Below are 144,179 nucleotides of genomic sequence, written 5' to 3'. Positions count from 1 at the left end.
CCCGATAAGCGGCGGTTCCACAAAGTACGGGCCGGTCGAGCGGAGCTCCCCTCACTAGCGGCCGTCCATGCGCGCGCCGGAACCGGAAGTCAAAATTGCATGTTTTGTCAAATGTTTGCACAATTTTCAGCCACTCCTCCTTGTTGGGTTTGGACATCACAACAGCATGAAGGACATCCCATATGGCACAGCATGTTTCCTGGATGATGTTGCTTGCTGTTGATTTCCCAATCATGAAGGCATAGTGCAGACTGACCAATGACTGTCCAGTTGCTAAATACCTAAGATATGGAAAAGGAATGAACAATTACATTAGTTGATAATTATATTTCTTTTCAACAGTCAATATCCTCAAATGTAAGTGGAGGAGCCTCAAGGATGCCTTCATGCGCCACCGACGCAAGGAGCGTGAATACAGGAGCAGCTGCAAGTGCCTCATCCAGCTATGTTCATGCAGAACAATTGGCATTCCTAATTCCCTGCACAGAAATGCGTAGGTTAGTCACGTCAATACTAATGTTTGTGAGGGTCATGTGTAACATTACATTCATATATTGCACATACTTATGTATACTTTCCTGTTAACAGCACCGACAGTAGCTGGGAGGCTACTCAGAGGCAGGAGGAGGAAGAGCAGGAGGCCACACGGGAAAGTGATGCCTGCGGCTCTACTGGGCCCCCAAGTCCACCCCCACCAAATCCCACCCCACCATCAGCAACCCCCACACCTACTGCCCCACCTTGCCCTGGAACCTGTCCGTAGTAGGACAATTAATCATCCCAGAAGAAAGAGGCCTGAACGCGCGTATCAAATACGCTCAAGTGTGAACCTAGCGTAAGGGAATCTTGCTCTAGCTCAGCCATACGATTGGGAAAAAAAACCTGTCTTTTTTTAGTGTATACCTTCATCTTGTTTGGAAGTGTTCTGCAACTTGCTGCCAAGTAAAGAAAACTATGAGTTACTTGTTTGACTTCATCTAAGTCTCCTGCCTATCAATTCTAATAGCACCTCACCTTCCACCAGCCAGGAGACTCTACACGAGGTGTGCCACAGGGTGACAACTACTTTCATAATCCACAGTGCAAATCATTTGTCACTGAGTTCTAGGAGTGAGGGAAGTTTGGTGGAGAGAAGCCTAGCCACAGTGACTACCACTTACATTCTGTTCACTACTACTCATATCCTCTCCACAGTCCCCCTGGGTTGGTGTACATGTAGAAAGGCATTTTAGACATAAATATATATGAAAGGATTCTTTACAGTTAGAGTAGTACAACTATGAAGCGCCAACCCCAAGAGGTACAGTACTACCCAACAGGCTAAATGCTTACATAACAACAAATGGCATTAAGGGTTATAATTTTTGTGCCCATCAGCTTTTCTGTCTTTCGCATATATTGAAAAAGCTTACTTCATATACAGACGTATAATTGTACTATATCTCATGCCTTGTAAATTAAGCTACTTACCAAAGTTTGAGATCTTTAGTCAGTTTTGTCTGTCTTTTGCTGATACCTACCATTGGGGAAAGGGCAGAAAGCCCCATGCAAATATGCCCATTGGTCCGCTCCATCAGTATCAGTTGGACCAACCAGCTTTTCTCAATTCTGTATTCAGGAAGGATTCTGTCCTGTTTGCTGAAGGAATATCACCAATCTTTCCGATCACTATTACCTATACAACTGTGATTGGTGCAAATTGGAGGAATTTGGTGTGTCCCGTTTTAAAGGAATCCTTTGCGTTAGCTAGTCAAGGGGGCATGGCTATAGTACATGACAATCACCTTTCTAACAAAGCTAGAACCAGCCCTGTACCTCACATGGGTCCAGAGATCTCACAATTCATTGCTCAAATTACTCCAAATGTTCTTTAAGTTAGTAGATTAGGGACTGTCTTGGGGGTTGTTCCCTTTCTCCTGCAGATCTCCCCTGCAACTGTCACAGGTTATAACAAAAGATCTGGCTAGTGGCAGCTAAAAGATGGAACTGAACATGTGTGACCTGCTTATTCAGTATTCAGCTCAGCTACAGGGCATATACATTACTATAAAACTGAACACCAGGGGCACCATTATATTAAAGAAAACATCCCAGAAATGGAGCATTTACGTAAAGAAAGTAAACTGCAAAAGTTGTTCATGCTCAATTATATCAAAATAGCATTTAAAGGGTTCTGTCCCCTGAAAAATGAGTATTAAGCTGACTGACATTAGCAATGTGCTAATGTCAGCTGAACATAGATATATTAGTGCCATCTCACTGACTGCCGCCGTTATTGAGAAAAATGAACTTTTATAATATGCTAATTCGCCTCTAGGAGCAGGGAGGGCGTTGTTCCTGCTCCTAGAGGCTCCGTTCTCCCACCTCTGGCCACGCCCTGCTACACTAGATTGACAGGGGCAGGCATCGTTGGTCTCCTACCTCCGACCGTGTCTGCAGTGTAAATCTCGTGTCGTTCTGTATTCGGCGCAGGTGCAGTGAGTAAAGGGCACTCGCCGGCTGCCAGCTTCCTCACTGCGCCTGCGCCGAATACTGACGCAGGCAGTGAGATGGCACTAATACAGTTATGTTCAGCTGACATTAGCACATCGCTAATGTCAGCCAGCTTAATACCCATTTTTGAGGTGACAGAAACCCTTTAATGTTGGGGCAGTCCTTAATTATAAGTTCCCACTGCAAACCATGTATTTGTATTCTGCCATGGGACAGTGTTTTGTTGATAAGAGCAAGACTTCAGGCTTCAATATTCTTTGAACTGAAACTACAGCTACACTTCAAAGAAAGGTTTATAACTTTATAATAAATAATATATACATATAGAGTGTCACGAGAGGCAGGCGGCGGGTTTCTGTCCCCCTGCGCTCTCAATGCTCCCCGATCTTCTTGCAGCCCGGACGCTCACGGCGTCCGGCTGCGCCTCCTGGCTCCCGGCCCCTCTGTTGCCATGGTGACGCGGTACGTCTGGCCGCACTCCTCCTGCAGGAGCGGTTGGCGTCCCTCATCGCCATGAAAACCGTGAGGGGCTGAGCGCCGAGCTGGGCACTCGGCTATAGTCAAGGAGGATGGATCATGTGACGCTGGCCACGTCACATGATCCCTCTCCTCCATTATTTAAACAGGCAACCTGCTGGCCACAGGCTGCCTGTGATTTTGTCTCTAGGGCTGTATGTACAATTATTATTGCATCCTACTTGACTTCTGGTATTGACCTTGTTCATTTCCTGACCTCGCTTTGCCCGCTCCCTTGGTACTTACGCTATCTCTCGGATTTGACCTTGGCTCGTTCTCGGATTTTGTCTCCTGCCTCATCCCTTGTATTGACGTGACCTCCCGGACCGACCTCGGCTAGTTGAGCTGCCATTGCCTTTCCCATCACTGGGTACTGTTGTCTTATCTACCTCCCTGTCTATCCGTTTGCCTAAGTTTCATGTACCGCCTTCTGCTTTGGCTGTCTGTTCCTCTCTGTCTCTGTTCATTCTGCTCTACACTTACGTAGGTCAGGGACCGTCGCCCAGTTGCGCCCCGTCACCTAGGGCGGGTGGTGCAAGTAGGCAGGGACAGGGTTGAGGGTGGCAGTTAAGGGGGTGCACTTCCTCTCTATCTTCATTATCCGTGACATAAAGATAACATGTCCTTCTTTTGCACTTATCTATATACAAAGGATAAAGAACATAATACACAATTACATCTTCAGCTGGAGTCCTGACTTCCTCCAGAATGAAGGTACTTACATTACTGATTGAGTAAACATAATCTGACAGCAACACATCAGCTGGGAAGTCCTTTCAGCAAAAGGAGTCAGTCTTGATCGAGAAAACACCGATGCCATATGTCCCCCGTAGGATGAGCTTCTCACTTTTCCCCAGAAGGGTTACAGCTTTTATATAGAATTAATAAAGAACTTCACTCCCTAGTGGAGTAAAGCCAACACATGTGCAGTACAAGGGTCGCCGTATATATCCTGTTCATCCATTATTATTCCGGATCCTGCAATGGCCAATTTATAGATCCGGAATAAATCAAAATTCTCAAAACAACTCAGAGCAGATTAATTATAACTCTGGATTCTCAAAACAACCTGGAGCTTCTTAAAGAAACAAAATGGAATCCAAATGATCAGAAACTACATCTTCAAACTTTAGACAGCCAGTGTCATTACAAGTATCAAACCTTCTTTGCAAGACATACCATACTCTGTTTGGAGGAGCTGGACCATGTGATAGTTGGCAGTGCTAAAATCATGTGTGGCCCTAGCCAAAGGGCAACCAAATGGCAGCAAAAAAAGACAAGTTTCACTTACAACAGAAGCTTCATATTCAAAAGCTGGACATCCAGTCTAAGAAGAACTAACTCACGTGTAGATATCTTTACTTAGTGTACTATTTTTATTTTTTACTAAGTACTGTATTTAAAAAAATCTAATAACTCCTTAGGATATTCACCCTGTATTTAAGACAACGAGCAGTGTAAATACTAGTAGTACTTCTGACCCGAATTAGGTATTAACAAAAAAATGGATTATATTTTTTAAATATAGGATCACCTCTTCCTCAGGACTTTCACTCAGATTTGATGGCCTCTAGACTTTGACACCATTTGTCGTGGACCAGAGTGAAGTACAGAATAGGTGACTACCTGTAAAAGTCATAAATTATTTTTGTTATACAAGTTAGGGCACCAACTGAAGATGTAAGCAGCATAGCCAAAGGCATAGGGTAGTCAAGACAGGACTTGCTTTGAAGCTAGAAAAGGCTAGGAGTGTTTTTCCACCTTTCAACTGTGCATTATGTATGTACTGCTTTACATGTGGTCTTTGGGGGACATTTATGAAGACTGGCGATTTAGATGACGTCTTCATCCCTCCTGTGCTGGCAGTTCATCAACCTAAGTTATGTAGAGGCGCCGGCCTCTACATAACTTAGGCGGACTTTACACTTCTCCAAATCTATGTCCTTTGTGCTGCAATCTGCGACCTTTTCCCCATTCATGCCAGGTCTAAAAAAAGTGGGCATGGTGCGGGCGAGGAAGGGGACGGGCCGGCAGGCCAGTCTCATTTACCATTTTCTAAGCCTGTTTTGTGCTACGTCCTTATGGAACACATATTGGGCAGCACGATGGTTTAGTGGTTAGCACTGGTGCCTTACAGCGCTGGGGTCCTAGGTTTGAATCCGACCAAGGACAACATCTGCATGGAGTTTGTGTTTTTGTGGGTTTTCTTCCGGGTACTCCGGTTTCCTCCCACACTCTAGAGACATACTGACAGGGAACTTAGATTGTCAGCCCAATTCTGGACAGTGAGCAATGATAATGTCTATAAGGCGCTGTGGAATATGGCAGCTCTATATACTCTAAGTGTGTAAAATAAATAAATACTACTGCAGCGATGGACAGAAATGAGATTTGGGGATTCTGGTTTTGTAGACTGTTTGAACTTACGAGAACCCTAGACAACCCCTTTATTGGAATGCAGTTCTTCCTTAGTAAGACTTCTGGAATACACAGCATTCCTGACATTCACAGTCCGTGTGTCTTCGGCATTCTGGTGCAGGGTTTCCCTCTCCATCAGCGCTGTTGCTATATATATGTATTCTTTTTGGGTCAGTCTATTTAGGATGTCAAGAATTCAGGTTAAGAATTTTCTTGATAATATATGTGTAAGGCGGATCACCACTGATACTACTGGAAACAGGTGCTCTTACCCGGGTTGACTCATCCTTGTCAATTTAATTTTGTATATAGTAGTAGTAATGGGCAGGCACTCTACAGGGAGTGCAGAATTATTAGGCAAGTTGTATTTTTGAGGATTAATTTTATTATTGAACAACAACCATGTTCTCAATGAACCCAAAAAAACTCATTAATATCAAAGCTGAATATTTTTGGAAGTAGTTTTTAGTTTGTTTTTAGTTTTAGCTATTTTAGGGGGATATCTGTGTGTGCAGGTGACTATTACTGTGCATAATTATTAGGCAACTTAACAAAAAAACTAATATATACCCATTTCAATTATTTATTTTTACCAGTGAAACCAATATAACATCTCAACATTCAAAAATATACATTTCTGACATTCAAAAACAAAACAAAAACAAATCAGTGACCAATATAGCCACCTTTCTTTGCAAGGACACTCAAAAGCCTGCCATCCATGGATTCTGTCAGTGTTTTGATCTGTTCACCATCAACATTGCGTGCAGCAGCAACCACAGCCTCCCAGACACTGTTCAGAGAGGTGTACTGTTTTCCCTCCTTGTAAATCTCACATTTGATGATGGACCACAGGTTCTCAATGGGGTTCAGATCAGGTGAACAAGGAGGCCATGTCATTAGATTTTCTTCTTTTATACCCTTTCTTGCCAGCCACGCTGTGGAGTACTTGGACGCGTGTGATGGAGCATTGTCCTGCATGAAAATCATGTTTTTCTTGAAGGATGCAGACTTCTTCCTGTACCACTGCTTGAAGAAGGTGTCTTCCAGAAACTGGCAGTAGGACTGGGAGTTGAGCTTGACTCCATCATCAACCCGAAAAGGCCCCACAAGCTCATCTTTGATGATACCAGCCCAAACCAGTACTCCACTGGAGCTCTCTGCCCTTTACCAATCCAGCCACGGGCCCATCCATCTGGCCCATCAAGACTCACTCTCATTTCATCAGTCCATAAAACCTTAGAAAAATCAGTCTTGAGATATTTCTTGGCCCAGTCTTGACGTTTCAGCTTGTGTGTCTTGTTCAGTGGTGGTCGTCTTTCAGCCTTTCTTACCTTGGCCATGTCTCTGAGTATTGCACACCTTGTGCTTTTGGGCACTCCAGTGATGTTGCAGCTCTGAAATATGGCCAAACTGGTGGCAAGTGGCATCTTGGCAGCTGCACGCTTGACTTTTCTCAGTTCATGGGCAGTTATTTTGCGCCTTGGTTTTTCCACACGCTTCTTGCGATCCTGTTGACTATTTTGAAGGAAACGCTTGATTGTTCGATGATCACGCTTCAGAAGCTTTGCAATTTTAAGAGTGCTACATCCCTCTGCAAGATATCTCACTATTTTTGACTTTTCTGAGCCTGTCAAGTCCTTCTTTTGACCCATTTTGCCAAAGGAAAGGAAGTTGCCTAATAATTATGCACACCTGATATAGGGTGTTAATGCCATTAGACCACACCCCTTCTCATTACAGAGATGCACATCACCTAATATGCTTAATTGGTAGTAGGCTTTCAAGCCTATACAGCTTGGAGTAAGACAACATGCATAAAGAGGATGATGTGGTCAAAATACTCATTTGCCTAATAATTCTGCACTCCCTGTATTTATGGGGTCATAGAAAAACCATTTGATAAGGATATGTTTCTTAAAAACACATTTATTCAATCAAACCAATAAAAATAACATAAGCTTCGATATATGTGGTGCGGTTTTCTAGCGGTACGGTAATCTAGCAATGTCTTTGCATTCCAGTATTCTAGCAATGTCTTAACAGCAAGAGTATATGGGCAAAGATAGCAGCATTAAAATGACGGTATAATAATAGCAGCGTCTATGCCAATAGCAGCAATATTCCAGCCGTACTGTCTGGAAAGAAATGGCAACAATATTTTGGCAATGTCGGCAACAGTAATGATAAGGTGCAACAGTATTGATAAGATTTAAGTGCCAACATTACTGGCCATAAGGGGGCAATGGTGGGACATTACTGGCCATAAGGGGGGCACTAAGGGGACATTACTAGCCATAAGTGGGGCACTGAGGGGACATTACTGGCCATAAGTGGGGCACTGAGGGGACATTACTGGCCGTAAGAAGAGCACTGGGGGACATAACTTGCCGAAAGGCGGGCACTGGGAGACATTTCTAGCCATAAGGGGGGCACTAGAGGACAGTATTGGGGGAAATTACTACTGTGGAGCATATTTATACTGTGGGGGCAGTGAGGAGTAATTACTATGTGTGGGGAAATTACTATATAGGGGCAGTGTGGGAGAAAATTACTACGTGAGGGCAGTGAGGGGAAAGTTACTACTGTGCGGGCAGTGTGGGGGTAATTTAATGTGTGGACAGTGTGTGTGTGGGGAAAATTACTATGTGAGGGCAGTGGGGGATTAATCTAAGGTATTATTATTATTATTACTGGGGCCACTCTAGGTGGCATTTATAATTGCTGTAGACACTATAGGGACATTATTTCTATAGTACCGTACCTTGGGCATTGGGGAGCACCATTGGCACAGTATTGGGAATGGCAGCAGGATGACATTGTAGGGACACCAGGATGGGAGGGTTGATGGAAAAATCTAACGTGTCTGTAACAAACTCTATAGAGACGAGATGCGGCTGAAAGACTTTGTCATGGAAGTCTGGGTCAAATGGAGGAGAAGAGGAAAGAGAAGGACTACTTGACAGGAGATGTCACTAAATGTAAGAGGTATGTGGTGCTGTATTCTCATATATGTAGTGCTGGCTCATTACTGTGACCCGCGTCTCATCTTCTCCAAGTTTTTTTTTTTTTTTCATTATAATTATATATATTTCCATTTTATCGACAATGGCTCCTGTTTATTTTTTTTAGTCTGGAGCACTGTATGGAGGGCACAGGTTTTGGACAGCTTTATATGTATTAGTAGTTTAAACTGGGGAGCCAGAGAAGAGACTAGCCGAAAGGAGTGGCAGAGGAGTAACTGGGTAAAAGGTGGATTAGTAGGGCAGCAGAATTGAGGATAGTTTGGAGGAGTGCGAGAGTGCTAGATGGAAAGCCACAGAGGAGGATGTTATAGTAGTCAGACGGAAGAGGATGAGGACATGTAAAAGCAGGTGGAAAGGGTGGTTTAAAGGGAGTCTGTCACCAACCCGACCGGTTTTAAACCGATCACATACAGTCAGATCCATAAATATTGGGACATCGACTTCTAACATTTTTGTCTCTATACACCACCACAATGGATTTCAAATTAAATGAATAAGTCGTGCTTTAACTGCAGACTGTCAGCTTTAATTTGAGGTTATGTACATACAAATCAGGTGAACGGTGTAGGAATTACAACAGTTTGCATATATGCCTCCCACTTGTTAGGGGGCCAAAAGTAATGGGACAATTGTCTTCTCAGCTGTTCCATGGCCAGGTGTGCGTTACTCCCTCATTATACCAATTACAATGAGCAGATAAAAGGTCCAGAGTTCATTTCAAGTGTGCTATTTGCATTTAGAATCTATTGCTGTCAGCTCTCAAGATGAGATCCAAAGAGCTGTCACTATCAGTGAAGCAAGCCATCATTAGGCTAAAAAAACTAACCCATCAGAGAGATAGCAAAAACATTAGGCGTGGCCAAAACAACTGTTTGGAACATTCTTAAAAAGAAGGAACGCACCGGTGAGCTCAGCAACACCAAAAGACCTGGAAGACTACGGAAAACAACTGTGGTGGATGACCAAAGAATTCTTTCCCTGGTGAAGAAAACATCCTTCACAACAGTTGGCCAGATCAGGAACACTTTCAAGGAGGTAGGTGTATGTGTGTCAAAGTCAACAATCAAGAGAAGACTTCACCAGAGTGAATACACAGGGTTCACCACAAGTTGTAAACCATTGGTGAGCCTCAAAAACAGGAAGGAAAGATTAGAGTTTGCCAAACGACATCTAAAAAAGCCTTCACAGTTCTGGAACAAGATCCTATGGGCAGATGAGACCAAGATCAACTTGTACCAGAGTGATGGTAGGAGAAATGTATGGAGAAGGAAAAGAACTGCTCATGATCCTAAGCATACCACCTCATCAGTGAAGCATGGTGGTGGTAGTGTCATGGCGTGGGCATGTATGGCTGCCAATGGAACAGGTTCTCTTGTATTTATTGATAATGTGACTGCTGACAAAAGCAGCAGGATGAATTCTGAAGTGTTTCGGGCAATATTATCTGCTCATATTCAGCCAAATGCTTCAGAACTAATTGGATGGCGCTTCACAGTGCAGATGGACAATGACCCAAAGCATACTGCAAAAGCAACCAAAGAGTTTTTTAAGGGAAAGATGCGGAATGTTATGCAATGGCCAAGTCAATCACCTGACCTGAATCCGATTGAGCATGCATTTCACTTGCTGAAGACAAAACTGAAGGGAGAATGCCCCAAGAACAAGCAGGAACTGAAGACAGTTGCAGTAGAGGCCTGGCAGAGCATCCTCAGGGATGAAACCCAGCATCTGGTGATGTCTATGCATTTTAATTGACTGCAAAGGATTTGCAACCAAGTATAAAAAAGTGAAAGTTTGATTTATGATTATTATTTTGTCCCATTACTTTTGGTTCCTTAACAAGTGGGAGGCACATATTTGAATGTCTCAACAGAAATCGAGACTCATCAGACCAGGCAACATTTTTCCAGTCTTCAACAGTCCAATTTTAGTGAGCTCGTGCAAATTGTAGCCTCTTTTTCCTATTAGTAGTGGAGATGAGTGGTACCCGGTGGGGTCTTCTGCTGTTGTAGCCCACCTTTCTTTTGCATTCTAACATTCAGTTTGGAGTTCAGGAGATTGTATTGACCAGGACCACAACCCTACATGCATTGAAGCAACTGCCATGTGATTGGTTGACTAGATAATCACATTAATGAGAAATAGAACAGGTGTTCCTAATAATTCTTTAGGTGAGTGTATATAGTAGACATTTAATGGGTGAAGTCATAGATGGGAAGTATGAATCACTGAGGCTGCTACTCTCAGTGATATAAGTCCCAGAGGTAGGTTATGAGCAGTGATGTTAGATCACTAAGTTTGTGGTAGCTCGAGTTTGGGTCCGGGATTTAGGAGTGACTGAAGAGTTGGGTGGGAAGGTCACTCCCATACTCCATCCCGGGTGTTCCTACCTCAAGCAGGTGGAAAAGAAACTAATTAAAAGACACGCTGCCAGAGAGCAGTTGGTGTGTGTTGGTCTGAGAGAAAGACCCCTGGACAAGACCACTTTGCAGAGTGAAATCTCTAGCTGAAAACCTACAAGCTGGTGAGAAGTCTGTATCACAGTTTCTTTATTATTTCCATAAACTGTTATTTTAATTACGGAAGCAAGCCTGTACCGTTTTGCTGTGTGTGTCCCAATAAACCCTGGGAAAAGAGACTGTCTGAATGGCCCCGTTTTCACATATGGTAGAGGATTCGCGCATTTTTGGTTGCTAGGAGCAACTGCCTGAATACCTGTTAATGGTGAATGTCCTGGTTAAAGCAGACGCAGAATTGCAACAAGAGTCTGTTGTAATGGAGGAGCTCATTAAAGAGATGGTGCAGAGCAATCTGTAGCAGCGACAGGCTTTGGAGCAGCAGCAAAGAGCTCATGCAGAGGCTTTACAGGCTCAACAGCAGGCTAATGCGCAGCAACAAGAGACTAACGGCCTACTGACAGAACAAACAAGTGGTGCATGTGGCTAGGCAAGGTTCTGGTGCTAGTGTGCGGAAAACTGTGCAGACTGCTTTACAAAGAATGACAACTGAGGATGATGTGGAGGCTTATTTAACTGTCTTTGAGCGTATTACGGACAGAGAAAAGCTGCTGTAGATCAGTGGGCTGAGGTGCCGGCTCCATATTTGACAGGAGAGTCACAGTAGGCTTACCTTGCAGGATTCCAGGGACTACCGCAAACTAAAAGCAGAAATACTTGCTCGCCTTGGGGTCAGTCCTGCACTCCAGGCCCAGTGGCTACAACAATGGACTTTTTGCAAGGACAAGCTGCCAAGGTCACAGATGTTTGACCTATTCCATTTGGTACGGAAATGGTTGCAACCAGAGTCGTCTTCCCCAGAGCAGATGGTGGAAAAAGGGGTGATGGATCAATATCTTCACTCTCTTTCGGTGCCAGTACAGTGCTGGGTCGCCAAATAAGATACCCAGAATGCGGACCAGAAAGCTGGTAAACCTTATGGAGAGGTATACCACAGTAAAGGCGGCGCCCTGTAACCACAGGGTCTATGCGGAACCCAGTAAAGGGTGGTTTAAACCTGGGGGAGAGTGGAGGCAAGAAAAGAGAACCACTTATAACTGGTTCTAGAGCCCAAACCCGCCAGCTAATTTGTTGGAGGTGCCAGAACCCGATGCACATTGCCGCGCACTGTCCCGCGACGACTGACCCTATGGAATGTAATATGGCACAACGGTGCTCCTTGTTTGCACATCTTGCCTGCAGTGACATACCCTACCACACAACAGGGCCTCAGATGTGCAAGGTGACTGTCAATGGTAGACCCCTGATTGCACTACTAGACTCTGGAAGCCTGGCAACGCTTCTTAGATAGAATCTTTCCCTTGTGTTGCTGACCCCTTGACAGGTCATGGGGGTGATGTGTGTACATGGGGATGTGAAAGACTATCCCGTTGCTCAAGTCACCATAACCACGGAATGTGGGACAGTGTCACATAAGGTTGACGTGGTGAAAGACTTAGTGCATGCAATGATAATAGGGCACGATCTACCATTGTTTTGGGAACTGTGGGGTAAAGTGTCACTTAAGCAGGGAAATGCTACAGCTGCTTATGATGTGTCTCCTGTTGATGCAGCCAGAAACCAGGGTATGTCCACAGAGGTAGTTGGGCAGTTTCCGCTATCTGTTTTGGTAGGAGATGAGTGCGAGACAGGAGACCATACCTGTTCTGGATATCCTGCAAGGCAATTTTGGGACTGCCCAGTTGCAGGACCCCACTCTAAAAGGTGCTCTGGCAAATGTAACTGTTCTAAATGGTGTTCCCCAAGAGCCGGGTGCTGATAACAGGTATCCGCATTTTGAAGCGCACAACAATCTCCTCCGCTAAGTCTATTGCTCGGGTGTTTCATATATGCACTTGAGTGGGACTCCCCAAAGAAATCTTGACTGACCAGGGGGCCCTATTTTTTTTGTCCAGGGTTATGAACGAGCTGTGTAAAATACTGAAGATTAAACAGTTAAAAACTTCAGTATATTATCCACAAACCGATGGCCTTGTAGAAAGGTTTAATAAAAACCTGAAAGCAATGCTGAAAAAGGCCATTGAAAAAGATGGTAAGGATTGGGATTGTTTGTTGCCATATTTGTTGTTCTCAGTCCGGGAAGTTTCTCAAGCTTCTACAGGGTTCTCACCTTTTGAGTTGCTCTATGGTAGACACCCCCGGGGGATGCTTGATATAGCTAAGGAAACATGGCAGACTGTAGCTACTCTGTTCAGAAATGCAATTGATCATGTGGTACAAATGCAGGAGAGAATTGCTAAGGTGATGCCCATAGTCAAGTAGCATCTCCAGAGGGCCCAAGAAGCTAAGAAGTGTTTACAACTGATCTGCCCGAATTAGAGAGTTCAAGCCAAGGGATCAGGTATTAATTTTGGTACCTATGGTGAAGAGCAAGTTCTTGGATAAGTGGCAAAGACCTTTTGAGGTTATGGAAAAGGTTGGGGAGGTAAATTACAGAGTACATCAGCCAGGTAAAAGGAAACCAGTGCAGATATATAATGTAAACCTGATGAAGCCTTGGAAAGAACAGGAGTTGTTATCGGTTACGGTCGTCTCTCCCACTGTTTCTAATCCTGAGGTTGAGAAAGTGACAATTGCTAATTCCTTATCTTGTTCCCATAAACAGGAAACAAAAAAGAGTTGTTACAACGTAACAAGGATATATTCTCCAGATCACCAGGTTGCATTAATGTTGTGGAAAATGATTACTGAGCATTACTGAGCCCCAAGTAAGGGTTAAAGTAAAACCATACCGCATCCCAGAAGCCCGTAGACAGGTGGTCTCAGAGGAGGTTCAGAGGATGTTAACATTGGGAGTAATTCAAAGGTCCTAAAGTGAGTGGTCCAGCCCAATTGTATTGGTTCCAACACCAAATGGAAGTTGGCGCTTCTGCAATGATTTTTGGAAACTTAATGAGGTTTCCAAGATGGACGCCTACCCTTTGCCCAGGGTGGATGAACTGGTTGAAAGGTTGGGTCCAGCCAGGTACATAACCACATCAAACCTCACAAAAGGGTATTGGCAAATACCGTTGTCAAAAGAGGCCCAAGAGAAAACAACATTTTCTACTTCAGAAGGATGTTTTCAATATGTTAGAATGCCATTTGGCTGGAAAGGAGCCCCTGCTACATTTCAAAGGGCAATGGATGACATTTTGGTTCCCCATAGAGAATATGCAGCCGCCTACTTAGACAACATTGTCATCTATAGCCTGGATTGGGCAAGCCATCTAAGTAAAGTCTAGGTTGTCCTAGACTCCCTGAGAAAAGCAGGGTTTAAAGCCAACCCGGAGAAGTGTGCCATAGGTTTGGAGCAGGCTAAATACTTGGGCTACACTGTGGGATAAATCGGAAAGGGGTAATCCTAAAATATAACGTTTAATAATATTGCAGATAAAAAACACAGAGAGAGTCCTAAATATAGTGTGCAAAGACAAACCTTGGGATAGAGGGTGATGAGCCCCCACTTTACACAAAGATAATTATCCCAAATGAAAAAACATAAACATATTGAAAATATAGTGCACGGCGGCACTAGTAACCAGTAGGTCCTACCGGTACCATGGGAAGGAAACCAGATCGTTCACCACCAGCTGTATTCCTACGATACTTCTCCACGGAAAATGTACAATGAACAAGTAATTTCTGGCAGTGATACACCGTGGTGCAGGGTCCCTGTACAGGCCTATGGCTGGCTAACGGAAAAGCTCTAATACTAGATATGGGTAGCAGCCTCACCACAGGGCACTCATCCTAACAAGGACGACCCCGTCCGGAACCTGTCCCTGAAAATCTAAGATACTATATGTCCCTAAAAATCTACGAAACACTCCCTACACACATGATAGGACAATAAAGCAGTTCATCAGGGGAGATGGGAAGTAAGTACTGGGGATCAATGTCTCAAATAAATTATTGATCCCCAGACACCAGCTGGACGTGATAGGTCAGCCTGTAAGAGAGGTATACCAGGATGGTGAAACCCTCTAAAGGGCAGTCTCTAGATAGAGAGATAGTGTATCATGCAGATTACAGATAAGTCAGTCTGCACATGGGACGCCCATTGTGGGATGATTAAACCCCAAGCCAATAAAGGTAGATGCCAGAGTTGGCCACGACCTCTTACAGAAAGGCAAGTGAGGGCTTTCTTAGGTATAGTGGGGTATTACCGGCGATTTGTGCCCAACTTTGCCAGTATTGCAGCCCCTTTGACTGACTTCACAAAAGGGAAAAAGTCTGTTATGGTTCGTGGTCCCCTAAGGCAGAAAAGGCATTTGTGGAATTGAAATCAGTGACAATCTGGTGCTGATAGCGCCAGATTGTTCTAAAGAATTTGTAGTGCAGACAGATGCATCCGAGGTGGGACTAGGGGCTGTTCTGTCCCAGGAAGTTAATAGAGAGGAGCATCCTGTCATGTGCTTAAGTAAAAAAACTGAACTCCTGTTTGAGAAATTACTCACTTGTGGAATGAGCGTGTCTGGCAATAAAATGGGCTCTAGAGTCCCTAAGGTAATACCTGCTGGGCAGAAAGTTCAGACTGGTCTCAGACCATGCCCCATTGAAGTGGTTGAGTCAAAACAAGGGAAATAATGCTAGGGTAACAAGGTGGTTCCTGGCATTACAGGATTTTGACTACATGGTAGAACACAGGCCAGGTAAATTGCATATCAATGCAGATGCCCTTTCAAGAGTCCACTGTCTTGTTGCAGAAGGTGCCAAGCCCCTCTGCTTTTGGCAGGAGGGGGTGTATGTAGACATTCAATGGGTGAAGTCATAGATGGCAGGTATGTATTACTGAGGCTGCTGCTCTCAGTGATATAAATCCTGGAGGTAATTTTTGACCAGTGATGTTAGATCACTGAGTTTGTGGTAGCTGGAGTTTGGCGCCGGGATTTAGGAGTGACTGAAGGGTTTGGGTGGGAAGGTCACTCCCATACTCCATCCCGGGTGTTCCTACCTCAAGCAGATGGAAAAGAAACTAATTAAGAGACACGCTGCCAGAGAGCAGGTGGTGTGTGTTGGTCTTAGAGAATGACCCCTGGACAAGACCACTTTGCAGCGTGGAATCTCTAGCTTGAAAGTCTGTATCACCGCTTCTTTATTATTTCCATGAACTGTTATTTTGATTACAGAAGCAAGCCTGTACCGTTTTGCTGTGTGTCCCAATAAACCCTGGGAAAAGAGACTGTCTAAATGGTCCCGTTTTCACAATAAATATATACAGGTCCTTCTAAAAAAATTTGCATATTGTGATAAAGTTCATTATTTTCTGTAATGTACTGATAAACATTAGACTTTCATATATTTTAGATTCATTACACACCAACTGAAGTAGTTCAAGCCTTTTATTGTTTTAATATTGATGATTTTGGCATACAGCTCATGAAAACCCAAAATTCCTATCTCAAAAAATTAGCATATCATGAAAAGGTTCTCTAAACGAGCTATTAACCTAATCATCTGAATCAACTAATTACCTCTAAACACCTGCAAAAGATTCCTGATGCTTTTAAAAACTCCCAGCCTGGTTCATTACTCAAAACCGCAATCATGGGTAAGACTGCCGACCTGACTGCTGTCCAGAAGGCCATCATTGACCCCCTCAAGCAAGAGGGTAAGACACAGAAAGAAATTTCTGAAGGAATAGGCTGTTCCCAGAGTGCTGTATCATGGCACCTCAGTGGGAAGTCTGTGGGAAGGAAAAAGTGTGGCAGAAAACGCTGCACAACGAGAAGAGGTGACTGGACCCTGAGGAAGATTGTGGAGAAGGACCGATTCCCGACCTTGGGGGACCTGCGGAAGCAGTGGACTGAGTCTGGAGTAGAAACATCCAGAGCCACCGTGTACAGGCGTGTGCAGGAAATGGGCTACAGGTGCCGCATTCCCCAGGTCAAGCCACTTTTGAACCAGAAACAGCGGCAGAAGCACCTGACCTGGGCTACAGAGAAGCAGCACTGGACTGTTGCATGTCATTCGGAAATCAAGGTGCCAGAATCTGGAGGAAGACTGGGGAGAGGGAAATGCCAAAATGCCTTAAGTCCAGTATCAAGTACCCACAGTCAGTGATGGTCTGGGGTGCCATGTCAGCTGCTGGTGTTGGTCCACTGTGTTTTATCAAGGGCAGGGTCAATGCAGCTAGCTATCAGGAGATTTTGGAGCACTTCATGCTTCCATCTGCTGAAAAGCTTTATGGAGATGAAGATTTCATTTTTCAGCACGACCTGGCACCTGCTCACAGTGCCAAAACCACTGGTAAATGGTTTACTGAACATGGTATTACTGAGCTCAATTGGCCTGCCAACTCTCCTGACCTGAACCCCATAGAGAATCTGTGGGATATTGGGAAAAGAAAGTTGAGAGACGCAAGACCCAACACTCTGGATGAACTTAAGGCCGCTATCGAAGCATCCTGGGCCTCCATAACACCTCAGCAGTGCCACAGGCTGATTGCCTCCATGCCATGCCGCATTGAAGCAGTGATTTCTGCAAAAGGATTCCCGACCAAGTATTGAGTGCATAACGGAACATAATTATTTGAAGGTTGACTTTTTTTGTATTAAAAACACTTTTCTTTTATTGGTCGGATGAAATATGCTAATTTTTTTAGATAGGAAATTTGGGTTTTCATGAGCTGTATGCCAAAATCATCAATATTAAAACAATAAAAAGCTTGAACTACTTCAGTTGGTGTGTAATGAATCTAAAATATATGAAAGTCTAATGTTTATCAGTACATTACAGAAAATAATGAACTTTATCACAATATGCTAATTTTTTGAGAAGGACCTGTATATATTTTGAACTAATGGTGGTCTGTGGATGACACTGTTATGGGGGGGGGGGGGATCTGTGGAAGACGCACTGTTATGGGGGGGGGGGATCTGTGGAAGACGCACTGTTATGGGAGGATCTGTGGAGGACACACTGTTATGGGCTATCTGTAGATGATACACAGTTATAGGGAGATCTCTGGAGGACACTGTTATGGGGGATCTGTGGATGACACACTGTTATGGGGAATGTGTGGATGATACACTGCTATGGGGGATGTCTGGATGATACACTGCTATGGGGGATGTGTGGATGACACACATATAGCATCTTATCTAATGGGGGGTCACTATTCACACAGGGACAATATACTGTGACACATATGATACTGATGATCTTATGCTGGTTACAGTATCATATGTGTCACTCTATATTGTCCCTGTGTGAATAGTGACCCCCATTACAGCCCCCTCTTCCCAGCACCTCCTCCCTCCCAGCTGATACATCGCAGGCCGCGCTGTGCAGCATAGCGACCGGCGATATACCAGTGTCAGACATTAAAAAAACGCACCATTCGCTTTATAAGACGCACTGCCTTTTCCCCCAGGCGTAGTACAGAGGCAAACAAAATACAAGTTCATAATTCAAACGTCAGTGTTTATTCACACATGATGCCACAAACAATACGTCAATTTTGCAGTGTTGGTTTTACTTCACACCCAATGGCAAGTTAATATAACAAAAGTCGCCTTGGAGGCAGTTCTGCCTCAGAAAGTTCAAATACAGGCTTTAGACGGCCTGTTCCCCTGACACACTGGTCTCCGCTCTGCAGCCCAGCACAGGCCTCAGATCCCAGCACACAGACCTCCTGAGCTCCACTGTCAGACGGAGGTAATCTTCTCCACCTCGCAGTGCTGGCTGGTTTTTATGCCTGGCAAAAACCGGCCTGGAACGTGGGGAGTAGTCACCCACCCAGCACTTTGACTACTCCCAGTAAGAGCCATCCCGGATCAGCTATTACAGCCATGCTAAGTACCAAGGTGTCAAACAGCAACTGCTGCTGACACATAAAAGCCGGCTCTTACTCCACCGAGGCCAGGAAGGAACCTCGGTGACACATACCTATCATCCACGATGATTCCTTGTACCTTCTTACTATATATAACAGGTTTTTTATTTACTTATTACAAAATTTTTATCTTAATTTTTTTTTCTTCCTGATAAAATTTATTACAGCCCCTTTACTTGTTGAAGCACTACATACATACCCCAGTGAAAAAATGTAATTAGTACACACTTTACACATGTTGAATCACACACACCTCTATAAAAAAAAAAAAAAAAAAAAAAAAAAAAGGTCCCATTCATCCCAAAGATTGCATTCAGCTGAAGAGGTATATGCCATCACTGCCACTGATATAGCCAGCAAGGGAAAAGAGGATGCCACATTCCCTTTTGTTGTCTTACTCCTCGTGATCATCAATTGATGAGGGACCCTCAAAAAGACGCTCCAGAATGCAGGATGACACTTCAGGTTTCACAGAAATAGTTTTTTTTCCCCAATCTTTTTCTCTAAGGATCTTGAAAATGTAATGGTGGCCCAAACTTATTTATATGTCCAGCAATTTATTGCACAACATCATCATTTGCTCGACCACTGATGTGGACCCCAGTAGATGCAGCAAAGTTGACGACATTTTGGGGGTTTGTGCTTCATATGGGCCTTGTAAAAAGCAAGATATCAGATATTATTGTAGTACAGATGTTTTGAACCAGACTCCAAATTTACTCCATGACCCAGAACCGATTTGAAGCAATTAGAAAAAAAATATTTGACCATCTTTTTCATCTATAAAATTTGTCCAGTCCTTGACCACTTTAGCATCAAGTTTTCTGAGTTGTGCACCCCCAAAAAACATCTGCATAGACAAGTCCCTTATACATTTTATAGGGAGGGTAAAATTTCGCAACATATGGCATTAAAACATATTAGCTGTGCAAGAGTACCTCTTGGTACACCCACAGGTTCCCGGTTTACGAAAGGAAGGACAACCAGATTGAACCCCATAAATGCCCCCCCCCCCCAATCCTAGGAGTTAAGAGGGAAAATAGCACCTCTATGTGGATAGCTATTATATGAGTATTTTTTAAGTCTCTTAGTTGCAGAGGTATTGTAGCTTGTGCACAGTACACAAAAATAATAGAGGACTCCCTTGGTCCCTTCTCAGGCAACCACTCAGAAAGAGCAACAGTAGGGCTCTCTGCAATGAGAAAATCTTGGCAGTTAAGAGGGGTGTCCTTATACTAACCACAGTTCATGGTAACAGCAGCTCGCCTACTCCTGTATGAGGTACCAGAACCCCTAAGCCAGACTGCATCCTGGACTACAATAGGCACATGGGAGGGGTTGATCTTTCAAATCAAGTTCTGAAGCCTTACAGTGCTATGTGGAAAACAAAGGTGTGGTACACTGTATAACGCGTATGTGTTATTTCGATGTGCAGGTCAAATGGGAACATTCCTTCAGTTTCAAAAGGTGGTGATGAAGGCCCTAATGTTTCAAAACCAGGAAGGGGAGGACCCAGTACTTCTGGAAGTGATGGTGCTTGTATTGTACTGGAGCAACATTTCCTTGGCGAAGTCCCTCAAACAGCAAGAAATGAAAGGACCCAAATAAGCAACATGTGTTCCAAAAGGGTGAAAAGAAAAGACACTTTATCACTGAGAATCCTGCCCTAAACAAAAGGAAGCGTAGCACACATCTATGGAGTCTTAATTCTATCCTCTATGCACCCTGTAATTTTACCATCTTATTACACTCTGATATATTCCACAAAGCTCACATCCACTTTTCACCATCATTTCTGGAGAACACCTGTGGGGTCAAAATGCTCACTACACCTCTTGAAAAATTCCTTTAGGCGTGTAGTTTCTAAAATAGGGTCACTTTTTGGGGGGCTCTTTATTTCACATAAGAGCTTCTGCAGTTGTTAGCCAATACTGTGTATTAGACCTCAAATGTGCATGGTGGACTTTCAATTTGCACCTCTGTTATGTATCCAGCAGTTTAGGGACACATGTAGGATGTTTCTACAATTAGGAAGCACAGTATAATAATTAGAGAGCCAACTTTGTACAGTGGCATAAATTTGGCACAACATATTGGGAAAAATTGCAATTTTCATTTTTTAACATCTACTACACATACATTTTGGCAAAACACCTGTGGGGTCAAAATGCATACTGCACCCCTTGCAAAATTCCTTGAGGTGTAAAGTTTATACAATTGGGTCATTCCTTGGAGGGTTTTCACTGTAGGGGTACCTCAGGGTCAGGGTCTTTTCAAATGCAACATGGCGCCTAAAAAAAACTCCAGCGAAATATGCCCTCTAAAAGCCATACGGTGCTCCTTTCCTTATTAGCTCTGTGGTGTTCCCATACTGCAGTATACAAGCACATATGGGTGTTGTATTAAAGAAAAAATGGTTAACACATTGTGGGGTGCTATTTCTCCTGTTACTCCTTATGAAAAAAAAAAATTGAGGCTGAAGCAACATTTTATTGTAAAAAATTTAACTTTTCACTTTTACACCCAAGTGCCTCTAAATTCGATGAAATGCCTGTGTTCACCACACCTTTCGAAAATGTGCTCACTACACCCTTCAAAAAATTTCTGGAGGGATGTAGAAAAATAGGGTCATCTATGGGTGGTTTCTATTATGTAACAGAGAATCACTGAAAATGGTGCACTACAAAGGTAAATGCAATTGACAATGCATGGCTAAACCATTACGCTGATATTAAAATGAGGTATTCTTATATCAAGAACATACCGGAGCCCACGCACCCAGTCAAGGTCTCTCAATGTGGCACAGGACCTAACGCTAACCTACCTATGCCGTATGGGCAGTTTATGATAGGTGCAAGTCAGACACACAGCCAGCAGCTCCCAGTTACCTCCAGTGTGAAATCACACATACAATGGGAGGAGGCTGTGAGTAACACCTATAACTGGCTTATGTGATGCAGGCCACACAGGTGCACCTGAATGTTACCCATAGATCAAAATTAAGGCACATTCAAACCTGAGGTTGCCCCACCTCCAGGCATACATACATATACAGACAAAAATCATAGAATAAAGTGGTCTAAATGGCAAAAGATGCTCAAGACCCCAAATGCTGTTGCGCATTTCTACCCGGGGGAGCAAATCCTGACCATATGATCCATTGCCAACAGCAATCCCCAGCAGAAAAAAATGCATACAATGGAGGATGCTGGCAGCAGACTACATGTAAGACAAATGTGCGGGTGGGGCTATAAAAAACAGAAACACTGAAAAAATGGTGCACTACAATGGTAAATGCAATTTTGACAATATAAGGCTAAACCCTCACGCTGATAATAAAATGAGACGTTCGCAACCTCAGGTTTGAATTATTTTGTAAGGTATCACCATCTCTTAAAAGCAGAGAAATTCAAATTTGGAAAACTAGTTTTCAAAATTTTACATAAACTTTGATTTTTAAAATAAATAAAAGGTAAAACAAATTGACCCATATTTCCCACTCACATGAAGTATGGTGTGTCATAAAAAAAAACCCCCACAAATCTCAGAATCGCTTGGATACGTTAAAGCATTCCAAAGTTATTACCAATTAAGTTGACTTGTCAGATTTGCAAAAATAGGCTTAGTCAGGAAGGAGAAAACTGGTTGTGTCTGGATGGGGTTAAAGTGAAAATCATGGCGACGTTTACAAAAATCACGGCAATTTCCATGCCAAAACAAAAATGACTAATGAAAATACACAAATAGAAGTCCAAACTAGTGCAGACAAGCTTCTCTTCAGGTGGCCATAAACAAAAGATCAATGTTGACCAAACACACTAATTTTGACAAGGCTGGCTGACCACCTAATGTATACAGTAGGGAAAATAAGTATTTGATATACTGTCGATTTTGCAAGTTTTCCCACCTACAAAGAATGGAGAGGTCTGTAATTTTTTTTATCATAGGTACACTTCAACTGTGAGACAGAATCTTAAAAAAAAAAAAAAAAGAAAGAAAGATCTGAAAATCACACTGTATGATTTTTAAATAATTAATTAGCATTTTATTGCATGAAGTATTTGATCACCTACCAACCAGCAAGAATTCTGTCTCTCACAGAACATGTTAGTTTTTCTTTAAGAAGCCTTCCTACGCCGCACTCATTATCTGCATTAATTGCACCTGTTTGAACTTGCTACCTGTATAAAAGACACCTGTCCACACAGTCAGTCAGTCACACTCCAACCTCTCCACCATGGCCAAGACCAAAAAGCTGTCTTAGGGCTCTTTCACACTTGCGTTATTGTCTTCCGGCATAGAGTTCCGTCTTCGGGGCTCTATGCCGGAAGAATCCTGATCAGGATTATCCCCATGCATTCTGAATGGAGTGAAATCCGTTCAGGATGCATCAGGATGTCTTCAGTTCCGGAACGGAACGTTTTTTGGCCGGAGAAAATACCGCAGCATGCTGCGCTTTTTGCTCCGGCCAAAAATCCTGAACACTTGCCGCAAGGCCGGATCCGGAATAAATGCCCATTGAAAGGCATTGATCCGGATCCGGCCTTAAGCTAAACGTCGTTTCGGCGCATTGCCGGATACGACATTTAGCTTTTTCTCAATGGTTACCATGGCTGCCGGGACGCTAAAGTCCTGGCAGCCATGGTAAAGTGTAGTGGGGAGCAGCATACTTACTGTCCGTGCGGCTCCCGGGGCGCTCCAGAGTGACGTCAGGGAGTCCCAGGCGCATGGATGACGTGATCGCATGGCACGTCATCCATGCGTATGGGGCGCTCCGACGTCATTCTGGAGCGCCCCGGGAGCCGTGCGGACTGTAAGTATACCGCTTCCCCGCTCCCACTATAGCAACCAGGACTTTAATAGCGTCCTGGCTGCCATAATACCACTGAAAGCATTTTGAAGGCGGATCCGTTATCAAATGCTTTCAGTACACTCGCGTTTTTCTGGATACGGCGTGTACCTCCGGCAAGTGGAGTACACGCCGGATCCGGACAACGCAAGTGTGAAAGAGGCCTTAGGACACCAGGGACAAAATTGTAGACCTGCACAAGGCTGGGATGGGCTACAGAACAATAGGCAACGAGCTTGGTGAGAAGGCAACAATTGTTGGTGCAATTATTAGAAAATGAAACAGAAGAGGACTGTCAATCTTCCTCAGTCTAGAGCTCCATGCAAGATCTTGCTCGTGGGTTCAGAATGATTCTGCGAAAGGTCAGGAGGACATATCCAGGCCCTTTGAAGTTCGCCAATGACCCACCTACTGGTCAGGATTTGAGAATATCCCACAGAATGAATACCTGTGGTAAGTCTTGATGTATGGACACTAATTATATCGCCTGCTCAATAATAAGGAAATCCTGAAAATATGACTGGTAGGTGGGTCCCAAGGACCGAAGTTGAGAAACCCTGATCTAGATGATCCAGAGGAGGCATGGGAGAAAGTAATATGGTTAGATGAGACCAAAATATAACTTTTTGGTATCAACTCGCCGTGTTTGGAGGAAGAAAAAGGATGAGTACAACCCCAAGAACCGCGTCACAACAATGAAGCATGGGGGTGGAAACATCATACTTTGGGGGTGCTTTTCTGCAAAGGAGACAGGATGACTGCACCGTATTGAAGGAAGGATGGATGGGGCCATGTATTGTGAGATTTTGGCCAACAATCTCCTTCCCTCAGTAAGAGCATTGAAGATGGGTCGTGGCTGGGTCTTCCAGCATGACAATAAAACCTAAAAGATCTGGAGAAGATCTGTGTGGAGGAGTGGGCCACAATCCCTGCTGCAGTGTGTGCAAACTACAGGAAACATCTGATCTCTGTAATTGCAAACAAAGGTTTCTGTACCAAATATTAAGTTCTGTTTTTCTATTGTATCAAATACTTATTTCATGCAATTGAATTATTTAAAAAATCATACTTTTCTTTCCATTGAGAACATGTGCATAATCAACCAAGGCAGGTATGGATGTATATATGTGTGGGGGGTGTTGGGAGTTATAGCTGCAGGCCAATAGCTACCTAAGGTGTATGGCCAGATTTACTTAGTTGCTCTTGATGCAGCAGTTTTAGGCTGCTTTCACACTAGCGTTCGGGTGTCCGCTCGTGAGCTCCGTTTGAAGGGGCTCACGAGCGGACCCGAACGCAGCCATCCAGCCCTGATGCAGTCTGAATGGAGCGGATCCGCTCAGACTGCATCAGTCTGGCGGCGTTCAGCCTCCGCTCCGCTCGCCTCCGCACGGACAGGCGGACAGCTGAACGCTGCTTGCAGCGTTCAGGTGTCCGCCTGGCCGTGCGGAGGCGTGCGGATCCGTCCAGACTTACAATGTAAGTCAATGGGGACGGATCCGTTTGAAGATGCCACAATGTGGCTCAATCTTCAAGCGGATCCGTCCCCCATTGACTTTACATTGAAAGTCTGGACGGATCCGTCCCAGGCTATTTTCACACTTAGCTTTTTTTGCTAATATAATGCAGACGGATCCGTTCTGAACGGAGCCTCCGTCTGCGTTATTATGAGCGGATCCGTTCAGAACGGATCCGCCCGAACGCTAGTGTGAAAGTAGCCTTATAATTCCAGCCCGCTATCAGGATACGCCATTATGTAAGTGAGCACAACCATCTTTAAACATTGGGATAAACTTCTCCTTGAACACAGAGACAATAAAATCTTTTGAGGGCCCATAGAAATTAATGGATCTGCAGACCTTCCGCAAAATTGCGGAACGGGTGCGGATCCATTCATACGGCCGTGTGAATGAGCCCTAACTCTGACAACCCATTTAAACCTTGTAATTTTTTTCTTTATTCACTTGCTTGTTGCTGTCCTCTTCCCCTATAACATGCTATTTTTCTGTGTTGTGATGACAACAGGTCCAGCCTGTACATTACTTACTATTGCATCTGCTTGTCTTTTGGGAGTCTATTGAGCTATTAGGCAGCTTACATTTAATACCTGCTAGAGATCCCTCATGTGAATACCACTATCTGTACCTCAGAGACTATACACTCACAAAACCTACAAAAAGCTGAAAATACGCCTGTAAAGCTTTGCAATAACACTTTGTGGAAGATGAAACCTGAAAGACTTAGAAAGAACCTGGCGCTGTGATGGAATATGCAGCCTTAGGAGATATAGCAATTTTTTTCATTTTACCTTACTAATTTTTATGGCATCTGTTGGGGTTAAATAGAACTTACATATCAATTATAAAAATAATTTTTGGTGGAATCCTAAATAAAATGAAATTTTGCCTTTGATACATTACATTTCTGCAGAAGGCAGCAGAGAACAGGAAACAATATTTTTTTTTTTTAATACAGTATATGCGTTGGCACTACTGGCAGCACTATATTACAGGGGGGAGCATTATATATACACAGTATTTCACAAGTGTGAGTACACCCCTCACATTATTATAAATATTTTATTCTATCTTTTCATAGGACAACACTGAAGATATGACACTTTGATACAATGTAAAGTAGTCAGTGTGCAGCTTGTACAACAGTATAAATTTGGTGTGCCCTCAAAGTAACTCAACACACAGCCATTAAAGAGGACCTTTCATGGTTTTTATTTATTCTAGATAAATACCTTTACTTGTGAAGTACCCCCCGCTGATACTGCCGCCCTGATATCCTCATGTCCGGACTAATAAGAAGAATCCTAAGCTGGCCTTATTAAACCTCACTGAGGCTCTATTTGTCCAAAAAACAGGTTTTTATAACCTGCCAATCACTTACTTAAGGTGCCCAAGGGGAGGTCCGTTAATACAGAGTGCCCGTCCGCACCCCTCGCCGTCCGGTGCCCAGCACCACCTTCCCTGTCTTCAGCGCCGCCTTCTACAGCTCAGCACCGCCTCCGCAATCCTCCCCGTCCCTCTGCCAGATCCCGCGCCTGCACACTAAGCTCAGCCAATCTGCAGGTCATATTAGGGTTGAGTGAAGTGCGCATCACGCCGGCGCATGCGCACTTCGCTCAATGAAGCCGCTGCCAGGAGTCCGCACGGGCGCATCAGGCCGAGCCTAGTGCGCAGGCGCGGGATCTGGCAAAGGGACGGGAGGATTGCAGAGGCGGTGCTGAGCTGTAGAAGGCGGCGATGAAGCCGGAAGGCGGCGCTGGGCACCGGACGGCGAGGGGTGCGGACGGGCACCCGGTATTAACGGACCTTCCCTTGGGCACCTTAAGTAAGTGATTGGCAGGTTATAAAAACCAGTTTTTTGGACAAATAGAGCCTCAGTGAGGTATAATAAGGCCAGCTTAGGATTCTTCTTATTAGTCCGGACATGAGGATATCTTTAGGTTATAGGGATAAAATCTGATGACAGAATCCCTTTAAGGCCGAATGCCCACGGCCGTGAGCGGTCCGTGGATCCGCGGCCTGGATTCCTGCTGAGAGTGAATTACTGTACTGTGGCGGCAGCAGGGAGCGCACGGCGTCATAGCAACCAATGACGCCGTGTGCTCCTGCTCTCAGCAGGAATCCAGGCCGCGGTTCCATGGACCGCTCACGGCCGCGAAAAACGACCGTGGGCATTCGGCCTAATACTGAGCATCGGTACAGTAAGGAGGAGACTCCAGGGTTTCTCAAGGGGCGTCTCCTACTCCCTGGCTGTGCCGCGCACCAATCACTGCGCAGAGCATCACAGCCAGGGAGAAGGTGGGGTTTTCCTCTCTCCCTGGCTGTGACGCTCTGCACAGTGATTGGTTTGCGGCATCAGCAAGGGGTACCCCGCAAGTAAAGGTATTTATCTACAATAAATAAAAGCCATGAAAGGTCCTCTTTAATGTTTAAACGGCTGGCAATAAAAGTGAGTACACCCCTAATTGAAAATGGCCAAATTCTGCCTAAAGTGTCAATATTTTGTGTGGCCACCACTATTTTCCAGCACTTCCTTAACTCTCTTGGGCATGGAGCTCACTAGAGGTTCACAGGTTGCCACTGGAATCCTCTTCCACTCCTCAATGATGACATCACGGAGCCGATGGATGTTAGAGACCTTGCGCTCCTCCACTTTCCGTTTGAGGATGCACCACAGATGCTTAATAAGGTTTAGGTCTGGAGACATGCCTGGCCAGTCTAGCACATTTACCCTGCGGCCCAGTTTCGAAAGGGAGGGGAACATGCTCTGCTTTAGTATGTCACAGTACATGCTGGCATTCACGGTTCCCTCAATGAACTGTGGCTCCCCACAGGCGGCAGCCATCATGCAGCCCCAAACCATGACACTACCATCACCATGTGTCACGGTAGGTAAGATTAGGGAAGAAAACAGAACACAACAAGGCAAACAAAACAACTGACTAGGCCCCAAATGCTAGGGAACAAAGGGGTCACCTCCTAGCAATCCCTAAAACACTTTGCCTAAGCTGCTATGCCCATGTGCATATCTCGATGGTAGATATGCACATGCCCACGTACCTAAGACTGTAACACACTGAACCAAACCCTCAGCTGTAGGGAAGAGGGAAAAAGACACCCATAACAACCAAAGGAGCTAGCGTCACCCCAGAGGCCTAGTAAAAACAGACACAGAAGGAAAAAGGACTTATCTAGAGATGTGTTGGAGAATACGATCCACCAAACTTCCAGAGCTCACACAAGGCAGAACTATAGCAAAGGCTATAGGGAGGAATAAATACCAATTACCTAAAGAACACCTTGGAGGAGGTGGGATTCAGTTCAAACCCATAACAAAACAAACTGTCAGATCGAGTCACATGCAGCAACTCTGACAGATCTCCTCAAAACACCCACAGGGCGTGGCGTGACACCATGCTTCACTGTCTTTGTACTCCTCACCTGGTTGCCGCCACACACGCTTGACACCATATGAACCAAATAAGTTTATCTTGGTCTCATAAGACCACAGGACATGGTTCTAATAATCCATGTCCTTAGTCTTAAGCAAACTCTGGGCTTTCTTGTGAATCATCTTTAGAAGAGGCTTCCTTCTGGGACGACAACCATGCAGACCAATTTGATACAGTGTGCAGCGTATGGTCTGAGCACTGACCGGCTGACCCCCACCCCTTTATCCTCTGGAGTAATGCTGGCAGGACTCATATGTCTATTTTGAAAAGACAACCTCTGGATATGAGCACGTGCACTCAGCCTCTTTGGTCGACCATTACGAAGGCTGTTCTGAGTGGAACCTGTCTTGTTAAACCACAGTATGGTCTTGGCCACTGTGCAGCAGCTCAGTTTCAGGGTGTCAGCAATCTTCTCATAGCCAAGGCCATCTTTACATAGGGCAGCAATTCTTTTTTTCCAGATCAGAGAGTTCTTTGCCATGAGGTCCATGTTGAACTTCCAGTGACCAGTATGAGAGTTTGAGAGCAATAACATCAAATGTAACGCACCTGAGACCTTGTAACACTAACGAGTCACATGACACTAGGGAGGGAAAATGGCAAATCGAGCAATTTGGCTTTTTTTTTATACTTAGGGGTGTACTCAATGGCTGTGTGTTGAGTTATTTTGAACACCTAAAGGGTTAACAAAGTTTGTAAAATCTGTTTTGAATACCTTGAGGGGTGTATTTTGAAAAATGGGGTCACTTTTTGGGAGTTTCTACTCTAGGGGTGCATCTAGGAGGTCTTCAAAATGTGACATGGCAAATTAAAATTATCTCAGTGAAATCTGCTTTCCAAAAACCGTATGGCATTCCTTTCCTTCTGCGCCCTGCCAGTGTGCCCGTACAGCGGTTTACGACCACATATGGGGTGTTTCTGTAAACTACAGAATCAGGGCCATAAATATTCAATTTTGTTTGGCTGTTAACCCTCGATGTGTTAAGAGTTAAAGAAAAAAAAAATGGATTAAAATTGAAAATCTGCCCAAAAAAGTGAAATTCTGAAATTTCATCTACATTTTCCTTTAATTCTTGTGGAACACCTAAAGGGTTAGCAAAGTTTGTAAAATCAGTTTTGTCTACCTTGAGGGGTATAGTTTCCAAAATGGGGCCATTTTTGGGTGGTTTCTATTATGTAAGGCCTCACAAAGTGACTTCAGACCTGAACTGGTCCTAAAAAAGTGGGTTTTGGAAAATTTTTGAACATTTTCAAGATTTGCTTCTAAACTTCTAAGCCTTCAACGTCGGCAAAAAATAAAATGGCAGTTCTCAAAATGATACAAACACAAAGTAGACATATGGGAAATGTAAAGTAATAACTATGTTAGGAGGTATCACTATCTGTTTCAAAAGCGGAGAAATTGAAATGTTAAAAATTGCAAGTTTTTCTACATTTTTAGTAAAAAATAAAATAAAATTATAAATAAAAAGGAAATATTTTGACTCAAATTTATGACCGTCATGAAGTACAATATGTGACGAGAAAACAATCTCAGAATGGCCTGGATAAGTAAAAACGGTTTAAAGTTATCACCACATAAAGTGACACTGGTCAGATTTGCAAAAAAAAAATATGGCAGGGTCCTTGAGGGGTTAATGTGGGCCTGCTATACAAACTAGCACAGGCACAACAGCCGTCCATAACAACCAATCAGAACACTGCTTCTATTTCCAAAGCAAAGGAAGAATAAAACAGAGCTGGAACCTGATTGGTGTTGCTACGGGCAACCGCTCCACTCTCTGCGCGCGCTAGCTTTTCACATGATGGACCAGGAATCTGTATGGAGGAAATATAAAACCCCGTATGAGCATCAATCACAAGACGTCTGTCTACTATAACCCCTATCCTCTACCCATCAGCCCGGGGCAGCCTGTGACACCCGAGAGCCAGGAATCTATGTAGAAAAACGTAGGAGCGCGAGGTGAAGCTACGACATGCCCGCACACTGCTGTGACACCTTACCCTATCCGTCACCCCGGCTCCTCCCGGCCCAGCCGCCACCGCCGCCTCCCCTGTCAGGGAGAGCCGCCGTGATGCATGCTGGGCCGGGACATCCCCCTTCCCGCGCCGCCGTGTGAGCCGCAGAGTCTGCGCTGCCGCCGCCATGTTGCCAGCAGCCGCCACCGTCAGGCTCTAGCTTCGGTCCTCCTTCCCCCCTCCCTTCGCCTCTCCCTCCCTGAAGGAAAAAAAAACCCAAACAAAAAAAACTCCGGAGCCATTGGGAGGAGGAGGAGGCCGCCGCGGAGTGACCACAGCAGGGAGAGGCCCCGCCGCCTGAACCATGTCCACCAAGGACGGTAAACACTCCACCACCGAGCGGGCGGTTAAATGTGAGTCTCGTTTGTGTCGGTGTGACCCCCTCCCCCCGTTATGTCCGCTTCTCCCTCCCCGTCTGTTCCCGTCCGAGTGACAGGTCTCCCCCTCCTCAGCTGTAATAAAGATGGCGGCCCCGCATCTGACAGAGCTGGAACCGAACTGGGGGGAATCCCCCCCTCAGGTGACCGTGCGTTAGTCAGGACTGTCACACGGTGGTGTGCATGGGGGCAGAGGATGCAGCATGTGATCCCCGTGCAGGAGGGATTCCTCTCTGTTATCCTCGGATCTGGACGGATGGCGGGGAGTACGGCTACATCATGGCATTGATTTAGGAGCTGTCAGTGTGTGGGGGCTGGTCCTGGAGGAATCCCTGCTCGTGCAGGTTGTGTCTGGGCTTCTGAGGCTGTGTTCACACCTGCTTGGAAGGATCTGTAGAGGTATGGCACTGTGTACAGGTAGAGAGGACTACGGCTCCCATCGTATGACTGAAGAATGTGTATATTGTGCGTTATACTTTTTATTTTTTTTACTGTTTCCGTCTGCTTCGGCAAGCCGTAGAATACACTTTCCTATACAGTGGGGAAAAAGGATGTATACAAGCCCAGCGTATGCCGAAAGGACTCGTCTGAGGTACACGTCTGGGAATCCTCCCAGGTGTATGCCTCCAACGTGAACAGAGTTTACCTTGTATTTATTTAAAGGGGCTGTCCAGTCTTAGGCCCCTTGCAGACGAGCATTCCTCCCATAGCAAGTCCGCATCGCGGCGCCCGGCCTGACCACCCAGGCATCGCGGCGCCCGGCCTGACCTCCCAGGCATCGCGGCGCCCGGCCTGACCTCCCAGGCATCGCGGCGCCCGGCCTGACCTCCCAGGCATCGCGGCGCCCGGCCTGACCTCCCAGGCATCGCGGCGCCCGGCCTGACCTCCCAGGCATCGCGGCGCCCGGCCTGACCTCCCAGGCATCGCGGCGCCCGGCCTGACCTCCCAGGCATCGCGGCGCCCGGCCTGACCTCCCAGGCATCGCGGCGCCCGGCCTGACCTCCCAGGCATCGCGGCGCCCGGCCTGACCTCCCAGGCATCGCGGCGCCCGGCCTGACCTCCCAGGCATCGCGGCGCCCGGCCTGACCTCCCAGGCATCGCGGCGCCCGGCCTGACCTCCCAGGCATCGCGGCGCCCGGCCTGACCGCCCAGCGCTGACGGAGTCGCATAGCATTATATTGGTTTATGATGCTATGTAACCCTTACAGTTCTGGAATGTATGCATTCTGCCAGTGTTATCCAATACATTCCAGAACTGTAAGGGTTACATAGCATTATAAATCAATATAATGCTATGTGAATCCCTCACTGCGTGACCAACGCTCGTCTGCGAGGGCCCTTAGGGCTCATGCACACGGCCGTTCCGTGCATTGGGGACGGCAATTTGCGTTCCCCCAATGCACGGGCAACATCCGTGCGGATCCTTACTAGAGAGCTGAGTGCAGAATATCAAGGTCACCACATAGCAGAGCTGAGTACTGGATATTGGGGTCACCACATAGTAGAGCTGTGTGCGCGATATTGGGGTCACCACATAAGCTGTGTCCCCCAATATCCCACACTCAGTTCTACTATATGGTGACCTCGATATTCTGCACTCAGCTCTGCGGTAAGGATGAACTTCTCCTGATGATTTGTGCGCACTCAGGGGTAGGGAGATCTGATGGAACATTTTGCACTGGAAAATCTACCTACCCCTAAGTTCGCACGCGCGGTGTACGGTTTCGCACATGCGCATGAAGTCCTTCTCCCGCAATGATTTTTTGCTAATCCACTGGATGTGCGCTTGCGCAGAGCCGCACACACTCTCCTCCAGCTGATTCCTGTGCAGCTGCGTCACTTCCGGTATAGCGTTCTGGCAAGGTATAGGAATCTGGCAGAACACTGGAGGTTAGCCATCACAGGGCTAGACACCCTCTGTAAAAGGGTCGGTGATCTGCTCCTCTTGTGTCATTTTTGCAGGTCTGACCAGGACAGGAGGTTGCCAGCCCCTTTGAGGGAAAATTCCCATTTGGTTTGTTTCATGGGGAAGTAATGTTTTTTTTCGTTGGCACACCTTTTGCCTGCTGTGTTCTGAGCACCGGCATGGTGCCAGGGTGTCCCCACTCATGCCTCCTACCTTGTACCAATAATTGTTCGGCTCAGTCTTGTGCACACAAGTGGTTAGCATTATAAGCCTGATGGGCGTGCAGGAGGTTTCCCGCTTGGGTGTAGAATACGTGGAATTGCTGAGTCCCGTGGGTACATGTTGTACGCCCGCTCACTCGGGGAGACAAAGGTTTTAGTGGGGTCATCCATTTTTAGATCCAGAGAACCCCGCTGGGTAACATGTCCTCCTTTTTTATAACCTGACAGGAAAACCTCTTCATTAGTCAGGGAATACTCCTTACGTTAAAGGCTGTCCCAGAACATTCAAAACACTCCCTGAAAATGGATCCACGCGCTTTCTGCATCTGAACATGTCCTATACTTGGCCGCAAAATGCGATCCACGCACCCATTGGAGTCAATGGGTCTGCAAAAAGAAATTGCTTTCCACATAGACATCACACAGGGCAGTGTACAGTCCAGACTTCATCCGTATTTTGCAGATCCACGTTTTCCGGACCGATGAATACATCCCGTCTTGTGCATGAGGCCTTACTACTGATATCAGGGGTACATTGGAGTACAGTACTGACTGCAGTGTCAACATCTGGAGGACCATTAGCTACAGGAATGTGCCTTAGTCCTTGTTCAGACTGGTGTATCAAAAATAGTCTGTGCTGTGGCTCAACACACACCCTAGGGCACGGACCTGGTGACCACTGGAAAGATTTGTCTGCAGGTCCGTGTCTCACAAATTAGCTCATGTCTTGAGTTACTTCGCACGAACCAAGGATTACTTTTATAGGTCAATGTACAGTCTGTTGTGCACACAGATGAGTGAGGCCTCGTGTACACGACCGTTGTGTGTTTTGCGGTCTGCAAATTGCGGATCCGCAAAACACGGATGGCGTCCGTGTGCGTTCCGCAGTTTGTAGAACGGTACGGACAGCCATTTATATAACTGCCTATTCTTGTCCGCAAAACGGACAAGAATAGGACAGGTTATATATTTGTTTTGCGGACCACGCAACGGATGTGGACTGCACACAGAGCGCTGTCCGCATCTTTTGCAGCCCCATTGAAGTGAATGGGTCCGCATCCAAGCCACAAAAACTGCGGCTCGGATGTGGACCAAAACAACGGCCTTAGGCCTTCGGTCATACTGGTAGCGCGGGGGACATTGCATGATGCAGTTATCTTTGAACCTGTCGTTAAATGATGCCATTCATTTTACTAGGTCGATGAAGGTAATAGACGGCACACCCCAAGCTCCAGTTGCCGGGCTGTACAGCGGGCGCTCTGTGCTTTTAAGGTTTGCTGCAGCCTCATGTCTGTTTGGTGGAGGATCCCAGGAATGGGGCTACCTAGTCTCCTATTGGTGGAGATTTGGCCACGTGTGCAGCATCCGTTTCCATTGCAGTTATTCCCATGTTATCGTATCGCCAGGAAATCCACTCAAAATGATTGGTGAGGTCCAACTTCTGGGACCACCACAGATGCTAACAGCGAAGGACTGCTGCCTCCCCTCTGCTGTTTTTCATTTTAGGCTACTTTCACACTGGCGTTTTGGCTTTCCGTTTGTGAGATCCGTTTCAGGGCTCTAACAAGCGGTCCAAAACGGATCAGTTTTACCCTAATGCATTCTGAATAATGAAGGATCAGAATGCATCAGTTTGTCTCCGTTCCGTCTCCATTCCGCTTTGGTGTCCATCTGACGAAACGGAGCCAAACGGATCCATCCTAGCTCACAATGTAAGTCAATGGGGACAAATCCATTTTCTCTGGCACAATAGAAAACTGATCTGTCCCCCATTAACTTTCAATGGTGTTCCAGATCCATCTTGGTTATAGAAGACATAATACAACTGGATCCGTTCATGACGGATGCATGCGGTTGTATTATTGTAACAGAAGCATTTTTGCTGATCCATTATGGATCCGCAAAAAAAGGCTAGTGTGAAAGTAGCCTTACAATGGTGCTCCTAGCACTTGCTGTACTGTACCATTGTGCCACTAAAACTTAGGCCAGGTGTGAATCAGCCCCATGTGTCAGACGCATCTCTCGGCCCAACCACGGTTCCCCTGACCTGAACTGACTGCATTATAATGACTTATGATTAGGGCTGAAACGATTACTCAATTGAATCGAGTAATTCGACACAAAAAAATCCTCAATGCAAATTTTTTGCATCGAGGATTAATTTGTGTCATGTGACCACGGAGCTGGAGTGAAGCGCTTGCTATTACTCACTGTTCTGTGGTCACCCGCCAGCCCGCAATGCGCTGTACTGAATCCTGACACATCGTCAGGTCATAGTGTGCGGTTACGTGCACCATGACCCAACGCAGTGTGCAGAGCAGCTGGCAGCGGAGGAGGCAGGGCGCGAGTGGCAGTACAGATCAGAGCTGCTGGGTATTGGCGAGAGGCTGGTAAGTGGCTGCATGTGTGGAGGGGAACTGGGTGATTAGTGCTCGCCATGTGTGTCCCGGCACGGAGAAACCCCTATGATAACACGTTTACCGCCCAGTGGTGGAGCATTGACTTCTGTGCCGGTATGGCCAAAGGATGATGGGGGTAGTCGTGCTCACTGGCCTTGTTCAGAGAGGCTGATGACTGACAGCATAGGGTGTTAGAGCGCCCACTGTTATTGGTGGCTGGTTCAGGGCGGTTTGGGTTTTGTTTCCTTTTAGTCATTATAACTAGGGATCGACCGATTATCGGAGTTATCGATATTATCGGCCGATATTCATGATTTTTTAAATTATCGGCATCTAACCTTGCCGATAGTGCGTCCAGCGCTTTCACAGAACATGAGAGCGCTGCTGTCGGCGCGCTCATGTTCCCTCAGCAGCACAGGGGAGAATGAGTCACTCTCTCCCTCCCCCCGTGCTGCGCTGCCAATGAGGAGAGACGGGAGGAGGAGGGCGCACTGCTCCACCAATGATAATTAACGTCTAATACAAATACAGGAGGCGGTGCCCAGCCTGTATGACAGAAAGCTGCGAGCAGCGGCAGTTAACCCCTCAGGTGCTGCACCTAAGGGTTTAACTGCTGCCACTGATCGCAGCTCCCTGTCAGAAGCAGGGTGCCGGCTATTTGATATTTTTTTTTTTTCACCAACACACCCGCCTCCTGTATTGTTAATTATCATTGGTAACGCAGTGCACCCTCCCCAATATTAAAAACATTAGAGCTCTATTAGGGTGAATAGGACAAGGGATGAAAAGATCCCAGGTTCTAGCCCCTAAGGGGGGAAATAGTTATTAAAGAAAAAAAAAAACACCAAAATATTAAGTATAAATCGCCCCCTTTCCCATTTTTACATATAAAATATATAAACAATGAATAAATATATCACATATTGCCACGTCCGAAAAGTCCAAACTATTAAAATATATAAAAAAAAAAAAAAATCCCATATGTGGTGAACGCCGTAACAGAAAAAAACTTTTTTTTTCTTTCAAAAATGAAAATGCATAGCATATCAGTATAAGTTATCAGCTATCGGCCTGAAAGTTCACAGGTTATCAGTATCGGCTCTAAAAAAAAATCAATATCGGTCGATCCCTACTTATAAGGCTGAATGCACACGGCCGTGTTCCGTGGCCGAGAGCGGTCCGTGGTATGCCGGGCTGGATTCCTGTTCAGAGCAGGAGCGCACGGCGTCAATGGTTGCTATGACGCCGTGCGCTTCATGCCGCTGCTGCTGTACAATAATACACTTGAGGCATGAAGTAATACAGAAGTGGTGGCATGAAGCGCACGGCATCATAGCAACCAATGACGCCGTGCGCTCCTGCTCTGAACAGGAATCCAGCCCGGCATACCACGGACCGCTCTCTGCCGCGGAACACGGCCGTGTGCATTCGTACTAAAAAGCCTCATGCACACGACCGTATCTTGTTTCCGTGTCCGATCCGTGTTTTTTTTTTTTTTCCGGATAGGATGCGCACCCATTCATTTCAATGGGTCCGCAAAAAACGTGTCCGCATCAGTATGTCCGTTCCGTTGCTCCGCAAAAAAATAGGACATGTCCTATTTTTTTTTCTTTCTAGTTTGCGGACAAAGATAGGTATTATTACAATGGATCCGACAAAAAAAAACTGATGCCATTCGGAACGTCATCCGTTTTTTTTTTTTTTTACGGACCGCAAAACACATACGGTCGTGTGCATGTAGCCTAAGGCCTCATGCACACGGACGTTTTTATTGTGGTCCGTTTTTTCTTCCGAGGGTCTTGATTTTTGGAGGATCCACGGACATGAAAAAAAAAAAGTCAAGTTTGCCTTTGAAATAATAGGAAAAAACGGACGCGGATGACAATCTTGTGTGCATCCGTGATTTTTCACAGACCCATTGACTTGAATGGGTCCGTGATCCGTTGTCCGTGAAAAAAATAGGACAGGTCATATTTTTTTTCACGGACTGGAAACACGGATCACGGACGCCGGTGCCAAACGGTGCATTTTCAGATTTTTTCACAGACCCATTGACAGTCAGTGGGTCAGCGGAAAAAAACTGAACAACGGCCGCGGATGCACACAACGGTCATGTGCATGAGGCCTAACTGTTATATTTTTCTCTGCTTGTTTCCCTCATGGGTCTCCTCTGCTGCCTGTTGCTGCTGTCTCAGGTTTCTGGTGACCTTACATGTTAACCTACTGAAGCCTGTGGGGGAAGGGAAGTGTCAACAGTCCTGAACCCATCTCTGATGCGGGTATATCCCTGCACCCTGACATCACACCGTGCACTGTGACGTCACCGTGCACACTATCCCTGCACTGTGACGTCACCGTGCACACTATCCCTGCACTGTGACGTCACCGTGCACACTATCCCTGCACTGTGACGTCACCGTGCACACTATCCCTGCACTGTGACGTCACCGTGCACACTATCCCTGCACTGTGACGTCACCGTGCACACTATCCCTGCACTGTGACGTCACCGTGCACACTATCCCTGCACTGTGACGTCACCGTGCACACTATCCCTGCACTGTGACGTCACCGTGCACACTATCCCTGCACTGTGACGTCACCGTGCACACTATCCCTGCACTGTGACGTCACCGTGCACACTATCCCTGCACTGTGACGTCACCGTGCACACTATCCCTGCACTGTGACGTCACCGTGCACACTATCCCTGCACTGTGACGTCACCGTGCACATTATCCCTGCTGAGCTGATGGCACTGGGGGGAACGAAGGGTGTTGGGGACTGATGGCAGGGGGTCTGAGTTTTTATACAGGAAAACTGTCTATTAATTCATTTTTACTCGATTAATCAATACAATACTCGATTTCTAAAATATTTGTTTACTGTAGCCCTACTTATGATACAGGCAGTTTCTGATTGTCTGTTGTACATGATGTGAGTACAGTACAATAAACCCGCGATCAGATAGGAGCTGACTGCATCACCTATATGATTGCGGGTCCATTGTACATGATGTGAGCAGAGTACAGTAGACCCGCTGTCACATAGGAACTGCCTGTGTAGTCAATCACTATGAGGCAGTCAGTTTGGGTCAGGGGAGCCGTGTTTCCCGAACCGAGCACCCTCATGTGAATCAGTCCTTACAGTGGGCCTTCACATTCGAAACCAGAAGGTTGATGGTTGAACAACCATAGAATGAGCGATTGTCTTTTGAATCCGTGACACCAAACACATTTTAGTCCATATTGACCTTTATAGTCTTACATAGTCCGTCAGCAACTAGTGACGATCTAGTGAAATTTTAAAACGGAGGTTCACATCTGAAGAACAGCCATAGACCACCAAGAGTCTGTCCTTCAGAGGTTTTGTCACACTCAGCTGCCCTTCATTGTGAGGATTGGTTGGGGTCCCCCCCTGATCATGTGGTGGCATATAGCTTTATAGAGGACTTCAGTGGAGAATGAATGTTAAAGTGGAACTCTTGTCTGGATCTGGCTCTGCAGTCCAGTGAAAGCCAGAATGCTCTTGAAATTTTCGTAGAAATAAAATGTAGGTTTTTAATTCAACTATTTAGTCTTTGGCATTTTATGAAAAGTTACTCTCCAACTAAAAGGTAAAGCTGGACAAACCCCAAGAACCAGGAGTTAGCCAATGGGCCTCGAAATCTACTACTCATATTTTAGAATTTTTTGTTTGGCCACAAAAAAAAAAAAAGTTATTGACTTCTGAAGTCTGCCATGATTTGTCCTCTCCTGAACTTTAAATAGGTTTCTTTCTGTCCTTATGGGAGGTTATCGATATCAAATTATTGAGCGTCTGACCCCTGTCCCCCTCCATCGATCAGATGAAAGAACGAGGCATGGCATACCAGAACCAGCACAGCTGCGTACAGCGTGTAATGACCAGGGCCAGCTGACCGGTGGGGGCGCCTAGAGTCCGCCCCCCCACTGATGAGACATTGATGGTCTGTCCTAAGTATAGGTCCTCAAGGGGAAGGTGGCAGAGGCCACCCTACACATTGGCATTTGACTCTGCAGCCGTAGCTTAATTTGAGCATCAGACCCTTTTTTTGGCTTTCTTTTAAGTAGCCTTCTAAACTGGGACTTCTCAAATTATAATGCTATTTATACTGGGTGGCTACTTAAAATAGCAGTTTTCTCTGGCAAATGCAAACAGCTGTGGCTTATTGGTACATATGGGGGTGAACATTGAACTCTGCAGCTTCTTCACAGTGCGGGGTACTTATGTGGAAGTGAGGTGTAGTTTCTAACTATTTCTGTACTTGGATGTTGGGGGAGAATCAGATGTATCAAAACTATTGCCAGGAAAAACTGGATTTATAGCAACCAATCAGATTCCACTTTACATTTTTCAGAGCTTCTTTTGGGACATGAGAGATGGAATCTGATTGGTTGTTGTGGGATACTAAGCCAGTTTTCTCTTGCAGCAGTTTTGATAAATCTCCCCCTGTGTACTTAGATCTGTAGGAGTGGTTAACCCTCACCGTTGCATCTCCCATTTATTTTTTCTGCTGGCCAGCGGAATAAGAAATTTGCTTGTGTTCTTTTGGCTTGTCTTACCCATTTATAAGCCAAACTGGAATTTCAACAATTATTGCGAAACGACATAACAAAACTACGTTTTCCAGGAGTTTAATATTTATGGCCTATACTAAAAACAAGCTGATCAGCGGGGACGCCAGGAGTGAGACCCCTGCCCATCAGATCTTGATGACTTTTCCTGAAGATAGGCCATTTCAATGTCTCAGAAAACCCCTTTAAAAGTTCAACAGTAGCAGATCCCCGTTATATAATAAATGGAGCAGAGCTGCAATACCAGATGTGTGCCATGGACGAGAATGGTAATATGACTGCAGGGGAAAAAAAGTTCCCTTTTTTTTTCTTTCTCTAACCACCACCCTTCATTAATCACCATGTCTGGATGTGATCATTGACAAGTGGTTTCACCAGCTGGATGTAGTGTGGATGGTAGATTACATTACAGCACACAATGTCAATCGGTTGCTTCTAAGGCCACCAGGATATTGTCATAACAAGGCATGGACTCGCAGGGTAGGGATGTAATACTACCACTTTACAAAGCGCTGGTGCGGCCTCATCTGGAATACGCAGTCCAGTTCTGGGCATCAGTACATAGAAAGATGCACTGCAGCTGGAAAAAGTACAGAGGAGAGCGACTAAAATGATAAGGGGCATGGAGGGTCTTCGTTATGAAGAAAGATTAAAAGAATTTAATTTATTTAGTCTTGAGAAGAGACATCTAAGGGGGGACATAATTAACCTATACAAGTATATAAATGGGCCATACAAAAAATACGGCGAAAAGCTGTTTCATGTAAAATGTGCTCAAAAGACAAGGGGGCACTGCCTCTGACTGAAGAAGAAAAAGTTCAGTCTCCAGAAGCGTCAAAGCTTTTTTTACTGTGAGAACTGTGAATCCGTGGAATAGACTTCCTGTGGTTACAGCAGGAACTGTGGACAGTTTCAAAAAGGGTTTAGACAAATTCTTAAAAGTAATAAACATAAATGCTTATGAAAACGTATAGAAATCTGAGTCTTACTTCCTTCTGGGAATCATGTCCCCACCTATCACTTGGTTTAACTTGATGGACGTTTGTTTTTCTTCAACCGTATTAACTATGTAACTATGTATTTGGGTCATTGCTTAGCAAAAAAAAAAGGCAGTTTAAGATTTCAGGTTAATTCCAGTGCATTGACTTCACTTCCTGAGGATAGGCCATCGATATCAGATCAGCTGTTTGAAGAGAAAGCAGTGCTCATACAAACGCTGTCTTCTCTTCTCCGTTTACCTGCTCACCGTAGTAATTGCAGTGCTGAGCAGTGTAATTACAAGTACAGTGTCCCCCTTCACTTCTATGGGATGGCTCTTTTGTAGTCACTTGAACAGACAGAGCCATCCAATAGAAGTGAATGGGGCCACTGTACTTGTAATTACACTGCTCACCACTGAGGCGAACAGGTAAACTGAGAAGAGAAGGCAGCGCTCGTACAGTTGATGGGCGGGGGTGTTAGGTGTCGAACCACTGCCGATCTAATATTGATGACCTTTCTTCAGGATAGGTCATCAATACTAAAAAGCGGACAATCCCTTTAAGGCCTCATTCACACATCTGTGATGACCTCATTGACGAGATGAAAGTCAGTGGTTCGTCCGTGTTTCACTGACTGCTCAACTGAAAATTATTTTTAATAGCATCTCCTAGCAGTGATCCGTGAAACACAAATGCCATCCATGTTGTGTCCATGTTTTTTTCATGGACCCATAGGCTATAATGGGCGTGAGGGACAAAAAAATGGGATTCTGTGAAGTAACCACGAAGTGTGGAAATTCGCAGATGTCAATGTATACGCGTGCTGTCCCTGGAGAACGCAGATGGCAAACATCCGCCGGTATTAAGAGTGTGTGCACACAGCAGAAAATGCACGTTTGAAAAAATTTGTTGTGCATTTGCCGCAGATCCTTCAAATGAATGGGGATAATCCACATGTGGACAGCCACATGGATGAGCAGCCGTGCAGAAACACTAGATAAACACAGTCTCCCATTCCACATGAAAAATCTGCCTTGTGAGCATGCACTGTTGCATCTAGGGTCTAAAAATGATATTTAAAGGAACCTGTCACCGTGACATACAGTCCTAACTGCAGGAGGAGCAGAGCAGATATGGTATATCATTTTATGGGAAAACATTAAGAAAAACTTGTTCTATATGCATTTAAAGGGAATGTGTCACCAAAAATCTTATCTGCCAGTTAAATTGCAGATTTTTTTTTTTACTCTATTTTCTGAACATGATTATAGAGGGGGGGGGGGGGGGGGGGCGCATCTTACCTGAGCAGTTCCTAACAGCATTTACACAGCATAAAAAAAAATGCTTTACGGCAGCCCCATGGTCCATAGACCCAATGGTCAGGAGGGGATTTTACTGACTTCTATGGGAGAGTTTTCTAGGAGGCATGCTCTGTGACCTGTGCAGAGATCATTGTACAAGGAAAGGATAGATAAGCTCTGACAATCACCTATTGTGAATGGTGGATCCTGTCTTATCTATACACAGAGGTGATATCATTACAGGCAGGATTAGAATGACTGATAAGGAGATAACTGCAGTAAAGTGTACAGACCAAGAAGCAGCAGCTGTTATTAGGCTTAGTGGCTAGTGCGGAAACTGCAGGATTTAGTTTTTTGTTTAACTATAGATATTGACATGGAAAATAAAAAATATGTTAAAAAACATGATTTAAACAATAGGTCATTTTCTGATGACACATTCCCTTTAACCCCTTAGGGACCGGGCTCATTTTCACCTTAAGGACCAGGCAATTTTATGCTAATCTGACCAGTGTCACTTTATGTGTGAATAACTTTAAAACGCTTTGACTTATCCAGGCCATTCTGAGATTGTTTATTCGTCACATATTGTACTTCATGACAACTGGTAAAATTGAGTCAATAAAAAAAAAAAATACAAAATTAGCAAATTTCCAAACTTCAATTTTTCTACTTCTATAATACATAGTAATACCTACAAAAATAGTTATTACTTTACATTCCCCATATGTCTACTTCATGTTTGGATCATTTTGGGAATTGCATTTTATTTTTTGGGGATGTTACAAGGCTTAGAAGTTTAGAAGCAAATCTTGAAATTTTTCAGACATTTTCAAAAACCCACTTTTTCAAGGACCAGTTCAGGTCTGGAGTCACTTTGTGAGGCTTGCATAATGGAAACCACCCCAAAAATGACCCCATTCTAGAAACTACACCCTCAAGGTATTCAAAACTGATTTTACAAACTTTGTTAACCCTTTAGGTATTCCACAAGAATTAATGGAAAATAGAGATACAATTTCAAAATATTTTTTTCGCAGATTTTCCATTTCAATAATTTTTTTCCAGTTACAAAGCAAGGGTTAACAGCCAAACAAAACTCAATATTTATGGCTCTGATTCTGTAGTTTACAGAAACACCCCATTAGTGGTCGTAAACCGCTGTACGGGCACACGGCAGGGCGCAGAAGGAAAGGAATGCCATACGGTTTTTGAAAGGCAGATTTTGCTGGACTGTTTTTTTGACACCATGTCCCATTTGAAGCCCCTCTGATGCACCCCTAGAGTAGAAACTCCAAAAAGTGACCCCATTTTAGAAACTACAGGATAGGGTGGCAGTTTTGTTGGTACTATTTTAGGGTACATATGATTTTTTTTGTTCTATATATTATATTACACTTTTTGTGAGGCAAGGTAACAAGAAATATAGTTTTGGCACCGTTTTTGATTTTTGTTATTTACAACATTTATCGGACAGGTTAGATCATGTGGTATTTTTATAGACTGTCACGAATGCGGCGATACCTAATATGTATAAATGTATTTTTATTTATGTATTTTTTTTTTTTTTGGGGGGGGGCTTTATTTTTTAAACTTTTTTTTTTTTTTTTTTTTTTTTTCTCACTTTCTTTTTTGGCCCACTTTGGGACTTCAACTTTGGGGGTCTAATCCTCTTTACAATGCATATTGGAGTGCATTGGCTGTATGAGTAATACAATGTGTATTACTCATACAGCTTCCGGCTGGATCTCACAGGCTCTTCACCGGAAGGCAGCGCCAAATGCCTCAGGAAGGCATTGCGCTGCCTTCCATGCCATCGGGTCCCCCCTACAGCCCCACGGGGACCCGATGGCACTTGCGCCTGCCACTCCATAATAAGCCGCAAACCGCAGGTCTGAATTGACCTGCGGTTTGCGGTGATCGCAGACACGGGGGGGGGACACAGGACTTGGGTGATCGGAAATACACATGACGTAACAGTACGTCATGTGTCCTTAAAGGAAACCTGTCACCAGGATTTTGTGTATAGAGCTGAGGACATGGGTTGCTAGATGGCCGCTAGCACATCCGCAATACCCAGTCCCCATAGCTCTGTGTGCTTCTATTGTGTATAAAAAACGATTTGATACATATGCAAATTAACCTGAGATGAGTCCTGTATGTGAGATGAGTCAGGGACAGGACTCATCTCAGGTTAATTTGCATATGTATCAAATCGTTTTTTTGACACAATAAAAGCACACAGACCTATGGGGACTGGATATTACGGATGTGCTAGCGGCCATCTAGCGACCCATGTCCTCAGCTCTATACACAAAATCCCGGTGACAGGTTCCCTTTAACCCCTTAAGGACTCAGCCCTATTTCACCTTAAGGACTTGGCCATTTTTTGCAAATCTGACCAGTGTCACTTTAAGTGCTGATAACTTTAAAACGCTTTGACTTATCCAGGCCGTTCTGAGATTGTTTTTTCGTCACATATTGTACTTCATGACACTGCAAAAATTGGGTCAAAAAAGTTAATTTTTTTGGATAAAAAAATACCATATTTACCAAAAATTTTGAAAAATTTGCAAATTTCAAAGTTTCAGTTTCTCTACTTCTGTAATACATAGCAATACCCCCAAAAATGTTGATGACTTTACATTCCCCATATGTCTACTTCATGTTTGCAGCATTTTGGGAATGATATTTTATTTTTTGGGGATGTTACAAGGCTTAGAAGTTTAGAAGCAAATCTTGAAATTTTTCAGAAATTTACAAAAACCCAATTTTTAGGGACCACTACAGGTCTGAAGTCACTTTGCGAGGCTTACATAATAGAAACTGCCCAAAAATGACCCCATTCTATAAACTACACCCCTCAAGGTATTCAAAACTGATTTTACAAACTTCGTTAACCCTTTAGGTGTTGCACAAGAGTTATTGGCAAATGGGGATGAAATTTGAGAATTTCATTTTTTTGCCTAATTTTCCATTTTAACCCATTTTTTCTACTAACAAAGCAAGGGTTAACAGTCAAACAAGACTTTATCTTTATTGCCCTGACTCTGCCGTTTACAGAAACACCCCATATGTGGCCGTAAACTACTGTACGGGCACACGGCAGGGCGCAGAAGGAAAGGAATGCCATACGGTTTTTGGAAGGCAGATTTTGCTGGACTGGTTTTTTGACACCATGTCCCATTTGAAGCCCCCCTGATGCACCTCTAGAGTAGAAACTCCATAAAAGTGACCCCATCTAAGAAACTACACCCCTCAAGGTATTCAAAACTGATTTTACAAACTTTGTTAACCCTTTAGGTGTTGCACAAGATTTAATGGAAAATAGAGATACAATTTCAAAATTTCACTTTTTGGGCAGATTTTCCATTTTAATATTTTTTTCCCAGTTACAAAGCAAGGGTTAACAGCCAAAAAAACTCATTATTTATGGCCCTGATTCTGTAGTTTACAGAAACACCCCATATGTGGTCGTAAACCGCTGTACGGGCACACGGCAGGGCGCAGAAGGAAAGGAATGCCATACGGTTTTTGGAAGGCAGATTTTGCTGGACTGGTTTTTTGACACCATGTCCCATTTGAAGCCCCCCTGATGCACCCCTAGAGTAGAAACTCCATAAAAGTGACCCCATTTTAGAAACTACGGGATAGGGTGGCAGTTTTGTTGGTACTAGTTTAGGGTACATATGATTTTTGGTTGCTCTATATTACACTTTTTTGTGCGGCAAGGTAACAAGAAATAGATTTTTTGGCACCTTTTTATTTTTTGTTATTTACAAAATTCATCTGACAGGTTAGATCATTTTTATAGAGCAGGTTGTCACGGACGTGGCGATACCTAATATGTATACAATTTTTTTTATTTATGTAAGTTTTACACAATGATTTCATTTTTAAAACAAAAAAAATGTTTTAGTGTCTCCATAGTCTAAGAGCCATAGTTTTTTCAGTTTTTGGGCAATTATCTTAAGTAGGGTCTCATTTTTTGCGGGATGAGATGACGGTTTGATTGACACTATTTTGGGGTGCATATGACTTTTTGATCGCTTGCTATTACACTTTTTGTGATGTAAGATGGCAAAAAATTGCTTTTTTTACACCGTTTTTATTTTTATTTTTTTACGGTGGTCATCTGAGGGGTTAGGTCATGTGATATTTTTATAGAGCTGGTCGATACGGACGCGTCGATACCTAATATGTATACTTTTTTTTTTTAATTTAAGTTTTACACAATGATTTCATTTTTGAAACAAAAAAAATCATGTTTTAGTGTTTCCATAGTCTAAGAGCCATAGTTTTTTCAGTTTTTGGGCGATTATCTTGGGTAGGGTATGATTTTTGCGGGATGAGATGACGGTTTGATTGGTACTATTTTGGCGTAAATGCGACTTTTTTGATCACTTTTATTACCTTTTTTGGGAAGTAAGGTGGGCAAAATTTCAATTTTCTCATAGTTTTTTTTTTCTTTTTTTTATGGCGTTCACCGTGCGGGGAAAGTAACATGACCGTTTTATAGATCAGGTCGTTACGGACGCGGCGATACCTAATATGTGTAGTGTATTTTTTTTTATTTTTTTTTATTCAGTGATAAATGTTTTTTTTTTATCTTAACTTTTTTCACTTTTTTTTTACATTTTTTTTGACCCAGACCCACTTGGTTCTTGAAGATCCAGTGGGTCTGATGTCTGTATAATACAGTACTGTACAATATATATTGTACTGTACTGTATTTTACTTACCACTTTGTCTGAACAGATCTCTGCTTTCAGCACAGATCTGTTCAGCACCATGGACAGCAGGATGCCTGAGAAGGCGTCCTGTTGCCATGGGAACCTTCCCCGTCTGCTCAGTAGTGTTCAGAACTTCGCAGACGGGGAAGGGTAAGGACGGGTCTGTCGGGGGGCTGCCTGGGAGCTCTCTCCCTCTCCCATCGGGGGGCTGCAAAGGCACAGCAGCCCCCGATGGGAGAGGGAGGGAGCTCCCTGACCTGTTAACCTTTTCCATACAGCGGTCTGTACGGACCGCTGTATGGAAAGGGTTAAACGGCTGACATCGCATCACCGATGTCAGCCGTTTATACCAGGGTGCCAGCAATGTGCTGGCACCCTGGTATACCCACTAGAAGCCAACGATTATTCAAGGGGAGGCGGGCGGGGGATCGTGATCCCGCCTCCCGCACCGCCTGCGACACCCCCCCTGCACCACCCGCCCACATAATATCATTCAGGGGTGCAGGGGGGGTTAATAAAAACTTAATTTCTGGCATTTTAACGGTTGATCCCCGCGGTCAGAGACCGCGGGGATCAGAATCGGCTAAAAGCGCAGCAAACCGCAGGTCTGAATTGACCTGCGGTTTGCTGCGATCGCCGATACGGGGGGGGTCACATGACCCCCCTCGGCGTTGTGACAGGATGCCGGCTGAATGATTTCAGCCGAAATCCCGTTCGGATTAACCCCCGGGGCGCCGCAATCTTATTTTAAACTCATGACGTACCGGTACGTCATGGGTCCTTAAGGACTCGGGAACCATGCCGTACCGATACGTCCTAAGTCCTTAAGGGGTTAAGTACCAGGACAACATGATGTACCGGTATGTCATGTGTCCCAAACAGGTTAAACTTCTGCTCATTCTGACTTTGAGTCATGTGGAGGGTCCTAAGCAGTGAATGACGGCTATCTCTACATGACCAAGCATACGGAGACTGGGGCAGCAGTTTAAAGGAATAAATTACTCCTACTGAATCTTTTCCCATAAATCAATACACCAGTTTTCTCAGCTCCTCCTGCTCTATAACATGCTCTACAGATAAGACTGCATTTTCATTTTGACAGGTCCTCTTCAGGGTCTCGCTAAGTGGCATTGATGTCGCATGACACAAAAAAGTATGGCTACATGACTGTGTCACAAAATATTTCAATGGTGTCGCAATGTGACGTAGAGTTGTTGCGATACCAAATTTTTGATTCGGTTTCGATACCATGAAAAAGTATTGCGATACTCGATACCATTCGATACCACGCAAAAAAAATAAACAAAAAAAGCCACGTGCATTCCTCATTTTTAAAAATGGCGAATCGCGCAGTTTTTATTTTATTTTTTCTGTTCCGGCATTCACCACCTAGATTTTTTTTTATATTTTAATAGTTTGGACTTTTCTGACGTGGCGACGTAATATGTTTATTATTTATATATTTTATATGTGAAATTGGGAAAAGGGGGTGATTTATACTTCATATTTTAGTGTTTTTTTTTTTTTTTTTTTACACTTTTTATTTAATAACTATTTCCCCTCCTTAGGGGCTAGAACCTGGGATCTTTCATCCCTTTTCCTATTCAGCCTGATAGATCTCTATCAGGGTGAATAGGACTTCACACTGTCCCTGCTGCTCTGTGCTTTGTGCACACAGCATCAGGGATGTTACCATGGCAACCAGGGCTTCTGTAGCGTCCTGGCTGCCATGGTAACCGATCGGAGCCCCAGCATTACACTGCTGGGGCTCCGATCAGAAGCTGCCACTGCACCACCAATGAGGGGAGGGGAGAGGTCCCTGATTTTAATACTGGGGGGTTGAGATGGGCCGGCGCACTGTGCCACCAATGATTTTAATGGGTTGGGGGGCACACTGCACCACCAATGATAATTACCCCTTTATACAGGAGGCGGGTACTGGCAGATCAGCGGCAGTTAACTGCCGCTGATCGCAGCTCCCTGTCAGGGGCAGGGTGCCGGCAATGCGATTCTGCTGCCAGCACCCGCCTCCTGTATGTGTTAAAGACTGACTACTATATGGGACTCCAGACTTCCACTATTAGGCTACACAGAGCGGCGCCCAGCGATGTCTCAGCACTCACCATTAGTCCTGGGCGCCGCTCCGTTCGCCTGCAGTGCTCCATTACTGTCTCCTCTCCTGCTCCACATGCTGCTGATTACTATCGGAGCGATGGGAGGAGACATCAGCTTCACTAGTGGGCGTTCCTTCTCCCTGGCTGTAGCGCTGTCCAATCGCAGCGCAGGGAAAAGGAACGCCCACTAGTGAAGCTGATGTCTCCTCCCATCGCTCCGATAGTAATCAGCAGCATGTGGAGCAGGAGAGGAGACAGTAATGGAGCACTGCAGGCGAACGGAGCGGCGCCCAGGACTAATGGTGAGTGCTGAGACATCGCTGGGCGCCGCTCTGTGTGGAAATAAACCTATCATTGGTGGCGCAGTGCGCCCGCCCCTCCTCCGCCCCTCTCTTCTCATTGCCGCCTTTCCTCCGTGGTGCCGCCCCTCCTCCGCCCCTCTCTTCTCATTGCCGCCCCTCTCTTCTCATTGCCGCCCCTCTCTTCTCATTGCCGCCCCTCTCTTCTCATTGCCGCCCCTCTCTTCTCATTGCCGCCCCTCCTCCGCCCCTCTCTTCTCATTGCCGCCCCTCCTCCGCCCCTCTCTTCTCATTGGTGGCAGCGGCAGCAGCACAGGGGGGAGGGAGGACAGCTTCCTTCTCCCCGTGCTGCTGAGAGAACATGAGCGCGCCGATAGCAGCGCGCTCATGTTCAGAGATACTAGACTGCGCAGAAGCGCAGCCCAGTATCGAAAAAACGGAAATCCCGGTATCGTATCGATACCGGGACAAAAGTATCGATTGGGTATCGAAATTTCGATACCCGCAACAACCCTAATGTGACGTACCACATTCTGCGACTGTTGCGTTGTAACATGTCCCATAGCAACACCATTGAAATTCATTACATGAAATGTCGCACAACTTACTCGTCATGCCATATATGTCACCGTGTAGCTGGACCCTAAAGGCTCATGCACATCACCTGTGTTGTTTTTTTTTTTTTTTTTTTGTCCTCATCCGATAGACATTTTGCTGGTCGGATGCGGACCCATTCACTTCAGTGAATAGAACATGCCCTATATTTGTCCATTTTGCAGCGATAATGACAAATGCGGCCAATATCCATGTTTTGTGGATGCGCAATTTGCAGACTGCAAAACCAGCAACGGCCATGTGCATGAGCCCTATGTTGGATGATGCTCACCTGCTTTTTTTATTCAGTATGTGGGCAAGTCAGGCGGCCATTCATGAGGGTCTCGTCTCAGTCATCGTACATTGTTGGCTTATATCCTATGGATACTCCTGTCAATAGTCCCACTCAACCACAGGGAATGTGTCATCAGAAAATAATCTATTGTTTAAATCACATTTTTATGCTTAAAGGGACACTGACAGGCCCAATAAGCATATTTAGGTATATATATGACAGTACAGGTCTTCTCAAGTGTGTTAAAATCATCTAAGTATCCCCCCTGTCCACCTTATAAATACCGAAAACTAAAGTTTTATAACCTGCTTGTCTCGTCTCCAATCTGCCCAAGGGGCGGCATTTCATCTCAAAATGTGCCCAGCCAGCCGCTCCCAACTGCCGTTCTGAAGCCCCGCCCAGCTCATCAATATTCACTTCGCTGGGCGGCGGCTACAACTCTCCCCGTTTCAAGATCCTGCGCATGGCCAATTCAATCCCCTGGGCAGGTCCTCTGTCTAATCTTCAGCGCGTGCGCCCGGCGGGGTCACATCGCGCCTGCGTACAGACAGTCTGCGTCTTAGGGCTCTTTCACACCTGCGTTCTTTTCTTCCGGCATAGAGTTCCGTCGTCGGGGCTCTATGCCGGAAGAATCCTGATCAGTTTTATCCTAATGCATTCTGAATGGAGAGAAATCCGTTCAGGATGTCTTCAGTTCCGGAACGGAATGTTTTTTGGCCGGAGAAAATACTGCAGCATGCTGCGCTTTTTGCTCCGGCCAAAAATCCTGAAGACTTGCCGCAAGGCCGGATCCGAAATGAATGCCCATTGAAAGGTATTGATCCGGATCCGGCCTTAAGCTAAACGTTTCGTCGCATTGCTGGATACGACGTTTAGCTTTTTCTCAATGGTTGCCGGGACGCTAAAGTCCTGGCAGCCATGGTAAAGTGTAGTGGGGAGCGGGGGAGCAGCATACTTACCGTCCGTGCGGCTCCCGGGGCGCTCCAGAGTGACGTCAGGGCGCCCCAGGCGCATGGATGACGTGATCACATTCTGGAGCGCCCCGGGAGCCGCGCGGACTAAGTATGCCGCTCCCCCGCTCCGACTATGGCAACCAGGACTTTAATAGCGTCCTGGCTGCCCTAGTAACACTGAAAGCATTTTGAAGACAGATCAGTCTTCAAATGCTTTCAGTACACTTGCGTTTTTCCAGATCCGGCGTGTACCTCCGGCAAGTGGAGTACACGCCGCATCCGGACAACGCAAGTGTGAAAGAGGCCTTAGCGGCCACTGCAGCCTCTGCTTATGCGCATGCGCCGGGCATTTGAGTCGGGGAGAGTTGTAGCCGCCGCCCAGCGAAGTGAATACTGATGAGCTGGGCGGGGCTTCAGAACGGCAGTTGGGAGCGGCTGGCTGGGCGCATTTTGAGATGAAACGCCGCCCCTTGGGCAGATTAAAGACGAGACAGGCAGGTTATAAAATTTTAGTCTTCGGTATTTATAAGGTGGACAGGGGGGATACTTAGATGATTTTAACACACTTGATAAGACCTATACTGTCATATATATATATATATATTTATGTACCTAAATATGCTTATTGGGCCTGTGTCCCTTTAACATATTTTTTAAAGAATTTTTTTAGTTTTTAATTTTCCATGTCAATATCTATATTTAAACATAAATCCCTGCAGTTTTCACACTGGCCACTAACCCTAGGATATATATATTCTAATCCTGCCTGTAATGATACCACCTCTGTGTATAGATAAGACTGTATCCACCATTCACAATAGATGATTGTCAAAGCTTGCCTATCCTTCCCTTGTACAATGACCTCTGCACAGGTCACAGAGCATGCCTAGAAAACTTTCCTATAGAAGTCAATGAGGTCTCCTGACCATCGTGTCTATGGCCCATGGGGCTGCCGTGAAGAAGTTGTTTTAGGCTTTGTAAATGCTGTGAAGAACAGCTCAGGCAAGATGGCTGCCCCCATAGTCATGTTCAGGGAAGAGAATAAATCTGCAAAAAGAAAATAGAAACAGATTAGATAAAAAGGACGTGTCACTATCTGTTTTTAACTGGCAGATAAGATTTTTGGTGACATAATTCTATAAATGGATGAAACTGGCTGTCGGGTAAATTTATGAAGCCTGTGTTGTAACGGTGTACAATCGTGCCCAAATCTTTACACCTCAATGTTTTTAGACCTAACGCTCCATCCCTTCATTGCCATATGTAAGGAGCTGTTCTTTAGAGGCAATTCTTCTAGGGGAGAATGCCTCCGTGTATCTGATGGAGAGTGTGTTTATTTATTTTTTGTTGTTGTTTTTTTTTTATTTTTATTTTTTTTTACTTTGTACGGAGTCAGAAATGAACAATAAGAGACCCCTGTATGCTTTTAGTAGAAGTTGGAGTCGTACAGAGATACAAGGCCATACGTTTGCACTGGCACCATATTATGACTCCATGGAACTTGGAGGTTACCGTGATTTTAAAGGCCATCGGTAACTGATCGGTGGGGTCTGACACCTGGGACCTCCACCGATCAGCTGTTGGAGGTGGCAGCGCTTGCAATATAGATGCGGGTTTCTCCAGCTTTGCCTAGGCCATGTGATGACACGTTCATCAGTCACATGGCCTAGGCGCAGCTCAGCCATATTGAAGTGAAAGGGACTGGACTGCAATACCAAGCACAGCCACTATACAATTTATGGCACTGTGCTTGGTGAGCTGTGAGAAGGCTGCAGCGCTCACTGGAGCTGATGGGTGGGGTTCCCGGGTGTCGAACCATGACCGATCAGATAGTGATAACCTATCCTGAGGATAGGTCATTAATATTAAAGGGGTTATTCTATACCTAAAATATCCCCCAAATATATAGTTCCAGATACCTGCAGGGCTGCCGTAGGCCACCACGGGGACAAACCCCCTTGAGGCCCCCTGCTATTGGCTGCTCCTCCGTTTGCCAGATGTTTTGATGTGAGCGACTGAGAGATGCAGCGGCGGTGGTGCAGACATCTGGAGCGACGCTGGTGACTGAGAGCAGGTAAGTATAATCCATACAAGGTGCCTGGGCATTGGGGGGGGGGGGGAGGATTATTTTAGATACCAGATAACCCCTTCCTGACGTGACGTACTATTACGTCATGGAAGTCAGTAACTTGCTGCATTTTGACGTAATAGTACGTCATGGTGATCGGGCGGGCACCGATGACCGAGACATAGAAGGGGTTTGGTGAGGGAGCCCATCGAGTCCCCACGCTGCTGTAGCGGGGACCCGATGTGTGACAAGGAAACCCGATGCCGAGGCAACCTGTTAGAATATTACACAGAGTAATACACTAACAGGCAATGCATTACAATACAGATGTGTTGAAATGCATTGCAGAGGGAATCAGACCCCCAAAAGTTGAAGTCCCAGAGTGGGACAGAAATAAAGTAAAAAAAAATAAAGTGTTTATAATAAAATAGTTTCAAGTAAAAAAAAAAAATGAAAAAAAAACGCCCCTTTCCCCAGACTTCATAATAAAAAATAAAAAAAGGAAAAACGCACATATAAGGTATCGCCGCATCCGTAACGACCGGCTCTATAAATAGATCACATGATCCACTCCGTTTGATAAACACCATAAAAAAATAAAATAAAAACTGTCAAAAATAAGCCAAATTTGTCACCTTACATCACAAAAAGTGCAACACTAAGCAATCAAAAAGGCATATGTCGAACAAAATGGTACCAATGAAAGTCACCTCATCCCGCAAACAATGACACCCTGCATAAGAAAATTGCTGAAAGAATAAAAAAAACTATAGCTCTCAGAACATGTAGACACTAAAACATAATTTGTGTAAAAGTTAAATAAATAAGAAAAAGTATACATATTGAGTATTGCCACATCCGTAACGATCTTCTCTATAAAAATATCACATGACCTAACCCCTCAGGTGAACGCTGTAATAATACCGTAAATAAATAAAAGCTGTGCCAAAATGAAATTATTGGTGACCTTGCCCCTTAAAGTGTAATAATGAATGATCAAAAAATCATGTACCCAAAAATGGTACCAATAAAACTTGCACCTTATCCCCTTGTTTCCAAAATGGGGTCACTTTTTAAGACTTTCTACTGTAAGGGTGCATCAGGGGGCCTTCAATGGGACATGGCATCTAAAAACCCGTCCAGCAAAATCCGCCTGCCAAAAACCATATGGCGCTCCTTTTCTTCTGCACCCTGCTGTGCGCCCTTACATCACTTTACGACCACATGTGGGGTGTTTCTGTAAACCGCAGAATCAGGGTAATAAATATTGAGTTTTGTTTGGCTGTTAACCCTTGATGTGTTAAAGAAAAAAATTGATTAAAATGCTAAATCTGCTAAAAAAGTGAAATTTAGAAATGTTATCTCCATATTCCTTTAATTATTGTGGAACACCTAAACAGTTAACAAAGTTTGTAAAATCAGTTTTGAGTAACTTGAGGAGTGTAGTTTCTACAATGGAGTCATTTATGGGGGGTTTCTACTATGTAAGCCTCACAAAGTGACTTCAGACCTGAAATGGTCCTTAAAAAGTGGGTTTTGGAAATTTTTTGCATTTAAGTTTAAGCATTGATTCTAAATTTGTAAGCCTTCTAACGTCCTAAAATGAAGCCAACATAAAGTAGACATATGGGGAATGTTAAGAAATATTTTATGAGGTATAGGGCTGCAACGAGTACTCTGTTAAATCGAGTAATTTGACACCAAAAAATCCTCTATGCAAATTTTTGGCATTGAATATTTGTTTGTCACGTGACCATGGAGCGGGAGTGAAACGCTTGCTATAACTCCCGCTCCGTGGTCTCCAGCTGGCCCGAATGTGTTCTGAATACTCGCCTTTCCAGCAAGGGGCCTCCAGACTCTCCACAGCACGTCGGAACGATGGAGTGTCGGCGGTGGCGCCCCTGCTGTAAAGGTAAGAGGGTGAGCTCTGTACACAGTGGCACCCTTACTTGAGCTGGATTTCCAATCACCGCAGAAGGCTTATTAAAGCGCTGCATTACTAACTTATGATGGAAATTTAGACAGCAAATACGGAGCTGTCAGCAACCGCTGGATAAATAGTCCTGACAAGCATTAATAACAGCGGAGGATGACAGTTATCAAACGTAAACTGCACTCCTGGATTGTATTTACAGTTCTCTGCCGTCCAGAGCCCCTGCACTCACTTCTGGGGGACCTCTGCCAAATGGCATATCTCAGATCTTCAATAACGCAAATCGGGGTACAAGATAATAACATTACAGGCACTTGGAGGGGCAGGAAAAGGACATGCTGACCATTGGGGTGACAGCGTAATGACACTGGGTGACAGGACATTGATACATTAACACACAACAATCATACACAGACTCTTCAAAGGACAGGCCAAAGATGTGCTAACACTTAAGGCACAGGACAATGACATGTTGACACTTGGGGTGATGGAGTAATGACACATGGTGACTGATGGCACTGGGGGATTGGAGCTGATGGCACTGGGGGATACAAAGTGTTAAGGACTGATGGCAGGGGGTCTGATGAGTTTTTATAAAGGAAAACAGTCTATTAATTCATTTTTTCTTATTGGAGTACTCTATTAATCGTAAAAAATAATCTGTAGAATACTCTATTACTAAAATAATAGTTTTCTGCCGCCCTAATGAGGCATCACTTTTTGTTTTAAACGGAGATAAATAGAAATTTCGAAAATTGCGAATTTTTAAAATGTTTGGGTAAATTTGGGATTTTTTCATAAATAAAGGTGAAATATATTGACTCAAATTTATCTATCATGAAGTACAATCTCAGAATGACCTGGATAAATAAGTGTTCTAAAGCTATTACCACATAAAGTGACACATGTCAGATTTGCTAAAGATGACCTAGGCAGAATGGTGAAAACTGGCCCGGGGTTAAAGGGCTAGTCCCATCTCGGACAATGGGGGCATATCCTCTGGGACCAGCACCTATTCTCTAAAACAAGCCTAGGAAGCGTTGGCTAGCAGTGGCGTGCTCAGCAATGTTCTTGTGCGGCCACCTCTTCTATTCACTTCTATGGTGCTGCCGGACATGGCCAGCTATTTTCGGCGGCCCTGTAGAAATGAATGGAGGGCAGCCACACATATGTGGTGCACCCTCCTTCATTTTGTCGGCTTTGTTTACGAGATAGGCGCGGGTCCCACCTTTAGAAGCCGTGCCTATCAGACAATGGGGGCATTTCCTAGCGATTTGCCCCCATTGTCTGAGATGGTAAAACTTCTTTAAAATCTCGGAAAACAATTTTAAATTAAGCAGTAATAGTTTCATGTACGTAAGACCTTATTCATTAACGGCATAAGGCATACACTATGTAGCTAGTCTGGAAGTTTGTATGTGTTGCACACATCTCTTTGGCATCTCATTTCATCCATTGCAAAATTTGCTTGAAATGTGCTTTACCGGTTTTGCATTGTACAGGACTTTTTCAGGGCACGTTCCACAACTGAAACTCCACAGCAGATATGTGTGAACATAACCCAGAGGAGACTTTTGTTATGTAAACCCACTTGTGATACTGGTTTCAGTGGACCTAAAGCTGGCAAATGTATGGCATAATCACCGGCAGATGCAGATTCTGTGGGGTCACTATCTTCTCCACAAAAGTCAGTTTAAAAGACAAGTACGACCACTTCTGTATTCTGTCAATGGGAACAACAGAAACGCAGAATTGGTCATCATCGCGGATTCTCATGAGGAAAAACCGCAGCGTAATACAGTACTGGCAAAGCGTATGACAAATCTCATGTACACTTTGTTTTTTTATTCTGATTAATTGATTGACCCACCATGTGTATTTTGAAATTTGGAACGTGTCAATTTTTTTGTGTGATTTTTGGTGTAGACTTCACCCTTTTCAGTGGACGGTTAAGATCTGTGGCAAAACCGTGTCAAATCCACAACAAAAAACACACAACACATGAGTCCTGATTTATCATACCTTCACTCCAGAATTCTGGTGTCAAAAATAAGGCTTTTGTGACCAGTTTTGTAATGCGGTCCAGATTTATCATTGAGACTTTTAAAAGAAAGAAGTCGCAATCTCCCTCAAGGAGGAGGGTGGAGTAGGAAAACTGGACAAATGTGTTAGGTCTAAGGCTAGGGCGACACGACAACACATATGGTACAATTACAGTGCAACATGTGTCGCGCGACAATTTTTATGATGAGCCTATGGTGTCGCACTGTGATGCGACAGTTGCAGAAAAACCTATCTTGGATGGATTTTTTGCTACTGTCATTTCGCACTGCGACACCATAGACTATCATTATAAAAATAGTCGTGGTACACATGTCGTCATGTAGCCCTAGCCTAAGGATAAGCCAAATTTATCAAGTGACATGAGACATTTGATAAAGTACAACGACGCAGACTAAAGCAAAACTGACTTCAAATTTTCCCCTCATGATAAATCTCCCCCATGGTTTTTGGTGCTGATTGGATGCAAAAACACACAAAAAAACCGAGCAGAATTTCTGTTTTGAATTCTGCACTTGTGTGCAGGTGCTATAAAGGGTTTTTCCACAGGATGGGCCTTCAATATGAGTTCAGCCCTGTTCCCCTGTCACTGCTGTTCTGCAGTATCTCCAGCACCAGAACTGCACAGCGCTGCAGCTATTCACATCAGTGGACAGAGCTTTGTATTGGCGGCATCGGAGCTACTGCAGAACAGCTGATTAGCGGGGTGTTAGACCACCACCTATCAGATAACGATAGGACATCAATATAGAAGTATTGGAAAACCCCTTTATTGCATTTAGTTGTCACACATTTTTGACATCATTTATATACATATCTTTTGGATCTAGCTAAGTGCAGTCTTTTGTACGCTTTCCAATTGGGGCAGATTTACAAAGAAAATGTGCCAGTTTTTTGGGTACAATTTTTACATTTTACAGATTCACAGTTTGTGCATGAGGTCTTAAAGGTGTATTAGACACCTCGATGCCGCAGATGATTCCGAGAGGTAACACAATCGTCATATAGTTAGCGGAGGACACCGCTGCTATTACATGCAGCAATGTCCTCAGTGACATTGTGAGTAGCGATGTCTGTGCCATCACTCGTCCCCATCCAGGGCAGTGGTGTGCTGACCATTTTTGAGGAGTATTTTTACCCGAGGAGAAGTACGAAAGTTGCGGTAATTTAAATACATAATATATAGGCCTGCCCTTGGTTTCCAGGGTCCTTGCGCAGTGTGCCTGGCTCTCCTTGCTGCAGCCACCCCAGAGAGCCGGCCTCTCCTCCTTCCAGCTTCCGCTGGCTTCCCCTCCTGTAGGACCTGTATCTCTCCAGCGCTCGCCCAAAATAACCAATCGCAAAGCTCCTTGCTATGAAGAGCTTTGCTATTGGTTACTTTAAGCACAGGCAGCATCGCTGCGCTGCCCCTACCGTTCACAGTGCTCACTGCGCTGATGAATGTGAGGGAAAAGACTAAAGCGTATTGGTACTCCTTAGACTTTGTACAGGGAGTAAAATCGCTTTAACACGCGTCTGTGATGCTTGTACAGGCATTATTGCGACCTGCTGTGGACCAAGGTCATTAGCCATGCTTTTGTAGCTTACAGCATCTCTATAGCACATCTTCTGAAAGTTGTTTGCATTGAGTACAGTCAGTAATCCGGATTGGTGTGTCTTTAATGGGCCGAGTGCCTGTGAAAGCCACATTTCTACTTTCTACTTATCGCTTTAGATAGGATTACTATCGGAGCAACAATACGGCCCAGTCAGATACAAAATCAATGTAATAATGATGGCCCAAACCTAGCTACACAGTATTGACTGCAAAAATACCATTTTGGGGTACTTTCACACTAGCGTTTTTCTTTTCTGGCCTAGACTTCAGTTGCAGGGGCTCTATACTGGAAAATAACTGATCAGGCATATCCCCATGCATTCTGAATAGAGAGCAATCCGTTCAGGATGTCTTCAGTTCAGTCATTTTGACTGATCAGGCAAAAGATAAAACCGCAGCATGCTACGGTTTTATCTACGGCAAAAAAAACCTGAAGACTTGCCGGAATGCCGGATCCGTTATGCGCAGACCGAAAAAAAGGTGAAAAAAGTAAATGCCGGATCCGTTTTGCCGGATGACACAGGAAAGACGGATCCGGCATTCCAATGCACTTTTTTGACTGATCAGGCATTTTCAAGACTGATCAGGATCCTGATCAGTCTTACTAATACCATCAGTTGGCATACGTTCTGCCTGATCCGGCGAGAGCGAGCAGGTGGAGTCTCATCACACTGCATCTGAGGGCAGCCATGACAGACCAGTGACACAGAAATGCTGTCCCCTCATGTCGCAGGGTCTCCATGTTTTCCTATGTGATGCAGGAGGCAGGGGGAGACCAGTGTGAAGCTACATCTCAAAAAACTGAACTGGAGTCAGCACTCGCAGATGGCAGATGTATATAACTGCAGCTGATCACTGTATACACTCACCTACCATCTACACTCCTGATCCTTTACATAGGGGAGAATTATACCTTCGACAGACTACAGTGGCTCCCTGAAACAGGACTTGGACCCCCCTGATGTGATAATGATGACCTATCCTGACGATACGCCGTCAATATCTTATCCAGGATAACCCCTTTGACAGGATCTGGCTATGAATTACCAGACAATTCAGTTCTATGCAGCTCTTTCCGGGTTTAGCTGGGTTAATTAGGTGCACTCCAAACAAAAAGGCGCAGTCTTACTCCAGTGGTCGATGGGGTTTAAAATCTGGAGTAATATCTCTAGACATAAGTACTATGTTCAAAGATGAGCCAAATGTATCAAACACCATGCAACGTTAGGCTACTTTCACACTTGCGTTCAGAGCTCATATAATGCAGACGGTGGCTCCGTTCAGTACGGATCCGTCTGCATTATATTGTTAAAATATTTCTAAGTGTGAAAATGGCCTCAGACGGATCCGTCCAGACTTTCAATGTAAAGTCAATGGGGGACGGATCCGTTTGAAGATTGAGCCATAGTGTGTCATCTTCAAACGGATCCGTCCCCATTGACTTACATTGTAAGTCTGGACGGATCCGCACGCCTCCGCATGGCCAGGCGGACACCTGAACGCTGCAAGCAGCGTTCAAGTGTCCGCCTGCTGAGCGGAGGCTGAACGCTGCCAGACTGATGCATTCTGAGCGGATCCGCATCCACTCAGAATGTATTAGGGCTGGACGGAAGCGTTCGGGTCCGCTTGTGAGCCCCTTCAAACGGAGCTCACAAGCGGACACCCGAACGCTAGTGTGAAGGTAGCCTTAGACAAATTGGGCACGTTGAACCAACAACACTGACTTAAAAAATCCCCCACAGAGTGGACCAATGGCCTGGTCAGGAACAGGGGGGGATTAAGGGTAAATGCGGACAATCCGCGATGAAATCCACAGGTGTCTGCAGGGAAATCCGTGCGGTCAGTCCGCATCAATTAGTGCAGATTTTCCGAATGCGGATTTTACTCTCCCCATTGAAGTGAATTGAGAAAATCCGGTCAGGAAAAATAAAATAAATTCACATGCTACGGATTTTAAAATCCACACCGTAGGTCAAAATCATGTGAATAAGAATTTCAAATCTTCATAGATTACAATCTACATGACCTATGGTGCGGATTTTACGCATGCAAATACGTGCGGAAAATCCACACACAATCCTGATCGTGTGCATTTACCCTAAATGAGCAACCGTGACAAAGACCCCTGTATGTTGCAGCGAGAGCACATCCTCCCCTCTCCAGGTTTAGGGTGGACATGCTTTGTACATGTATTATCTACAATGCAATCTGCTGATTCTTGGAGCTGACCAGAGAGATATTTACTGTATATAATGATTGTGTAGAAATATTGGTGATCACTCAGAATATCTGCCTCCAAAAGCTAATAGATGCATGTCGTATGGCTGGCCAAATCCCAAAAGTGATCCGGAGGGTAGATAGCATTCAGCAAACTGCTCTATCCCCAATTTCCCCATAGATCATGCATATTTGTGTTGGCTGCATTTCATTTTTATCGCCGTGGGAATCATGAGCAGAAAAGGGATGTTCTGCCTGACAAACATTTAATTCCTGGATCCTCTAAAAATGATCTAATGTGTATTGTGAGCCTAAACTGTATGGGCAACTGCAGTGCTGCACCTCATCTGTACTTGTCCTGTTCCCCTTAGATAGATGATACTTACTGATTCTGGGAAGAATCCATTTAATAAGGCCCAAATTATTGTATATATGGAATTATATTCCCCAGTAATTTATGGCGGTTGGGTTATACAGTAGATATTGTTATATCCATTTTTGTGGCAGCTACATGACAACCACTGTGGCGTTTTGACTGTCGTCTTGCTTTCTCAGACTCTTGAATAGCTAAATCTGCTTAGTTTTGTAACGAACACTGGGGATGTCTCATGGCATCACTGAGCAGATAACATCCAGATAGTTGGAAAAGATGTGTAAGGCTACTTTCACACTTGCGGCAGAGTGATCCAGCAAGCAGTTCAGTTGCCGGAACTGCCTGCCGGATCAGGCAATCTGCATGCAAAAGGACAGCATTTGTAGACTGATCCGGATGCGGATCCGTCTCACAAATGCATTGCAAGAACGGATCCGTCCATTTCAATGGGGCTGTGTACATGAGCGATGTTTTTCATGCATCACTTGTGCGTTGCGTGAAAATCGCAGCATGTTCTATATTCTGCATTTTTCACCTAACGCAGAGGCCCCATAGAAGTAGTGAATGGGGCTGCGTGAAAATCGTATGCAAGTGCAAATACAATGCGATTTTCGCGGATGGTTGCTAAGTAGATTGATAATTAATGGGGTCCTGGGGCTCATTCCTATTTAAATCCATTTACTTTATTATTTTTCATTATAACATGGTTATAATGGAAAATAATAGGATTATTTTAATACAGAATGCTAAGTAAAATGTCCATTGAGGGTTAAAAAAAAAATAACTCGCCTCATCCACTTGATCACGCAGTCGGGATCATCTTCCTTCTTCAAGGTTCTTCTATCTTCGTTCAGCAAGATCTGCGCAGACGTCACCACGTGGTGAGCGAGATGACGTCAGCGCAGGTCCTGCAAGATGAAGAAAGACTATAACGGCTGCGCGATCAAGTGGATGAGGTGAGTAATTTTTATGTTTTTTAACCCTCAATGGACATTTTACTAAGCATTCTGTATTAAAGAATGCTGTTATTTTCCCTTATAACCATGTTATAAGGGAAAATAATCTACAGAACACCGAACCCAAACCCGAACTTCAGTGCAGAATTCCGGGTACCAACATTCAGTTTTTTTTATTCCGCGCGTGCAAAACGCTTTGCACTCGCGCGGGAAAAAAACTGAACAACGCAATCGCAGACAAATTGCGTGCGAACTCGCCCGCAACGCATCCGGACTGACTCCGGCACGCTCGTCTGCAAGGGGCCTTAGGGTACTTTCACACAGCAGATTTTTATGCTGTCAGAATCCACCCAGAATCCAGCACCTGCTGCGGTATCAGTCCAGCCAGTGCGCCAAGAAGCGACATGTCCCTTCTTGGCACAATTGTGGTTTTAAATCGCCGGCCTGCAAACTGCAGCGCTGCCTCCTATGGAAAACAGTGGGAGGCAGACAACACGCGGTGTCCGTGCCAAAATTCTGCTGTGTGAAAGGGCCCTTACTACGTGAAGCTGCAAGCGGCTCCTCTTGCCATAGCATTGTATTTATGGTGTTTCTGTGTGTCTTCTGTTGGTAAGTTTAGGTTTAGTCCTGTGCTTTCTTGTGTTTTGTTATTTGGATATTAACCCGTTTTCTTTTTGCAGCTGTCCCCTTTCCCCCAACACACCGATTAACGTCCGAAGAAGTATTTGATATTGATGGAAAACCCAGAGTGGACGTTTTGAAGAACCACTTAATAAAGGAAGGCCGGGTAGATGAAGAAATTGCACTTCGGATAATCAATGAAGGTGCTGCAATTTTAAGAAGAGAGAAGACAATGATAGAAGTTGAGGCGCCTATAACAGGTGAATGTGTTTTACTTCTACTGAACCCCAGGTACATGTAGTACTTTCTGCCAAATAGTTGCTGGGGTTATCTCCGGAATAATTATTAACTTACTGTTAGATCATGCAACATAATATTTTTTCTTTTCGGTTGGAATAGCTTGAAAACAATGCTCCTGTGTCTAGGTATTTTTGTTAGATACTTGTTATGGCACCCTATTGAATGCCCCTCAGAACTTCCCTCTCCTATCATCAGAGGCAGTGATCACATGTATCTCTTCCCCATCCCCCTCATCTTCTGGTACACAGGTGGTGGAATTTATCCAAGACTGAGTGTGATATAAAGAGGATGCTTGGCGAGCACAAATGTGTTTTTTTTTTTTTTTTTTTTTTTTTCTTCAAGATTTTAGTTTACATGGGCTAAAAACTGTGAAAGTGATTGAAAAAAATATATAATTTATTTTAGTAATGAATGGTCTGTTTGTCTGTAAAAAATGCAGTAGTTTCATATGTTTATCTTCAAACTGTTATTTTCTGCTCTTTCTCTAGTGTGCGGTGATATTCATGGGCAGTTCTTTGACTTAATGAAGTTGTTTGAGGTGGGAGGCTCGCCCGCTAACACAAGATACCTCTTCTTGGGCGACTATGTAGACAGAGGATATTTTAGTATAGAGGTAAAATTCAGTTTTTTATCTCCAAATGTGTTTTAATACGATTTTAGTATTGACATACATGTGATATTATAACATAGTAACATAGTTTATAAGGCTGAAAAAAGAAATCTGCCCATCCAGTTCGACCTGTTATCCTGCAAGTTGATCCAGAGGAAGGCAAAAAAAAAACTGAGGTAGAAGCCACTTTTCCCCACTTTCCCTAAATTTCCTTCCTGACTCCAATCAGGATAACTCCCTGGATCAACGACCCCCTCTAGCTATAGCCTGTAATATTATTACACTCCAAAAATACATCCAGGCCCCTCTTGAACTCTTTTATTGTACTCAACATCACCACTGCCTCAGGCAGAGAGCTCCATAGTCTTACTGCTCTTAGGCCTTTTTCACACGGGCGTCCCGGATTTGCTCCAGATGCGTTGTGTGTGCATTGCAGGAAACCGGCGCGAGTGCGCACGCAATTTCAGTCAGTTTTGACTGCCACTGCGTTGCATTGTTCAGTTTTTATCGCACAGGTGCAATGCGTTTTGCACGCGCATGATAAAGAACTGAATGTGGTACCCAGAGACGAATCCGGACTTCTTCACTGAAGTTCGGGTTTAGGTTCGGTGTTTTGATGTTATCATTTTCCCTTTATAACTTGGTTATAAGGGAAAATAGTAGCATTCTTAATAAAGAATGCTTAGTAAAATGTTGCTTGTTTTTATTTTTTTAACCCCTCAATCACCTCATCCACTTGATCGCGCAGCCAGCATCGTCTTCTTTCTTCTGCTTTGAGGACCTGCAAAATGACCTTTGACGTAATCACGCTCACCACGTGGTGAGCGCGGTGACATCAGAGCAGGTCCTGCTGAATAAAGATAGAAGATCCTTCTATCTTCATTCAGCAGGACCTGCGCTGCCGTCACCACGCTGACCATGTGGTGAGCGCGACTACGTCATCAAAGGTCCTTTTGCAGATCCTGAGAGAAGAAGCAAGAGGAGGATGCCGGCTGCGCGATCAAGTGGATGAGGCGAGTTAACTTCTTTTATTTTTTTTTAAACCCTCAATCGACATTTTAGTAAGCATTCTGTATTAGGAATGCTAATTTCCCTTATAACCATGAATTTACTTTAATGGGGTCCGGGGTTGCTCATCCCTATCATCTCCTAGCAACTATGCGTGAAAATCGCACAACATCCGCACTTGCTTTGCGGATGCTTGCGACTTTCACGCAGCCCCATTCATTTCTATGGGGCCTTCGTTGCGTGAAAAATGCAGAATATAGAACCTGCTGCGATTTTACACGCAACACACAAGTGATGCGTGAAAATCACAGCTCATCTGCACAGGCCCATTAAAGTGAATGGGTCCAGATTTAGTGCGGGTGCAATGCGTTCACCTCACGTATTGCACCCGCGCGGAAGAATCCTCTTCTATGTTTGTGTACAAACCTTCTTTCTTTCCTCCAGACGCAGAGGACGTCCCCTCGTCACAGTCACAGTCCTGGGGATAAATAGATGATGGGAGAGATCTCTGTACTGTCCCCTGATATATTTATACATAGTTATTATATCTCCCCTCAGTCGTCTTTTTTCTAAAGTAAATAAACCTAATTATTTAATTTGCCATGCCATGTGTAAGTGATACCTGCATCAAGTTTTACTCTCTGGTTGATCACTCTGTCGTATAGAAGGTCGGTCTTCTTGACGATGTAAGAATAATTATTGCTCACTGCCAAGTTTACATTTTTTTGAATCTCATTTTGAATATGAAATGTGTGCTAGTAATGTTCAGCAAGCATACAATGCAAACTTTTGTTTTGTAGTCCTGTACTGGGGTTAGGTCAAGACCACCTAGCCCCTTAAAGAGGTTCTACACCTTTTGATTACTGATGATCTATACATTGGATAGGTCAGCAGGGGTCTGACACCTAGGACCCCCCGTCGATCAGCTGTTTGAGGAGGCATCGGCGTTCACAGTAGCACCGCAGCCTTCTCGTTCTTTTCTGCAGGTCAGTGACGTCAAGACTAGTGTTGAGCGAACTTGTGTTTTAAGTTCGGCGTCTAAAGTTCGGGTTGAGGTTATCGAAGTATCCCGTTATGGATTCCGCTACTACGCACCATAACGGAATTTAGAATCCATAACGGGATACTTCGATAACCTGAACTCGAACTTTAGACATCGAACTTAAAACACAAGTTCGCTCAACACTAGTCAAGACTCTTGTCACTGGCCTGGATGCAGCTCAGCCCAGTTCACTTCAGTGGTGCAGAGCCTCGCCCAGGCCAGTGATACTAGTCTTGACGTCACTGGGCCTGCGGGAAAAGCGAGAAGGCAGTGGCACTACTGCGAGCGCCGCTGCCTTCTCAAACAGCTGATCAGCAGTGGTCTTGGGTGTCGAACCCCTGCCGATCAGATGCTGACCTATTCAAAGGATAGCTCATCCACATTGAAGTTGCCTTTAGCTTTAAATTGTCTTTCCTTTCTGAACAACCCACTATTTAACTGCAGCTCCACAGATGCCCCCCCCCCCCTCCCAGCCCCCCAGGGCTAGATATGATGTTTGCTCCAGTGTATAAAGTAGGTTCCTATTAGGGAATATGTAAAATGGTTTTACAGTCTTGCATGAACAAGGCTTAAAAGGTATGTACACCTTTTATGAATAATTTTATTAATTGTTTAGATTCTCTACACGAAAAGTTGAGTAACTTTTACTTTGCATCCTCCACTCAATTGAATTAAAGCCCATATTTTAGTCTACATCGATGTTAAGAATTCAACATCATTGGAAATCGCAGGCAAGCTTAGGCTACTTTCACACTAGCGTTCAGAGCGGATCCGTCTGAGACGGATCCGCTCATATAATGCAGACGGTGGCTCCGTTCAGAACGGATCCGTCTGCATTATATTGTAAAAAAAAATTCTAAGTGTGAAAGTAGCCTGAATGGATCCGTCCAGACTTTTACGTTGAAAGTAAAAGCAGCGTTCAGGTGTCCGCCTGCTGAGCGGAGCGGAGGCTGAACGCTGCCAGACTGATGCATTCTGAGCGGATCCGCGTCCACTCAGAATGCATTAGTGCTGGACGGATGCGTTCGGGGCCGCTTGTGAGCCCCTTCAAACGGAACTCACAAGCGGACACCCGAACGCTAGTGTGAAAGTAGCCTTATCAGACACAGACTTGACAGTATACCTGAGCTCCCATAATGTGTTAGGACACTTTTATTTTCTTATAAAGAGCACACGTGCGAGAGCAGTGCAGACAATGAGCCAGCAGGGAGTGCTATTGGGACTGAAGCTGTGGGTTATAATGCGGAATGTGACTCGGGATCAGTACAAGTGATATAACTATGAACTTACTCAACCTTTTCTGGACCCACTGTTTTCAAGATCTCCGTTTTCATCCCAGTTTAATACTTGCAGAAGCTGAAAACCCCTAAAGACCCAAGTATTTGGTGCAATTGTGTCCAGGCAATTATCTGTGAGGTAAATATGCCAGACATATTGATAGTTTACCGAATATAATTGCAGCAAATTCTCAGCTATGAGAAATATTGGGTCTGCTGGATGTAAGACTGAAACACACAGTATATTCTGATGTCCCCTGACTATTCATTATACAGTGAGGACTTGAAAACCATGTTGGGTTTTGCAGGTGGTTCAGCAGTGATGATGTCATATCGGCTGCAGGGGACTATGTTCATAATTTATGAATAAAAAGTGAGATTATAATTTTTTTTTCTTCCTTTTTGTACCTGACAGTGTGTGTTATATTTATGGGTTCTGAAGATTCTGTACCCCAATACACTCTTTCTTTTGAGAGGCAATCATGAATGCAGGCACCTTACAGAATATTTCACTTTTAAACAAGAATGTAAGTAAGAACTCCCTTTCCTGTCATGTAAGATATTTTCTAAAATGCATTCATTTTCACTCACTGACAAAAAACAACGCTCCCAGATAGAAATGTCAGATTGATTCAAAACACAGCAGGCAGTTATGTCTCAGGCAGATAGGTAAATGACCTCCTGCTTCTGCCTGCTCCGCTAAGCTAAGAGCTGCCATGCAGTCCTCTTACTGTAGCTTAGCGAAACAGGAGCCCACTCCGCTAATCCTGGCATAGTACATGGTACCCATTTGCTATGCCAGGAGTTAGTAATCCTCCGGGGGGTACAGGCAGGAGCAGCAATATGCGCTCCTGCCTGCGCTGCTGCGGCCCCTTTCATAAATTTCACAGTCCGCACTGCGTTCACCGCTGAGCTGTCAGCTGTTCACACAGAACCAAGTTTTAAGCACACAGTGAATGGAGCGCTTTAGGGAGGAAAAAGTATAATGAAAATACAAAATTAATTTGACGTATATATTAGAAAAAGTTTTTAAGGACATCATATAAAAATTTTACACAAAGGTTTAGTTACTCTTAAATGATTACCTACAACTTATGGTCCATGGCACCTTTCATTGTGCCACTGATGCATCATACATGGCATGTGCTTTAATGAAGAACGACAGGACTCAGTGTAAGGCCTCATGCACTCGGCTGTAGATGTTTTTGCAGTGCGCAATTTGCGAATCTGCAAAACACAGGTGCCATGCCGTGTATATTCTGTATTTTGACGAACAGTACGTCCTGCTCTCTGTAGAACTGTCCTATCCTTGTCTGCAAAACGGACAAGAAAGGACATGTTGTCCGCATATTTTGTGGCCCCTATTGAAGTGAATCGGTCTGCATCCAGTCCACAAAAAAGGTGGTGACAGATTTCCTATAAGGGTACGTCTACACAGATTTTTGCCGTGCCCAAAGATCACATTGTAGCAGGGCTGCTATAGGATTGAACAGGCTTGCAGTGTGACTCGCACATTTGCTGCGACCATGACGCATGAGTCGCAAAAAATCCAGCAGTATTTAAATTAATTGAAGTTATGGAAACCTTGGTGTTATTCCTCAATCTTGTGTTTTGACTTTTGTTTTCAGGTAAAATAAAATATTCAGAAAGGGTTTATGAAGCCTGTATGGAAGCATTTGATTGTCTTCCCTTAGCTGCACTTTTAAACCAACAATTTCTTTGTGTCCATGGAGGACTGTCTCCAGAAATACACACGTTAGATGACATTAAACGAGTGAGTATATTCGTAAGCTTTAAATATTGTATTCTCTACTCCTGAATAAGGCCGCATTCACACAATCGTGGGACAGTTGTGCCTGTTTTGCAGACTGCACACTGCCAAGCTGTCTGTGTAGAGGCACAGACCCGGAAACACACTGAAGGGCTTCCATGTGCTACAGAGTCTGTGCCTTCACACCCTAAAAGATAGGACATGTCCTATCTTCTGCCGTATAATGTGGATTACGGGTTCATTGAATTTAATGGGTCTGCACTGCAATGCGGAGTGCACACGACTGGTGCCCGTATTTTGTGTTTACGGTCTGAAAACTGGGCAGGGCTGTCCCACAGTCATGTGAATGCGGTTATGTATCACTGCAGAAGCTATAGATATACTGTAAATTAAAGGGATTCTGTCACCTCTTTTTACACTATAGAGTTGCGGACATGCACGGCTAGATTGCCGCTAGCATGTCCGCAATATACTTGTCCCATATCTGAGTCGTTTTATTGAGTGTAAAACATTATTTTATATAATGTATATCGGCCTGGTAAGGAGCCCAAGGGGCTTCACTAACCGTTCTGGAGCACAGCTACGCTATATATGTAAATCGGCCTGGTAAGGAGCCCAAGGGGCTTCACTAACCGTTCTGGAGCACAGCTACGCTATATATGTAAATCGGCCTGGTAAGGAGCCCAAGGGGCTTCACTAACCGTTCTGGAGCACAGCTACGCTCCCCTGTGAAGGAGCCCAGCACCGCCTGTATCCAGGAATCTCCTCCTTGCTCACAAAGTTAGATCGCCATAATCTCGCGATGCGCAGTGCCAGCATAGTGTTCCTTCACTGTGCTGGCCTCAGGAAAGAAGTTTGCGCATCGCAAGATTACGGCCATCTGACTTCGTAAGCAAGGAGGAGATTCGTGGATACAGGCGGTGCTGGGCTCCAGAACTGTTAGTGAAGCCACTTGGGCTCCTTACCAGGCTGATTATCTATATCTATCTATCTATCTATCTATCTATCTATATATACATACATACTACAAAACACACCTTCTCATTCAAAGAGTTTTCTTTATTTTCATGACTATGAAAATTGTAGATTCACACTGAAGGCATCAAAACTATGAATTAACACATGTGGAATTATATACATAACAAAGTATGAAACAACTGAAAATATGTCATATTCTAGCTTTTTCAAAGTAGCCACCTTTTTTTTGATTACTGCTTTGCACACTCTTGGCATTCTCTTGATGAGCTTCAAGAGGTAGTCACCTGAAATGGTCTTCCAACAGTCTTGAAGGAGTTCCCAGAGATGCTTAGCACTTGTTGGCCCTTTTGCCTTCACTCTGCGGTCCAGCTCGCCCCAAACCATCTCGATTGGTTTCAGGTCCGGTGACTGTGGAGGCCAGGTCATCTGGCGCAGCACCCCATCACTCTCCTTCATGGTCAAATAGCCCTTACACAGCCTGGAGGTGTGTTTGGGGTCATTGTCCTGTTGAAAAATAAATGATGGTCCAACTAAACGCAAACCAGATGGAATAGCATGCCGCTGCAAGATGCTGTGGTAGCCCTGCTGGTTCAGTATGCCTTCAATTTTGAATAAATCCCCAACAGTGTCACCAGCAAAGCACCCCCACACCTCCTCCTCCACGCTTCACAGGGGGAACCAGGCATGTAGAGTCCATCCGTTCACCTTTTCTGAGTCACACAAATAAACAGCGGTTGGAACCAAAGATCTCAAATTTGGACTCAGACCAAAGCACAGATTTCCACTGGTCAAATGTCCATTCCTTGTGTTCTTTAGCCCAAACAAGTCTCTTCTGCTTGTTGCCTGTCCTTAGCAGTGGTTTCCTAGCAGATATTCTACCATGAAGGCCTGATTCACACAGTCTCCTCTTAAGGCCCCTTTCACACGAGCGAGTATTCCGCGCGGGTGCGATGCGTGAGTTGAACGCATTGCACCCGCACTGAATCCTGACCCATTCATTTCTATGGGGCTGTTCACATGAGCAGTGATTTTCACGCATCACTTATGCGTTGCGTGAAAATCGCAGCATGCTCCTCTTTGTGCGTTGCGGTGCGATAATCCACGCAACGCAGGCCCCATAGAAGTGAATGGGGGTGCGTGAAAATCGCAAGCATCCGCAAGCAAGTGCGGATGCGGTGCGATTTTCTCGCATGGGTTCGAGGTGACAGTCTATTCACTGTATTATTTTCCCTTATAACATGGTTATAAGGGAAAATAATAGCATTCTGACTACAGAATGCATAGTATAATAGTGCTGGAAGGGTTAAAAAAATAAAAAAGTTAACTCACCTTATCCTCTTGTTCGTGTAGTTCGTTCCCGGTCTGTAGTTTGCTAGTTGTGTGCTTGGGCTAAAGGACCTTTGATGACGTCAGATCACAAGCTCCATCACCATGGTGATGGACCATGTGATTGGAGCATGTGATCTGACGTAATCAAAGGTCCTTTAGCCCAAGCCCACAGCTAGCAAACTACAGACCGGGAACGAACTACGCGAACAAGAGGATAAGGTGAGTTAACTTTTTTATTTTTTTAACCCTTCCAGCACTATTATACTATGTATTCTGTAGTCAGAATGTTATTATTTTCCCTTATAACCATGTTATAAGGGAAAATAATACAATCTTCAGAACATCAATCCCAAGCTTTGGGTACCAAACATGCGCGATTTTTCTCACGCGAGTGCAAAACGCATGACAATGTTTTGCACTCGCGCTGAAAAATTGCGCATTTTCCCGCAACTCACCCGGCTCTTATCCGGGCAAAAAACATGACGCCCGTGTGAAAGAGGCCTAACAGTTGTTCTAGAGATGTGTCTGCTGCTAGAACTCTGTGTGGCATTGACCTGGTCTCTAATCTGAGCTGCTGTTAACCTGCGATTTCTGAGGCTGGTGACTCGGATCAACTTATCCTCCGCAGCAGAGGTGACTCTTGGTCTTCCTATCCTGTGGCGGTCCGCATGTCAGCCAGTTTCTTTGTCGCGCTTGATGGTTTTTGTGACTGCACTTGGGGATACTTTCAAAGTTTTCCCAATTTTTTTCGCACTGACTGACCTTCATTTCTTAAAGTAATGATGGTCACTCGTTTTTCTTTACTTAGCTGCTTTTTTCTTGCCATAATACAAATTCTAACAGTCTATTCAGTAGGACTATCAGCTGTGTATCCACCTGACTTCTCCAAAACGCAACTGATGGTCCCAACCCCATTTATAAGGCAAGAAATCCCACTTATTAAACCTGACAGGGCAGACCTGTGAAGTGAAAACCATTTCAGGTGACTACCTCTTGAAGCTCATCAAGAGAATGCCAAGAGTTTGCAAAGCAGTAATCAAAGCAAAAGGTGGCTACTTTGAAGAACCTAGAACAGTGATGGTGAACCTTCTAGAGACCGAGTGCCCAAACTGCAACCAAATACCGACTTATTTATCGCCAAGTGCCAACACAGCAATTTAACCTGAATACCAATATAGTATATCTTCCATGTACTTTATCATATAGCTATAATAGCTTAATATCCTACATTCAGTGTGCTGCCTGTGCTGTTCATAGTGCATCCTGTGCTGATGAATGGCAGGAAAAGTCTAAGGCATATTGGTACACCATAGACTTTTTCCAAGGCGCGGGTGCCCACAGAGAGGGCTCTGAGTGCCGCCTCTGGCACCCGTGCCATAGGTTTGCCATCACTGACCTAGAATATGACATATTTTCAGTTGTTTCATACTTTTTTGATACGTATATAATTCCACATGTGTTAATTCATAGTTTTGATGCCTTTAGTGTGAATCTACAATTTTCATAGTCGGGAAAATAAAGAAATTTCTTTGAATGAGAAGGGTGTGTCCAAACATCTGGTCTGTACTGTGTGTGTGTGTGTGTGTGTGTGTGTGTGTGTGTGTGTGTGTGTGTGTGTATGTGTATATATAATATTGTGGCAGCACCAATTCACAATTAGGATAGCGGGTGCTATGTCCAAGGTTGTCACTGCTTACCCATAAAAATGTAGACGAAAACGGACAGCACATCCAGTAGGAAAAAGTGGAAATTTATTGTGGCACAGTGAGGCGACGTTTTGAGCCGAAACGTCGCCTCACTGTGCCACTGGGGCTCAATAAATTTCCACTTTTTCCTACTGGATGTGCTGTCCGTTTTCGTGTATACAGGGAGTGCAGAATTATTAGGCAAGTTGTATTTTTGAGGATTAATTTTATTATTGAACAACCATGTTCTCAATGAACCCAAAAAAATCATTAATATCAAAGCTGAATAATTTTGGAAATAGTTTTTAGTTTGTTTTTAGTTTTAGCTATTTTAGGGGGATATCTGTGTGTGCAGGTGACTATTACTGTGCATAATTATTAGGCAACTTAACAAAAAACAAATATATACCCATTTCAATTATTTATTTTTACCAGTGAAACCAATATAACATCTCAACATTCACAAATATACATTTCTGACATTCAAAAACAAATCAGTGACCAATATAGCCACCTTTCTTTGCAAGGACACTCAAAAGCCTGCCATCCATGGATTCTGTCAGTGTTTTGATCTGTTCACCATCAACATTGCGTGCAGCAGCAGCCACAGCCTCCCAGACACTGTTCAGAGAGGTGTACTGTTTTCCCTCCTTGTAAATCTCACATTTGATGATGGACCACAGGTTCTCAATGGGGTTCAGATCAGGTGAACAAGGAGGCAATGTCATTAGATTTTCTTCTTTTATACCCTTTCTTGCCAGCCACGCTGTGGAGTACTTGGACGCGTGTGATGGAGCATTGTCCTGCATGAAAATCATGTTTTTCTTGAAGGATGCAGACTTCTTCCTGTGCCACTGCTTGAAGAAGGTGTCTTCCAGAAACTGGCAGTAGGACTGGGAGTTGAGCTTGACTCCATCCTCAACCCGAAAAGGCCCCACAAGCTCATCTTTGATGATACCAGCCCAAACCAGTACTCCACCTCCACCTTGCTGGCATCTGAGTCGGACTGGAGCTCTCTGCCCTTTACCAATCCAGCCACGGGCCCATCCATCTGGCCCATCAAGACTCACTCTCATTTCATCAGTCCATAAAACCTTAGAAAAATCAGTTTTGAGATATTTCTTGGCCCAGTCTTGACGTTTCAGCTTGTGTGTCTTGTTCAGTGGTGGTCGTCTTTCAGCCTTTCTTACCTTGGCCATGTCTCTGAGTATTGCACACCTTGTGCTTTTGGGCACTCCAGTGATGTTGCAGCTCTGAAATATGGCCAAACTGGTGGCAAGTGGCATCTTGGCAGCTGCACGCTTGACTTTTCTCAGTTCATGGGCAGTTATTTTGCGCCTTGGTTTTTCCACACGCTTCTTGCGACCCTGTTGACTATTTTGAATGAAACGCTTGATTGTTGGATGATCACGCTTCAGAAGCTTTGCAATTTTAAGAGTGCTGCATCCCTCTGCAAGATATCTCACTATTTTTGACTTTTCTGAGTCTGTCAAGTCCTTCTTTTGACCCATTTTGCCAAAGGAAAGGAAGTTGCCTAATAATTATGCACACCTGATATAGGGTGTTGATGTCATTAGACCACACCCCTTCTCATTACAGAGATGCACATCACCTAATATGCTTAATTGGTAGTAGGCTTTCGAGCCATATCTCTCATTTTTTACACTAAATAAAACCACTCGGATATGGGACAGGTATATGGCAGACATGCCAGCGGCGATCTAGCAGTGCATGTTCACATCTCTATAGGTCAAAAAGAGGTGACAGTATCCCTTTAACCCCTTAAGGACACAGCCTTATTTCACCTTAAGGACCAGGCCATTTTTTGCAAATCTGACCAGTGTCCCTTTAAGTGCTGATAACTTTAAAACTCTTTGACTTATCCAGGCCGTTCTGAGATTGTTTTTTCGTCACATATTGTACTTCATGACACTGGTAAAATGAAGTAAAAAAAACAATAGGTATTTTTTTATGCAAAAAAAATTAATTTACCAAAAAGTTGGAGAAATTTGCAAATTTCCAAGTTTCAATTTCTCTACTTCTGTAATACATAGTAATACCCCCAAAAATTGTGATGACTTTACATTCCCCATATGTCTACTTCATGTTTGGATCATTTTGGGAATGATATTTTATTTTTGGGGGATGTTACAAGGCTTAGAAGTTTAGAAGTAGAACTTTAAAAGCCAGACAAGACTGTATCTTTATTGCCCCGACTCTGCCGTTTCCAGAAACACCAAATATGTGTCCGTAAACTAATGTACGGCCACACAGCGGGGCATAGAGGGAAAGGTGCGCTGTTTGGTTTTTGGAGGGCTGATTTTTATGGACCGGTTTATTTACACCGTGTCATGTTTCAACCCCCCTGATGCACCCCTGGAGTAGAAACTCCCTAAAAGTGACCCCATTTTGGAAACGACAAGATAAGGGGGCATTTTTTTGGGGATTATTTTTAGGGTACATATGATTTTTGGTTGCTCTATATTAAATTTTTGTGAGGCAAGGTTAACAAAAATTGAAATTCTGAAATTTCATCTCAATTTGCAACTGTTGAGGAACACCTAAAGGGTTAATAAAGTTTGTATAATCAGTTTTGAATACCTTGAGGGGTGTAGTTTCTTAGATGGGTCACTTTTAGGGAGTTTTTACTCTAGGGGGCATCAGGGGGGGCTTCAAAAGGGATATGGTGTCAATAAAAAAGGCCATCAAAATCAGCCTTCCAGAAACCATGTCGGTCCTTTCCTTTTGCGGCCTCCCTTTTACTGATACAGCAGTTTACAACCACAATTGTGGCATTTTTGTAAACTGCAGTATCGGGGTAATAAAAAATATTAACTTTTGTTTGGTCGTTAACCCTTTTTTTGTTACCGGAAAAAAAATTGAAATGGAAAAGTGCCAAAAATAGCGGTTTTAGCAGTTTTTTTTTTTTTACCGTGTTAATCTGTGGGGTTAGGTCATGGGATATTTTTTATAGAGGAGATTCTTACGGATGCGGCGATACAATTATTTAGGTTTTTGACTATTTTCCTTTTTGATCCAAACATTTTTTTTGTATCTCTAAAGTCTATGTGTCATTTTTTTTTTTTTTTTTTTTATCCGATTATTTTATGTGGGGGCTCATTTTTTGCGGGATGAGCGGACGGTTTTATTGGCACTATTTTGGGGGCTATATGACTTTTTGATCGCTTGCTATTAAACTTTTTGTTATATCTATTTTTGCACTTTTTTTTTTTTTTTCCCTCCTGGACCGTGTTAATCTGTGCGGTTATGTCATGGGGTATTTTTATAGAGGAGATTATTACCGACGCGGCGATACCTAATATGTCTACTTTTAATAAATTATTTTAGTTTTTTTGGGTGTCTCAAGTCTGAGAACCAGTTTTTTTTAATCTGATGTCAGTGCTAAATTGGGATATAAATTTAGTACTCCATGGAAGTGTGATACTCCCTGAAGCAACCGTCAATGCAGAGGCCCGGATGATCGGGGCATGTGTCGCACTGAGTAGTGGTGTCCGTATCCCCCTCCTGCGACACACTCTGCACTATTTTTGGGTTCGTCCTTTCTTTCCAGTATAGGGGACCACACCTGGAAAGTGTTGGCCAGGGACGATCCGGGCGCCTACAGTTCCCGAGGTACTCCGGCCTGCTCTTTCCCGGTCCGAAAAGATCAGGGCCTTGAGGACTGCCTTATAGAACTGGAGGAATGTCTGTGTTGCCAGCGCTCCGGGACTGCACAAAAGAGTTGTACATGGCAACCTGCACCAAGTAGACCGCAACTTTTTTGTACCATGCCCGGGTTTTGCGCATGGCGTTATATGGCTTGAGGACTTGATCAGAGAGATCAACTCCTCCCATATACCGATTGTAGTCGACGATACAATCTGGCTTGAGGACCTTTGCCGCGGTACCTCTTACAGGGACGGGTGATGCCGTTACCATAAATTGTGGACAGCATTAGGACATCCCTCTTGTCCTTATACCTGACCAGCAACAGGTTTCCAGTGGTAAGGGCACGGGTCTCACCCCTGGGGATAGGTACCTGGAGGGGGTGGGCAGGGAGGCCGCATTGATTTTTTCCACACAGTCCCACAAGCGGACATGGCTCTGGCGGCAAGGGACTGGAACAAGGGGATACTGGTATAAAAGTTATCCACGTACAGGTGGTAACCCTTATCCAGCAGTGGGTACAGAAGGTCCTACACAAGTTTCCCGGTAACACCCAGAGTGGGGGGACATTCTGGGGGTTGAATCCGGGAATCTCGCCCCTCGTATACACAAAATTTGTAAGTGTACCCTGAGGTACTCTCACTAATTTTGTATAGCTTCAAGCCATACCTCGCCCGCTTGGAGGGCGCATACTGGCGAAAAATGAGTCTCCCCTTGAACGCAATGAGAGACTCATCAACCGCCACCTCCTTTCCAGGTACATAGGTCTCCATGAATTTGGCCCCAAAGTGATCGATGACCGGCCGTATCTTATACAGATGGTCATGGGCAGGATCACCTCGGGGGGGACATGCTGCATTATCGGAATAATGCAGACATTTCCGGATGGCCTCAAACCGGGAGCGTGTCATGGCCGTACTGTAAGGTGGAGTCTGGTATAGGACGTCCCCGCTCCAGTACAGCCTGACACTGGGTTTCTTGACCAGGCCCATATGCAGCACGAGGCCCGAAAATGTCCTCATTTCGGCTGCACTGACCGGCTTCCAGCCACTGGGCCTGGCCAAAAAGGAGCCCGGGTGTTGAGAGACGAACTGTTGGGCGTACAGGTTCGTCTGCTCCACCATCAGATTTACCAGTGGGTCACTGAAAAAATGACAAAAAAAGTCATATTCAGTGTAGCCCACTGAGGAAATCTGGATTCCTGATTGGCCTGCAAAATCAGGAATCACTGGCTTGTATCGCTCTTGGCTACATCAGACTAGTTCACCGGCAGGGTGCTCCGGTGGATTTAACTGGTGGGCCGGGAAACCTGTACGAGCCCCAGAGCTGCTCGTACTAGGCTGGGCCACGGGGTCCCTAACATGGCGGTCCCCTTGCTCCGCCTTGTGGCTCATCATCATCGCTAGATGATGAGGAGGATGCGGATGACAACAGGAATGTGGGGTCATCCTCGTCCTCACTGGGACTCAGAGGCAAGCAGGGCGTATGCCTCCTCGGCCGAGAACGTCCGGCGGGCCATAGTGGAGTGTGTGTCTGCATGTGTATGTGCGTGTGTGGAAATCTTTATTTGGTGTGCGTGTGTGTGGGGGCACGTGTGTTCACGAACTCACCCTAAGGCTGGGTTCACACCTGAGCGTTTTACAGCGCGTTCCTACGTGCTGTAAAACGCACAACAGGCAAGAACCAATGATTCCCTATGGGAATGGTTCTCACCTGGGCGTTTTACAGCGCGTACGATCGCGCTGTAAAACGCCCGACGCTAAAACAAGTGCTTGAGCTTTTTTTTGGGCGTTTGTCGCGCGTTCCCGCACATAGATATTCGGGAACGCGCGACAATGTGTGCACGCCTGTCTCTGTATGCGCGATTGTAAACGCCCGTACAATCGCGCATACAGAGCGCTCGTTTCAGAACGCTCAGGTCTGAACCCAGCGTAAAACTAACAGAAAAAAAATAATAATAATAATAAAAAAAGAGCAAAAAAATGTGAACAAAAAATAATAATTCAAAACCGCTGATCAACCGTCCGAAGTTGATCAGCGGTGGGGTGTGCGATGCGCTAACAGTGGCCGGACGCTAAAAGTGCTGGCCACAGTCAGCGTACACAAAAAAAAATAATAATACTGCACTAGGGATTATTGGATTTACCGATATTATCGGCCGATATTGAGGATTTTGAACGTTATCAGTATCTGCATCTATTTTGCCGATATTCCGATAGCGTATGGGGAACACAGATCGCGCTGCTGACAGCGCTCTCAGTGTTCCCCTTAGCAGCACAGGGGAGAAGGAAGCAGTGTCTCCTCCCCCTGTGCTGCCGCCAATGAGAGGAGGGAGGAGAAGAGAAGGGGAGGGGCTGTGGCCACTGCGCCACCAATGAAGCTTAATCTCTCATTTATTCATATACAGGAGGCGGGAGCTGGCTGCAGGATCACATAGCCGGCTCCCGACCTCTATGAGCGGTAGCTGCGATCTGCGGTAGTTAACCGCTCAGGTGCCGCGGATCGCAGCTATTGCTCATAGAGGTCGGGAGCCGGCTATGTGTTTCTGCAGCCAGCTTCCGCCTCCTGTATATGACATTGGTATTAGACAACCCCAGTATTAGACATTGGTTGCGCAGTGCGCCCCCCACCCCAGTATTAAAAACATTGGTGAGGATCCCCTCTCCCCTGCTCCTGGCTGTCATAGTAAGCTCCTGGCTGTCACAGTAAGCTCCATGCTGCTGTGTGCACAAAGCACAGAGCAGCAGGGACAGTGTGAGCTCCTATTCACCCTGATGGATCTCTATCAGGGTGAATAGGACAAGGGTTCTAGTCCCTAAGGGGGCTAAAAGTTAGTAAAAAAAAAAAAAAAAGTTACAAAATAAAAATAAAACACCAAGATATTAAGTATAAATGAAAAAGAAAGATTTACAACAAAAAAATACACATTAACAATAAACATTAATTTTCAGCAGATTTGTGTAGGAATTTTAATTTTTTTTTCAAAAATGAAAATTCCCAGAATATCGGTATAAATTATCGGCTATCGGCCTGAAAGTTCACAAATTATCGGTATCGGCCCTAAAAAAATCAATATCGGTCGATCCCTATCCTGCACCCCAAAAAAGGTGGGGGGGGGGGCAAGCGGCAGCACCCTGTGGGGTCTAGGGTCACACAGCTGTGCTGTGGACCCCAGACACCCTAACTTGGGGTGATGCAATAAAAGTTAACAAAACTAACTTTCCCTTTAGTTTCCCTGCCTAACCCAAACTTTCCCTATGCTTTCCCTAAGTACCTGATGGGAGGGTCCTGGGGCACAGATGGGGTCCTGGGGGCACAGACAGGACCCCCCGGCGCATTTGCCCCAGGTGCCAGCTTAATGATTTGAGCAGGCACGGGGCTCCGATTGCCACGCGGCGGTAATCGAAAATACACAGAGCGTACAGGTACGCCCTGTGTCCTTAAGTACCAGGACGTAAGGGCGTACCTGTACGCCCTATGTCCGGAAGAGGTTAAAGAGCCCAGAAATGTTGTCTCTAAGCTACCTAGCAAAACACGTTACATGCTGGTCACTATGAAATTCCAAAATGGAATGGGCTGTTTCCTTGGATTTGCGATTTGCTCTTGGATTTGCGATTTGCCTATAGAGTTCACTATTGGGGAAGGGGGGGGGGGGGGGAGAGAGAGGGAGAGAGAGAGAGAGAAAGTGTAGCTAAAAAAAAAAGCACACCAAACCTGACAAAAATACATGACTTTCATAACATTTCTTACAAACTAAAAAACACCTTGATAAAATGTAGCAATATGTCATTTTTCTACATATTTGCAGTTTTAGTATGTGTGTTTGTTTATTTTTTCTTGGTGCATTGTTTTTTCTGAAAACGGGCCAGCTTCAGATTGTCAGCTGAAACTTAAAGGGGCTATCCAATACTAAAAATGCCCCCCATATGCTGGGCCCCTCACAGGGAATATACTTTTCCTGCACTGCCGTTGTTGCTTCTCCCCGTGCCCGGATGAAAGCATCCGCTGGTGGGGAGGGGGGGTTGGGGTTCCCGTCCCTGCCTGCCATTGGCTTTTTCCCCCAAATCCCCAGTACCAAATGTTTTCATCCAGGCACAGGGAGAAGCAGCGGTGTGGGGACCAGGAGTGGGGTAAGTATATTCCCTGTGAGGGGCCTGGCATATAGGGGGGCAACTTTTAGTATTGGATAACCCCTTTAATGAGAAATTCAAAATGCAGGACACAAGGGGTGTGTGGGTTTTTTTTTTTTTTTTTGTCTACTGGCTTTCTTTTCCCTAATTGTTGCCATTTCTTTGTCTCTGACATTTTTTTTTTTTTTTTTAAAGATACAATGTTAAAGCAATGGTGTTTTTTCTGTGTTCTGTTTATTTTCTCAGTCAGCACCTCATCCAAATAGGAAAGGGCAACAGAAAAGAGAGCTTCAGCTCTCCAGTATACATGAGGGGAACTTTAGTCCACAAACATGCCTCTTTTTGATTTTCCAGAAGGTCTTCTCATGTCCTCACACAGGCCATTTCAACAATGCTAAAGTCTTTGAAATGGCGCTGTACTTTTAGTAAACTGTGGATACGTCATAGGGACAGTTGAACGGTTAAGATTGTGGGGGTCTCAGAGCTGAGAACCCCACAATCTCTAGAAAAAGGAGAGGGAAGGTCTCGCTTAGTCTATGGGCTGCATAACTCCCCTGCATAACCGAAACGGGACGGATCTGTTATGCAGGCCATAGACTTCTATTATGACCGAATGCCTCTAAAGGCATTCCGTCATAGAATTGCATTATGGTCCGTGCTAAATATGAAATTTGCTCATCTCTACTTCTGTCAAATCAAGTAGTGTCACTTTAAGGTTTAGATAGCATTTCTTGAGGACAAGATAAAAACATATCAAATTTGCAGTACAAAAGTTGGACCCTTGCTTGTGTAATTTCCGTTCTACATCTTACTGACGTCCAACGCTCATGTGGCGGGTGGATGCAGGGACAGTATGGCGCAGGACTAGGAGTTGACCAACAAGCCAGTAAAATGACAAGTAAAATCAAAACTAATGAACGTTAGAGCCAACATGCCCGTCCGGTGTGTAAGAAATGACATCCTTTTAGCTTGTATTTACCCCAAGCCATGTAGTCTATGGACCCTGACAATGTGTAATTGATCAATAATAATTTAATTGAAGAATTAATGCTTGATGTATTGTAACAAGCATGCATTCTGCTCTGGTTGTAGTTAGACCGGTTCAAAGAACCTCCAGCTTTTGGCCCTATGTGTGACTTGTTGTGGTCAGACCCTTCAGAAGATTTTGGTAACGAGAAGTCACAAGAACACTTCAGTCATAACACAGTCAGAGGATGCTCTTACTTTTATAGGTACGTGACTACTTTTAAATGTCTGAAGGCTGCACAAGCTGAACTGCATATCATACTGAGGTATCTCTTTGCTTATTGCTTCCAGTTACCCAGCCGTTTGTGAGTTTTTGTTGACTAACAACCTGCTGTCAATCATCAGAGCGCACGAAGCACAAGATGCTGGGTAAGACTACAATGCCATATATTGGAGGGGTTTTATTGATGTATTGGTCATTTCTTTTAAATCTCTTTTTATTTTTACTGCAGTTATCGAATGTACAGAAAAAGTCAGACTACGGGGTTTCCTTCGTTAATAACGATATTCTCAGCTCCTAACTACTTAGATGTCTATAATAATAAAGGTACGCTTATATATTTCTACATTTGTTTTAGTAATGTGTACAATTTTCCAAATGGTCTTGGGGTCCATTCACACGTCCGTATGTGTTTTTTAGATCCGCAAATTGCGGATCCGCAAAACACAGACACCGGCAATGCGCGTTCCGCATTTGGCAGACCGCACATCGCCGGCACTCTCATAGAAAATGCCTTTTCTTATCCGGAAGTGCGGATGCAGACAGCACATTGTGGACCCATTGAAAATGAATGGGTCCACACCTGTTCCGCAAAATTGCGGAACAGATGCGGACCCATTTTGCGGATGTGTGAATGGACTCTTAATGAGAGAAAAAAAGATAAGTGTCTTCATCAGCGCACCAGTAACACTGTACTACTTCCAGTCTTGTAACCAATCGATCCAGCATTATGTAGTGGCATTTGCTCCAAATATATATATATATATATATATATATATATATATATATATTTATTTATTTATTTATTTTTCTTCTCTATTGCTGGCTCCTGTCTGACAAATTAATGATACAAATCTAAAATTAAATGCTTTTTATGGTTAATTTTTAAGAGGTTACTGCCTCTAATGATTTTCCCACTCGCATTACAGCTGCTGTATTAAAATATGAAAATAATGTGATGAATATCCGACAGTTCAACTGCTCACCACACCCGTACTGGCTGCCAAACTTCATGGATGTCTTCACTTGGTCCTTGCCATTTGTGGGTGAAAAAGGTACAGCGCTGATTTCTGCATTAATAATCACGTTTTTAACATTTGTGTGGGACATGATGTTCTTGCCCTCCTTCCTCTACATCATTATGTACCAAGCCCCTTCTGGCCTGTTTTTGAATTAGAATATTATTATATATTTTTTTTTTAACTGTCTTGGCCTTCTGCATGTTCATAGTCATTGCAACGAATTCACTGCAACTGGTAACTCTCAAGATACTGTGGCATTTGCTTGGCACTGTTTGTAAAGAGGAAATGAATGACAATTAACGTTTTGGTTTAAAGAGCGCCTGTTGGCTCTCCTGACTTGGTTGATTAGTAAAAACATGTATTTCCCATGAAATAAAAATCTTGTCATGACTTCTTATAACTCTGCATTATGCCATTCCTCGGTTATTCCTTCTGGAGATTTGTGAATAAATTGATTGTTACTCTTGCCATTGTCAAAGGGGTTTGTCTATGCCGTCTGTCATTGTCAACAAGTAGTGGTTGCGTAGTGTCCGACTGTAGGGACACCCCCCCCCCCCCCTTTTGACAACAGTATTGGTACTATCCAGTTGTCAATTTGTTGCTTTCGAGGAGGAATAATTGAAGTGCACAAAGCAGAGTTCATCACAATAAAATAACGTTGGTATAATGTATTAAAAGCTTCCTTTACTACTTAGGCAGTTTACATTGTATCCTCTTTCAACAGTAACAGAGATGCTTGTGAATGTTCTGAGTATTTGCTCAGATGATGAGTTAATGACTGAAGGAGAAGACCAATTTGACGGTAGGAACTTTGTCATATTCCTAGTTGATTATTTATTTAACTTTTTTTTTTTTTTTTTTCAAAGGAGCCTTTCTGTCTTGTGTTGCAAATTCTCATCATATAAAACAAAACTGTAACCATGAAAAAAGGGCGTCCCTGATAATCACATTAGCATTTATTGTGCAGGTGGAGTTTGCCTGGAGTCTAACATTTCAACCCAATAGAAAATCATGAGACATTCATTCTCTGGTGTCTGTGTCAGTTTGTGAATAGAATGAAAACTTCGGTTGAAGAGAGAATTTTCAAAAACATGTCATTTAGTTATATCAGAATATCACCGCATTGGGAGTATGTGATCTGAGAATTCTTTACACTGTAAACGAGCAGACTCCTTCATTTTATGATAGGTGGGGGAATTCTAACCTCTGGGCCCCTTACCCATTCTGAGAATGACAGGACACAGCGCGAGTTTACCGCTCCGTCAGGTGTCTGGGTCCTAGCTGTGCAGGAAAAACGGGGAAAATCTTAGTGATGGAGTGTTTTGGCGTTAACCTGAAAGGGTTTTTGTTAAAGAGGTTTTCTGACATTTTAATATTGATGACTTATCCTCAGGATAGGTAATCAGTATCTGATCCTGGGGGTCCTACACCGGGGACCCCTGCGAATCAGCTGTTCGGCAGTGGGGTTTGCAGTAGCGCCGTGGCCTTCTCTCTGTTCTTCATTTCTCCCATACCACCAGACCTGATGACAGGCACGGTGGAGAGGAGTAGGCATACTACTTTCTCCACAATGCACATTTCAAGTCATTCCCCTCTTTTGAGGTTCTTACCATTAGACTCTTCCATCCATTCCCCCGAGAGTTGCAGTTGTCTATCGTCCCCCAGGCTCCTCCACCAATTTCTGGATCACTTTGCAGCTTGGCTTCCTCCCTTCCTATATTCTGAATCACCAACTCTTATTATTTTAATATCCCCATTGATGATCCTACCTCCCCATCAGCCGCTTACTTTCTTTCTGTAACCTCCTCTCTTGGCCTATCTTAACTTACTTCCTCTGCCACGCTTGAACAGGGCAATATACTTGATCTAGTCTTCTTCCGTCATAGCTCAGTCTCAAACTTTAGTAACTTATCCTTCCACTTTCTGACCACAATCTTCTTTCATTTACCATAAAGACCTGTCACTTTTCTCATGGCAATCCTACTTTTCACACTTGCAGAAACCTACACAACATTAAACACCAGCAACGTATTAACACCCTACAATTAGCTCTTACCCCAATAACTTCCCTTCCCGGTCCAGACTTGGCTGCCAATCATTACAACCAGACCCTCAAACCCACCCTAGATGAAGTTGCCCCGATATCAATCTGTCCCTCCCGACATAGAACACGGCAACCCTGGTTCACATCTGAAACACGTTTTCTCCAGAGCTGCTCCAGATGTGCAGAACTCTTATGGAAAAAATTGCGAATATCAGCAGACTTTCTCTCCTCTTTTGACCCTATAACAGAGGAAGAAGTCTCCAGGCTTCTCTCTTCTTCTCGACCCAGCCAATTTTTTTACCTCTCTCTCTTCTGGTATCTTTCCCTCCTCTTTCCAACACTCTATTATCACCCCACTACTAAAGAAACCATCTCTTGACCCGACCTGTTTCTAACCTCCCCTTCATCCCTAAACTCATTGACTGTCTTGTCTACTCTCGCTTAATAAGCTATCTCTCTGCAAACTCTCTTCTTGACCCCTTACAATTAGGGTTGTTTCGGGTATCAAAATTTCAAAACCCAATCGATACTTTTTTTCGATACTAGGCTACGCTACTGCGCAGTCTAGTATCTCCTCTTATGAGAGAACATGGCGCTTGGCGCCTTCTATGTTCTATCCGGCCAGACAGTGGAGAAGGAGGGAGGGAATCCCTCCCTCCTATGACACGGCCGCCACTGAGCCCAATGAAGCAAGCAGGCTCTGAAGCTGCCCGCACCACTGCCACCAATGAATGTGTGGCTAATTAAAGCAGGAGGCGGGGCGGGGGAGGTAATAAACTTATGTGCCGTCTGAGCTAGTGAGCTCTGCGAACGGCAGCCTCCTCCTCCTGAGTGGTTTGTGTCCTCCCCAGCATCAGCCCGAGCCCCAGAGCCAAGCAGCCAGCATAGCAGGTACCCGGCCTGGCCCCTGCGCCACCAATGATAATTAACCTTTAATACAGATACAGGAGGCGGGTGTCGGCGGCAGAATCGCATAGTCGGCACCTGAGGGTTAGCTGGCAATGATTGCAGTGCCGTGTCAGAGGCCAGTACCCGCCTCCTGTATCTGTATTAAAGGTTAATTATCATTAATTATCGGATCGGTTACCTTGGCAGCCAGGGCGCTACTGAAGCCCTGGCTGCCATGGTAATCTACCTGCTGCTGTGTGTACTGTGCACAGGGCAGCAGGAAGAGTGCGAGTCCGAATAACCCTAACAGAGCTCTATCGGGTGAATAGGACAAGGGATTAAAATATCCCAGGTTCTAGCCCCTAAGTGGGGGAAATAGTTATTAAATAAAAAGTAAAAAAAACAAACAAAAAAAAAAGCCAAAATATTAAGTATAAATCGCCCCCTTTCCCAATTTTACATATATAATAAATAAACATATTACACATTGCCACGTCTGAAAAGTCCAAACTATCAAAATATAAAAAAAATCTCTTATGTGGTTAACGCCATAACAGAAAAATAAATAAACCCGCGACTTGCAGTCCCCCCCCGTCCCCCCCAAAAAAATAGGATGGGTCTGTTCGATTATGGGCCGGACGTTCCATAAAATGCGGAATGCACGCTGCTTTTTTGGCGTTTTATTTTTTTTCTGCATGGTAGAGTATCGCAATACTTTATGGTATCGAAACCGAATCAAAATTTTGGTATCGCAACAACCCTACTTGCAATCTGCCTTTCGCCCTCTTCACTGTACAGAAACTGCCCTTACTAAAATGTCTAACGATCTAACAGCAAAAAGAAATGGTGATTATTCTCTACTGATTCTGCTGGATCTCTCTGCAGCATTTGATACCGTAGACCATAAACTCCTCCTGACCATGCTCCACTCAATTGGCCTTAGGCCCCTTTCACATGAGTGAGTTTTCTGCGTGGGTGCAATGCGTGACGTGAACGCATAGCACCTGCACTGAATCTTGACCAATTCATTTCAATGGGTCTGTGTACATGAGCGTTTTTTTTTTTTTTTTTTTTTTTTTTTTTTTTCACGCATCAGTTCCGCGTTGTGTGAAAAACGCAGCATGTTCTATATTGCAGCCCTGGCCCCATAGAAGTGAATGGGGCGTCAATGAAAAACGCATTGCATCCGCAAGCAAATGCTGATGCAATGCGTTTTTCACTGATGGTTGCTAAGAGATGTTGTTTGTAAACCTTCCGTTTTTTATCATGCGCGTGAAAAACAGATCAAAACGCATTGCACCTGCGCGGAAAAAACAACTGAACGCAATCGCAGACAAAACTGACTGAACTTGCTTGCAAAATGGTGCGAGTTTCACTGAACACATCTGGACCTAATCCTTCACGCTCGTGTGAAAGGGGCCTTAAGATCATTGCTCTCACTTGGTTCTCTCCCTATCTCTCTGGCCGCTACTTTAGTGCATCATTCGTTGGCTTTTCTCCTCTTCCTCGTGATGTCGGCGTTCCTCAGGGCTCAGTACTAGGTCCTCTACTCTTCTCCCTCTATACAGCCCCTGATCGGACAGACTAGCAGTAGATTTGGCTTTCGATACCATCTCTATGCTGACGACACCCAACTATACACTTCATCCCCTGACATCACCCCTGCTTTACTCCAAAACGCCAGTAATTGTCTGACAGCTGTCTCTAACATCATGTCCTCTCAAAAACTGAACTTCTTGTCTTTCCCCCATCTACTAACCCACCTAGACTTGATATTTCAATTTCGGTCTGCAGCACTATCATAACTCCTATGCAACATGCCTGCTGTCTTGGGGCCACGTTTGACTCTGATCTTTCCTTTGTTCATCAATATTTAATCACTTGCACGCTGTTGTCATCTGCACCTCAAGCATATCGCCAGAATCCGCCCTTTTCTTAGGGTGGAAACGGCAAAAACTCTTGTTGCCTTGATTCATTCTCGTCTTGACTACTGCAACGCATTACTAATCGGTCTCCCTCTCACTAAACTCTCCCTCCTTCAGTCTGTCCTAAATGCTGCAGCCAGGCTCATCTATCCATCCAACCGCTACACTGATGCTACGTGCCTTAAAAACACATCTTTTCAGGCAGGCTTATCAAGCTACCCAAACTGACTATTCGCACCAACTCCTCTGGCCTAAACTCGATCCTCTAGCAGTTCTAAACCCGAAGCTGATCGTCCGTCACCAATCCTGTCAGTTCAATAATGGCTCAAATCCTACTTATCACAATCAACTACCTTATGTGTCACCCCCAATTCCTCATAGATTGTAAGCTCTTGCGAACAGGGCCCTGACTCCTAGTGTTTCAGTTGTATATTAGCCAGTTACTTTTGTTTTGTACATGAACCCTATGAATTTTTAAAGCGATGTGGAATATTTTGGCGCTATATAAATAAATATTATTATTTTCCTAAGCCAGTGACGTCCTGTTCACCGTTCACGTGGCCTAGGAGCAACAACACCAAGCACAACCGCGATACTATGTACGACACGGTGCTTAGTGAGTTTTGAGAAGGCAGCTGTGCTTACGGGAGCATCGGTGCCTTCTCAAAACATCTGATTGACCGGGGTCTCGAGTGTCAGATCCCCACTGATGAGACACAGATGACCTATCCTGAGAATAGGTCATCAGTATGAAAATCTCAGAAAACCCTTTTACTTCAAGGCTAATTTTTAGACTTTTATCATTGGAGTCAAGGGTCTGTCAATGGTGCCCCCCAACAATCACTGAAAGTAATGGTTGCTATTGGACCTGGGAGTCTAATAGTGGCCCCCAGGTCTCTCATGTATTCATGCCTATTTAGACCATGACGGATTCAGAGTTTAATAGAATTCCTGTCAGTATAGAACTGATAGACGTAATAGACTGCAGTATATTGCAGTGTGGAATATCAGTGATCAAGCTCCTAAAAATGAGACTAAAAAAATTAGAAAGTTAAAGTTTCCCCCCATAAAAAGCTGTATTATGTGAATTATTATATAATGATCCCTTTCTTCATCCCAGCAAAAAATGGATTAAAGTAGTGGAAATTAAATAGGTCAGCAGGGCCAACTGGAATATGGTAGAAATTAAAGGGAGAAATTTATTGGAACACACGGTCCCCACATCTTCATCAGACTATATTAGGTGTATTGCCTGATTGTAATGTGATTTCCACATTGAAACTTTTAGCTGTGTTATTTATAAATTTTATAGGTTTGTTGCGCTGTGTCCTTTTCTCCTCTTCCTAGTGTTCAAAGCAGCTTTAAAGTTATCGAATAGTCGTATAAACCCCCGAAATGGTACCAATAAAAAATGTCAACTTCCCTCGTAAAAAATAAGCCCTTACACAGTTGCGTCTATAAGAAAATAAAAATAGTTATGGCTCTTAGAGTATGGCAACCTAGAAACTATATTTTTTCTTTTTTTAGAAAAGTATTTTTGTTAGGCAAGTAGTAGTAAAACCTAAAAACAAAAAAAATTCACTTTTTGCTTTTCTGTACTTCGCTGTGCTCACAGAAGCTCCTGGCAGCTTTCCAAGCACATTGTATAGCGTCTGTGCTGGGTATTGCGGCTCCGCCCCATCCATATCAATGGGACTAAGCTGCACCATGGCCACGTGACCAATGTACAGTCCCATCCAGATCAATGGGACTAAGCTGCACCATGGCCACGTAACCAATGTACAGTGTTATCAAATGGCCTAGGAAGAGAGTTGGCCTCTTCTAACAGCTGAACAGTGGGGGTCCTAGGTGTCGGACCCCCACTGATCTGATATTGATGACCCCATTAATATAAATTCCCGGATAACCCCTTATGTCTTTTCAAATGAGATTATAAAAAAAAAGTGCTTGAGCCGCAAGGCCTGGTCTGTCAGGGAACCGTGAGGGTCCCAGCTCATAGAACTCCCTCTGTGTAATCTGCCTTATGACGAAATGACTTTGATATAACATGAAGCAACATATGAGTAGATCGTGCTGTAGAAGTACAAAATAATTTTCAAGAAATTGTAGTATTGTTGTAAACGATCCCTCTTACTCATTTCCTTTTGTAATGTAGATAAAATGGAAATAAGATATTCAAAACCTGCTTTTAGTTTTCTTTCTGTTAAGATCCATTGTACTAGATCTAAAAGTTTCAGGAATAGAAGTGTCTTCCACTGTTGCTGCTTCTGGTCTCTGCTGAATGAAATTCCATGCATAGGAAATATGGTAACAAAATAGAAGTGCTATGTCCCCATAGCTGATATCGCAGGAGCTTAGTAGCCAATATAGCCAGGCATGTGTTCTCTGTGTTCACAGCGGCCACAAGTTTGGGGCTGTGTTCTTGAGACAGATGCGGGTTCTAAAGACGAGACCTGAACATGTCAGATATTTATAGCATTTCCTGTTGAATACCCCTTTTAGGTTTCTTTTGTTTGGCAGCTAAAAATTTAAAATGAAAGTCTGCTTGAAGGTGTCGACCCCGATATATTGATTTGCCTGCACAGGACTCCTCCAATGGAGACCTTATGTACAAGCCCAGAAGCTGCAGTAGTGGAGACCCCTCCCGTAGGCTCTTGTCACATCACATTCAGAGCCTGTGTTTAGTATGTACGTGGGAAAAGCTGCTGGCATATATCGGCCTACTACAGGCCAAAAGGCCTTGGTTGGATGCTGTATGGATACATTCATATAATTTTTTTTATTTTTCTTCTGTATGAAATTATCGTAGTAGATTACACTAATATACTATAATAAATAAATAAACCACCAGGGGTCAATTATCGGGACTGGCTTTCCTACACCAGTCTTGATATCCCCTGTGCTGCCAGAGTATGCTCTTAATTGACTAGGAGGAGAAGGTCACCCAGTCCGTGCTTAGATTTGAAATCATTGCCAACTTGTTACAGGTGTAAATTTCCATAATCATTATTGGCAGTAAATGATGGTAAATGCACCAATGGCCCCTTCCATGCCATCTTGTAAACACCACTTGAATTGAGGGACAATAGCGTATAAAAACTGCAAACCAACATTTTAAGACGCACTACAGAAATACGGAACAGGGCCAATGTAAACCACCCCAGCCATGTAGTGGTATTTCCCTTTTTTTTTTTTTTCTTCTCTTCTCTTCGTCATGGACTTCTCTACATTGTATAGAGGCTGTGCCTGGTATCTGAAGCTGAGCCCCATTCACTTCTATGGGGCTGACCTGACACCCCTCTGATGTGCCTGGCTCTGAATGTGATGTGAACAGAACCTCAAGTCTTAGCCATAGAATAACAATAATGATTACTGTCCTCACATATAAACTGATCTGTTACATCCACAGTTAGAACGATGTTTCCTTAATTTCTGAATTAATTTCCCACAACTATTTAATTTCCGTTTTTTGTTGCCCATTACACAATTGTATAATTCACAAGTGTCAAGTGTAAAGGTTTTGTTTGTGATGTCCTTTCTTTTGGAATCCTCCTTTTATGCCATCAGTATTTGGGTCTTTATTTTTTAACTTTTTATTTTTATGAAGAAGGGGAGAATGTGATCATTATGCTATTCCCGTTTTTCCGCTATACTGTAACTAGCTAAACCTCTGTCTAAACTTCGGATCATGGTATAAATCTATGTGCCCAGGCTAATCTGCCGAACTGTAGAGTGAATCGGCGTTCATTCTGATAGATATAGAAAACTGTTGAAAAATGTCTTCAGCTGGATTTCGTTTCTCATGGCGAACCAGTGCCTGAGATGCCGTATGCGGTTCAGCCCCTTTCTGTCTGTAATACATTCCCACTTTTTTGGTACAGTATTGTAAACCACAAATGCCTGCTTGACTTGCTGTGCTGGAGTATTATGCATATCCTATTCCCTTGTGCTACCACCTTTTGCTTATCCGCTTTGTGATCATTGTACTGTTATCTGCATTCTCCATGTTAAGCCATTGAAGAGGTATTTGCATCGTTAGAAATGATAGTAAGCATTTCATCACAGCACAGGAGCCTTTTCCTTTCCATCACTTATGCCCCACAGTATATTGTTTTTCCCCATGCAGTCTGCCCTCTACTGTTACATATTACAATAGCAGGCAAGTGACGCAGGATGGTTGACAGAAACACACTGGGTGCCATCTTTTTATTTTTTTATTTTTTTGTAAATATTATCCCGTGATCCGAAATCTTGTGCTGCTGATGGCATGTTAAGTTCTTAACCTTATACTGCCTCCATAGCTGTACTTTTATTAGATATTGTCCACTTAACCCCACTGCTAAAGTCTACCGACATGTATAACAGCACGTTGATGGCTCAGTGGCCATAGAGGGGTTAATTACCTAAAGATACTTGTTGTCCTGCATCAAACACAAATTTGTATATTTTTGCCACCGTTATCAAGAGTCCCAGAGTTGCAGCTTTCCTCTTCCTTTTTTTCTTCCTTTATTTTTTGCCAGTCCACCCTCATTCTTGCTGCTGCCGAGTAAAATATCTTTTTTTTATTTTTATTTGTCTCACTCACCTATTTCTTCATCATTCACTTCCTTTTTTTCTGGACTCTCCATCTGAAGAACGACTCATATATGGCAATAGAAAAGGTACAGACCAGACAGAGCACCATTGTTTTGAAATATGACTTTCCAATTTTTTTGAAGTTGCTACACGACACCTTAAAATGTTACATGTCAGTTATTACGTGTAGCATATTTTTTGTTTCCTTTTCTTCCTTAATTTTTTTAAAAAAAATTCCCTAACTCGCTCACACTTTTTTACTGCGAGCATTTGGATATTATTTGCGTTTTGCATCATCAGAAGTCATATTCCTAGACATCTGTCTTTCTGTGCATGGCATTTTCTCTTCTGTGTTTTCTTTCCATTCCTTCCATTCGTAGAGTCCATCCTCTTTGTTCGTATATCTAACATTCCGTATCGATGGACCTGCATGACTGGGGGACTTTTTTCATCTGTGTGTGTTTCTGCTTCATGGTTTTAGTCCTTGCCATTTTTTTTCCTTTGACATTTCTGCATGTGATGTGTTTTCAGACAATACTTTCCCTTTATTTAGATTGTTGTTTGTGAGATTCTGGGGAGGGAGACTGAATGTGTTGCTGCTATGTTAAAGGGGTTGTCCAGGCTACAGATACAGTATTGATGACCTATTAGATTAGGTAATCCTTATAAGATCTGTGGGGGTCCGGCACTGGGCACCCCCACCAATCAGCTGTGGCAGTAGCCTTGGTGCCGGAAACTGTACTACAGTGTGTGGAGCAGGAAGCAGACGGCTCTGTACACAGTGGGCCAGATTTATCATTACACTTACATCTTACTCCACTTTTACAGATGTCCAAAGTCACTTTTGGCTAAGTCCTCTTTATTAATTGTCCTTTAATACTGTGATAAATGTGGTTTGACGGTAGCAGTTTATCCTTCAGTAAGCGGCTTTACAAAAGTCGCACGTCTTTACAAAAAAGTTGCATAAGATAAGCACTGGAGTGAAATTGCGCAATTTTTTTGTGACTTTTTATATTGTCGCAATAGTAAATCTGTCTAGAGGTTCATTTACATAAGAAAACACGCCCACTTTCAGAAAACTGGCGAGCATGGCGCAGAGCCAATAAGTCGCACATTTTTGTGCAGTTTTAGCGATTGCACAAACATTTGCGACTTTTTTACTCCATTATTTTGACTTGAGCTAATGATAAATCTGGCCCTGGGTCGTTTCGAGCTACAGTACCCCGGCACAGCCACTACACAGCGTATGGATCTGTCTGCTTCCAGCTCATGCCCTGTATAATCCCCTGCGCTTGCGGCTGCTGTAAACAGCTGATCGGTGGGGTGTTGGAGGAGAAGTTATCAATATCTGTAGCCCAGACAACCCCTTATAGAGAACCTGTCAGCACAAAATGCTAAGTATTCTGCAGGCAGCATGTTATAGAGCAGGAGGCGCTGAGCAGATATATCGTTTTGTGGGAAACTATTCTGTAAAACTTGTAATTTTATTAATTTATAGCTCTTCTTTTCTTAACATAAAGGGTTATTCCAGTTATATAACATTATTCCCTATCCACAGCATAGGGTATAACTATGAGATGAGTTAGTCCTACTGCTGAGACCGAACAGGCGTGGAGCCCACAGGGTGGTATTAAGTTAAAGATATAAATGTGTAAATTACAAGTTTTTCTGAATCTTTTTCTGTAAAATTCTGTATCAATCTGCTCAGCTCCTCCTGCTCTGTAACACGCTGCCTGCAGATTGCATTGTATTTTGTAGTGACAGGTCCTCGTTCAGCTCTGCTCACATCTGCATTGGAGGTACCGATCAGAGCCTCTGGTGAACACTAGTGCTGCATGCTGCTCTATTATTACTGGTAAAATCAGATCCCTGCAAGCACCATTGTAAGTCCGTGTGGGCCGCCTGCTCCAATGGTGTCCATTGTGTGACTGATCTGTCACACCTTTAATTCCGTTTTTCTTCTGCTTTGATGGCACAGGAAAACTGAATTTCTAATGCAGATGTGAACTCAGCCTAAAGATAAGTAATGTAAGTGTTTTATACAGTATGTTATTAATATAGACACCTGTAGCCAAATGTATCATTGTTCTTTTCAGTTATCTAGAGATTTGCTTTTTGCTCCTATTCTAGTCGAAAAATAAGACCTAGATCTATGTGGTTTTTTTTTTGTTTGTTTTTCCTTTGCAGCTTTTTAAATGTGTTTTTATAGAGTTAATGGAGGGCCTATGTGTCCATAGTATAGACCTGTGGGAAGCCATGTGTTGCCATACAAAGTATGTGCCTGCTGGGTTAAAGAGGACCTTTCACTAGTTTACAAACTAAAAAACTAACTATATCTGTGGGCCCCCCTGCACTTACTAGTATGTCTGGGCGCCGCTCCGGTGTCTGCAGCTCCCTCTGTTGTACTGGACTGATTTTTTGTATGAGGCGTGTCCCTTGCTGCAGCGCTGGCCAATCACAGCGCACAGCTCATAGCCTGGCTACCCGCCGCTCTGCCTACAGATATAGTTAGTTTTTAGTTTGTAAACTAGTGAAAGGTCCTCTTTAAGTACTTATTGGCAGCGCTGTTTCTTCTTGGCTTAGGAAAGTTTACTTTTGGCATCAGAAGAATGATTAATAGCCATTAGTATTGTTAATATAGCACTAGGCACGACTATGGTTATTTCTGAGTAATGGAAACTTTACATCATTTAATCCGTTATTTTTTTAAAGACAGAATAATTACATTTTTAGATTAACAGTTCAGTCCCAATATCAATCACCATATATTAAAGGATACCTGCCAGCTTCCCTGACTTATAAAATAGTCAGGCTGCAGCATATTTAGCAGTGCCAATCCGGTTATTCCTCTGGCAGTTGGACAGTAAGTGCTAGTGACACATCATCAGCATGCACAAGCAATGCTCCTCTAGTGTAGGCAGTCGGCTATAGGAACTGTTGCTAGGCCTAATCCTATTTGCCACGGTCTAGCTAGTATCTTTTGCACAGACCAGTATTTACTTGAGTATCCTGTTAAAGGGGTTCTCAGGGAAGTAAGAAAATGAACATACTAAAATATTACTTTATTATAAATATATTCCCAAATACCTTTCATTAGTTATAATGGCTTGTTTTGTCTAGGGAGCAATAATTAGGCTACATGCACATTAAAAAACGGCCATTAAAAACAGACACGCTTTCAGTTTTGGGCATTTTTCAACCATGTGAGCATCCATTTTCAGACCATCGGTTGGTTTTTATTGGCCGTTTTGCATCCGTTATAAAACAAATTACTTTCTTTGTTTTTTTTTTATAAAATCCCACCTCCTGCAGTGCTCTCAGTATACAGAGTGGCCCCCAGTAGTAATAATGTCCCCCATAGTGGCCCAGCAGTAAAAGTGACCCCCAATGTTCCCCATAGTGGTCCTCAGCTGTCATGTTCCTTTTTAGAAAATAAATAAATCACTCGCCTTATCCACTTGCACGCGCAGAGGCAATCGCTCCTCTCTTGATTATGAAGGACCTGCGCTAAGTATGATCGCGTCACCATGCTTCACAATCAAGAGGAGCAGCTGCCTTTTCGCATGCAAGTGGATAGAGTGATTTATTTATTTAACCCCTAAAAAACTGTACCCTTTTTTACAGATGTTAGAAGGGTGCACTTCTGTCTAAGCAGCCGTTAAAAACGGTCCCATTGTTTTCAATGAGGTCCGTTTGGCCGTGAAAACGGACAAAAATAGGATATGTCCTATTTTTTTATGGCTACTATTGACTGGCTGTTAAAGGGTGAGGGAGGGGAGGCAGGGGAGGCACATGTATAGCCCCATAGACTGCAACTGTTTTGAAAACAGCTGTTGATGGGATGACTGTCAAAAGAAATGTGTACATGTAGCCTTATGAGAAATTAAAATGTCCGCCGTCCTATTAGTCTGTAATACTTGCCTCTGTAGGAATGGGGTTCATAAAGTACAGGGAGGACGGACAGGACAGACTGTGGTAATGGAAACTGCACACAAGAGCTGCTGCTCATTACCACACTGCACCCTCCTCTCTTAACGTCATCCTCATGAATGCCATTGCTGCAGAGATTTAGCTGAAGATTTTATCATCTGTTTTCAGGATCATAATCCCTGACGAGCAGAGAGAAGGATGAGGCAGCTCTTTAGTTCAGGGTTGTGAAGTAACTTGTCCTGCTGTATGATTAGGACAGGTTTTTTGTGTACTAATAGGACGGCGGCCAATTGATTGTTGCCCAGACAAAACGAGCCATTATAACTAATGAAAGGTATTTGGGAATATATGTATTATGAAGTAATATTTAAGAATTTTCAGCAATTAAATTTTTTTAATTCCCGGAGAACCCCTTTAAGGATCTTTTATGTATTTCTGAATCCGAATATTCCTCTTAGCATGTTGTGGTCTGTCTGGTCAAATGCGTGCAGCGGCAGACAGGGAAGTTTTTTTTAGCAGATTGTATATTTGATTTCTTTTTTGTTATTTTTATATATTTTAGGGCTTGTTCATATGCCCGTGCCATGTTTTACGGTCTGTAAATTGCGGATCCGCAAAACATGGATGCCGCCCGTGTGCCTTCTGCAATTTGCAGAACGGAACAGGAGGCCCATTATAGAAATGCTTGTTCTTGTCCGCAAAACGGACCATGGAATGAAGCAACGGGTGCAGACAGCACACAGAGTGCTGTCCGCATGTTTTGCGGCCCCATTGAAGTGAATGGGTCCGCACCGGAGCCGCAAAAATGCAGCTTGCATGCGTATCAAAACCACGGTCATGTGAACAAGCCCTTAGACTACGGGCTTGTGCATGGCGTCCCTATGGACCAGTAATATGGAACCACACAGCCTCACTGCTCTGCCGTTCTGGCTCGATTCGGTACAGTATCTGCTGAGGTGTTCTTCCAGAAAAGAAGGTCTTCTAGCGGAAACCCGGTGGAGCAAACAGAATCTTCTCTATGCCTTATAAAGTTGGAAGTATACATTGTTACAGAAAGGCTCGAAAACACTTCTATGGGGGCCATGTACATTACCCCTGCTTGTGATCTTGTGCATTAACAGGAATTCACTGTAAAGTGAAGTTGTTGTTTTTTTTTTTTTTTTAGTAACTTTTAGTGTCAGTCTATATTTGTATGAGTGAAAGCGAACCAGTTTTATTAAAGCTACCTGATGATTTTATTTATTTTTTTGTTCTTTTTAACACAAATTCTGTATGAGTATGTGGGTCCACCTACAGTTGTTCTTCTAGTCCTTAGAATAGATAGGATTAACAAACTGTTTTTCACCAAGACACATGATAGCCCATGTTTGTATGTTCCATGTAATCCTCTTCACATACATACTTTTCTGTGCTTCTCAAGGGCCATTTGATGTTCTAACGCTCCAGTCTTGTTTTCTCAGTGCCACATGTTCACACTATACAAATGTACAACTGATTGAAGCTCTTAACAGCAAGCTTGGAAACCCACCACCGCCACCCTTAGTTCAGCGGTCTTTTTTTATTTATTTTTTTGCTCTGGTTTGTTTTACATTTTGCTGTTATCAGTGAACTTAACAAAAAAAGATTGTAATTACAAGCTTTAAAAAGCTTGTGGTGGTGTGCTACAGTTTGTGTAATATTTGCTGTGAATTGTCCATTCCTGAGCTTGAGATTCTTCTTATTCCATTGAAAGTAGGTACAGCTGCAGCGCGAAAAGAAATTATCAGGAACAAAATCCGGGCAATTGGAAAGATGGCAAGAGTCTTCTCTGTGCTCAGGTAAGTGGTAGTGTTCTTCCAACGCTGTGCAAATATTAAAATCAAGTGAATGTTATTTTGACGCCATAGAGGTTTGCCAGTAACTAATCTGCAGAGATTCCATAAAACCCTTTTATTCACATATCATATATTACACTTCTTTAGAGTTGTCCCATGTGTGCTTCATGCACACAACTGTATTTTGCATCCGTGTCCGATCCACATTTTTTGCGGATTGCACATGGTCCCATTCATTTTTATGGGTCCACATAGAAAACGGACAGCACATTGATGTCGTCCATGTGCTGTCCGCATCTGTGTCCATTCTGTAAACTATAGAACGTGTCCTATTGTCCATATTTCGGACAGTATCACTTCAGAGGACAGTTTTATCAGGGTCAATTTCCATCTACGTAGCTAATGTCTTTCACTGCCTGATTAGACAATAAAATAAATAAATAAAACACAAAATGCCTTTATTGGATTAATTCACTAAAAAAGGTGGGCTAACATCCCCTACACAGTTCAGAGCCAGAAGGATACTGGGGTTAACTTATAGACAACCCACTGCAGTGTGTTTTTTTTTTTTTTTACTCTGATCACGCAACGTGTTAGGGATACCTCACAAACTCTAGCAACGTAGTATTGTGCTTGGGCAGCTGAAGATCACAGGGGGTGCTATACTGGTGCATCTTCTCCCTTTTTAGTAGAAAAACATCTGTAACGGTGATAGTGGACGGCTAAGTATAGGATCGTTGGACTCTAGTTAAAGGTATAGAGGAGCCGCCATATGTTCCTTCAGCAGTATTCTACACCCTATTCAACAGCACTGATCTTCTCAACACGTCATGTGGTGGATCATCAGCCGCAATAAAGCTATAGATCAGGGATGCTCAGCCTGGGGCCCTCCAGCTGTTGCAAAACTACAACTCCCAGCAAGCCATAGTAGCTGTAGGCTGCCAAGGCATACTGGGAGTTGTCGTTTTGCAAAAAGTTTTTTTTTTTTTTTTGTATCGTCTAATCAGGCAGTGAAAGACACTGCGAACAAAAATAGTCATTTCTAATAACGGAAGTGAGAAAAATGGGGATTGCACAGGAAGGTACCTGTATTTTGCAGACCGCAATACGGACACGGTCGTGTGAATGAGTCCTAAGACGGGTTATCCCCTATCCACAGGAATCAGTGTCTGATTGACAGGGGTCAGACCACTGGGGGCCCTGCCAGTCACAAGAGTGGGGGCCACTTGCCCTGTTTGAATGGAGCAGTAATCATGCATGTGTGCTGCTGCACCATTCAGCTCTGTGGGGCTGCTGGATATAGCAGAGTACAAGTGATTAGCTGGCTGCCTCATAGACATGAATGGAGTGGCGGATATGCCTGTGTGATTGTCGCTGCATTCAAGCAAGGGAGCACAAGCCTCCACTCTTGTGACCGGCAGGGACCCCAGCGGTCAGACGTCTGCTGATCAGACACATCCTCTATCCTGTGGATGGGGAATAAGTTGTCTTAATAGGACAACCCCCTTTAATTCAAAAGGACAGCCTATAGTTTGACATTCTACAGGTTAGGTTATATGCACATAGTGCCATTTCTTAAAAGGGTTGTCTTGTCAGGGCCAAAGACCTTTCTGACATCTCCTTAGATCTAGCTTCTGACACATCTGGGAAACATTGTCATGAGATCCTTCTAGTGGGAGCTGCAGGCATTCAGGTTGGAAGGGTGCGTGTGCACGTGGCAGAGTATTTGTGTGTAGAAAAACTGCAACACTATACAGTAACGGCAAAATGGCCAAGATTTTGGAAGATTCTATTCATAAGCTGCGGAAACGTCCACAACAAATCATTGACATAACTCGACATGTGGTGCAGAGTTTAAATCTGTAGCGGACACGTTTACACTGTAGATTTCTGCCACAGATTTCACTCTTACAGAAATCCAAATCCGTGACACTGTTTTGCCACAGATTAATTGTGGATTTTCTGCAACATGATGTTCTGTGTGGCCATACCCTTATGTTGTAAATGTAGCTATACAGCAGGGCTCCAGGCTTGAAGGGGCTTTCAAGAGTTAGGAAAACACGAATACTTCCTTCCAGAAAGATCACCACACCTGTCCATAGGTTGTGTATGGTATTATGGCGCCTTAATTACAGCGGAGCTGAGCTGCAATACCAAACACAACCTCTGTTTTTAGAAGAATGCATCCGTGTTTTTTAACTAAAGATTAATTAATTCTAACTATTAAGTTTGTCTCATCAGCATGACTTCTTTACACGTGAGGGGCTCCGCAGTTGAAGAAGTGGCCACATGCCACTAGATTGACAGGGCCAATCATTTTAGCCCGGCCCTGACAATTTCCTGGTCAGCGTAGCTTCTCCGATTGATAGAGCAAGGGCAGACATTCTGCTTTGGCTTCAGGTCGGAGAATATGTGGTCACTGCTACCAGCCGACAGTCCCCTCCAGGTGAAGAAGTCGCGCTGATGAAACAAGCCATTCATTAGAAGGCCTTGCACTAGAGAGAACACTGTAAGGCCCCTTTCACACGGGCGAGTTTTCCGCGCTGGTTGAACACATTGCACCGCACTGAATCCCAACCCATTCATTTCTATGGGACTGTGCACATGAGCGGTGATTTTCACGCATCACTTGTGCGTTGCGCGAAAATCGCAGCATGCTCTATATTGTGCGTTTTTTTTTTTTTTACGCAACGCACGCCCCATAGAAGTCAATGGGGCTGGGTGAAAATCGCAAACATCCGCAAGCAAGTGCGGATGTGGTGCGATTTTTCACGCACGGTTGCTAGGAGACGATCGGGATGGGGACCCAATCTTTATTATTTTCCCTTATAACATGGTTATAAGGGAAAATAATGGCATTCTGAAAACAGAATGCATAGTACAATAGGGCTCGAGGGGTTAAAAATAAAAAAATAATTAACTCCCCTTAATCCACTTGTTCGCGCAGCCGACATCTCTTCTGTCTTCTTCTGTGAGGAATAGGACCTTTTGATGACATCACTACGTTCATCACATGGACCGTCACATGATCCAGCACCATGGTAAAAGATCATGTGATGGACCATGTGATGAGCGCAGTGACGTCACCACAGGTCCTTTACCCATGTCCTGAAGAAAGAAGACAGAAGAGAAGCCGGGCTGCGCGAACAAGTAGATTAAGGTGAGTTAAATTTATTTTATTTTTTTAACCCCTCCAGCCCTATTTTACTATGCATTCTGTATTCAGAATGCTATTATTTTCCCTTATAACCATGTTATAAGGGAAAATAATACAATCTACAGAACACCAAACCCAAACTTCTGTGAAGTTCGGGTTTGGGTACCAAACATGCCGATTTTTCTCACGCATTACAATGTTTTGCACTTGCGCTGTAAAATCGTGCATGTTCCTGCAACGCACCCGCATCTTTTCCCGCAACGCCCGTGTGAAATCAGCCTATACGTTTTCTTTGAAACGATCCTTTAAAAGGTGTGTGTGTGTGTGTGTGTGTGTATATATATATATATATATATATATATATATATATATGTGTATATATATATTTATGCCAGGACCCCAAAGTAATGGAGGTCACAAAGATGCCTAATAACTTAATTAAATATAATGAGTATTTGTTTTTTTGTTTTTCAATCACTTATGTATTTGCATTGTTTTCCTATTTTTATTATTTTTTTCACTAATTTTATTAATCTCATTGTGTGTTACTCTTATGGCACCATAGCCGTGTACATGATCACGTGCAACATAGGTCAGATTACTTTTTTAATGCTGTTTCTGCTGCATGCTTTTAAGAAAGGATGATTTACTTTACTTTTGACTTTCTCACATGTTAAATCGTTTTAAGAATGAAAGTAAATAAAATTAAAGCTTACTTGAATCATTAAAACTGTTTTATGGGAGCAGCTAACCCCCAACATTGGTATATTTTTCCTGGGTTACTTACCTTGGAATGTGTTGGGATGCGTTGTGGGAATACTGTAGACAGCATGCCACTGCCTGTAATAGGCCTGAATGGATCCTTTAAGAGCCGTGCAGCTGACGGGTGGGTACAATGCTCAGGATTGCATCTTGGGTATGGATTGCAGCACATCCTGACAGTTTGCTCTGCATGCCTCCTCTTCTGGATCCTTTCTTTACTTTGTGCTTTATTTTTGCCTTGTAAATGCAGAAGAAAATCTTGACCTTCCTGTTCATTTACCAGGTTGAACCCCTCTTTATTCAGACGATTGGGACACATTTTTAACAGTTTTATACGATGTAATACTGTAAACAGTATTGTCTACCTGTGACAGGAGGATTTTACCTGTCCCTTTAAGCTGGCTATATACTGTCAACAATCCTTGGCTTGGTAATTAACATGCACTCTCAAACTGGGCAAGCATGTATGTTTACTGCTATAGGGAGAGGGGATGCGTCTGCCAGATAGCGTTGGCAGCGCATCTCTCCTGAGGAGGACAATGTTGCATATGTTGGCATCAAATATGCATGATCCTTGTTTTCCCGCAGACAGTAGATTTTGGGGGACAGTCGGGTTGCTATGATACTTGAGTTTGTCAGATACCATTGAAATTGTCAGGATCTGCCAAAAATTATGTAATGTATGCCGTCAGCTGAAGAACCGAGAGCTGTCTGTTTATAGCACAGACAGTGGCAGAGACGTTTATTTCAACCTTTTTTTTTTTTTTTTTTTTTTTTTTTTTACATCTGTGTTTTAGCTTCTATTTGTGACAGAAGCGATGACACTTGATTAATCCCATTGACATATAATTGGGTGCATCATTTTGATGACAAAAATCTGGAATGGAGTCTCCTAAGAAAGCCACCGATGCGGTCAAGAACAAAGCCTTATGGACACCAAAGGATTATGGAGTACAGCTTGGAAAGCTATCTGTTGGTTTGATGGCATGAAAGAACCTTAAAAGTGCACCACTTTGAGGCTATGAAGAACACATCGTGGAGAGCGTATTGGTTCTCTTCATCCTAGCACACCACATACTGCTAAATGTATAGTCACATGATGTGTATTTCGCCCTATTCATTGCAAAGGGTGAAATCCACAAGGGAGGCCTCCTTTACACTACTCTATCCTATCCGCAAAACACAGATACTGGCCAAGTACTGACGCTTTTTTACTCCTGCAGAAATGTCATATCCATGTCCGCAAAGCAGACAAGAATAGGACATGTTCTATTTTTTTGTGGGACCACAGAACGGACAGGTGTGCTGTCTGGATCTTTTGCGGCCCCATTGAGCTGGATGGGTGCGCATCCAGTCTGTAAAAACGTGGATCACGTGGACCAAAACTACAGCCGTGTGGTTAAGCCCTTAGGGTATCCTTAGGTTGTTCAGATTTGCACTTGCCAAATTGGCTGTAGATTTCTAAAAATACTGATAGTCAGCTGATTGGTCAGCAGTAATAAAGAATGCTGTGGACTTCCCCCGATCTAGACAGATTTTGTTCCAGAGCAGGCGAATAAGGTATAAAAGTAAGAATTAGTCTTACCGGTAATGATGTTTCCAGGAGTCCGACATGACAGCACTACATGGAGGTTGTCTCCCCCGCCCACTATTGGGACAGGAAACAGAGAGGTTAAAAGCTCCCCCCCCACCCACCTTCACCAGTGTTTTATAGATTATCACACAATAATGGGTATCATAGCACAAAAGAAACAAATTAACTAATAGGGAGGGAACTACCAGTGCTGTCATGTCGGACTCCTGGAAACATCATTACCGGTAAGACTAATTCTTACTTTCCAGGACGTCCTCCATGACAGCACTACATGGAGTAGGAATACCAAATTAATCCAATAACTAGGGAGGGACCGCAGCCTGAAGAACTTTCCGCCCAAAAGACTGGTCAACATTCCCTGATACATCTAATCTGTAATGCTTACAAAAGGTTTGGGAGCTTGCCCAGGTGGCCGCCTTACAAATCTGTTCGATAGAAGCATTCGCATGCTCGGCCCATGAAGCCGAGACTGCTCTTGTAGAATGAGCCCTAACCTCTTGGGGACAGGGGAGCTCCTGGCTCTGATAGGCTTCTTTAATGACTATTTTAATCCATCTTAACAATGTCGCTTTAGAAGCTTTCTTGCCTTTATTGCGGCCTGAGAACTGAACAAAGAGATTTGAGTCCAGTCTAAAGGTACTGGTAACGTCTAAGTAGGAAAGGAGGGAACGTCTGACATCTAGAAGGTGGAACTCTTTCTCCCTTTCGGTCTTTGGATCTGTGTAGAAGGTTGGTAGTACAATTTCCTGGTTCCGGTGAAAGGAAGAAACTACCTTAGGTATAAAGGACGGGTCTAGCCTTAATATGACCCTATCTTCACAGATTGTAAGGTATGGCTCACGGTTGGTGAGGGCCTGGATCTCCCCTAGTCTACGGGCTGATGTGATGGCTACTAAAAACATCATTTTTAAGGTTAGGTTTCTTAAGCTACTCTCGTGTAGGGGTTCAAAGGGTGGTTTTGATAAGGCCTTAAGCTCTAGCGACAAGTCCCAAGGTGGAACCGGAGATCTTAGTGTTGGTCTGATCCGCGTGGTCGCCTTTAAGAACCTGCTTACCCATCGATTTTCTGACAGAGAGTAATTTAGAAACCAACTCAAGGCTGCAGTTTGCACCTTGAGGGTACTAAGACCCATGTTGAATCCTTCTTGGAGGAAATCAAGAATATCTCCTAGACTCGGGAGCAGGGGATTCTTCCCTCTCAGCGTCATCCAGGAGCAGAATTTCTTCCAGATTTTATTATAAATCGCCGATGTCACCTGCTTATGGCCTCTCTGGATAGTGGCTATTACTCCGTCCGAGAACCCCTGTAATCTTAACAAGTCCCTTTCAGAAGCCACGCTGTTAACTTCAGCTTGTTTATTTCCGGACTCCAGATTGGACCCTGATGCAGCAGGTCTGGTCTGAGAGGGAGAGGAATCGGTTCTTCTTGACTCAGAGAGGACAGGACTGGGAACCAGGCTTGTTTCGGCCAAAAGGGAGCTATGAAGATCACCTTGGACGATTCCCTGCTGATTTTTCTTAGGGCTACTGAAATCAGGGGGAAGGGAGGAAACGCATACGCTAGCTTCATGTCCCAGGACTGGGATAAAGCGTCTACTGCTGTGGGATGATCGGCAGGGTTCCGGGAGAAGAAGGAGGTTGTTTGAGCATTCTCCCTTGAAGCAAAGAGGTCGATTTCTGGGTACCCCCATGAAGCTGTCAATTCTAGAAACACCTGTCTGTTCAGAGTCCACTCGTTTGGATCTATAAGGTGTCTGCTGAGGAAATCTGCCGACTGGTTTTTTTAACCCTGTAGGTGTACTGCAGAGATTGATAGCACATTCTCCTCGGCCCAGGAAAAAATGTTGTTTGTTAGACTCTGGAGAAGAGGGTATCTTGTACCCCCCTGATGTTTGAGGAAAGAGACCGCTGTCATGTTGTCTGATAGGATTCGTATGTTTTGACCGCTTAAAAGATCCTGACTCTGTTTGAGAGTCTCCCACACGGCCTGAAGTTCTCTGAAGTTTGAAGACCTGTTCTTTATGGTCTGACTCCAAGTTCCTTGGTAGTAGTAGATTCCAACCTTTGCACCCCAACCCTGTTGGCTGGCATCTGTAGTTACTACGACATATGGGCTTAGGTTCCAGGAGATGCCCTTTGACAGGTTGCTTGTTATCTGCCACCAATCTAGGGATCTCCGCGCATTCTCCTTTACCAGGATCTTCCGGTCTATGGATCGGTGGTCCCCGTCCCAGACAGACAGGATCATCTTCTGTAGGATCCTCGTGTGATGCTGACTCCACGGTACCGTAAATATGCAAGAAGTCATCAAGCCCAGGACGCTCATGGCGTTTCGGATGGTGCACACGGATTTTTCCTGAAACGCTTTCAATTTCCTGACGAGGTTCTGCTGCTTTTGAGGTGGAAGGAAAGACCTCTGTAGGTTCGAATCTAGCAGCGTTCCCAGGAGGATCTTTCTGGTCTCTGGTACTAGGTCCGACTTTTCCCAATTTATGATCCAGCCGAGATCCTGTAAGAGGGATATTGTTGTCTGTGTATGTGCCGCTAGAACTGGTGCAGAGTCTGCGGTTAGGAGAAGATCGTCTAGATAGGGTACAATCTTTATTCCCTTCAGTCTGAGAAAGGCCACTATCTCTATGACTAACTTTGTAAACACCCGGGGGGCTGTTGAAATCCCAAAGGGCAGGCACTGAAACTGATAATGGTTTACTTTCCCTGCCTCCCTTACCGCGAACCTTAGGAATTTTTGGTGGTCCGGATGTATTGATACATGGTAATATGCATCTTTTAAGTCCAAGGTGCACATTACCGCTCCCTGAGAAATGAGGGGTGTTGTCGATCTTATCGATTCCATCTTGAAACGACGGTACTTTATGAAGACGTTTAGGGGTTTTAAGTTGATTATGGTTCTGAATGAACCATCTGGCTTCTTGACCAGGAATAACCTTGAATAGAAGCCCCTGCCTTCCTGACCCGCAGGGACGCGAGTCACTGCGCCCAGCTTCTTTAATTTTGTGACGTCTTTTAAAAGGTTTTCCTGAGGTGTATCTCCTCCGTACCCTGTCAGCACAAATTTGTGTTGTGGAACAGACATAAACTCTATCCTGTATCCCTCCTGAATAATTTGGAGCACCCAAGGGTTCTGGGTTATTTGGCTCCATGCTGGGAGAAAAGATCTTAATCTTCCCCCGACTGGCCTGGCGTCATTGTTTGTCTTGGGAAGTGTTGGGGTTAAGCAGAAATCCTCTGCCCTTACCCCCTTTAGGATAGGACCATCTTCCCGATTTACCCTTGTCTTTTATACGTCTGGTTCTTTGTGTCTTCCTAGTTTTTGTTTCAGGAAACCCTATCTTTTTATCTGAGGCCTTTTCAAGAATTTTGTCCAGGCTAGGGCCAAACACATATGATCCTGAAAATGGAATTGTACATAGTTTATTTTTTGAGGTGAGATCACTAGACCAGTTCTTTAACCACAACGCTCTTCTTGCGGTGTTTAGAAGGGCCCCACTTTTGGCTGCGAACCTGACTGACTCAGCCGAGGCGTCCGCTGTAAAGGCCGTTGCCATCTTCAGGAGTGGGATAGTCTCCAAGATGTCCTCCCTGGGAGTTCCCATTGACAAGTGATTCTCCAGCTGAGATAACCACAATAGTAAGGACCTAGCCACAGATGTGGCTGCAACGTTGGTGGAAATCAAGGCCGCCGAAGCCTCCCAAGATTTTCTCAGGAGACCGTCGGCCTTGCGGTCCATGTGGTCTTTCAGCTGGGAGGAGTCCTCGAATGGGATTGCTGTTTTCTTAGCTACCCTGGCGACCGGGGCGTCTATCTTTGGGATTTCCTCCCATAGTTTAGTGTCCTCCTTGTCAAAGGATAGACGACTTTTGAATTCTCTGGGAATAAAAAGCCTCTTTTCCACATCTTCCCACTCATCCAGGATCATCTGCTTTAGGCTGGAATTCAAAGGAAAAACTTTTTTCCGTTTAGTAATCAGGCCTGCAAACATTTCCTCCTGAATGGACCTTAGTTGGTTCGTCTGGGATATCCATGGTCTGTCTAACCGCAGTCAGAAGGGAATCCATATCCTCAGAAGAGAAACAATATTTGCGTTTCTCCTCCTGGGATGAGGAAGGTAAAGACTCTTCTTCCTCCTCCTCTCCTGAATATTCCATCTCAATAACCTCTGGGTCTGATTCCAAGGCTTCCCTAGGTCTTTTAATCCCAGTGGTCTGCTCCGCCACCTTAGGCGCTATTAAGGAGGAAACTGATGCTTTGACCTCTTCTTTAATGATGGCTCTAAGGTCTGTTAAAAGGGACGACTGTTCCTCTTTCATCATTTTGTTAATGCAATCCGCACAAAGTTTCTTTGTATACGACTCCTGAAGCCTTTTGTTGCAGATAGCGCATCTCTTAGGCTTCTTTTTAGCATCCACCTTTAAGGTAGGATCTTTTTCCCCCTAGGAGACATGATGATAGAAACAGGCTATAATGCTTGCTAAACCTATCACCGTACACCACCCTGCAGTGCTGGGTTTACTCACATGTCCCTGGGCAGGAGGGTCTGGGGACGGCTCTCTCATACTGGATGACTCCATGACTTGAGGGACTCCACTCAACCCCACCAGACTTTAAATGCCCATGGCACTTACCCCTCCTGGCGTGGATGCTCCTCCCCTTCCTTCTGGTCACTGCAGGGGTTTCCGGATGGGACGCGAGGCCCAAACGCTAGGCCTCTAGCGTCCCTCGCCGCGGGGATCAAACACAGGGCGCCGCCATGCTGGATCCGGTGTCGGAGGTTACGCACATGCGCACTCCTTCATCGGCGCCTCAACGAAACCGGAAGTAAAAGAAAAAAAAGGCGCTCCGGCTCCCGCGTCTCCCCTGGAGAGAGCATCCTGCAGCCCAGAGCCCCAGCGTGGTTGCGGCTACCATTCCCCAGCCCCTGCGAACGTCCTTCCCAGCAGTGAGCCGCGTGACCCACAGGTACTGGAGGGGCTGGGAAGCTAAGGGACCCCAGCTTAGGGATTTTAGCCTGGCGTTTAGAAAAAAAATTGAAAAAAACAAAACAAAAAAAGGTCTGAAGAGAGACCCTCTCTCTGCCCTGTCCATTATTGGGACAGGAAAAAACACTGGTGAAGGTGGGTGGGGGGGGGAGCTTTTAACCTCTGTTTCCTGTCCCAATAGTGGGCGGGGGAGACAACCTCCATGTAGTGCTGTCATGGAGGACGTCCTGGAAATAACCTTTTACATGCACTGCCAGCAGAATGTTTGTGGTTCTGGGGATCCCTGGTGTTATATCGCTTGTACAGCGATTGTCGGGAGCCGCCTGGAAACCTGTACAGGAAATAACCTTCCTGTACACCAAGTGAATAAAGGTCCTGTTACACAGTCCAATGTTTCCGGCAATTATTGGGAACATATCATTTGCCTTGATAATTCCCTGATCTTCAGCGGAGATGAGGGTTGTATTTATATGCAACAATCCCCTCTGCTGTATTGGGATGAGACCGTTACGGCAGACGGCCTTGTGCCCAGAAACAATGATATTAGATACCAGCCAAAAGATACGATCAATCACCAGCACCTTTTAGACAGACTTTTTCTACAAGCACTCATCCTCAAAAATTGGCCTAATTATCGGCCCGTGTAAACAGCCCAGTACTACCTGTATAGCTTTCTGGGTGGTTTGTGATGACCATTACTCGACCACCTGAGCTTAGATCCATAAGTTTGTTCCCCAACCCCCACCCTGCCCAGTCGCTTTAAGAGCAGTATTTAGTTTACCCTACTGGTAATTTCAATGCCATCTGTGCCATCCCTGTACCATATTGACAAGGACCCTTGTTTGACTTCAGCACAGGTCTGTTAATCTCTGTATTAGTGAAACAGGTAGTTTGGTCAGCACCCCCCAACCCCCATATCATCAGTAAAATTATCTGTCATAAATGCCTGGCAAACGGTTAAATATTTCTCCTTCCTGTTTCTCCGTTCTGAAGCTGTTGCAGCATGTGGTGACTGCCAGTTGTATAAGGCAGAATGTGTTTTGTTTTTTTTCACCCCTTCTGTTTGCACTTTGCTTGCTACATAGATCACGTCTTAAAGATTTTCAGTATTTCTTTACTGTATTCATACTGTGATCCAGGCTTTCATGCACTCCTGACAAGCGTTCTTCCTGTCTTTTGTCTCCCAGGGAGGAAAGTGAAAGTGTTCTGACACTGAAGGGTTTAACCCCAACTGGAATGCTGCCCAGCGGGGTGCTGGCTGGAGGACGGCAGACTTTACAAAGTGGTAATGACAAACGGCTTGGTGTACTTCAGCTGGACTGGTGCCCAACTCGCTCTCTATCTAACCCTACACATAATGCATGCTGGGAAGTCCCTAATGCTTTTTCACTTCCTGTCTTAGTAGCTGATGCTAGCGCATTTCACAGTTGTGCTCTGCAATGAGTACTAGGCATCCATACCAGGGTACAAACTTATAAGCGATTTCTGAATGATTTTTATTGATTCTGGTATAATGATTAAAAGCAAACAAACTGAATGAGCAAATTTGGACAATTTAAAGGGAGTCTTTCACCTAAACTGACCATTATAGAACACGAACACCATGATCTGCATTATAGTCCCAATATTGGAACGCTACGTACCGTATAGCTGTCCGTCGCTTATTTTCACAAAAAAAAAAACTTTTATTCAATATGTTAGTTAGGTTCTGAAGGTGCCCAGGGGCAGCGTTCAAGCGGGCGGTGCCCAGGCCCCTCATTGCTTTTCATATGAAGCCCCTTCCCTTTCACCCCTCTGGCCCGCCCTAGTTTCTTCAGAAATCCAGCGCCGTTCGCAAGATTCGCCGCGCCTGTGCACTTCATTCCCCATTATGGGCAGAGGCACAAGAGCGTTTAATGTGCATGTGCCGGCCCGTACATCTAGCCGGCCTTGTGCCTCTGCCCATAATGGGAAATAAAGTGCGCAGGTGCGGCGAATCTTATGTACGGCGCTGGATTTCTGAAGAGCAGGGCGGGCCAGAGGGGTGAAAGGGGAGGGGCTTCATATGAAAAGTGACGAGGGGCCTGGGCATCGGCCACTTGAACACCGCCCCTGAATAAAAGTTTACGGCAAGTAGCATTCCAATATGGGGTCTATAATGCAGATCATGGTGTTAGTGTTCTATAATGCTCAGTTTAGGTGAAAGACTCTCTTTAAAATCATAGTAACGAAGCGACTAATCCCATCATGTGCCCCCGAAGTTCTGTATTAAGATGGATAAGTATTGTGCCCTGGTTGGGTGGGCTATGTCTTGTGTTCTTTGTAAGATAACCTGTCTGTGTCCCCTCCTTTCCTTGTTTTTTTTTCTTTTAGGACGTGGGTTCTTCTGGCATGTTGAATCTTTACCTGCTCTAACAATAATTTGGTTATAGATGGTGAAATGTCTCTCTGGTCTTTAACTAATAGACATGTGGGAGTATTTACTAAGCTAAATGCGGCAGAATGCTGGCTTAATTTGTGCAAAAAAACTGGTTTGCGTACACTTATTGTGTGTTTCATACTTATTTTGTGCCTCACTCGACAGGGGGGCATAGCTTAGGAAGTACCAACAGACGCCAGCATTTTAGTGCAAATTAAGCCAACTCCTAGGCAGTGTAAGGTTGGACAAGTGTAGACAAAAACGAGATTTTTGTATTACTTACCAGTAAAATCTCTTTCTCGCTCTTTCCTTGGGGGACACAGAAGACCTTGGGTATAGCTCATCTCCATAGGAGGCGTGACACTAAGTGAAAACTGTTAAGCCCCTCCTCCACAGCTATACCCTCAGCCTGGAGAGAGAGACTGCCAGTTGCGTGTCCAAGCAGTGAGAAAAGGCAAAGTCCAAAAGTGGAACCAACAAGCCAACTACCCAACGGGTAAAACAAACTCTGAAACCGTGCAAAGAAAAAACAAGAATGGGTGGGTGCTGTGTCCCCCAAGGAAAGAGCGAGAAAGAGATTTTACTGGTAAGTAATACAAAAATCTCGTTTTCTCGCCCAGTTTCCTTGGGGGACACAGAAGACCTTGGGACGTTCAATAGCAGTCCAAGAGGGGAGGGACCACAGCACCAAGGCGAAGCACCCGAAGGCATCAAGAAAACACCGCCTGCAGACCAGGCGGCCCAAGGCAGCATACGCCGAAGCCCGAGTATGCCCCCAGTAGAACTCGGTAAGGTGTGCAAGGAAGAAGTGACCGCCCTGCACAAATGAATGGCCGAAACCTAACACCCCCGCCCCAGGAGGCACCGACTGCTCTGATGAAATGAACGGTGACACCGAAAGCAGAACCCTGCCATTGGTGCGATAACCACAGCAAAAAGCCACACTGAGAAAGCGGAGGAGGCCACCCTGGAGGCCATCAACCTTTGCACTGACCTCCTGGAAACACAAGAGACCGAACGCCGACCGGAGTCGGAGATCTCCAAGTAAACAACTGCAAGGTCCAACAACCTCCCAACGGTAAAGCGTCCGTACCCGGGGATGGGTGGAAAAGGACGAAAGCCTCGTTGATAAGAAGGCAGATAACACCTTCAGAAGGAAGGAAGGAAGAAAGGAACAGGACGGAGAACAGCCCTGTCCTGGAAAAGGACAGAAGGCACAGAACACGAAGGGCCATCAATCAGGCACCCGTCAGACATGATGGCAACAGAAACACAACCGTACAAGACAGAAGGAGTAGGAAGAACTCCTGCAACGGCTCCAAGGGAAAGACCGGAGCGCAGAGAGCTCAGTATGTAGTTCCCAGGGCGGAACCAGGAAACGATAAAGAGGAACCACAGAGCCACTCTGTGGCAGAAGGACATGACAAGGCCCAGGAGGGCCAGGAAACGCTGGAAGGGGAAGGACAGCGCAGACACTTGACACTTCAAGTAACAGAAGTCCCAGGGTCAGGCCGGACTAGCGAAAGACAGAACCAAGGGCGAGAAGGCAGAGTGGGGGAATGCCCCGCTTCCCACAAAACCCCAGGTAAGAACCCTAAGCCCGACAACCAAACCTGTACTAAACAGTCGGGAGCGAACACTAGCGTGCTCGCAGGAATCACCCAGCAAGCGGGAGAAAACCCAATGGGATCAGGCGCAGACCAGTAACACGGCCGAAGGATCGGAAACCACGGTCCTGTCGGCCCCCGAACAACATAGCCCCGTATCCGACCGGAGTGGGGGAGCAGAAGGACAGACGGAAGAAACCCGAAGGGTCTGCCCAGCATCCGACAGATGCCCAAACCAGACAGGCCAAGTCCAAGTCGATGTAGCCACCAAAGAAAGGAGTTCCACAGCCCCGTGTGGGAGATCCAAGGACAATCCTGACCGAAGGGCAGTCCTCCCAAGGCACTGAGAAAGTAAGTCCCACAGGACCATACACCCAGAACGGAAAGGCAACCTGCACCCAGTGGGAGGACAAAACGCGGTAGGCCCGGCAAACCGCTAGCACCGCCAGCGAGAACGAGGGAGATGGTACGAGACCGCAAGTAACACCGGAACCATCCAAGCGAACAACCATGCTCACCCCAGAGGAGGGGGGGGGGGGGCAACGACGGAACAGCCACTGAGGCCTGGCCGGGGCAGCAGCCACATTGGAACGACAAACCCAGAGCAGAAGCCAAAAAAAAAACCGAGCCGGCGAGGAAAGGAAGAGCCGAATCCCCTCTACTCTGTGAGACTACCTGCACACCGTCGCAGCAGGCGAATACCCTGAAGAAACCAAGGTGGAGGTCCCCAGGACCTGGACAATCAAGCACCCAAGAAGAGTTGGGCGACCTACCCGAGAGGAGCAGTCTGAACCTGGCAGCAACAGACTGGAGCGCAAAGGGCGCCAATAGGAAGGACCCACACCACACTGCATCCGAGAAGAGGAAATGGTAGTAGGCGAGGGAACCGTAGTCCCGCCAGAGCCAACGTAGAGGTCGAGCGGCACTGTAGACAACACTCTCGACCCCGACCGGTTGCGTAGGGAAACAATGCCACTAAATGACGAATGGGTACGCATCAAGGAACCCCGAACACTCCCCAGGTGGAAAGGCCAACGAACATGGTGGGTGCCGACAACAACGGGACCCCACCGGAGAATGGGTACCACTCAGCTCAGTGCAGTAGCGAGCCAGCAGAGCCCGTCTACGTACATACAAGATATACAGCTGTGAATACATTGAGCATCCATTGTCGCGTGTCGGACAACAACACCTTAGGCTCGCAAGTGGACAGAACGATCTCCTCAGAGAAAGTGCAAGCTTGCGACAAGCAAACACACCCCAGAGAGAAAAAAAGTATGTCGCAGGAAGAACGGAGGCATACGTACTAGCAACCCTGCAGGTAGCGAGAAGGCCAACCCACCCAAGGGAGGAGAAGGCATACACGGCCCAAAACAACGCACAGAGCGCACAGCCACAGCGTCCCACAGTATCCACGGAAGTGTAAAGTGCAGCCCGAAAGGGAGTTATGCACAAGACCAGTACCGGCATGCGAAGGAACGCAAGTAGTCCGCCCGGAAAAAAAGGGGGGGAAGGTACCTGGCAACTCTGCCGATGGCAAGAGTGGAAAGGCCCTGAAAAGGGGGGGCATGCACCGGATATCCTAGCAATAAAAGATTGTGCAATAATCTACCCAACACCGAATTTCGCGAGAGTGCAACTACTCCGCCCATGAAAGGGGAACGTCCAGTACAGCATACACACGGACAGCCGTGAATCTCGTGAGCGTACAAATTTCCGCCCATGGAATGAAGCACAAGGCCAGCACCATTCCCAAAGGGGGTGCAAGCAGCGCACCCCTGCTAGAGCCATGCTCACGGCCCGCAACGCATTTGGTGAAAATGCAGTGACCCAAACAAAAAGGGGGGAGGGGGGGGGTGCACAAGGCTACCATCGCATCCCAGGAGAGCGCGAGCATCCGCCATGGATGGGGGTCATGCACCTGGCCGGCAACGTGCTGGCACAATGACACCCAGTCAGTAAAAAAGGTGCATGAATGTCGCCTAAGGAGAAGAGGCATGGCCACGCCGGCAGCAATCCAGCGCGAGTGCGGAACACCGCCCACGGAAGGGGGCCATGCATATAGCCGGCAGCGGATCTGGTGAGAGTGCAAGCACTCAGGCACGTGGCCAGCAACCTACCGCGAGAAATGCAAACCAATAAGAGTGCAGCCGTCCGCTTACGAAAGGAAGTCATGCACATGGCCGGCAGTAAATCCAGTAAGAGAGCAGTGTTCCGCTTATGGAAGGGGGACGTGCACATGGCCAGCACCGCATCTGGCGAGAATTCGGAATTCCTCCTATAGAAGGGTTTCATACACATGGCCGACAGCGAACACAGCGGGAGTGCAGCGTTCCGCCGAAGGGGGTTACATACATGGCCGGCAGGGAATCCAGTGAGAGTGCCGCGTTCCCCTAAGGAGGGGGGGGGGGGGGGGGGTCGTACCCATGGCCAACACTGAATCCGGTGAGTGCAATTATTCCGCCCCAGAAGGGGGACATGCACCTGTCCAGCATTACAACCAGTGAGTGCAGCGTTCCCCTAAGGAAGGGGGGTGTCGTGCCATGGTCAGCACCGATCCGGTGAATGTAGTATTCCACCTATAGAAGGGGGTTATGCACATGGCTAGCCTGCGGCCAGAGAGCGCAGAATTCCACTCAGGAAGGGGTTCATGCCCATGGCCAGCACCATAACTGGAAAGGTGATGTCCTGCCATAGAACGGGCGGAAGAGGGGGCGCCTACACTTGGCTAGCGCCGTATCCCGGTAGATGGCAAGAGTCCGCCTAAAGAGGAGACTTGCAGCCGGTCAGCACTGCAGCCGGGGAGCGCGACATGCCGCCTACGGAAGGGAAGCATAGCATGCAGCCAGCACCACTGTATCATGCTGCAGCGTCCTGCGCAGCCATTCCGTTATTTAATAACTCCGCCATGGAAGCCCTTTTTTTTTTTTTTTTTTTTTTTTTTTTTAAAACATAGCCACTCTGAGGCAAGAAAGGGCCACCATACAGTCCTCCCAAGGCACTGAGAGACATAGCCTCGTATAGGCTTATTAGGAAGCCCACCAGGACATAGAGGGGGTCCTCCAGAAGGGAGCCGGCCCTTGGAGATAGCCGGCACCCAACAGGTTAACAAAGATCCGGCCTGGGGGGCGGCGCTGCGATCCTCTGGGGGGGCGGAGGACGTGCGGGCGGGAAGAATTCGCGCCGCGAGACGTTCCCGCCCCCTCCAACAGAGGCCGGGATGTTGCGGCCTAGTAGGACCCGAAGCCGGGGCCTAGATTTTTGCGGCGCCCGGCCGGCCAAGAGGCAACGACGGTGAGCCGGGACCTGGAGGGAGCCGGCTGTCGCATGTACCAAACGGCCGCGGGTGCCCAACCCGCGGGCCGGCAGAGACAGAGGTCCGGAGCAGCAGGCCAAAGCCTGGGTCAAAGTCTGCGGCACCCGGCCGATCGGAAGCATCAGCAGTCGGCCGGGGCCTGTTGGAGCATCGTGCAGGCCGCGAGGCCCTGCGTCTGGCAGCGCCTGGAGCGGCCCTTTTGGCTCTAGCACACCGGTAAGGAGGGAGACCCCGGAAGCCAGCACTGCACCCCCTGCCCTAATGGACATCTGTAGTTCCCCTAAGGAGGGAGAGAGAGACAGGGGCAGCTAGCGTGGGCCCCCTACTGAACTGCGACCGGCAAGGGGGATGGACGGCATAACCCCTGTGTTAGGGGCAGCTAGGAGCAGGTCTCTGGCCCTATATTCCTCCACAGCAATGCCATGCTCACCCCTGTGCAATCCCCTATGGAGGGGCATTGTATTGTCGCCCTGCGGCCACCAGTATGGTGGTGGTGTGGGGCTATATAATTATTGGGCAACAGCTAGCCCAGGAGCCAGCGTAGGTCCGCCGGGACCAGCATGGGAGTCCAGCACGCAGGATGGCCAGGGAGGGGGACGTAGGGCTGGAGAAGCCTCTCTCTTACCACAGCCGTCTTCACCCTCGGTCCGTTCCAGCAGGGTCGCCCCTTCAGCTACTGGCACCGTAGTGGCAGGACGCTGGCGAGGGACTTGGCGTGCGGGCAACCCTTGCGCTGGCGGGATGCAGGGGAGCTGGGCTGCCCTGATCCACCTTGCCTTCTGTGGGGGAGGCAGCAGTGCGGGAGCCCGGCACTGGCGCAGCTCAACCCCGGGAGAACAGAGAGGTCTAGTGCGACTCTGTTGTCCCTGATGATCTGGAACAAAAAGAAATAAAAAAGTAAAAATCTAAAAATTAAACAAAGGAGAAAACAGCCCTGCAGTAGCAGGGAGTGTCTTGCCTCCTTGGACACTAAGCAAAAAACTGGCAGTCTCTCTCTCCAGGCTGAGGGTATAGCTGTGGAGGAGGGGCTTAACAGTTTTCACTTAGTGTCACGCCTCCTATGGAGATGAGCTATACCCAAGGTCTTCTGTGTCCCCCAAGGAAACTGGGCGAGAAATAACGGTGTATACTTCAGTCTATATAGTGAATGAGTATAAAGAGAATACAGTGCTGCTCCTTATATCTGGCATCCAAAACCCCAAACACTGATAATCTAGCATCAAAGAAACAGAAGAGGGCAGCATTAAACCTTCACCAGCTAGTTGTATTAGAGATCAGTTTCTGGTGCACAGACAGCTGGAAGATGCCATCTTACTCCAGTGCCCATATGACATGCCAGTCTAATTAAATCTGTGCCAATGTCTTATTCAAATTGAAGAGACCCTACTGCTGTTGCACCCTTTAGGGTGCGGTCACGTTGTACTACTGGCCGCTTTCAGACAAGCAACCAGTTCTTTACCTCAAAGTTGTGCAGTCATGGCTGCTGCTGGTGAGCGTGGCTTGGTCACATGCGACCATACCCATATATTAATATTTTTTTTTAATTCAATGGTGCACAAGTGTATTTTCCTTATATTTTTAAAGCCGTCAGAGCTATAAAAACCATCTTACCCATATACACAGATGACCCTGCCATGGGTCCATGTTATGTCATATGTGCCACTAGAAAATGCCTGTGTGTCACTTAGCTGTGGTGAAGTATGAATTGACCTTCTGATGCCCCTCTTAAAGAAAAGCACACTGCCATTTTTTTTCATTTATTTTTTTAACATGAGGACGAATTAGATATTTAGTGGACCTGTCACCTTGTAAAATGCGCACATGCAATCTAACAAGGAGAAAAGTTATGCCCAGCGGCATCTGGTAATGAAAAACTGATCATCCATTACTCAGACCCAATTACCATTTCTTCTTTCAGAAGAACAGTGGTCTGTCATTAATGGAGAACAACCTCATGTGACAATGCAGGCAGTGGCATGTAGCTTTCTAGTCCTGTATGTTATGTCCTGTGTTTTGTTGGCAGGATTACATGTCTGTATGTTGCCAGTCTGCTCTTTTACAGCAGCAAATTGAATGTATCCTGCCACCTTTTTTAGTCATAATTTACTTTATTTTAAAGGATTTTCCAAGACTTAAATACTGATGACCTATCCTCAGGATATGTCATCAGTAGGTGGGGTCCGACACCTGGCACCCCTGTCAATCACCTTTTAGAGAAGCATTGCCGTTTCTGTGAGCACCATGGCCTTCTCTGTGCTTACCAAGCACAGTGCCATACATTGTATAGCGGCTGTGCTTGGTATCGCTCTCAGGCACGATTCACTTCAATGGGGCTGAGCTGGTCCTAGGTCAGGTGACTCATGAACATGACATCACATCAAGCTTGAGAGAAAGCTACGGCGTTACTTCGAGCACTGGTGCCTTCTGAAACAGCTGATCCACGGGGGTCTCGGGTGTCGGACTTCCACCGATTAGCATAACTTATGCTGAGGAGAGGTCATCAGTATTTTTAAGTCTTGGAAAATCCATTTAAAGGGATTGTCTCATCTGGCAGTTTCCACAATGAAATGGGACTAAGCATCTGCCCCAAGTGGCCGAGCTTACTGAAACAGCCAAGCGGACAGGCACTCTGCTGTTTCCGTAATTCCCATAGTAGTAAAAGGGATCTACACAGAGTAGCCGAACCAGCTACGCTGCCTCTGTAACGTTCACTGCAATGGGAGTTATGGAAACAGCTGAACGCCTACCCATTGAGCTGGTTCTGTAAGCCCAGCCACTTGGGGCTGATGCTTAGTCCCATCTCACCGTGGAAACTGCAAGGCGACACAGCCCCTTTAAAAAGATAGTTTTGTCTATCTTTTACTTGGCCTTCCCTTCTTCCCCTCTAAAAATGTCCCATGGTCCTGTTTCTGGGATGTACTGGAATAATTTACCGTGACCAGACTTACACAGTATTGTGCAAAGCACCATTGCCTTATCATGTACTTAATGGGTATGTTCACACGGCAGATTTTTGCCACAGATTTTCTCGCAGATTCCGTGATAAAAATCACCTCTCATGTTTTCCCAGGGAGTTCGCACTGCCATTTATGTGGCACACACAACCGCAGCAGGAGTCTGCTCAAAGCTTAGCTCCATTGAACGGGACTAAACGGCGAGCAGATCCGCGGCACTGAAATTTAAAAAGAAAATGGCAGAAAGAATAACAGCTTCTGCCATGGAACATGAAGATTATGACTGTGTCGAAATCTGTCATGTGAACATAGCCTATATGCAAGGTCGTTTTCAGACAGACCAATATACCAGAGAAACTGGGGAAACGCTTGTATACACAATACAGAACTATTTTGCAGATTAGAATAGGCATTGTTACAATGGGTCCACAAAAAAGTCATCCGCATTTTGCAGACCACAAAATACATATAGTTGTGTGAATGTGCCCAAAATCAAAATGTCCACTAAGTTTTTATATAGTAACGTAGGGATGAGCGAATCGACTTCAGACGAAACATCCAAAGTCGATTTGCATTAAAACTTTTGTTTCAACACTGTAAGGAGCAAGCTCTCCATACAGTATTAGAATGTATTGGCTCCGATGAGCCGAAGTTTGGGTAATAACTTCAGAAATTTCTACTGTAAAAAAAACATTGTTTCCAAGTGGTACCTTGACCCAATTTCTAGAAATGTTTTTTTACAGTAGAAATTAATTTCTGAAGTTATTACCCGAAGTCTTGCGAGACTTCCCAAAGTAATAACTTCGGCTCATCGGAGCAAATACATTCTAATACTGTGCGGAGCGCTCGCTCCTTAGGCTACTTTCACACTAGCGATTTTTTTTTATTTATTTTTTTGCGGATCCGTCATAGATCTGCAAAAAACGCTTCCGTTATAATAATACAACCGCATGCATCCGTCATGAATGGATCCGGTTGTATTATGTCTTATATAGCCATGACAGATCCATCATGAACTCGATTGAAAGTCAATGGGGGACAGATCCGTTTTCTATTGTGTCAGAGAAAATGGATCTGCCCCCGTTGACTTACATTGTGTCAGGGCGGATCCGTCACGCTCCGCATCCCAGGATGGACAGAAAAACGCTGCCGCGTTTTGCTGTCCGCCTCCAGAGCGGAATGGTGACTGACCGGAGGCAAACTGATGCATTCTGAGCGGATCCTTTTCCATTCAGAATGCATTAGGGCAAAACTGATCCGTTTTGGACCGCTTGTGAGAGCCCATGATGGGTCTCCGTAACGGAAAGCCAAAACGCCAGTGTGAAAGTAGCCTTACAGTATTAAAAGACAGCTTTATGCGAATCATCTTTGGATGTTTCATCCGAAGTCTATTTGCTCATCCCTAATAGTAACCAGTAAAAGAAGCTTCCTTTTTTCCCTTAGGTTGTTACCTTTTGTTTCAACATGCCATAGACATTCCTAAATACTCATCTTTTCACCTAATGGATTAATGTAATGTGCATTTTCCTTTCTTTCTCATTTTTGCTGTCAAACTGAACATTGCTAACTCTAACCAATTTGCTTTTTGAACTGCTATGTCTTAGAAAGTGAATATATGTATGAACCATACTTTGGGGTGGCGGTGTATAACTACAGAATTAGTCATTGCCTTTTTTTGTTATCGATTTTACACTTCTCATCTTTTTCATTCATTTTGCATGCATCTGCTCACTTCTGTACAGCCACAGTTGAGGCAATTGAGGCTGATAAAGGTATGCTTAGTGTCTTTGCCACCGGCAGAGATTTCTGGGGGTTGGGGAGTCAACTGTTTTATGTGTGGTTCTGACCCAGTTTTAACTTGCACAACCAGAGATGGATCTCTCTATCGATCCGTCCCCCTTCTTGTGTACCCCCAGTGTAGTTACCTGTCTTTTATTTCTTCCTTGTGGCATGGTTTTGTAGAGTAAATTGGGTCTGTTTCTTTTTCGTTGACCCTTTATGTACACCTCACTAGAACTTTTTGTGCATTTGTGTTCTGTGTCGTGTGACGGGAGGAAAGATCTGCTATTTCTAGATCCATTTCTTCTCTGGGTTTAATTTATGCATGACCCACAATCATGGTACAGTCCTCTTTTATGTGGTTGTACAGCTGTTCTGGTGGTGCAAGGTATTATTCTGCAATTTATTTTTTATTTTTATTTTTTCTTGCGCAACTTTTCTGTTTTAGCCTAATGGAAGTAAAAACTTTGGGTTTGGGATGTAAAATGTGAGACATGTAACTCTTGGAATGAGTCTTGGCCATGCCAGGGTTTTTTGCTATACAAACATAGACTTTCTGGCGGGGACTTCTAGAAAATGGAAGCAGTCGTGCAATATGTGTTATGCTAAAATAAAGCTAATTGGATGGAGCATGGATGTATCATCGTGGACTAGGTCATAATATCATTAGGGTCCGCTTAAGTTAATTTCACACATGCTTTAAAGAAATGATAGTCAATGGGATCCGGCAGGCACGCAGTACTCTCCGGCTATGTCATGTAAAAGAATTCCGGCAGGCTGTCTTCTCCTGGAACAACCTTCCTGAGATATTTGGATCTGGCATAGCCGGAGAGTGCTGCGTGCCTGCCGGATCCCCTTGACTATAATTGGGATGCAGCAGAGATCTGACTCCTCCTCAGCATAAGTGCCAGGATTCTGCTGGAGAAACCCGCTGCGTGCAACTATTTTATACGTCCAAATTCCTGCCACATGACATTATAATCAAGGGGATCCAGCAGGCACATGGCACTATCTGGCTATGCCAGTTAAAAGAATTCTCACAGGCTGTTCTCCGCTAGAACAGCCTTCCTGAGATCTTTGGATCTGGCATAGCCAGAGAGTGCAGCGTGCCTGCCGGGTCCCCTAGACTATAATAGGATGCTCCCCAGCATAAGTGCCAGGATTCGGCCGGAGAAACCTGCTGCGTGCAACTATTTTTTCCATTCGAATCTGTGCCACATCCCATTATAGTCCGGGTATGCTGAATCCTAAGAACTCCGGCAGGCTTTTCTCTGACTACCAAATTCGGAGAACTCTGCTGGATTTCTTTGACGCATGTGTGAAAGTAACGTTATACTGCAAGCTGGTATAAGTATGTACAGTGTTCCTTACAGTTAGCTCTATTTAATAAAAATCAAAACTATAATTAAATATGTAACCTTAAATATTTGGATTTTTGTTTTCTGTTATCATTTCTAGACCAGATACCCTGCCCCCTATTTGAGTTACTTTGTCATGTATGTCCACTTCTGACACCCTCCCGAACATTAGCATTCATTTGAAAATGAGTGATATTTGCCACTCTCTTTATCATCTACTTTTTTTTAAAATAATTTTCTACTCTGGGTTTACTTTCCCTTTGCCCTTCATTACGCATGTGTTTTACTTTAGAACACAGGTATCGAAGGCTACAATCTCGCGTAGCATATGAGATATTGTGGAGTCGCCATGGAAATCTGCACCAAACGCATGCAGGATTTGGAAGTGGATTTTACCCTTTGCATTGCCATAGGGTGAAATGTACACCAAAAATCTGCAGCACATAGGGGATTGTATAATCCACTGCAGATTTGTTCCTATTTATTCCTATGCTGTTTAAGTACATTATATGTGTTCTCATACAGATGCCTATGTACTATTTATCACATCATTATAGTCTACACATAACAGTGGAGGCCATATTTACTAGTGATGGTTTTCCAAAATTACTGGGAAAACTATAACGAATTTAATGCACAGGCTACAATCACCATTGAGGTGATGCATAACATGAGCGTTATACAAGTCACTGCAGTTGAGTTCATACCTTCCCCTTGCACTATAACAGGGATCAGCAACCTCCAGCACTTCAGCTGTTCAGAAACTACCACTCCCACAACCCTCCTTTCACTTCTATAGTAGGAGTTACAAGAAATGCTGGGAGTTGTAGTTCCACAGCAGCTGGAGTGCCGAAGGTTGCTGATCCCTGCACTTTATTCACAGTGTTTGCTGAAGCATGTCGCTGTAACAGTACGGGAGGAATACTTTCCCACTAGTGTTTTTTCTGGATCCAGCAGGGTTCAGCAAAAACGCTTCTGTTACTGGTAACTCAACCATCTGCATCCGTTATGAACGGATCCGGTTGTAATATCTTTAACATAGCTAGGACGGATCTGTAATGAACTCCATTGAAAGTCAATGGGGGGGCGGATCAGTATTCTATTGTGTCAGAGAAAACAGATCCGTGCCCATTGACTTGCATTGTGGGTAATGAAAGATCCGTCTTGCTTCGCATCCAAGGACGAAAAGCAAACCGCAGCATGCTGCTCTCCGGTATGAGAACGGAATGGAATGCATTTTGGAGCTTTCCATTCTGTTCAGTTACGTTTTGTCCCCATTGACAATGAATGGGGACAAAACGGAAGCGTTTTTTTTTTTCCGGTATTGAGACCCTATAACGGATCTCAATACTGGAAAATATTAACGCTATTGTGAACGTAGCCTTACCTAAATTCCGCAGTCATGAATCGAAACTAACTTTTCCTGTTTGCATTTGAAGCAATACGAGGATTCTCTCCGCAACATAAAATCTGCAGCTTTGAAGAAGCAAAGGGATTAGACAGGATCAACGAAAGGATGCCTCCCAGGAAAGACGCCAGGCAGCAAGACGGTATTAATTCAGTAAACACAAATGCCAAGGAAAATAACGGGACTGGCAACAACAACGCCCAGTGAACGCCCAGTGACTGCTCCATGTCCAGGTTTACTCACACCTTGCCTGAGAAGTCCTAGATTCATGCTTTGTGATAGAACAGCTTCAATAGCCACGGGGCACTAGAAGAACTCCTAAAAGGCCACTCAAAGTCCTGGGCAACGCAGCAGATTCCTGTGTAAACTTCACTCCAAATTAACAGATCCGGACTCGTACATGGGCAAGTCCTGAACCTGCCTGCTAATGGCCTTTGAATCATGGGAAAGCATTGGGCTGTTTTTCATGAAAGCACATCTAGTGTAGCATCTCACGCTTATCATTGTCGACACTTACGTTTACAAATGGAAATCCGTTTTTGTTCACTAGCTAGATTTTTTTTTTTCTTTTTCTTTTCAATCAGTTTAAGTACATCCCTTTAAGACCGCTATTTATTGAAAAAGACATTTGTTTATTAAATGTCTTTAAGAAATTAAACTCGTCTTGCATATACTGAGGCTGCGGGAACGCGTTTTGCGAGCCCCCACAAAGCGCAATGCCAAAATAACCGTTGGCTCTCCTTGGCGTGCTGACCTCAGGTGTATTCAATAGATGTCGCTGATTATGTATTATATATTCACTGTATTTTTCAGTTTTAAGGATTACGGAAAGATTTCTACATAGGAACATTTATTACTTGAACACAGATCAAACAGATATTTAATTTCAATACTTTGTGCCCAAAATTTGTGGAGATTTTTTTTTTTTTTTTTTTATCCCTTTTAAAATATAAAAGAAGAAAAGATTTTCAAAAAGGATAAAAATATATATAAAAAAATCATGATTGTTCATTCTAGGGTACTTTTAATTGACAATGTACATTCTGTTAAAGTAAATTTTAATTCATATCAAGTCTGTAAAGCTTGGCATTGTATTTTTGTGTATGCATGTTTTCTTTTTTGCAGATATTTAATATATAAACCTATGATGTACAGGAACTGCATCTATAGGTTACATAGATGTTATTGATACTTTTTAGTTTATTGTGAGTATTAAAGTTGCTTCTCTGGCTGATCACAAGACCGCGTAGCTGCAGGGTTCCTACTCCACTTATTTCTGCACAGACTTTGCGGAGCCTTTGCCGAACATAAGGAAGTTGCTCTGCCCAACCGTTACAGCATTAGTGACTGTAAATCCAAGACTGCATGTTCATTTCTTTTGATATTTGCTGGACTTGCTACATTTTGAACTCCCAACAATTTACAACTTTGTTCCACAAATGAAATGTACTGATTTCCATTGTATTTTTTGACATTTTACCTTTTCATCTTTGCGGCATCACTTGAATCATTAATCCATTAAGGTTACCCGCCCCTCCCCTCTCATTACCATACTCTAAAAATTGTACATATTCCTCATCCAGGTCGGAATTTTATGCATGTTCTGAATTATCTAAGAGTTTTATAAACCGTAGCACACAATACATTTTTGTGCATGGGCCGCTGCTCTGAACAGTGTGTCAATTTTTGTATGTTCCTGCCCTTTTGCTTTTTAATATAAGAATCTAGAATAAATAAAAAAAAAATAAAAAATTAAGAATTTCCCTAATGGCTTAAAAAAAAAAAAAAAAAAAAAAAAGGTTAAAATTGTTAAAACTGTTAAATTGCCACATTACCACGCAACAGAACTGACTGAACGAAGTATAATTTGCCATCAAGAACCTTCTCTAGATGTGTAAGCCCTCTATGGTAAGATGTATGTTTCTTCTATACTGCCAAACTTCTTCCTCTACAATATGCAACCTATTTGCAGGCGATAATGTATGATGTTCTCCCGAAATAAAATGAAAATGTATTTAACAATAAACGATTCTTGCAATTTGTACACACAAGACTTATGGAATCTTTGCTGGGGAACCCTTGCCATAGTAATTGTAGGTAATATATGGTAAAGGGATTCTGCAGTGCTACTATATTTATGACCTATGAACTTTGTAATAAATCTTAATACAGAACTAATACCAGACTCCCCTCCTTCCACCTTCCGCACTGATCGTTCACTGGTAAAATCTGTGCACATGAGGCAGAGATGTAACTGAATTTTAATCTTTACTTAGGAATGTGGTTATAGTGGTTGCCCATAAAAGACTATAGAAAGGTGGGGAGGTAAAGAGACCATTCTGCTGAGGTTTTGAGGTTTGAGGTTTTTTTTTTTTACTGTTCACTACTACTGCATATTGTCCTACAGGTATGTTGTGTGTATATTTGAGAGTGCTATGGCAGTTTCGCTCTGTGTGCTTTGTATGTGAGACATCATAGTAGCTAGTCTCAGCTCATGCTGGAGATGAGCTCATGAAAAACTTCCAGAGATGGAGCCTGCCCAGGGTAAAATTAGTGACTTTAATGTAGAATAAACGTCATATAATGTTCAGAAATAGCGTTCTATTACATGAATACTGTATACACATGACAGCTTGTTAGGAAAAGTCACCCCACAGTAACAATATACTTTTCTAGAGATGTCTTGGGAGGTTTTTATACAGAATAGAGAGAAAATGTAAATATCTAAAAATGATAGAAATGTAGGTTAAAAGTAGAGCTGAGCGAATTTCTAAAAAATTTGATACAACTGGTTTTTAGAAACAATTCGGTTAGATCCGAATTTATTTGCGGCAAATCGCGTTAAACGGCTATTTCCTGGCTGTAGAGAGCCTTTATAGCAGTGTATAACACTGCCTTGCAGTAACACGCATGGGGAGTCTGCTGTGGTAGTGAAACAATACTGCGAGTCAATATGACACGCAGATGACAGGCGTCGTTCTTAGAATCGCTGCACACTTCGCTTATTTCGCCAGTTACAGGGCCAAAGCTGACCAAATAACTCACGTATGAACTCAGTCTTACAGGTCAATGTTAGCGTCAAGAAGAAGCGCACTCCTTTTACAGCGTCAGCAGCTGATTCCACATAGATGTCTACAGAACCTCAAAAGGGATACACTTGATGTAAATGCGCACTTTATTAAACTAAAACACAACCCCTAAAATCCTTAAAACATACAAAGGGCTCAATTGATATGGATGCCCTCTAAACCATGAGGAATAGGTCCCATATGTCGAAACACCTATCCCAAGGTGATTGCTGCACATAGATGAATAGTAAGCTGTCTCACAAATCTGTGTGTACAGAAATACGTCCCATAAAAAAATGCTCCTATCCCAAAATGATGGTGACTACACCTTCAATACCGGCAGATTCACAGAACCCTTAGTCCATTAAATCAATGGTATAGTGCTGGGAATAAAGCAATATGTTGTAGCAGAGTTCTTAGTCCATATACATCAATGATATAGTGCTGGGGATGAAACAGTGTGCCACAGCAGATTTCATACAAATGTAGTAGTTACAGCTGTCAGGAAGCACAGCTCAATTATATCGCACTATTCCACCTTTAGTCACACAGCAAAAAAGTCTCCTGGTACGTTAGTGTTGGGTCTTACCCGTCTTCACTGCCTGAATACAGCATTGATTCCAGGCGGACACCAGCGGCGTCCCACGTGGTGTGCTCGACCTCGGCGTGGCGTCCCACGTGACCTGGTTGTTTGGGAGACCGAATAGAAGCTGTGATGACGTCACTGATAGGCAACTGCTTCCTCCGGCACAGAATCCAGATGATTCCCTTTTAGTTCTTCTGCTTGTTGCTTATAACATGGGAGATTTTTGTTCCTTTTTCTTTGTTACAGATGTGCATATAACGCTCACTCTGTACGCCAGACGCGTTTCGCGGTGCTATACCCCTTCCTCAGTGGCCAACTTAGTGAGCGTGTCCTCACCTCTTATAAATGGGACCCCTATTCCCATGGTGCTTCACACTGTTGTGCATTCCCTAATTTCTGGAGTGGAATAGGCTCTTATTGATTCCTCTTTTGCATGGTCACCATATACATCGAAGATAAACTTAAAAAGGTCACGGCACTCTCAAACTTCAAAGTTCAGTGTTTTATTACACCAAAATATTCGGCAATGTTTCGACATCCAAGTCTTTATCAAGCTAGGCCGGGACCTGACGCTACGAGCACCGCCGCAAGCATTGAAGTGTTCTCAAGTAAGTGGTGCTGTCCTACTACATTTTTTTTGTTCACCATATACATCGAGTCACAATGTTATCCTCCATAGGTATTTAAAACCATAAATAATCCCACACATTAAAATCATATGCAAAGTTGTAAATACAATGTGCAATGCTAATAACATAAAATACATACTATAATAATTACATTCATAAAACATAGGAATATGGAGAAAACCGCAAGGTCATGCTATCACCAATCGGGAAAACGCATGTGCGGTTTGTGCCTGTACTTCTCCCTTAACGTGGCTGGACCCCCATACCCATACAGGGGTTCCAGGGTGAACTGGTGTAATATCTCCGGCACCCGCAAGATATGGAGACCCCGGGTCCCCCGGATGTTGTGAAGGAAGTGGATGTGGTAAATGCCGTACAGGGGGAGCTGTCCGACAAAGGGTAGATCGGAGTGTCGATAAATGACCAGACTACGATGTCCCATCCCCACCGGGCAACCCCCCCAAAAAAAGTCCTCACAGGAACCCAAAGACCTCCATTTCAGCGTTTAGGCCCCTCGGGATAATGGTGTCGTATTCAAAGATTCTTCACGATTCCTGTCTCGACATATGGGCTATGTGATTCCCCCCTCTCCATAACTTTTTGAATTTCTCAATAGCTGTGAATCTTAGGCCAGTTGGGTCGCAGTTATGCTTTAACTTGAAGTGTTTTCATAGTGAGTGTATCTAGACATTTCTTAATGTTTGAGATGTGTTCCGCTACCCTCCTTTTTGTTCTCGCTATATACTGCTTTCTGCAACTGCATTCCAGCAAGTATATAACGTCCGTGGAATCACAAGTCAAACATTCTTGTTTCTCCAAACTAAAGGAATTCACTGTTGATTCCACCTTCATAGTTTTCTTGGGGAAAGTTGTGATTCTGCAATTAGCACATCTACCACATCTGAAAAAAACATTAACCGCCAACCAATTATCTTTTTTACGACCATCCTTCTTTCTTTTAACCATCGGGGCTACTTTTCCAGCTAAGTTTCCTGCTTTTGTGTAGGAGATTTGTGGTAATTCACTTAACAGGGGACCTATCAGTTTGTCATTCAATAGATGTCCCCAATGTCTCCGTATACTTCTTTCCATTGTTCTGTATTGGGAATTGAATGGAAGGACAATTCTCAGTGTTTCGTCCTGTTGTTGAGGAATACTAACGGAGAAAAAGTCCTTTCTTTCCATTTTCTTCACCTTCTCTAGAGACCTATCTATTATCTGAACTGGGTAGTCCCTTTCTAGTAATTTGTTGTTTCAAACCAGTGGCTTCATCCTCAAATCTGCTATCTTCAGTACAGTTCCATTTCAATCTTCGAAACTGACGGGTGGGGACATTAATCAGCCATCAGCTTGCAAACCTGATAAAGCTATTTTTAGCCACTGGTTTGAAATATGTATTACAATGTAGTTGGTCCCCCTTGACACATATCTCTAAGTCAAGGAACTCTACTCTTTCTTTCTTTACTAATACTTGGACTAAATACCAAATTCCTCTCGTTAATGTTGATGTTCCTTAAGAACAGATCCAAGGATTTGGGTGTATCTTGCCATAGGAGTGTGCCCCTTCTTTTCTATTTGATATTTACGCAGTGATTCTGGTCCTGAAGGTGAGCACCTTATCCATATGGTGAGAGGGTGAGCCGCTGAGTTTTTTCTGATTTGTCTACAGAACCTGTTCTATTAAACACTTATACAAGTAGAGCCCCCCCGACAGAGTGGAGAGGGTGTCAGCAGTAAGTTTGTGTCGACGTCACTGATCATTTTCCCCTTCCTCTGATCCATCAGAACAATAACTCACAAAAAACAGATCCTGCCTGTGGAGCATCTGCCTTCACTCAGCATTTGGTCAGTAGTCCAAAAGTATTGCGGAAGCCCAAAAAACAGGAGTGGATCCAAAACAGATGACACGTGACGTAGATTATTTGCATGTCTTCTCTGTTTTGTACCCACTCCTGCTTTTGGCTACCAAATCATAAGCCAGTTCTCATGCAAAATAGGGACCATGTCATGCAGGCCTTACAGCTGTTACATAGACAGGATCCGTTGTGCGTCTCCTTTTTTTTTTTACTTCCTTCTGAGAGATCAGAAGAAGGGTCAAATAAATGAGGTTAGCCGGCCGAAAGGCAAAATAGTGGCCCAGTCATGAAGTGGGGAGGGTGTAAACAGCATGAGAAGTCCACAGAGTGGTCCTATAACATAGTAATAAGGTGCAAACAGCATGAGGAGACCACAGAGTGGCCCAATGACAGTCTGAAGGTGGCAACCGCATCAGGAGGAGGTCACAGTGGCACAATGACAGCATGGAGGCAGCAGCAGCATGAGGAGACCACAGATAGGCACAATGACAGTGTGTGGAGGTAGCAGCATCAGGAGGAGGCCATGGTGGCACAATGACAGTGTGGAGGTGGCGGCAGCATCAGCAGGAGTCCACAGGGTGGCACAATGACAGTGTGGAGGTGATGGCAGCATCAGAAGGATGCCACAGGGTGGCACAATGACAGTGTGGAGGTGGCGGCAGCATCATGAGGCCATAGTGTGGAGGTGGCAGCAGAATCAGGAGACCACAGAGTGGCAAGGTGACAGTGTGGATGTGGCAGCAGCATCAGGAGGCCACAGAGTGGGTAGGTGGCAGCAGCATCAGGAGGCCACAGAGTGGGGATGTGAGTGGCAATACCAGTACCAGCTGTAGATGGTGGATTAAAGAAGGAGCACATGGCAGCATCAGGATAGTAGCTGAGGCAGGTAGCTAGAAGAAACCAGTCTCTTTTGTCAAAGTGTTGGTGTGGGACCATGGATGATTTAGTCTGATGCATCAGGCATTGGTGGGTGGAAATCCTGGCTGACTCACGCCTGATTCATCTTGACAAAGGTTAGTCTCTCCACATTTTGGGTGAACAGGTGAGTTCTTGGGGCAACTATGGTCCCCGCCACACTAAACACCCACTCTGATGCCACACTACTGGCTGGGCAGGACAGCTTTTCCAGGGCAAACTCTGCCAGTTGCGGCCACAAATCCAGTTTGGCTGCCCAGTAGTCCAGCGGATCTTCAATGTGGGGTGGCAGGGTGCTTTCCAAGTATGCCACCACCTGCTGGTTCAGGTCCTGCTCCAGGTCTAGCTTCTGCTGGTGAGTAGTTTCTTCACTAGGTGGGTGAAGAAAGCTGCTCATCAGCGACTCGACTCAAGTTGCTGCTGATGGAACTGCTCCTATCCCCCACCCCACCCTGCCACAGCAGCCAAGGCAGAGGAACGTAAGCGAAGAGGGCCCTCCGGTCCGACCTGTGAGAGGATGGACGCTGGTGCAACTGACTACATAGGATGTCTCTATAGCAGTTCAGTTCTCCCTCTCAGCTGGTGTAAAAAAAAAAAAAAAAGGCCCCCATTTTTGACCGGTAGCGAGGGTCGAACAAGGTGGAGAGACAGAAGTCATCCCTCTGCCGAATGGTGAACGTTCGGCTGTCACTACGCAAGCAAGTGAGCATGCATCGGACCATTTGTGCAAGTGACTCTGAGGGACTTCCTGCCTCCATCTCCATTGCATACTGCCACGTGTGTCTGGGTCCCCTGCCTCGTCTTTCTCACCCTGTAGCTCCCCTTGCTGCTCCTCCTCTCCTGTCACTTGTGTATAAAAGCCAGCCATTTTGTTATACATTGCTTGTGCTCCAATGTCCTCCTCCAGTTCATCCCCCACAGGGCTCATGTGGCAGTGAGATTTAGGCGCCACATGTCCAGTCCCCTGACCAGCCAGATTTACCAGCAACTGTTCCAAGACATGAAGCAGTGGAATTATGTTGTTCATCCCGTAGTCCTGGCGACTGACAAATAACGTGGCCTCCTCAAAGGGCCTGAGCAAACGTCAGGTGTCACGAATGAGCTGCCACTGGCTGACAGGGGTGTACTACTGCCCGCTTGGATCATCAAGAAATCGCTTATGGCCTTTCTCTGTTCGCATAGTCGGTCCAACATATAGAGGGTGGAAACGTTGCATATCAGCCTATGTTGGGGATGCCATTCTGCAGTTCAAGGAGTGTGTGCTTTGCAGTGTACAAGTGGCTGAAGTGCATGCAAAGGTTCCTGCCCATATGTCTTGCAGATGGGTGGAAGACTTAAGGGACCACTTGACAACCAGATTAAACACGATTGCCATGCAGGGCGCATGGCTCAGCCCTCCTTGACGCAGCGCCGACACCATGTTCTTCCCGTTGTCGGTCACCATGGTTCCGATTTTGAGTTGTCGTGGAGAAAGCCAGGATTCGATTTATTGATGAAGGACACGGAGCAGTTCTTCCCCTGTGTGACACCGCTGTGCCCTACACATGTGGTATGCTGGAGGGGCACTATGAATTGTCCCTGAAGTGGAGGCTGAGGACACGGTGGGAGATGAGGAGGCAGAGGCAGGCGTCTCAGGACCAACGGCGTGACAATGTGGAGGCGGAAACAGCGTCACCTGGGCAAGTTGCTGGTGTGGCTGTGCAGGACCCACATTCACCCAGTGGGCCGTAGAGGACATGTATTGTCCCTGACTGTAGTTACAGCTCCACACGTCGGCGCTGCTGTGCACTTTTGCAGACACCGACAGGCTCAAGGACTGGCCCACCTTCTGTTCTACATATGTGTGCAGGGCTGGTACTGCCATTTTGCCAAATGACGGCTTGGGACTCTCCACCTCAGCTCGGCACAAGCCATCAGTTCTCTGAAAGGTGCAGAGTCCACCACTTGGAAAGGGAGGGACTGCAGCACCAGCAACTTGGCCAGGAGCACATTCAGCTTCTGCGCCGTTGGATGAGTGCACACATACTGTTGTCTCTTGGCAATCGCTTTGGTGATCGATTGCTGACGGAATGACTGACTAGGAGCAGGAGCATCAGGACCAGCAGATGTGAAGGACAGACAGTTCCTTCAGCTGAGGTGGTGGAGCCTTGACTGCCTGAAGTCGGCACCCTGGACACGCTTCACCTTCTGCCCACAGATTCTACAAATGGCCATGTTCACCTCCTCCGGCGACTTAACAAAAAACTGCCACACCGCCAAGTAGGTGATTTTCCCCCCAACACTCCACACTGACTGCTACCTCCGCTGCTTCCGTGGACCCCTGCACCACTACTTTCCGTGCAGGTAGGCTCCTGCGAAGTGGGTGGTCTACCCCGGGCACGTTTGGCTCCCGACCTCCCACTGCTGACTCCCAGCCATGCTAGCAACTTGCTGGCTCTGCCACTGCCTCACGGGCAAGCTGCAACCCTCTTCTCCCTATGATGATGAAGCCCCTAATTCACTCTGCTCCCAAGTGCGATCAGCTACATCATCATCATCATCGAGTACTGGATGGGCCAAAAGAGTGATGTTATTCTCCTGGAAGAAGTCCCTTGTCCTGCGGGCATTGTGTACTGTAGCGTTGTCCTGTTGAAAAACCCAGTCGTTACCACACAGACGAGGGCCCTCAGTCATGAGGAATGCTCTCTGCAACATCTGGACATAGCCAGCGGCCGTTTGACGCACCTGCACTTCCTGAAGCTCCATTGTTCCACTGAAGGAAAAAGCACCCCAGACCATTATGGCGCCCCCTCCACTGTGGCGTGTAGAAAACATCTCAGGTGGGATCTGCTTGTCATAGTAGTAACGTTGGAAACCATGAGGACCATCAAGGTAAAAAAAATTCTCATCAGAGAATAAAACTTTCTTCCACCTTTGAATGTCCCATGTTTTGTGCTCTCTTGCAAAGTCCAAACAAGCAGTTCTATGGCGTTCAAGGAGACTAGGTCTTTGAAGACTTTTTTTGTTTTTGAAGCCCTTCAGTCTCAGATGCCGTCTGATGGTTATGGGGCTGCAGTCAGCACCAGTAAGGGCCTTAATTTGGGTTGAGGATCGTCCAGTGTCTTGATGGACAGCCAATTGGATCCTCCAGCTTAGTGCTGATGACATTTTTTTGGGTCTTCCACTTGACTTTTTTGTTCCATAAAACTCAGGATCATTTAAGAAATTCCAAATGACTTACTGCGTCCCACCTCAACAGCGATGGTGTGCTGTGAGAGACCCTGCTTATGCAGTTCAAGAACCCGACCACGTTCAAAAAGGGAGAGTTTTTTTGCCTTTGTCATCACAACGTGTGACTACCTGACAGAAAATGACAATGAATCCAGATCTTTGCACAGATTTGGCCTTTTAAAGGAAGATCCAACAATGTAAAATATTATTTTTTGCAATTTTTCAAGTGGTCTTAAACTTTTGATCAGGACTGTACTTTTTTTTTCCCCCCACTCATACACGCCAAAAAGGGCTTTAGAACATATAACTGCACCTCTGAACGGTAAATAATATATATTTTTTTGACACTAATACACACCAAAAAGCGCTTTAGAACATATAACTGCACCGCCAAACAACAAATAATATATATTTTTTGCCATTAATACACTCCAAAAAGGGCTGTAATTTTCTCACTGCATCGCACAAGGGCAAATAAGATGTAGAAAATTTTCCTTGTAATAAACCCTGTTAATGGCTGTATCAAACAGCACTTGCACCCGAATATCAAGAACGGTTTTCTGGAATTACAGAGCTGTATAATGGCAACTTGGAGTGCAGCAAGGTGTAATAGGATTGTTCCTATTACCCAGGCTGTAAACTCCCCTACTGACCCCTGTTCTGCTTCAATACAGTGGAATGATTCCTCCCTATCCTATCCCTGAACTTCTATACAGCAAAATAAAAGTTTTGAAGTCTTTTCTACCACTGTCCCTAGCGCCTGCTGACGTCTCTCCCTGCACTAAGCACACTGGAAACTGGTTGACTCCAAGATGGCGGAGGCTATTTATAGGGATGTGACATCACAGGGCTGGCTGGCTGCATGCATGGCATTGTGGGTGATCCCATGTGCAGCAGCCAACATCAACTTCGATAAATTCGGATCAAATTCCACTTCATCAACTTCGATTTGCTCATCTCTAGTTAAGTGTTATCCGAGATTAATCAGACCTCCTTACATGGCCCACCCACAGTGTCGATGATAACCAGCTGCTGAATTTGGTCTGTGTGCCTCCCGGACTGGCATTTTCTCTGCGCTAATATCTACATGCATCAACGGGAGAAAGGTAAGCGTAACCATTCGGCCAACCACAGGCCGAAGCAGTTACCTTCTCCCCAATTTAATATAACCAGAATACCCCACTAGGGGGTCTGCTGGGTGTCCTGGGCACTCAGCTTTAAACCCTACCTAATCTTTCGTCTTTACTTTTGATTGACCTCTGCTGATTAAGATGGAATATGATGCTGGAATTGTCAATCAGGAGTAGATGGGAGGGTTTACCCATGCAGAGCAAAAAAAAAAAATGGATCCCGTGCATCAGTTTTGCACATTTGGCATATTTTTTTTTTTAGACTGAAAAAAGTGCTGCATTTTAGAAATGGATAAAACGGAGGATGCCAAGTGTGCATTCAAGTTGTTTTTTTGGTTTTTTTTTTACAGGATCTTCTTCATTACATTAAACCTGCTGCTAATAGCTTTGTTATGAAAACGATACATAAGATAGCCCCTTTATACCCGTGCTATAATTGAGCAGTGGTGTCTAAGGACCAGGACTGAGTGGTTTAAATTGCTGACATTTTTGGCGGTGTCCAACCTCTAGGACACCAGTGAATTGAGCCAGCTGCATTTCCTTACACAGCCATGGCGGTGTTGCATCCCTTTAATTCTCAAGATTACTGGAGGTCCCTGTGGTTGGACCTTACCAAACAAAGTGATGGCTTAGGCTACTTTTACACTTGCGTTCAGAGCGGATCCGTCTGGTGTCTGCACAGACGGATCCGCTCCTATAATGCAGACGATCGGATCCGTTCAGAACGGATCCGTCTGCATTATAGTTTAGAAAAAATTCTAAGTGTGAAAGTTGTTCAGACAGATCCGTCCAGACTTTACATTGAAAGTCAATGGGGGACGGATCCGTTTGAAATTGAGCTATATTGTGTCAACTTCAAACTGATCCATTCCCATTGACTTACATTGTAAGTCTGGACGGCTCCGTTTGCCTCCGCACAGCCAGGCGGACACCCGAACGCTGCAAGCAGTGTTCGGGTGTCCACCTGCTGAGCGGAGCGGAGGACAGACGGTGACAAACTGATGCATTCTGAGCGGATCCTCATCCACTCAGAATGCATTAGGGCTGTACGGATCCGTTTGGGGCCACTTGTGAGAGCCTTCAAACGGAACTAACAAGCGGAGCCCCGAACGCTAGTGTGAAAGTAGCCTTATTCTTTAGAACATGGAAAAGTCTGTAAGGCTATTTCACAGTTCGCTATTCCTGCAGGCTAGTAAGCCTGTTCCAGCACAAATGTCCGCTGTCAACCAAACAAAAACTGCTGCACACAGTAGAATTTGCAGCATAGCCCTATACAAGTGGCCAAAAGCTAGCATTTTTGCTTTCATGGTAGAATTTTTGTATGATTCTCAAACAAGGCTAACCATGTTGTCTGCAGTGCTCCAAACCTTAAAATTCAGTCTCGGGTTAAAATAATAAGATTCCTTTTATTAGGCACAAACCTGGGTGTTACCTTTACAACCTAAAAATACAAATGAGCCAATAGGAGTCTGCTACACAGATTTTTATGTTTTCACAACATACCAACTGTGCACAATTAAGATAGCTTTTACGCTTTATTTATACATCAGTGTTAGCCAAAACCAGGAGTAGAACCTAAGCAGAGATGAGGTATAAGGACTCATGCACACAAACATATTTTCTTTCTGTGTTCGTTCCGTTTTTTTTTTTTTTTTTTTTTGCGGACCGTATGCGGAACTATTTATTTCAATGGATCCACAAAAAAACAAACAGAAGTTACTCCATGTGCTTTTCCGTTTCCGTATGTCCGTTCTGCAAAAAAATAGAACATGCCCTATTATTATCCACATTGCGGACAAGGATATTACTGTTATATTAGGGACCAACTGTTCCGTTCTGCAAAATATGCAAGGCACACGGACGTCATCCATATTTTTTGCCGACAGCAAAATACATACGGTCGTGTGCATGAGCCCTAATGGAAAGATTTGCAATTTAATTATTTTTTGACCCACATCTGCTTTTGGCTCACTATCACTGATGCAAAACACTGACGTGAAAAAGGCAAAGCAAAGGTATTCTTTGTCTGAAATCAGGAGACTATATACAGTTCATATCAGATAATGCAACCTCAGTATATCCTTGTATAGCCTGTATTTATATATGATTCTGAAAATATGTTCAGTGTCCAAAGTTAAAAGATAGATAGCCAACATTTAATTCTTTAAATGATCCTGCTATATCAATGTCGGAAACCAGACAGACCCCCTCTTGATCTCATTATTGTCAATGTGGATCCGGCGGTACACTTTTGTCTGGCAGTGCCGAAGTGGTGAACTCCCAGTGCTACTGTATGAATGTCGTTGTTTTCTGGGTACAGTGGCATGCAAAAGTTTGGGTACCCCTGGTCAAAATTACTATTACGATGAACAATTAAGCAAGTTGAAGATGCAATTCTCTCTAAAATGCATAAAGATGAAACACACTTTTCAACATTTAAGCAATATTAGTGTATTATTTTGGTTTTGTACACTTTTACAGTGAAAAAATGAAGAAGGTAGCTTACAAAAGTAGCAGGAGAAGGCTATAAGAAGATAAAGTGTTTTCAAGTTGCCATTTCCTCAATTCAAAATGTAATTAAGGAATGGCATTTAACAGGAACAGTGGAAGCAAAGAGAAGGTCTGCTCGTAGGTTTGCTAGAACTGCAAACAGAAACCCCGCTTGACTGCAAAAGACCTCAGGAAGGTTTAGCAGAATCTGGAGTTGTGATACAATGTTCTACTGTACAGCGACACCTGCACAAATATGTCCTTTATGGTAAAGTCATCAAAAGAAGTTGGAAAAAAATCTAAAGATACATTTTGGAAACAAGTGCTGTGGACCGATGAGGTTAAACTAGAATTCTATGGCCACAATGAGCAAAGGTATGTTTGGAGAAAAAAGGGCACAGAATTTCATGAAAGGAACACCTCTCCAACCATTAAGCATGGGAGCGGATAAGTCATGCTTTGGGGTTGTGTTGCAACCAGTGGCACAGGAGCAGTGCAGGATTCTCACAGAACTGGAAGACTTTTGCAAGGAAGAATGGAAGAAAATTCCTTAAACCAGAATCGAAAGACTCTTGGCTGGCTACAAAAAGTGTTTACAAGCTGTAATACTTGACAAAGGGGTTCTACTAGGTACTAACCATGCAGGGTGCCCAAAGTTTTGCTTCGGGTCCTTTTTTGTTATTTTGAAATCGGAAAAGATGAAAATAAAATATTGCTGTTGCTTAACGTCTTAAGGTCGGGGTCTATTTTCATTTTTGCTTTTTGGATTTTTCCTCCCCACGTTCCAATAACCATAACTTTTATTTTTCCGTTTACATAGCTATATGAGGGCTTTTTTTGCGGGACAAGATGCATTTTTTTTATTGCCACCATTTTATTTACTATATCTCATATTGGAAAACAGGAAAAAATAAAATTGCAAAATTGGAAGAACAAAACAAAACTGAATTCCGCCAAGGTTTTGGGGGTTTTGATATCACAGCATTATGTGCGCTAAAAATGACCTGACAACCTTATTCTGCGGCACAATATGAATGCGGCGATACCAAACTTGTACAAGTTTTTTGTGTTACTACTTAAAAAGAAATAAAAACTTTGAGGTACATACCTTACGGGAATAAAAGATTAAGGAACAAGTAAAAAACAATGTGGATAAATAGAAATGTAAAGAAAGCATTTAAATCACTAAAACAGGAGTGTAGTGAGGAAGCACTGAAAAACTATAAGGAAAAAAAAAAAAAAGAGACTGAGAGAATAATTGCCAAAGAGAGCAAAACTAACCCTAAAATGTTCTTCAATTATATAAATGGTAAAAAGTATAAATCTGAAGGTGTCGGCCCTTTACAGAGTAATGAGGGGGAAGTTGCAGAGAGCGATGAGGAGAAAGCAAAGCTAATAAATATTTTTTCTCCACTGTATTCACTAAGGAAAATAAACTGTCAGATGATATGCAGAATGTAAAAGTAAATTTCCCATTAAAAGTGCCTTGTCTGACCCGGGAAGAAGTACAGCGATGTCTTAAAAAGATTAAAATAGACAAAGCGCCAGCACCAGATGGCATACACCCCCGTATCCTAAGAGAATTAAATAATGTCATAGCCAGACCCTTATTTTTTATATTTAAGGACTCTATACTGACAGGCAGTGTTCCACAGAATTGGTGCATAGCAAATGTGGTGCCAATATTGAAAAAGGTTCCAAAATCATCTATTTATCCCCAGGACTGTGACTGTGATAAGGGGACATCCTCTGCGTCTGGAGGAAAGAAGGTTTGTACACAAACATAGAAGAGGATTCTTTATGGTAAGAGCAGTGAGACTATGGAACTCTCTGCCTGAGGAGGTGGTGATGGGGACTTCACTAAATGAGTTCAAGAGGGGTCTGGATGTATTTATGGACTGTAATAATATTACAGGCTATAGCTACTGATCCAGGGAGTTATTCTTTTTTTTTTTTTTGCCTTCCTCTGGATCAACTTGCAGGGTAACAGGCTGAACTGGATGTACAGATGTCTTTTTTAGGCCTTATAAACTATGTAAGGCTACTTTCACACTTGCGTTAGGTGCGGATCCGTCTGGTATCTGCACAGACGGATCCGCACCTATAAATACAAACGATGGTATCCGTTCAGTGCGGATCCGTCTGCATAACATCTTTTTCAGATCTGACAGTATATTCTAACACAGAGGCATTGCCATGGTGATAGGGACGCTTCAAGTTAGAATTTACTAAGAATTCTGTACATAACTGCCCCCTGCTGCCTTGCAGTACCCGATCTCTTACAGGGGGCTGTGATCCACACAATTAACCCCTCAGGTGGCGCACCTGAGGGGTTAATTGTGCGGATCTCAGCCCCCTGATCGGGTGCTGCCCAATATCGGGTGCTCCCCAATATTAAAAGCATTGGTGGCCAGTGCGGCCCCCCCTCCCTTCCTCCCCAGTATTAAAAGCATTGGTGGCCAGTGCGGCCCCCCTCTCCTTTCTTCCTCCCCAGTATTAAACGGGACGGATCCGTTTCAATTGCGCCATATTCTGTCAACGTCAAATGGATCCGTCTCCATTGACTTGCATTGTAAGTCAGGACGGATCCGTTTGGCTCCGCACGGCCAGGCGGACACCAAAACGCTGCAAGCAGCGATTTGGTGTCCGACTCCAGAGCGGAATGGATGCGGAACGGAGCAAAACTGATGCATTCTGAACAGATCTTTATCCATTCAGAATGCATTGGGGATGAACGGATCCGTTCGGGCCCTCAAACGGATCTCACAAGCGGAAAGTGTGAAAGTAGCCTTACTATGATAAAAATCATGATTTCCTTTGCATTGCCATAGCTTTTTTATATTTCAGTGCTGTATGAGGGCTTGTTTTTTATTAGTACAATTTTTGTGGTATGTACATCTTTTTGACAAAAAAAGGCGAATTGCGTATTTTTCATTTTTTTTCCGTTACGGCGTTCACCATACAGGATATTTTTTTTTTTCATATTTTAATAGTTCAGACAGTTTTGGATGACAGGTGTGCCGACGTGATGACGTGAATACGTTGCGTCTCGCTCTCCCCCCCCCCTGTCGGCCTCTTCCCTCCGTGCTCCCTGCTCCAACTGAACAGCTTATGCCCTGAGCGCTGAGTGCCGCGACGCTGTGTTTCACCTCCTCCTGCAGTCCTGTGAGCGGAGTGCTTGAACCCCCGTGGCTTTTTGCTGGCCTGGCTGCTGGTCGCTCCCCTCGTTCTGGCTGGTGCTTACTGCCAGCGTGCACCCTCTCTGCCGCCGGTTTTGGACTGGCCCGGGGATCCCTCCGCTGGCTTCGGTCCTCCTGCTTCGATTTGCGGCGTGTGCCCGGATCTCGGCTGCTGCGCTCATCTGTTTGCCATCTGCCCCCTGCTGGTGACCGGTTGAGGACTTCCCGCTTCCCTTCTCCGCTGACCTCGATCCTCTTGCTTTGGCTTGAGGCGTGTATCTGGACCTCGGCATCTGGACTATCTGCCATATGCCCCCTGCTGGTGATCAGTGAGGACCCCTTGTCTCTCTCCTCTGCTGGCTCCGATCCTCCTGCCTCGGTCTGTGGCGTGCACCGGGACCTCGGTGCTCTTTACACGTGAGAACACTGCCTTTTGTGACTTTATTGCTGCTATTTTCTTAGTTTCCCTGCTGCACCGAGGTTAATTTTTTATTTATTTATTTATTATTTTTTAACATGTGGTGTCTGGAGAGGGGGGGATAGAGGGGTAATAAAGGGAAAGCAGAGGAAAGGAAAAGGTTAAAAAAAAGGGGAAGAAAAAGGGAGGAAGAACAGAAGAGGAGAAAGAAGGAAAAGGAGACAAAAAGGAGGGTAAAAAAAGGGAAGAGAATGGCCCCAAAGCGACGGTCAGTGGATTCCTCCGGAACAAAGCTGGAGTCTAAGACTCCAGAGAATAAAATTGACAAGTTTTTGAAATCGCCCTCCCTAAATGAAAAGAACTTAGTTAAAACAAAACTCTCTGCCAATTTGAAGAAATCTGTTAAAATTCCCCAAACTGATGAACTGTCCGAGGATGGATCAACAGAGGCAGGCCAGGAAGCAGGAGAGGAAAGTCTCTCGGCACAAATAGGAACTGAACATGACCCTTCAGTTTTGGATAAAATCCTTTGCGCCGTGGAAAATAATGGTACCTTAGCAAGGGATGTCCAAGCAATTGGGGTCAGTGCAGAGTGATATATCTCTAATAAGAGAAGATTTGTTAAAGATCCGTGACCGAGTCCTCAATGTGGAAAGGACAGTTGCCTCTTTGAAAACCGATACGGACTTGCTAAAATCTAAAACTCAGTCTCTCGCTTCAGAAAATCAACTACTACAAAATAAGCTGGAGGATCTGGAAAACAGATCAAGGCGAAATAACATCCGCATAATTGGATTCCCAGAGGGAGCTGAAGGCCGACAGCTAGAGGAACAACTTAAGGAGGTGGTTTTGAAAAATCTAGGTAGCGAGTACTTCTCTTCTATGTTTCAAATAGAAAGAGTCCACCAAATCCCAGGAGGGAAATCTACCCCAGGGAGGCCGCCGCGAGCAATTTTAATGAAACTGTTATTATCCATGGACAGAGACATGATATTGAGAAGAGCAAGAGAATGTACACCTATTGAATACCAGGGCACAAAGTTGCTCTTTTTTCCTGATTTTGCTCGGCAGACCCAGGAAAAAAGAAGAAATTTCATAGAGATAAAGAAATGCTTGGCATCCAAGGATATCAAATACTCTCTACAGTATCCAGCAAAACTAAGAGTGATTTTTAACGGGACTTCCCAATTTCTTGAAAAACCACAACAAGCGCTGGATTGGATGGAGCAAATGGACATCTGAAATTGTGTAACACTATGATTGAGGGGATGGTGGGGTTAGCGGGGGGGGGGGGGGAATGGCCGGAGGTTAGAGGTTCGCTGATTAGATCGGGTGGACCAACGGAGAGGGGGGGGGGGAGGGGGAGATGGAACCCACCTTGCAGGCATGGGGTTATTTTTTTTCCTCTCTTCCGCTTTGATTGATGTCCACTAGAAAAGGCAAGCTATTATGGATGCACTAAAGGTTAAAAAGGCAAGCTATTATGGATGCACTAAAGGTTAAAAGGCAAGCTATTATGGATGCACTAAAAAGATATCTTCCTGCAATTATTTGCATAGTAGAACCTCATCTTACTAAAGAGACTGTGTCCCGTCTGACAACGGGATGGTATTCTCAATCTTACCACTCCACCTTCAGTAGTGCCTCTAGGGGCGTCTCAGTCCTGATCCATAACTCCGTAGACTTTACCCTGACAGAATCCCATATAGATGATCAGGGTAGATTCATTTTTCTGTATGGTAAGCTTCATTGTTACAGTTATATTCTCGCTTTTTTTTATATACCTCCGCCATTTTCAATGTACTCACTTATCCAGCTACTGCTTTTCTTAGAAAGGAGACCAGAATGCCGGCTAGTCCAGATGGGGGATTTTAATGCGGTCATGGATCCTAAAAAAGATAGACTGACATTAGATGCAGAATTGGGGTGGAATTTTTGTAATTCCCCGCTGCCCCAGTTCTGTTTGGAGGTTGGAGTGGTGGATATATGGGAAATCTTGGCGGAGGAAAGAGAGTATATTCCTGCGTCAGCAGGGGTGGCAGAGCAATGTCTAGGATCGACTTAGCATTCACTAACGAGAGCAATTTGAGTAATATTCAAAGGATACGATATGGAGTAAGAACAGTTTCAGACCACTCAATTGAGGTTCGCACCGGGGAGAATAAGGAGAACAGGGGGTTAGGATTCAAGCTGAATCCATACTGGCTTACTATTATGGATAACCACCAGTCTATTAAACTACTGATATCCTCCTTTTGGGAGGTGAATCTCCCCTCTGCTAACATCAATATAGTATGGGATGCTCTGAAAGCATATTTGAGGGGGGTCTTCATAAGTGATATTGCTGCAGTAAAGAGAACATTTAAGAAAAAAAAGAGGAGGAACTGGCCAAGATTGCTGCACTTACAACTGAGCGATTTATTAGTGAACCCACTGAATATAATAAGGAAGAGATTCAGAAGGCTAGCTGTTCTTTGGAGAAATACGTAACCGAGAAAGCAAATCACAGAGTATTCTTTAAGGGTTTAAAGTATTTTTCGGAGTCTGGACGCCCTGGTAAGCTCTTAGCCAGAATAATTACACAACAAAATAAGAAAAATAAATCTATTATTTCGATTCGCAATGTAGAAGGGGAAACTATAACAGATCCAGAAGGAATAAGGGATACCTTTCTACAATACTTTGCTCAGATATATAGATCCTCTTCCGGTTTGTCATCTGACCTGGCGAGGCGGTTTTTGGAGAAAATTCCACTTTTGACCCTAAAGGAAGCTCAAATAAAATATCTTGAAGAGGATTTGTCTCTCTTGGAGCTCCAGGAGGCTCTGGGGTCTATCTCGGGGAACCCATCGCCAGGGCTAGATGGCCTTCCATACGAATTTTACCGCAAGTATAGTGATGTGATCCTTCCT

The 144,179-nt window shown here is 44.6% G+C and overlaps 1 protein-coding gene across 7 annotated transcripts; it reads left to right on the top strand.

Annotated features, from left to right (window-relative positions):
• The first annotated feature begins 30,662 nt into the window (after positions 1 to 30,662).
• On the top strand, positions 30,663 to 125,830 carry PPP3CB (protein phosphatase 3 catalytic subunit beta). Of its 7 annotated transcripts, none has more exons than XM_044299233.1 (15): positions 30,665 to 30,942; positions 63,275 to 63,475; positions 64,004 to 64,128; positions 67,868 to 67,979; positions 69,081 to 69,226; positions 82,104 to 82,243; positions 82,329 to 82,406; positions 82,490 to 82,584; positions 83,187 to 83,312; positions 84,004 to 84,081; positions 92,771 to 92,797; positions 98,374 to 98,458; positions 110,154 to 110,251; positions 120,984 to 121,013; positions 123,818 to 125,830. In XM_044299233.1, exons 1-15 carry the CDS (start codon positions 30,927 to 30,929, stop codon positions 123,991 to 123,993), a joined length of 1,533 nt encoding a protein of 510 aa, XP_044155168.1. In that variant the 5' UTR covers positions 30,665 to 30,926; the 3' UTR covers positions 123,994 to 125,830. The 7 variants fall into 7 exon arrangements, with proteins under 7 accessions (XP_044155167.1, XP_044155170.1, XP_044155169.1 ...); XM_044299228.1 differs by having other exon boundaries at positions 30,665 to 30,975; XM_044299232.1 differs by lacking the exon at positions 120,984 to 121,013 and having other exon boundaries at positions 30,663 to 30,975.
• The last annotated feature ends 18,349 nt before the right edge of the window (positions 125,831 to 144,179 follow it).

This window comes from Bufo gargarizans, chromosome 6 (genome assembly GCF_014858855.1).
Source record: "Bufo gargarizans isolate SCDJY-AF-19 chromosome 6, ASM1485885v1, whole genome shotgun sequence".
Classification (NCBI taxonomy): Eukaryota; Metazoa; Chordata; class Amphibia; order Anura; family Bufonidae; genus Bufo; species Bufo gargarizans.
The sequence above is the reverse complement of the archived record's forward strand: the minus strand, read 5'-3'. Positions and strand labels throughout refer to the sequence as shown.

Coding starts and splice junctions, on each gene's coding strand:
- PPP3CB (XM_044299228.1), top strand. CDS start 30,927: ATGTCCACCAAGGACGGTAAACACTCCACCACCGAGCGGGCGGTTAAA. Junction 30,976..63,274: donor CACCGAGCGGGCGGTTAAAT/GTGAGTCTCGTT, acceptor TTCTTTTTGCAG/CTGTCCCCTTTCCCCCAACA. Junction 63,476..64,003: donor AGTTGAGGCGCCTATAACAG/GTGAATGTGTTT, acceptor CTCTTTCTCTAG/TGTGCGGTGATATTCATGGG.